The sequence below is a fragment of the Typopeltis vanoorti genome, chromosome 23 (assembly GCF_054136105.1).
Source record: "Typopeltis vanoorti isolate ZY-2024b chromosome 23, IOZ_Tvanoo_1.0, whole genome shotgun sequence".
In the NCBI taxonomy this organism is placed as follows: Eukaryota; Metazoa; Arthropoda; class Arachnida; order Uropygi; family Thelyphonidae; genus Typopeltis; species Typopeltis vanoorti.
Genome location: NC_143571.1, coordinates 14,387,386 through 14,517,500, shown reverse-complemented (window position 1 = coordinate 14,517,500; position 130,115 = coordinate 14,387,386). Strand labels below are relative to the sequence as shown.

The window sequence follows — 130,115 nt, the reverse complement described above, 5'->3', positions numbered from 1 at the left end:
ATATATTTTGTTTTATTACACAGAGAATTTTTAAAACTATTAAAATTCTGCAAAACAGCATTTCAATTTTGCTTTATATTTCACTTACAAAAACACCAGCCAATCTCCAGTGGTAGCTCCTGTTGCTGACTGAGTCAAATGTTCAAAGCTATTATCATCCAATTCTTTTACTGATGACTCCTTATTTTGAATTAACCACTCAAAAAGGGGTTCTGGTTCATATGTTCCTAATAATTAATAAAAGCACTAAGTATCTAAACAAAGAATACTAATTCGTTATCTAGGTTTTTATAATTACAGCATAATCTTGCAAAGTTAAATTAACAGGTTAAAAAAAAAAACAGCAGATATAATGCAAATATGCTAGTTTTATTAGAGGAAGCTGAACAAAGCACTTGGTTTCATAGGATATTCAAAGGCAGGCAAAACAGTAACATTCAATTATTGGGTACTGGTTTTGGCAAGGTCTCCAATTACTTTTATCTCCAGCTCTGATCTCTTTGTAATGTAAATGATTACAACTCAAAGTTGCTAGAAAATGATTAGAAATCAGTCAATCAAATATATAAGTAATGAATGATCACAGACAATGATAAAGAGAGTGCATTTTATAAAAGCATTCTTATATTCATTTTCATAAATGAACCAGAGAAAATCTAGAGCCTTTTCTGGCATGTGTATGTACTATAGACTGTTTTAGTTTAAATTATAGACAACTGTCTAAGTTTTCTTTTACCAAATGGACTGAAAAGGAACTGAATATAACCCAAAGTGAAATGACTAAATTTTTTTTTATAGGTATTTTATCATTATTATGTGACACCTCCAAGGAGTCCAAAAACTCATCAAGGGAGGGCACCTACTTGAGAACTCTCCATCTCCACTGCTCCATCCACCAACTACAGCAAATCACAATCTATACCAACGTCATCTACTGCCCACTACCACTAGTATTTTCACAGACAGTCGTCACTGGACTGAATTTTTTTCCATCTGAGAAAACAAAGCATGTACACAAATTCTGATGCCAGTACAATGATGCTAATATTTTTATAATGGAATGTCAAGGTTTGCTTTACCAAAAAATAACTTGTTTTGATTAGTCAACTAAATGATAAAATGAATTTTTTTTATTTATTTTAACTATGAAAACTGAATGTTATGGATTAAGAATCATATCTAAAGACAACTTTTTTGTGTGCATGCGTGTGTTTTCAATGGAAGTAGTTTATTTTTATTCCTCTCTCTTTCAAACTTCACTGTAAATTTACTGTTCATTTGTAAATTCAAAACAAATAATTACAAATGAACATGCAACAAAGTTGAATATGTTCACAGACTGGATAAAATTGCATGCCATAATTACTATAACTGTTATATAATTCTTATGTGGAAGCCACTAGAAGTATATTTCTGTATTATTACCTAACACAACATTCATTCAAACTAGGTGTGTGTGTGTGTGTGTGTGTGTGTGTGTGTAAGCATGCATATGGAGAGAAATCAACCTACATCTAAAATCAAAATATGTAACTGAGAGTAGAAAATCAGTATACAGTCAACTCTCACTATAGCAAAATTGCTGAAGAGTTCTATCCAAAGACCCATAGATACAATGCTATACCAAAAGAAATCCACTAAAAATGTTTCTGCAATCACTATTAATTTTTACAGTCAACTCTCATGATATATGAGAAAAAAAGACAAAACACAAGTTTCAGAAATAATGATAAAGCAACTTATATAGATCAGAAAACAAACTTTTATACAATTTCTCTTTTATTAGTACCAATGCAATATAAAGAGGTAAGTATGGAGATTTCTCATCTCTGAAATCATGAAGGGTACCATTAAACAAAGCTGACAGCGACAACTTTATTTAAGCTTTTGTTTGTTGTCAGATACAACTAGTCAAAGATAAAAGTTCACCCATCAATTGATGAGGCACCATCATCAACATTGAAATATGTTCAAGTAGTAAGATACACTTGGTGGGAACAATGTTTGGTATGTAACATTTCATAGGAGATTTCCTGTTCTGTTTAATTACACTAGAGAAAGAGACCAAAGGGTATCCCAAACAGAAAACTTTAAATTAAAGATGCCAAGAAATTATATTTGGAATCACAACTGGGCTATTTGTATATAGAGGCTAATGGCTTGACATCAATTGTGAGCATCCCATAATGCAATGCACATATCCTTATGGACATGTATAATGGTATGCATAATGGGAAGAGCCACTACCCAGACCGGTTTCAACCTTTATTGAGGTCTAATCAGTGGGAACCAGACCCAGAGGTGATACCAAGGCTGAAGTAATGCAGAAGTCATATTTCCATATACAAGTAGTAAAAAGGTATCACACCTTATTACTAATATACTCTGGATTAGAGACAGATGTTGAAAGTTTATTCACTTAGTTGTAAAGTCCTCTATATACAAGTAGCCCAGTCATGAAGTTACTTCATGAGCAAATTTTGTTTGCTTACACTTAGATAAAGGATGAAAGTCAGAATATAATTTCTTGGCATCTTTAATTCATACTATATCCAAGTGAGAAAATGTTCAACATCTATCTCTAATCCAGAGTATTTTAGTAATAAGGTGTCAACCTTCTGACTATTTGTATAAATATTAATCTCATTTATAATGTTCATTGTCAAGTCAGAAAAGCCTTTAGACAGCCTAAGGATGATTCAGATCTCATCATCCCCACTACTCCAACAGAAATAATCAATATTATATCCCAAATGAAGAATAAAAAGGCTCCTGGTCCTGAAGGCATCACCAATAGAATAATAAAATTATTTCCAAGGAAGGTCATAATTCATCTAGTTAATATAACCAATTCCATATTAAGACTCAGTACTTTCCCATAGCTTGGAAAACTGCTGGAAAATATCATTCCCTCTGAAAAAGCCTGGTAATAACCCACAACTCCCCCAAAGCTACAGGTCCATCAGTCTTCTTTCCTGCCTTCGCAGAGTAACAGAAAAAGTCATCCTAACAAGGCTACAACTAGCAGTGGACAAACATAAAATAATTCCAAATGAACAATTTGGTTTTCGCAAAGCTCACAGCACAGTGCAACAAATTCACCGATTAACAGAACACATCATACATGGTTTCAACTGGCACCTCCACGCTGCTGCTGTGTTCTTGGATGTTGCCAATGCCTTTGATAAGGTCTGGCATCAAGGCATTATCTTCAAACTTATTGAAAACAACATCCCAATTAAGCTAGTAAAACTTATTAACTCATACCTTGGGTCTGGGTTAGTTCCGAAGGTGTCAAAAGAGGGGAAAATAGTTCCACTGCATAAAGGAGATTCCAAGACTGCTGTTGTAAATTATCGACCGATCAGCATATCAGGAATCATTGTCAAGGTCTTGGAGAAAATAGTCAAGAGGAAAATACAGGATTGGATAGATGAAAATAGGATACTGTATGGGGACAGCATGGATTTGCGAAGGGTAGATCATGCCTCAGTAACTTGCTGACGTTTTATAACACATTGACGGCAGAAACAGATGAGGGTAATGGGTTTACAGTGATTCTACTGGACTTTGCTAAGGCCTTTGACAGGATACCACATGGAATTCTAATCAGTAAACTGCAGCATATGGGGATGGATACAGGGTTGGTGAGATGGATAGGAGCGTGGTTGATGGAGAGATATCAGAGAGTGGTTTATTCAGGAGTAGAGTCCAAAAGATAGTATGTGACTAGTGGTGTGCTGTAGTGGTCCAAGAACAGAACCCCGCATTCTTGGATCACTACTGTTCAATTTGTTCATTAACAATATAAGAAAGTATCTGAGAGGATCTGTTCATTTGTTTGCTGATGATGCAAAGTTGGGTAAAGCAATAGTGAGTGCACAAGATGTCAAAATTTTTCAGGATGATTTGGATAGTATGGAGGACTGGGCTAAGGAGAATGGATGTCAATTGAATGTGGCAAAGTGTAAGGTTATGCAGTTTGGAGTGAAAGGATTAGCAGCAGTATATCACATTGGTGGAACCGTACTCTAAGAGATTGACGAGGCCAGGGATTTGGGAGTGTTGGTGGATAGGGAGTTGAAGTTTAGGGGACACATCGCAAAAGTGGCTAAATCAGCTCATCAAATCACTTGGTTGCTGAAAAATACTTTAACAAGCAGAGACAAACAGGTTATTGTTCCTCTGTATCGAGCCTTGATAGCACCCCATCTAGACTACTGTGCCCAGATATGGGCGCCAAGGTTTCTTCTTGATGGGGAGGAGGTGGAGAGGATCCAGAGACGAATAACCAAGAGGATAGCAGGTATATAGAATGAACCATATGAGAACAGGTTAAAGATTTGTGGGTTGCAGAAATTGGTTGATAGGCAGAAAAGGAGTTATATGATTGAGACATTCAAATTACTGAAGGGTTATACAAGATCAATAGAGAAGTTATTTATGAGAATAGGACTGGTGATGGGAAGATTAGGGGCCCATACATGGAAGCTGGGCAAGAGTGTGGTTAATAAGGATGTTAGAGCTGGGTTTTTTTTACTTTTAGTGTGGTGAATGAGTGGAATAAGCTGCCAGAGTCTGTTGTGGATGCCATAACTATGAATGAGTTCAAGGCGAGGTATGATAGATACTGTGTGAATGTCGAATAGTTGTTCTTGACATGATGTAAGGGCCTCCCTTGATGAGTCTATCGACTCCTTGGAGTTGCCTGTAATAATAATAATCATACCTTAGTGGGGTGCTTAAGGGTCAAAGCTGTATAACTGAGAGGAGACCTCCACATAGCGTTTAAAGGAATGTGGAGAAACGACCAGAGCTTCTGACCTAATGTCCAATCCTCACCTTATCGTGATGCACCCTGTTGGGTATCTACCTGGATACTGAATGAATGAGGATGAGCTGGCAATTTGGGATTTAGCCGACCAAATTGTATTCTTCTTGGCTTAAACCAATATAGAAAATGATGGTACAACATGACAAAATTTCATGCCGGCTGGGGCGTCGCCTGGTTAAACAAGGTCCACGTTATTTTCACCAGGGAACCAGGGCGAACAGCGAAAAGTCAGCTACTGGAACAAATCCTAAAACACAACCCAACTCAACATCACCAGAGTTAAAGATCGGTACTATCAACATAAGAAGCCTGAATGGTAAAGAAATGGAGCTAGCTAAGGAATTAGATAAGTACCAGATCGACATAATAGGGATGACTGAAACAAAAAAGACCAAAACTGGTGAGATCTTTCTATGCAATAAATAGAAAATGTTATATTCAGGCAATGACAATCAAGGAAAAGAATGAGTAGCCATTGTATTCAACATTAAATACGAGGGTAATCTTCTTGAATGGCAGGCAGTCTCAAGTAGAGGAATGTGGGCAAATATCAGAATGGGGAACTGGACAATGAGACTTATTTGTGCCTATGGTCACACAAAAGGTTCTACTATTTGGAGAAAAGAGCAAAGCTAATAATAATGGCAAATACCTGTTAGATTTCTTCTCTGGACATGGACTGGTTATTACTAACACCAAGTTCCAATATAAAAATTGTGCATAAATTCACATGGAGAGAAGAGGCAAGGAATAAGAAAAGTCTCATTGACTATGTTATTGTTGATAATGATGCTTTCTCCCTGGTGCAGGACAAAAGAGTGTACAGAGGATTTGAAATTGGAAGCGATCACTATTTAGTCTTGAGCAAGATAAAATTGAATTTCATACTGAAAATAATAACATGTAAGAAAGTTTTAAAGTGAATAAAAGTTGAGCAGCTCTCAGATGTGAACTGTACACTAAAATACACAAACATTCTTGGGAAAAAAAATGAAAGATGAAATGAAAAATGAAACCTTCGAGATTCATTGGCAAGCCTTGAAGAAAACCCTGATTGATTCAGCCAGAGAGGCATGTGGTGAGGTTGTCTGCAAGGATAGAAAAATTAGAACTCCATGGTGGACACAGGAAGTTAAAGGGGCAGTGAAGGAAAAGAAGAAAGCATATCAAAAGTTCCTGGCAAATAAGTCAGCTTGTGCTCTTAGAGAATACAGAGAAAAATGTAAGAAAGCAAAATACTATGTAAAACTAGCTAAACAAAAGTAATGGGAGAACTTTGGCAAGAACATAGAAAATAAATATCAAGAAGGTGATAAGATATTCTGGAGGTTGTTGAAGAAGCTTAGAAATGGAGGAAAGATTGCTGTAAAAGAATTAGAGATGATGGTGACATAAAAACAGGAGAAAAAGATATCCTTGAAGTATGGAGTAATTACTTCGAAAAATTACTAAATGAAACAAGCAGTGATAGCACAGTGATAAAAAACACTCAACAGGCATACAGTCAGGAATACATATCCTTACTTGAAGTAGAAAAAGCCATCAAAGGCTTGAAATGTGGAAAAGCAGCAGGAGTAGATGATAAAAGTCTTACAGTGCCTGCACTGCATAGTTCAGAAGGCCTGGACAGAGGGACGAATTCCCGATGATTGGAGTAGAGCTCTAATAGTACCCATATATAAAAAGGGAAATAAAACCGAATGCGAGAATTACAGAGGTATTTCCGAACTGAGTGTTCCTGGCAAGATCTATGCAAGTATACTTGAGAAATGGTTGAGAAGAATTGTGGAAGAAAAGCTCGGTGAAGAACAAGCTGGATTCAGGCCAAATAGAGGCTATCAGGATCAGATCTTCATTTTACAACAAATAGTCTAGAAAGAATGGGAATATAACAAAGATCTGTATTTAAGTTTTGTTGATCTGGAAAAGGCATATGACAAGGTGCCAAGAGAGAAGCTATTCTATATGCTACAGTTATATGATGTCAATGGAGCATTATATCAAGCAATACTTAGTCTTTATTTGAGTTGTAAGTCAGCAGTTAGAATTGAAGGAAGTACAGGAAGATGGTTTAATGTTAAATCTGGTGTGAGACAAGGATGTACATTATCCCCTCTGTTATTCATTATCTATATGGATCACATTATGAAGGAAAGTGGTATTAAACATGATATCAAAATTGGAGATGTTAATGTCAGCTCTTTGCTTTATGCGGATGATGTTATACTTCTAAATAAATCTGCTACAAGTTTGCAAGATTCCCTGACTAAATTGAATAACTGTTGTAATAGATATGGTATGAAGGTCAGCATTAAAATGACAAAGACAATAAAAATAGGCAGAATCATTGAAAATGTCAACTGTGTTGTGAATGGAGAACCTGTGGAACATGTAAAACATTTCAGCTACTTAGGCACGATTTTTACTGAAGATGGTAAATTAAATATAGAAATAGACAACAGAATCAGCAAAGCTGGTATGGTAGGAAGTCAAATGAATAAATTCATATGGAATAAGAGAGAAATTAGTTGTATACAAGACAGTATTCAAGCTTGTTTTAACTTATGGTTCTTCTGGCTGGGTCGGAAGTAAAACACTTGACCAAAGACTAGAGACTGCAGATATGAGGGTCCTGAGGAAGATTAAAGGTGTGAACAGATGGCATCAATGGCAATATCATATTAATAACGAGGATATTAGGAAAGAACTTGACATTGTCGGCATTCAGGAATCGTTAGTAGAGCTAATCTCATGCGATATAGTCACTTAAACAGAATGGACGAGGAAAGATCAGCAAAGCAAGTGTTCTCTGCCAGCTTGGCAGGAGAACGACCCAGAGGAAGACCAAGATATAGGTGGATTGATACGGTACAAAGTGCTTTAGACGATAGAAATATAAGATCTGATAATGATAATATTGAAGTCTTGACAAGTAACAGACTGATTTGGAGGAAAATTGTAGATAGGAAGTTAGTAATGATGTAAATTTTTCATGTAGTACTATCATATCCTGTACACCCTTGAGGGTACATGTCAGGAATTTGATGATGATGATACCTTAGTGAAAGATACATGCAAGTAAAGCTTAACAGAACTGTTTCATCAAGGTGAAAAATTCTAGCTAGTGTACCTCAAGGTTCCCTTCTGGCCCCACTACTGTTCACAATTTACGTATCAGACATCCCTCTAAATTCAAGAACCATTACAGTCCTTTATGCTGACGACACTGTTATTCTAGCAAGCTCTCAGCCCTCACCTGGCAATCAGTAGACTCGAAGTATCAATGCACTAGAAAAATGGTTCACCAACTGGAGGATTAAAGTAAACCCCCTCCAAAGCTCAGCCATGTTATTCTCTGGAAAAAAGGTCTGCATTAAAGAAGACATCTTGCTCTCCGGCCAAAAGATCCCATGGCAATCGGAGACCAAATATCTTGGGGTACTACTGGATAAGAAACTCCTTTTTAACAAGCACATCAATCTCAGTGGCTCCAAGACATCCAAAGTAATAGCTCAACTCTACTCAATGGTCAACCCCAAGAGTAAACTGAACTTACAAAATAAATTACTACTTTACCGGATGGTTATACATCCAGTTATTACCTACGCCTCACCAGCATGGAGTCGCACTTCATGATCAAACATTTCATAACTAAAGAATCCAAAATAAGTTCCTAAGGATGATTCTAGATGGTTTATCAGAAATTCACAAATTCATCAAGAAACTTGCATTACATACATCTCCTCCCTTCTTCGTGATCTTGCAGAAAAATTCGTCAAGTCAAGTTCACATTCAAACCCGCTGATCATACAAGTTGTCAATTACAATGAAACAGAGTACTATAAATACAAAAGACCGAAGACTATTTCTACTCCCAGCTGATCATAACTAATACAAGTGCCCCCAGAGGGTGAGCTTAAAGCTCACAAAACTCCCTTTCCCAAAAATAAAGAAAGAAGTCTGAGTTGTGGCCCTTCTCATAATGCATAGCCTTATACATGTCCATAAGGATATGTGTGTGTTGCATTATGGGATACTAAGGCAATTGATGTCAAGTCATTAGATTCTATACACAAGTAGAAAACTTTATTCAATTCTATCAAGTCAGGGATGCACTATGTTTCAGATTATTCTGCAAAAATGAACCAATAAAAAAAAATAAAAAAAAAAAATCCAATTACAAAAACCTTTCAACCAATCTTGAACTTAAGACTGATTTATTGTACTACAACACATGCATGTGACCAAATATACAACTTAAAATTTAACTTTGAAAAACCTGCAGTCTAATTATTCAGAGTTAAGTTTTCAATATTTCCATTTGTCAAGAAAGCTGTTGTGATGTCTATGGGATTCAAAAATCTTTAGTGATTGATGGTCTTCTCCCTTCTACGTATTAGGCCTACTGGCCTGTTACAGAGCTATCTTAAGCCCTTCTAAATTGTACCTGTCCTGAGGATAAGGTGACTATCCCTATGTCAGCTACAGCCATAGAATATACTCCCAGTATGTTCTATGGCTGTAGCTGCATGTGTCCATGGGGCTAGTTTGCCTGCTTGCTGGAGGAAAAATCCCAGATAAACTGGGGAGAAAAACCCTGCTGTTCACATTCAAGACCGGCTATCTTCACTATGTCAGAGAAAGATCCTTAAGCTCCTCACGTCGGTGACAGTCGAACCAGAACACTCCTTTCCCAGGCATATGGTTGCGAAGTGCCTGATACTTATCAAATAGCCAATCTCCAATCAATGCACTAGTATAATATCCAACCCCATCCGCTGTAGTTTGACTATCAATGTATCATGCAGTAATCTATCAAAAGCCTTTGCAAAGTCTATGTACACTACTGCGTACCCATCTCCCTTGTCCAATGAAACTGTCACCTTATTGTAATAGGTAAGTAGATTAGTAAAACATGACCTCCCTTTAGCAAATCCATGCTGTCCATCAAAGATAATACCACTGTTGCCAACCCAATTCTGGATCCTGATTCTCACCAGTCTCTCCAACACTTCAACCATGACAACTGACACATATGTGCCTAATAATTTGATGATTGATTTCTATTACCTCCCTTGACATCTAACGATATCTTGATATTTAATAATATCTAATACTGCTGCACTTCATGGTTTATCACACATCTTTAAAAACTTCTTTTTTTTTTTTTATTTTGTAAAGAGTGGAGAGAGAGGAAGATAATTCCAGTGCATAAAGGAGGTTCCAAGACAGCTGTTGTAAACTGCCGACCGATCAGGAATCGTTGTCAAGGTTTTGGAGATATTAGTCAAGAGCAAAATACAGGAATGGATAGAAAATGGGATACTGTATGGAGGACAGCATGGTTTTGTGAAGGGCAGATCATGCCTCAGTAACTTGCTCATGTTTTATAACATAGTGACAGCAGAACTGGAAAAGGGTAGTGGATTTACAGTGATACTGCTGAACTTTGCTAAAGCCTTTGACAGGATACCACATTGAATTCTAATCAATAAACTGCAGCACATGGGGATGGATATAGGGTTGGTGAGATGGATTAGAAGGGTGGTTGATGGAGAGATATCAGAGAGTAGTTTATTCAGGAGTGGAGTCCAAAAGATGGCTTGTTACAAGTGGTGTGCTGCAGGGTTCTGTTCTTGGACCATTGCTATTTAATTTGTTCATTAAATATAAGAAAGGATCTGAGAGGAACTGTTCATTTATTTGCTGATGATGCAAAGTTGGGTAGAGCAATGAAGTAGTGAATGCACATGACATCATGTGCATTCACTACTTCATTTTTGCAGGATGATTTGGATAGATTGGCAGTCTGGGCTAATGAGAATGGATATCAGTTTAATGTAGCAAAGTGTAAGGTTATGCATTTTGGGGAGAAAAAATTAGCAAAAGTATATCACATTGGTGGAACTGTACCCCAGGAGGTTGACAAAGCTAGAAATCACTTGGCTACTGAAGAATACATTGACGAGCAGAGATTAGCAAGTTATTTTCCTCTTTATCAAGCCTTGATAAAGACTACATCTTGACCACTGTGCCCTGATCTGGGCCTCTGGGTTTCTTCTTGATTGGGAGGAGGTAGAGAGGATCCAGAGGCGAGTGACCAAGATGATAGCTGGTCTATGGAATGAACCTTACGAGAACAGGTTGAAGATCTGTGGGTTACAGAAATTGGTTGATAGGCGGAAAAAGGGTGATATGATTGAAACATTCAAATTACTGAAGGGTTTTTACAAGATTAATTGAGAGGAAATTTTTCAGAACAGGTCTGGTGATGGGAGAACTAGGGGCCATCCATGGAAACTGAGCAAGAGTATAGTTAGCAAAGGTGTTAGAACTAGATTTTTTTACTTAGAGTGATAAATGAGTAAAATAAGCTGCCAGAGTTTGTTGTAGGTGCCATGACTGTAAATGATCAAAGCAAAGTATGACAGCAGGTTATGCATTTCGGGGTGAAAAAATCAGCAGCAAAAAAAATTAGATATGATGTTCAAGGCCACCCTTGATGAGTCTAGGGACTCCTAGGAGTTGCCCATAATAATAATAATAATAATAAACTGTTGATCTATTAATGCCTTTTATTCCTGTATAGGGAGTATGCGAGGCCATTTTAGCCCTTTCTAACTTTTGGAAACTGAGTGTGCAGTTCAATCTCCACTGGCAGCCAATCAGAGATAGCTGATACAAAGCTATCATTAATTTAAGCCACCTCTTCACTGCCCACAGTGAAGAGATGGCTCAGCAAGTGCCGCCATCTTTTGGTCCCTAACACAATATTTTTAATGTCTGAAATAGTGCAAGTTCTACAGTTGATTTTCTTAAGTTTACGGGACAAAAAAAAAACAAAACTGAGTTTTCAGGAGGAAAAACCCACTTGCCTGTGCCAGAGATCGACTAACTTGGGAACTGGATGAAAAAACACTTAGAAAAAGTTCCTCTAGTCGACAACTAGACTTCACTTGAACTTAAGTCTATCTTCAGGTTGTTTAGAACTGAGGAGTGCAAACACCACTTCCACTGAGCTACACAAGCTCTGATTAGATTATTAAATATTAATTAATGACAAATCTTAATTTATTGTTCTTCAGATGTAACTGGCTGGAGAACAAGTAACTTTTTATGACCAAAAGCAACCATTAGGGAGCTCACTCCACAATACATGTTGACAACAGTCATGTTAGATTTTACTTGTGCATTCAACAGCTGTTAACATTCTTGCAAGTTGAAATGGCGTTTCAAGTTTATTTCTGTGATGAAAGCATAGACAGTGAGCGAGCTTAAGGAATGATATGACAAAGTATGCTGCCTAAGACAGACCTCCTGCAATGAGTTGGCTCCATAGAGATCCTGAATTATATTTAATTTATTACCTTGAATAAAAATTGTGCCCCAAATAGCTGAAATATTTTATGTTATATAAGTTCTACATTGAGAAATGCCATCAGTGACCACAGACCCATAATAATAACACTAAACTTCAAGATTAGTCAAGAACAGCAAATCTGGAGGACATGGAACTTTAGAAAAGCTGACTGGACAAGGTTTATTCAAATCTTGGAGAACCTTTGTCAAGATGAACATATCTCTTGAAACCTTGATAGAAAATTATAAATCCTTACTTCACACATCAATAAAGTTGCCAAAGCAACAATACCAAGGAATGGAATGCTATATTCCTTGATATGACTGCTGCTTTTGATCGTGTTTGGATAAAAAAAATTAATATAAATAGTACATGATATCAAAATTAGAGGATATGCTTTAATCTGAATCGCTGATTCATGAGAGGAAGAAAGATCAAGGTTAGAATCAGTGCAGCAATATCTAGAGAGCAGAGAATCTGAGCTGGTGTTCCCCAGGACTCAGTACTAAGTCCCTTTTATACATCAATAACATTCATCCCTACCTTACAGAAGACACAAAAGTAGCTTGCTATGCAGATGATATAGCCATCTGGCACACTAGTGATAAAATTAAAGAATTGGAGGAGATTCTAAACAAATCCATCAGAGGATTAGAAAAATGGTCAGATGAACTTAAACTCAAAATGATCCCAGATAAAACAAAACTAAGCACCTTTAGTACAGACAGGAAAAATAGACATTCCTACAATCTCAAAGTTATGATCATCAACAGGCTAATTGAAAAGTCTTAAATCCAAAATACCTTGGTATTACACTTGATCAGGAATTATGTTTTACACAACACATTCTGACACCTCAAATAGGGCTCTCAAAAAACTAAATATATTGAAAAGGCTTCGTGGAATAATTTGGGGCGCAAAGCCAAAAATTCTCAAAACTACTTACACTAATAAGGCCAATAATGGAATATGCAGCACCTATCTGGTCCATTCGGCTTCAGCGGTAAAAGAAAAATTAGACAAAGTACAAGCAAAAACATCCAAAATTATCATTGGTGCAGTCTCATCCACTACATCAGAGCCCAACAGGAATATGGGCTTGTCCTACTGGAGGACACACGGAAATTTGCCACCATAAAATTCATTAATGATAGGTATTATTTCTGAAAAATTCCCATTTTACTCCTCTAAAATAAAGTATTATTTTTTATGGCTATATAGCCTACTTTTATTTAGGAGTGCCCTTCAACATTCATAATACTAGATATATATTAAATATTATTATTAATAATATATATCTATCAATAATATTAGAAGCTACCAAAGCGATCATATCTCCCTAAAAACTCATAAACATTGGAATCAAAAATGCAGACTTTACAAATCATCAACTTTACAATATGATGACACTATCAAAAAGGAAATAGGTCTTCATCATCTAAATGCCCACATAAGCAAAAAACCTCTATTTTCCAGTCCTTTACCTTCAAATACCTCTATAAATCTAAACACTGTACAAAAAAAAATAAAAAAAAAACAAAGAATCAAAAGAAGCGCTCAAAGAAAACGGCCTAAATACTATCAACCTTCTTTCATTCTCCAAACAGGTTTTGTTATACCAATGGATCATCAGACACCAATATGATTAATGGAGGCATTGGTGCTCTCTTTCTACTTCCGAAAGTGAAAAACTTTCAATAAAAGTTGGATCTGGGAGAATTGCTTCCAATTTTACCAGCAAACTTCATGCAATAAATAAAGCACTCAAAGCCAACTTAAAATTATTATTACCACCCCAAGACCTCACGGAGTCAAAGACTTATCTGGGAGGTCCTTTTATCACACACCCAGCTCATCATAACGTATTTTAAACACGTTCAAACTCTTTGCAGACACCACATTCTCAGGCAAGGCATTCCAATCATTCACAACTCTGTACGAAAAAAACCTGCCTCTCATTCCCCTACTCACACCCTCTTTATACAGTTTCCAGGGATGACCTCTGGTTCTCCCCTGATCTCCCACTATTCTCTCTAAAACTTCTCCAGCATTGATCCTATAACAACCCCTTACCAACTGATAGGTTTCTATCATATCTCCCCTCTTCATCCTGTCCACCAGACTCTGCAAATTACATCTTCTCAATCTTTCCTCATACTCGACATTCCAGAGGTCAGAAACTACCTTAGTCAGTCTCCTTTGGACCCTTTCCAACATCTCTTCATCCTTCTGAAAACCCGGTGACCAAATCTGGGCAAAATAGTCCATGTGTGGCCTAATCAAAGCCTTATACAACGGAACAAGAATCTCCCTACATCTACACGTCAGTGTCCTCCGCATCATTCCCAGAAGCCTTTGTGTTGTCTTCACAATTTTGGCAATGTGTCCCCTAAATTTTAGATCCTTATCCACTATCACCTCCAGATCTCTTATTTCCTCTACCTCCAACATCTCAACAATCAGAGGGAATTATAATTTACAGCGACTCAAGATCAGCTATGAAGGCAATCAAAAATGCCAATACCAAGCTCACACAAGACATCCATAAACTCTTAAACCAAATGAAGTGTTGGGGGAAAAGTTGCATTTTACAATAAATACCTGCTCATGTAGACGTTGATTACAATGAAGCAGTTTATAAATTAGCAAAAGAGGCCAGAGAACTCAACCAAGAAACTGACATTATAACTCCTCCTGATGCAAACACACTAACAAAATCTAAACTAATTCCACTAAAATCAGGGACAACATCAAATTCCCAAAATCAATGTTGACAGAAAGACCTCCACCACGATAGCAAGACTCCAAACAGGACATTTTAGAGGAAGAAGGTCAATACGGACGATACTAGAACATACAGAAACTGCAATAACTCTCCTAAAACTGAATTGACACTCATTCACATTTTTACTGTCAGCAATTACAGCAGTCTAGTAAGCAATAGACCTTAATCCTGAACAACAACTCAATATGAACAAAATCATCGACATAGTGATGGGATGATCAGGGATCAAAAGGAAACAGATGGAATTGCAAAGGGTTCTAAAATGAAGAAGCAGAAAGGGAAATGGCCCCAGTCCAGCATGGAGAGATCACATCGAGTGAGTGGTATCAGTGGAACTAGCTGTAGATCCAGAAATGAGTTGTTGTGTTTGTATACCAATGCTAGAAGTATAAGAAACAAGGCGGATGAAATGGTTGCACTAATTGCGTCTGTGCACCCAGAGATTGTCGGAATAAGTGAGACATGGTTAGATGAGGATGACATCCTGACAGGAATAGAGATGGAAAGGTATGATGTGTTTCGTGAGGATAGAAGGGGTAAAAAGGGAGGGGGAGTGCTATTGATGATAGAGAAAGAGTTATGTCCATACAAGGTAGAGATGCAAGGGGGAAATGGGGCCAGTGGTTTTGAGGCAGTATGGTGTGAGATAGAGGTGAATAGAATCAAATACTTGGTGGGATGTTGTTATAGACCTGGTAATGTGGATGGTGGTGATAGTGAAATGTATAGTCAAATAAGCCAAGCAAATAAGAAAAGGGTGATCATTATGGGTGATTTTAATTATGGCAATATAGACTGGAAGTAAAGAAAATGAGTTTCTTGAGTTTTTGAGGGATAACTACCTCAGACAGTATGTAACAGAGGGCACAAGAGGATTAAGGGTCTTGGATTTGGTCATCTCATCGGAGGATGTAATTATCAATGAGGTATCAAATCATCCACCAATTGGTGAAAGTGACCATGAGGTGATTACTTGGGTGGTTGCCAGCAGTGCAAGGACCCCTGTGAAAAAAGGGTATATGTGGAACTACAAGGGGGGGGGGGTGATTATGAAGAGCTCAGGAGACAGCTTGCAGGTGTAGCATGGAATGAGGAGTTAGCTGGAAAAGAGATCAATGCAGCTTGGGGGATTTTCAAAAAATATTTAGTGGATGCAATGTCTAAATGTATACCACGGGTGAGAAGGTTAAATAAGTTAGGTGTGAGATGGATGAATAAAGAGATTAAGCATGCAATACAGAGAAAAAGGGCATTGTGGAGGCAGCATAAGAGAAGTGGAAGTAACCAATTTCATGAGTTCTACAAAGACCAGGCAAGGAGAGTGACTTGGTTGGTGAGAGTAGCTAAAGAGAGGTATGAACAGCAGTTAGCTAATGAAGCTAAAAAGAATCCTAGGGAGTTCTTTCGATATGTAGCCAGCAAAAGAAAGAATGATTATGGAAGGATGACATTGATTGGAGGAAATGGTATAAAGACAGCTGTTGCAGAATGTGTGGTGGAGATACTTAATGAGCAGTTCATAAAGATCTTTCAATCTTGTGAATGTGACTTCATGGAGAGATTAAGAGCAGTTGATGATGGGGAGGAGAGACTGACTGTAAGTGAGCAAGAGGTGTTTGGGGAGTTGAGTAAACTAGATGTAAATAAGGCTGTGGGACTTGATAATATATCACTGCGTATTCTGAAGGAATGTGCCAGAGAGTTGACACCTGCCTTGACATATTTTTTTAATACGAGTCTTGCACTTGGTCAAGTCCCTAAAGAGTGGAAGGAGGGCAAGATTGTGCCACTTCATAAAGGAGGTGATCGAACTCAAGCATCAAACTATAGGCCTATCTGTGTGTCGGGTGTTGTGGTTAAGTTGTTGGAGAAGCTTGTGAGAACTAGAATCCAGAGTTGGGTTGACAACAATGGTATAATCTTTGATGGACAGCATGGATTTGCTAAAGGGAGGTCGTGTTTTAGTAATCTACTTACTTATTACAATAAAGTGACTGCTTCCTTGGACAGAGGAGAAGGATACACAGTAATATACTTGGATTTCGCAAAAGCTTTTGATAGAGTGCCTCATGATAAGTTGACAGTCAAACTAGAGCAGATGGGGTTGGATATTAGATTAGTGCATTGGATTGGAGACTGGCTATCTGATAGGTATCAACAAGTTGTGTATGGGGGTGCAATATCCAGGAAAAGGAAAGTCACTAGTGGAGTGCCTCAGGGATCTGTTTTAGGGCCATTACTATTTAACTTGTATATTAATGATATTGGCGAAGATTTGGATGGAGATATTCAGTTGTTTGCAGATGATGCAAAGTTGGGACGAACCATAAAGAGTAGTGAAGATGTTGTGGCCTTGCAAGAAGACTTGAATAAATTGATTGATTGGGCAAGCAAATGGGGATGTGAGTTCAATGTTGCAAAATGTAAGGTTTTAAAATTTGGAAAACAAAGATGGGATGCAGAATTTATGCTTGGTAAGAATATATTGTTGGAAGTAGAGGAAATAAGAGATCTGGGAGTGATAGTGGATAAGGATCTAAAATTTAGGGGTCACATCGCCAAAATTGTGAAGACAACACAAAGACTTCTGGGAATGATGAGGAGGACACTGACGTGTAGAAGTAGGGAGATTCTTGTTCCATTGTATAAGGCTTTGATTAGGCTACACATGGACTATTGTGCCCAGATTTGGTCACCTGGTTTTCAGAAGGATGAAGAGATGTTGGAAAGGGTCCAAAGGCGACTGACTAAGGTAGTTTCTGACCTCTGGAATGTCGAGTATGAGGAAAGATTGAAAAGATGTAATTTGCAGAGACTAGTGGAGAGAAGGAAGAGGGGAGATATGATAGAGACCTACAAGTTGGTAAGGGGTTGTTATAGGATCAATGGTGGAGAAGTTCTACAGCAAATAGTGGGAGATCAGGGGAGAACCAGAGGTCATCCCTGGAAACTGTATAAAGAGGGTGTGAGTAGGGGAGTGAGAGGCAGGTTTTTTTCATGCAGAGTTGTGAATGATTGGAATGCCTTGCCTGAGAGTGTGGTGTCTGCAAGGAGTTTGAATGTGTTTAAGACCCGGTATGATGAGATGTGTGTGAGATAAAAGGACCTCCTAGATGAGTCTTTGACTCCATGAGGTCTTGTTTAATAATAATAATAATAGCCAAAGCAGTTCAAGGAGCAGGTGGAAATATCTAAGACTCTTCAAAGGACAAGACAACAACAACATTGAGAATGCAGTTGTTTTCTGTGATCTCATCATCAAGTTCCTGCCATGTACCCTCAAGGGGTGTACAGGATATGATACTACTACATGAAAAATTTACATCATTACTAACTTCCTATCTACAATTTTCCTGCACATCAGTCTGTTACTTGTCAAGACTCCAATATTAACAGTTCTTATATTTCTGTCGTCTAAGGCACTTTGTACCATATCAATCCACCTATATCTTCGGCTTCCTCTGGGTCGTTTTCCTGCCAACCTTTCAGAGACACTCGTTTTGCCAATCTTTCCTCACCCATTCTGTTTAAATGACCATACCACCTGAGATTAGCTCTGCTAACGCATTCCTGGGTGCTGACAATGTCAAGTTCTTTCCTAATATCCTCATTTTTAATATGATATTGCCATTGATGCCATCTGTTCACGCCTCTAATCTTTCTCAGGACTCTCATATCTGCGGTCTCTAGTCTTTGGTCAAGTGTTTTACTTCTGACCCAGCTCTCAGATCCATAAGTTAAAACTGGCTTGAACACCGTCTTGTATACAGCTAATTTAGTGTTCCAACTAATTTCTCTCTTATTCCATATGAATTTATTCAGTTAACTTCCTACTATACAAGCTCTATTGATTCTGTTGTCTATTTCCATATTTAATTTACCATCTTCACTAAAAATCGTGCCTAAGTAGGTGAAATGTTTTACTTGTTCCACAGGTTCTCCGTTCACTATCGTCTGCATAAAGCAAAGAGCTCACATTAACACCTTCAATTTTGATATCATGTTTAATACCACTTGCCTTCATAATGTGATCCATATAGATAATGAATAACAGAAGGGATAATGTACATCCATGTTTTACACCAGATTTAACATTAAACCATCTTCCTGTACTTCCTTCAATTCTAACTGCTGACTTACAACTCAAATAAAGACTAAGTATTGCTTGATATAATGCCCCATTGACACCATATAACTGTAGCGTATTGAATAGTTACAGTTATTGCTTGGCACCTTGTCATATGCCTTTTCGAGATCTACAAAACTCAAATAGAGATCTTTGTTATATTCCCATGATTTCTACACTATTTGTCGTAAAGTAAAGATCTGATCCTGACAGCCTCTATTTGGCATGAATCTAGCTAGTTTATTCTTCACCAAGCTTTTCTTTCACAATTCTTCTCAAGTATACTTGCATATATCTTACCAGGAATACTCAGTAGGGAAATACTTCTGTAATTCTCACATTCAGTTTTATTTCCCTTTTTATATATGGGTACTATGAGAGCTCTGCTCCAATCATCGGGAATTCGTCCCTCTGTCCAGGCTTTCTGAACTATGCAGTGCAGCCACTGTAAGACTCTTATACCACCATACTTCAGATTTCTGGTCGAATATCATCTACTCCTGCTGCCTTTCCACATTTTAAGCCTTTGATGGCTTTTTCTACTTCAAGTATGGATATGTATTCCTGACTGTATGCCTGTTGAGTGTTTTTTACCACTGTGCTATCACTGCTTGTTTCATTTAGCAATTTCTTGAAGTAATTACTCCATACTTCAATAATATCTTTTTCTTCCGTTTTTATGTCACCTTTATCATCTCTGTTTTTACACTAATCTTTCCTCCATTTCTAAGCTTCTTCAACAACTTCCAAAATATTTTGCCACCTTGATATTTATTTTCCATGTTCTTGCCAAAGTCCTCCCATGACTTTTGTTTAGCTAGATTTACACAGTGTTTAGCTGTCTTACATTTGTCTGTGTATTCTCTAAGAGAACAAGCTGACTTATTTGCCAAGAACTTTTGATATGCTTTCTTCTTTTTCTTCACTGCTTCTTTAACTTCCTGTGTCCACCATGGAGTTCTAATTTTTCTATCCTTGCAGACAACTTCACTACATGCCTCTCTAGCTGAATCAATCAAGGCTTTCTTCAAGGCTTGCCACTGAATCTCCAAGTTTTGATTCCTGTTCTCAAACTCTTTCATTTTTTCTTCAATAATCTTTGTGTATTTTAGTCTACAGTTCACATCTGAGAGCTGCTCAACTTTTATTCGCTTTAAAACTTTCTTACATGTTATTCTTTTCAGTATGAAATTCAATTTTATCCTGCTAAAGACTAAATAGTGATCACTTCCAATTTCAAATCCTTTGTACACTCTGATATCCTGTACAAGGGAGAAAACATCACTATCAACAATAATATAGTCAATGAGACTTTTCTTATTTCTTGCCTCTTCTCTCCATGTAAATTTGTGCACATTTTTATGTTGGAACATGGTGCTAGTAAAAACCAGTCCATGTCCTGAGCAGAAATCCAACAAATATTTGCCATTATTATTAGCTTTGCTCTTTTCTCCAAATTTTCCCAAAATATTTTTGTATGTCTCACAATCATTTCCTACTCTGCTATTTAGATACCCAACAAGGACCAACTTTTCCTTTTTCATTGTGTCAGATGCTTTCTCTAAATGCTCAAAAAATTCCTCCACTTCTACCTTAGTAGAACCTTCTGTGTGGCCATAGGCACAAATAAGTCTCATTGTCCAGTTCCCCATTCTGATATTTGCCCACATCACTCTACTTGAGACTGCCTGCCATTCAAGAAGATTACCCTAATATTTAGTGTTGAATACAATTGCTACTCCTTTTCCTCGATTGTCATAGCCTGAATACAATTGCTACTCCTTTTCCTCGATTGTCATAGCCTGAATATAACATTTTGTATTTATTGCATAGAAAGATCTCACCAGTTTTTGTCTTTTTTGTTTCAGTCACCCCTATTATGTCGATCTGGTACTTATTTAATTCCTCAGCTGGCTCCATTTCTTTGCCATTCAGGCTTCTTATGTTGATAGTACCTATCTTTAACTCTGGCGATGTTGAGTTGGGGTGTTTTTTCAGTGTTCCAGTAGCTGACTTTTCACTTTTCACCCTGGTTCCCTGGTGAAAATAATGAGGGCCTTGTTTAACTGGGCGATACCCCAGCCGACACGAAATTTTGTCTTCTTGTACCATCATTTTGTAATTTGGTTTAAACCAATAAGAATTACAATTTGCTCGGCTAAATCCAAAATTGCCAGTCCATCCTCAATCGTTCAATATTCAGGTAGATACTCAACAGGGTGCACCACGAGAAGGTGAGGATTGGACGTTAGGTCAGAAACTCTAGTCGGTTCTCTGCATTCCTTTAAAGGCTATGTGGAGGTCTCCTCTTAGACTCAACAATGAAAATGTTTGAGCTACACACAAATGACAGAACAGCATGGTTTTAAAACAAGAGATTTTTTTAAGATTTAATAATATAAAATAAAACCTATCGTACATTCCCAACCCACCTGGCCAGCATGGAATAAACTGGGACCAAAACCTCCCAGATATGTGGAAAGGGCCTCTGCAACCCTAACACTTTTTTTTTTCTTGCAGTGACTTCACTCCAAAATGCTAATATGGTTGTGCCTTATAATACATCTCATGCTGCATTGCACAGAATAATCAGAACCACATTTAGGGCTTAGGCAAAGGGTCCTGTTCAAGAAATATATTAGTCGCCAAGAAAAGTCAGTGATGTTGTGAATGGCACATGGTATATACAGGGTCCACCAATGGTTACTCTTGATAATGTCCATAAAGAGATGGAGAGGTATAAAATTGATATCATAGGAATTACAGAGACGAGATGGGATGGAGAAGGTCACTTCAAAAGACAGGATGGTAACCTAGTTGTTTATTAGGAGGCAACTCAAAGTCTCATGGGTAGCTGTGATACTGAAGAAAGTTCAGGCAAGAGTCCTTCTTGGTTAAAATCCCATTAATGATAAGATACTTTGTATTAGACCTCAGGCTCATCCTATCAATATGTCAATCACAGTAGTTTATGCACCTCACACAGATAGGCCTGATGAAAAGAATGAGCAATTATGTGAAAAATTAGACTGTTTTAGACCAAGGAGAGACATACTTTACATCTTACAGAACTTTAATGCAAAAGTGGGAAAGAGTATGAGAGTTAGGCTTGAGTGTGGCATGTTTGGTCTGGGTGAACATGGTGAAAGGCTATTGGAATTTGCCAATACTAACAGATTAGTTATTATCAATACCTGCTTCCAGAAACACCCATGGCAGACCTATGCTTGGACAACTAACATTGATAGGTCAAGGCACCAGATTGATTACATCCTGACTCTACAGTGGTGGAAGATAAGCATCTCTGATGTGAATACTTGTCCTAGCACAGACTGTGGTACAGTCCATCAGAGCCAAAGTAAGATTAAGACTCCAAAACTTTCCTAGTCAGACACATCCTACTAGATTGGATGTCAGAGTAATTCTTAATGGGTTCACAGAAGCAGCATCGACTTGGTTATTTGATCTTTTAGAAACTAGTAAGGAGAACTCACCTGAAATGCTTCAGGAAGGAGTCAAGGTTATAATACAAGATACAGTCAAGAAGTATCTCAGCCCAAAAGACTTGTGGATATCAACAAGGGATCTAACTGAAAGAAGGCAGCTGAAGAAACAAAGAAACACAGGGACTAAAGAATATAAGAGATTGCATAGAGTCAGACATCAAGCAGGATAAGGTAAAATCTTATACTAATAAGGAGACACAAATGTAAAAGAATGTTTCATTTAGTTTGTGACCTGAAGTACAAGTTTAAGCCCAAATTGAATGTCATCAAAGACAAGAACGAAGAACTAACAGAAGAAACATTGATTGAAGAAACATGGAAATCAAAATTTGGAGGAGTCTGCTCACCAGGAAAATTTCGATTTGGAGCTTCCTCCGCTTAGGCATGAGTTAACATGAGATAAAGCCCTGGGAGCAGATGGAATCCTAGCAGAGTTAATTAAGGCCATGGGGGGGGGGGGATAAGAGTGTTTCACAGATTGATTACAAGGATATGGGAGACAGGATCATGGCCTAAAGATTGGAAGAAGTTGGTTTCCATACCAGTACATAAGAAAGGAGGTATGAAGGATAGCAAGAACTATAGAACTCTTAGGTTTAATCTCTCATGCAAACAAGATTTTATTAAAGATCATTTTAAATAGGACTGAGGCCAAAGTTGAGGTAGAGATGCCTGAGGAACAAGCAGGTTTTACGAAAGATAAGGGTACCAGAGATCAGATCCTTTGTCTTAGACAGATCATAGAAAAGTATAAAGAATTTAGATTCCTTATGGTAATGTATTTGATAGACTACTGTCAAGTTTTTGACTGTGTTCAGCATATGAAACTCTGAGAAGCAATGAAAATAATGCGTTTTTCTAAACACACTATCAGAGTGATAGCTAACTTATACAGTGAGCAAGAAGCCACGGTAAGAACAAGTGTTGGATTGACTGATTGGCTTCAGGTTAGAAAGGAAGTTAGACAAGGATACCTACTTTCTCCTCACCTGTTTCATATCTATGCTGAGGACATCATGCATGTAGCATTGGATGAGCTTAAGGAATTAAGATAGATGGTAAATTGATCAGTAATCCGAAGTAAGCCAAAGAACTATGACCTAATCTTGACAAAGTTAATAAGATCAGTAAGAACAGAGGACTTCGGCTCAATCCTAGCAAAAGACAAACATTATGATTCTCAAAGCAAATACAGACAGGAAAGCTCCTGAGAAACAAGTGTATCTTAATGGAGAAAGAATTGAGAAAGTCAGCAAGTTAGAATACCTGGGATCCATTATTAATGTGAAGAATTGCTGTTCAGAAGACATCAGAAGAAGAAGATTGGGAATGGTTAAAACAACAGTCAGAGACTTGTCTAAAATCTGGAAGAATGGATCCATCTCCATAGGAACAAAGTTGAGCATTTTGGATGCAGCTGTTTTTCCAACAGCAACTAAGGATGCAAGATATGGAACCTAAAGAAATCTGATAGGAAAAGGATAGCTGCTCTAGAAAGGACTGGTAGAACTTTAAGGCTCCTTAAGGATGCTGACAGAAGAAAGTTGAAATACTTCAGACACATTGAACGGATAGAAGGAGGACTTCTCAAAACAGTAACACAAGGTAAAGTTTCTGGAAAAAGGGGAAGGGAGTAGACTGTTAATGAAATGGATGAATGGATGGTGTCTAGAGTGCTTGTCTTCAGAGAATAGAAGCAAGCAGAAGAGCACACGACATGAGCAGCTGGCAAGGATGCTGTGACACATCAAGCATCTGTTGATGTCCAATGAATAGATGGATGGACACACAGCTGGATATATGGAGAAGAGAACTAGTTAATCATATCTGTTCAGATTTGGTTGGTGAAGCAAGGCTTCACAACTTTGTATACAAGAACTGCATTTCTGAAAAACCATATTCTTATTCCAAAAGACTCAATGATGGAATGTTCTGCAAGTCTAGACTGTTCCAGCTCATGGAATGTAATATAACTGGGATGTTCATCATGAGAGACAGCCACAGATTCTACAAGTCTGGCTGAAGTATAACCCACAAAGGCAATGAATCTGAAATAGTAAGGTAGTTTATTCTTTGCAGAGCCTAAAAAGAAAGAAATCTTGTTAACAGAGTGAAAGGACGTGTGTAGGCCAACAGATTCAAGCTGCTTGGCTATTCTTTCAGAAACACCTTTAACATAAGGAATGATACTATGAACCACTTTTTTGGGGGGTGGGGGGGATGACAAAGACCTACAGTTAATGATTTTGTTGACATAAGACTTGGTGAAGCTACTCACCAGGAAGGTGGTGTTAATATAATTAATTTTTTTGTGGTGGCTTCAGTAAAGCATTTTAAAGAGTAATGCCTGATACACAATTATCTTAATGGTGCCAGATTTTTGAAAAGGATGGTGATGAAAAAGCATGAATGTGAAGTCTGGTGTGAACTTTTGTTGAAAGTTTTTCACTTGGTTATATTATAAATTAAAGATACCAAGGAATTATATACTTGGTTCAATCCATTATCCAAGTATAAGCAAACAAAGTTTGTGCCTGAAGCATCTTTCAGGCCTGTAGCAACTCATGGCAAAGGTGGTATGAGTTCACATCAGTTGCCTTAGTATCCCATAATGCAAAACACATCTCCTTGCAGACATGTATAATGCTATGCATCATGGGAAGGGTCACTACCCAGACCGGTTTCGACCTTTACTGAGGTCTCATCAGTGGGAGTCAAATCCAGAGGTGGGTTACCAAGGTTGAAGTAATGCAGAAGTCATATTTTCTTATATGAGTTGCCCAAAGATGTCACACCTTATTATTAAAATACTCTGGATTAGAGATAGTTGTTGAAAGTTTTTCACCTGGTTATATTATAATTTAAAGATACCAAGAAATTATATACTTGGTTTAATCCATTGTCCAAGTGTAAGCAAACAAAGTTCACCTGAAGTAAATATCTTTCAGGACTGGGGCAACTGGTGGCAAAAGTAGTATGAGTTCACATCACTTGCCTTAGTATCCCATAATGCAAATAGCTCCCACTGCTGAGACCTCAATAAAGGTCAAAACTGGTCTGGGTAGTGACTCTTTCCATAATTCATAGCATTATACATGTCTGCAAGGAGATGTCCTTTGCATTATGGGATACTAAAAGGCAAGTGATGTGAACTCATACCACCTTTGCCATGAGTTGCCCCAGTCCTGAAAGATATATTTCAGGTGCAAATTTTGTTTGCTTACACTTGAATAATGGATTGAACCAAGTATATAATTTCTTGGTATCTTTAATATATGGTGTGAACTTTCTAAAAACAGAAGCATAGGTTACCATCTTGCTGACAAAAAAAAAAAAGTAGAAGGTTTCAAAAAGGAAATATGATGATCTCTGTTCTACTTGAAGTGAACTGAGTGCAATGGCAGGCATATTAACTTTCATTTGGCTGAGTGGTTAGCGTATCTGCTCTCCAGCCAAAAGGCTGCAAGTTGGAATTCTGCCGTGGGCATAGATGTTTGTGATTGTCTGTGAAAATAGTGGGGGTGATGGCAGTAGATGGCGCTTGTGTAGATGATGAAGGTAATTGCGGTTAGTGGAGACAGAGTTGTAGAGCAGGTGCCTCCCTCAACGAGTCTTTAGACTCCCTGGAGGTGTTATGTAATAATAATAATGAAATCTTGAAGTTCCAAAAGGGAACCCTGCCAAACAACAAAAATGTCATCCACATATCTGTACACAAGGAAATCTTAGGAGGGATGTTGTCTAACCCTTTGTTCAAATCACTCCAGTTTACAAGGGTTGAAAAAAAAAAAAAAAAAACTCTCATGGCTATATCCTCAAGCAGTATGGTCAAGTTTGTTTTAATAAAGTAGCTAGAATGAATGACAAAAATCATTGAAGCAAAGAATACCCATGGGAAAGTCTTGAAAAATGAAGTCCAATGTTTCATCCAGGAGAACATTTGTGAATAGACATAACAGATCACTGGGGAAAAGAAAAAGGTGCTTTAAGATTTTTTTCTTTAAAACAACAACTATTTTAATGCAGGGCAAGGATTTCCCTTGAATGCAGAAATTATTTTAGAAAGGATATGTTGCAATTCTGTAGCAAGGTGAACCAATGCAGTCAAATGGACATCATGGAATATTTGATTTGTGAATTTAGGAAATCCATATAACCCAGGAGGGTGCCCACGATAAATTTTTAGTTTATCTCAGCAAGAAAGACTATCAATGATTGTGTCTGGTGTGGACTTTCTAAAAACAGAAAAGAAGCATAGGCTACCATCTTGCTGACAAAAAAAGTAGAAGGTAGAAAAAAAGTATACAGGTAACCCTCTTATAACGTGGTACTTATAAATGCAGTTTCAATATAACGTGATCTACAAATTGTAGTAAACCTTGTGCAACGCGATTTCAATAAAAACTCTGTTTACAAACTGTAGTAACCCTTTATCTTTTCTTATATTTTTCACCTTGCGACTTAAAAATCAAATTTTATCTTCATTAAATTTGTGTCTGCCCATATCACACATGTAGTTATAAGTAGCGAATTTATATTAGGGAAAATACTCTTTAGCAAGCATGTACATCGATTTTTTACCGTATAAGGTGTTTATTGTTGAAAGTTGTCTTCGTTTTCTGCCAGGAAAGCGCATTAAAAATCATAAGTGTGTTAATCTCAAGCTGAGCACTTTATTTTCTGGTGAGTTACATACATAATTAATATGTAATGCTCTTTTTTAATAAAAAAAATTTTTATAGTAATGGCAGCAAACTGCAATGAAAGAGAAAAACCAATATTGAAAAGAAAATTCATTTCTCTCGAAGAAAAAAAATTAAAATCATGCATCGGTTGAAAAATGGAGAGAAATCAGGAGTTGTTGCAAGGACTTTGAATTTAAATGAATGAACAATTCGAACAATCAAACAAAGTGAATATAAAATCCGAGAGTGTTTATTGCTGGGTCAACGGTAAGTGCAAAGCACATTGCTCGATATTCTAATGGAAAAAAATGGAGAAATCTCTAATGATTTGGATAGAAGATTGCACTCAAAAGAAAATTCCTTTGGATGGACATCTTATTAAACAAAAAGCTTTCAAAGTTTATAAACATTCATAATACAGACCAGGTTTTTGATGCAGTTATATTGGAAAAAAATGCCAAAACGCATCTACATTTCAAAAAATGAAAGATCAGCTCCTGGATTCAAAGTTTCCAGAGACAGTATTATTCTGCTGTTTTGTAGTAATGCATCAGATGATTACATGATCAAACAAATGTTTATTAAACGATCCTCAAATTCTCATGCTATGAAAGATTAAAATATGCACTTTATTTTATTTTGCCTAAAACACTTATGCATTATGTGCAATGAAGTTTACGTACAATTTGTAATTTTTATAATTTTATGCTATGTATTTGTTTCATATATGTTTTCTTAACGTAACTTACCTGAATTAAATAAAAAAATATTTTTGTTGGGTATGTGGTTGTTGTTTATATAATTAAAAAAACGATTTCGGAACATAATCCTACTTCTTTCTATGTGATCTGAGTCTTGCATAATGCGATTTATATAACGCGGCATTTCTAAGGAACCTAACATCCGTGTTATACGAGGGTTACCTGTAGAAAATCTTTTATTTAACTAGATGTAGGATCACTAGAATGAGGACAATATGTTATGTAGTCATGTAACATTAAGATAAGTTTCCTACAATATTCTTTTCAGTCTTGAACTACTATTCTTTCCCCTTATCAGCTTAGTAATAATAAAATTAGCATTCCGCTTTAGAGCTAAAGAGAGTAAAGCCTTATTTTCCGGATAATATAAATTAGAAAAGGGAGGGGGGGGGGGGGCTTGAATGATTTAAAGATTTGTGCTGCTTGAAAATAAATGCAGTAGGTTCTGAAGAAATATCTTTTAATGCTTAATCTATAAGTTAGAAAATAATCCATAAAAAGGAACAAATTTAGGAGTGACAGCAAAATCCAGACTTTTAGATAGTTTTCTCTTTTGCAAAGAGAGGATGACCCAAAATATTACTCATTGATTTATCTGACTTCCAAGAAGTAGAAAATAATGACTGAAAGCAAACAAGAAGACTGAATATTTACATAAGTTCATCCCATGTAGCCGAAAACACCATGCTAGCAGAAACAGTAGAAATACAAAAAATATCAAACACCTCTGGAGACAAAACAGACTAATCTGTAATCAGTTGACTGGATATCTTTATTTAAAAAAGACTAAACATTTTTTGGCCTCATGAAGTTAGAAAATTAACAAGGATCTGCTAGACTGTATGTAAATACAACTGAGCTCTTGGAGACCCGAAAGATTTCATTTATCTTACCTCTACAGGAATCTAATTCAGATAACGTATTTCATTTTCAACAGCTAAATGGATCATTTAGGTCTAAATTTGCCATCAATAGGTTTTTCTATCTGTGTTTGTCACAGGTTGTATCATCTGATATAAAGTGTTCATCCAGCTGTTTCAGGTCTTTCATTAACAGATCTATCCATCATGTTCAAGGTCATACTGAACATGATTTTGTCAATTTTATTTGTAAAGACTTGTTTGATTAACTTGTCATCTGCTCTTCAAATGTGAAAAATAAATACTCTCTTCTTATAAATGATAGAATGCTGGCTTTTTGAAACAAGCTTTGCAGTTCATTATGTTTTTATTCATACAGCCCAATATTTTGACTACAAGATAGTACAGAAATTTTTCTCATTACTTTTCTTTCAAAATGTGATAACTTTTCCATTATCTCCCTTTGTTGATGAACCACATTTCGCTATCACAGGTTAATACTGAGAAATGTTCAAGTATGGAGGTACTTAGGCACTGCAGCAGTTATGCAATGCAGCCACTGTAAAGCCTTACAGTAGCTGCATCGCATAGTTCAAAAGGCCTGGACAGAGGGACGAATTCCAGATGATTAGAGTAGAGCTGTCATAGTACTCATATATAAAAAGAAAAATAAAACTGAATGTGTGAATTACAGAGGTATTTCATTACGGAGTGATCCTGGTAAGATATATGCAAGTATACTTGAGAAATGGTTGATACAGACAGAAATCATGGGAATATAACAAAAATCTGTATTTAAGTTTTGTAGATCTGGAAAAAGCATATGACAAGGTGCCAAGAGAGAAGCTATTCCTGCTACAGTTATATGGTGTTAATTGGGCATTATATCAAGCAATACTTAGTCTTTATTTGAGTTGTAAGTCAGCAGTTAGAATTGAAGGAAGTACAGGAAGGTGGTTTAATGTTAAATCTGGCAGACAAGGATGTACATTATCCCCTCTGTTATTCATTATCTATATGGATCACATTATGAAGGAAAGTAGTATTAATTAATTGGAGATGTTAATCTCAGCTCTTTGCTTTATGCAGATGATGTTAGACTTCTAAATCAGCTACAAGTCTGGAAGATTCCCTGACTAAAGTGAATAACTGTTGCAATAGATATGGTATAAAGGTCAGCATTAAAAAGACAAAGAAAATAGGCAGAAACATTGAAAATATCAACTGCATTGTGAATGGAGAGCCTATAGAACAAGTAAAACATTTCAGCTACTTAGGCACGATTTTTAATGAAGATGGAAATTAAATATGGAAATAGACAACAGAATCAACAAAGCTGGTATGGTAGGAAGTCTACTGAATAAATTTATATGGAATAAGAGAGAAATTAGCCAAAACACTAAATTAGCTGTATACAATACAGTGTTTAAACCAATTTTAACTTATGGATCTGAGAGCTGGGTTAGATGTAAAACACTTGACCAGAGACTGCAGATATGAGAGTCCTGAGAAAGATTAGGGGCATGAACAGATGGCATCAATGGCAATATCATATTAAAAACTAGGATATTAGGAAAGAACTTGATATTGTCAGCATCCTGGAATGCATTAGCAGAACTAATCTCAGGTGGTATGGTCACTTAAACAGAATGGGAGAGGAAGATTAGCAAAACAGTGTTCTCAGCTAGGTTGGCAAGAAAAAGACCCACAGGTCTTATATGTCTGTCTTCTAAGACCCACAGGTCTTAGAAGACAGACATATAAGACCTGATACTATTGGAGTCTTGACTGGTAACAGACTGATTTGGAGAAAAATTGTAGATAGGAAGTTAGTAATGATGTAAATTTTTCATGTAGTACTATCAGGAATTTGATGATGAGGTTAATACTGGTCATAGATAGCTTAAATCAATTTTCTTGATCATGGTCTAAATTTCAGTTGTTGAAACATTGCAAATTATCTACAATTAGACTTCTAATTCTCTATCTCTTGATACATATCATTGTAGCTGTTAACACACTTAGCACGGATGTTTTCTATAGCAGTTATACTAAAGTAAAAACTGACTCTCTGTAGAGCTCTGAAATAATATGATAGATAGGAATAGTCTAGCATAACTAAATAAACAGCAGAATAACTCGCATGAAAATTTTTATTTATTAAAAAATTTTCACTCTAGTATCAAGAGCATCCTGGAATAAGACTAAGGTCCTTCACAAAAGCAGCTCGCTCTCAGAACATTTATACAAAGAATGTTAAAACCTTGCATCACTCAGCAAATTCGAACAGAAATAATAGACTGAAGTTATCCCTCTTGAAAAGTCCTGCCATGTGCAATATTTTATAATAATATGAGGATTGTTTGAAAAGTCTGCTAAATTTCCAATAGACAGTGACACAATTTGTTCATTCATACCAGTGTCGGCACGTATCATCTTTTTTTTTGATGACCCCTAGCAAAACTTCAGCCATGTGCGGTTCTCGTTTGGCAAAAATTTAAAATGACCGTGTTTGCATTTTTCATAAAAATGGAGAAAAACAAGTTTCGTGCAGTGATAAAACACTTTTATTTGAAGAAGTGGATGGCCATGCAGATCAAAGTCGAGTTAGATGCAGTTCACGGGGACTCTGCACCAGCATTAAAAGAATATTAATTTTTGGATAAATGTGTTTAAATGTGGTGATAAGTCCATCGAAGATGAAGTGCGCTCTGTATGCCCAATTGAGGTCACTACGATGGAAATGATTGACAAAATGCACTGTATCGTTATGAAAGACTGCTGAATGAGATTGCAGGCATCTCAACTGAATGGGTGTATAATATCCTGCACGAAAAATTGTACATGAAAAAGTTGTGTGTGCAATGGGAGCCGCGATTGTTGACTGTCAATCAAAAACACATGTGAAAAGACATTTCAATACAGTGTTTGGCGATGTTTAATCGCAATTCGCAGGATTTTTTTGCATCAATTCGTGACTGTAAACGAAACTTGAATCCATCAATACACATCTGAATAAAAGCAGCAGTCAAAGCAGTGGACAATGCCTGGTGAAAGAGCACCGAAAAAAGCGAAAACCATTTTGTCAGCTGGGAAGGTAATGGCCACTGATTTTTTGGGATTCCCAAGGAATTATCATGATAGACTATTTGGAAAAGGGTAAGACAATAGCAGAAGTCTATTATGCATCATTGTTGGACTGTTTAAAAGAAGAACTGAAGAAAAAAACAGCCAAGATTGGCACATAAAAAAGTACTCTTTCATCGAGACAATGCACCGTTCCACACATTGGTTGTTGCAATGGCAAAATTGCACAAATTGAAGTTCGAAATGGTTCCACATCCACCGTATTCTCAGGACTTGGCTCCGTGGGACTTCATGTTCCCAAACTTAAAAATTTGGCTCGCTGGGAAAATCTTTTCTTCGAACGAGGATGTCATCAAGGCTGTCAATGACTATTTTGCACAATTTGACAAATCCTACTTTTCAGATGGGATGAAAAAATTGGAAACACGCTGGACCAAATGTGTAGACCTCGATGGAGACCATGTTGAGAAATAAAGGTGATTTTTTCCAAAAAAAAAAAAAGTGTTATTTTTTTTTGCCAAACTTTTCAAATAACCCTCATATACAGTATCACTGTTTCTTTTGTTTTAAAATTATGCAGCTAAAATCTTAATGTATTTCAGACTATACTACTGTTATTTGTGTGTAGCTCACATTTTGATTTCAAGTCTTCCAGTTGCCTCTTCTGTCTATTTAATTTAAAATTCACACTGAAGATGCTTTTGATACTAGAGCAAAATTTTTATGACAACTAAATAAATGATAATATGTGATGACTTTTATTTATGCTAAAATTATGTTCCTATCCATCAGATTATGTCATTCAAGATATTTCAAAAGAAATATCAAAATTCACATGGTGATGATAGGCTCAAACTCAAATACTAATATGGATACAACTTCCACATTAAGCTTTTTTTTTTTTTAAAGAAAAAAAGAAGTTCAGTATAGTATGTTTTTAAAACTACTTCAGTAGTGGTTAATAAATTAAGATGAACTTATTTTAAAAAAATTAAACAACCAGAAATTGCTTGAACTACCAGAAGAAAGATAAGTTTCGTTCTGGTCTCCAACTACAACTCTTTCTTGGTAGGGTTTTCTTCTGGAAAATTTCAGAAAATTTTAGAAAATTCACTGCTGACCAAATATTTGGTCAGCAGTGAATCCTCTGACAAATGTTTGGATTTAGGATCACAAAATGGCAGCAACTATCTACTGTACTCACTCCAAATGCCTTTAAAAACTGACACCATAAGTTTTAACAAGTGGTGGTATGGGTGGAAACTGACTACTGACCAATTTCAAAAAGGTTAGTTTGAACTAAAATAGCTTTACCTACTCCCTTTAAGCAGGGGCGTGCCAGTAGTGTCTGGTGCCTGTTTGCAAAACTTTAGTTGGCGCCCCTATAACAGTAGTGTCCGGCGCCTGTGTGCAAAACTTCAGTTGCCACATCTACCCCCACTCCTCCAATAAAAAAATCATTTCCTCCTTTTTGGTGCCTTTACTATCCTGGTGCCTGTGTGCATCGCATTGCACATATTGCTGGTGCGCCCCTGCCTTTAAGGAATAAAAAGGCATTAGGTTTTTTTTTTTTTTTTTTTTTAACATTTTAGAAACTGTGTGGTGAAGATACACATTACGATATACAATGCAATATGTATCAGGAAAACAGTGTATAAGTCAATAATAATAAAGCTACTAAGAATATCTGAAAGCCTTGTTTATCAACAAAAAAGATCTGGTTTCTTACTGAAGTAACTCACAGTGCTATCTTCAACTCCTTATCCATTATTACAAATAAATAATCAAATATTTGACTAGACAGAGTATTTCAAAATTTATTTAACCAGTTATCAATCTTCTTAAAATTTAATCAGTATACTAACCATCATAGAGTACTGGTATTTTGTCATGAAAGAGTACCAAGCCTGGAAGAGAAGTTATGCCATACTTCATTTGTAATGCTTTCTGCTCAACCAACCTTGTTATTCGAATATTAAAATTATCTTCTAATTCAGGACGCAAAGCATTTAATGTTGCTTCAGCTTCCACACATTCCACACATGCACAGCATTCCTTAGCTAAAATAAAAAAGTTTAGAGTTAATACAAAAGAACATGCAATGGTAAATCACATCACTAATTCAATTACTATTTCATCAATATACCAACAATCATGGCAGGTAATTGATTTCATCATTGCTACTATACTCGCCATTTAATATACATGTTTTAACATAATTCAATGACAACGTCTTTTTTTTTTCATGTGAATCCCACAAAAGGTTGCAAACCTATATTTAGTACCATTGGTGGGCTACAATTTAGATATCCAGAAATCCTGCTCATCAGAATCATTTCAAAAGTTCTGCATGAAGCAAATCCATGGCCAGTGGGATGATGTAACAATTTGTTTCACTGTCGTTGTCTCGTGTGCAGACTAGAACAAATGTGCTCACTGTCCGTTGCTAGTGGTATTTTTCTGCAAAAATCAGGACTTCAAGTAATGAAGAATGTGTCTCAGGTTGGGCATTGTGATAAGTTTATATTACAATGTGAGGGCATATGTTTCATGTGAAGTAGATGGCTATGGAAAAGTACTGACACTTCTTACTGCTCCCCCAAGTCCTGACATGAGATCTCCAGACTTTGATCTGTTCTCTATATTGAAAAGAATTAATCCATGAGAAATATTTCACTTCCACCAATGAAGTTTTGTGGAAATAGTTCAACTTATCAAAACATATCAACAAAAAAGGTTTGCTGACAGGAATACAATACTAACCAAAATGTTGGATAGCTGTGATAAGGCAGAATGGAGATTACATTGAAGGCCTGTAAATGTATTCTGTTAAATGTTTGGTTTAACAACAGGAATGCAGTGTGTAACTTCTGAAATGATCCTCCAAAAAAAAAAAACTCATCTAGTAACCAGACATTCATAAATATCAATTCCTACATACTGAAATTTGAATCCACAACCACTGGGAACAGAAATGGTGTCTGCTTGGCAAAACAGGTGAACAATGATATAATATTATCATTTTATACATATTATTCTATGTGTGATATTTTTAATTTGCTAACACAGAATTAATTTAGAATAGCATTTCTAAATACTAAAATGAAATAATGTTGAGGCCAATAATGCTGATACAGTCATTAGAAAAACAAAATCATAACGAATGCATATTTTATGCAATCTTTAGAATCTTTTAGTTTTTACTAGAACTCAAAGATCAAAAATGAACAAACAAACTATTTGTGTAAAGCAAACATTTTTAATTTTTGCCAATCTCTAGATGGACCTTGCCAAAGAAGATCACATATGGCATGCAAGCCTGATTCACAGTTTAAACGATCTAAGGAAAGGTGATGCCTATATTTTTTTTAAGATAGTTAACCAAATAACATACTTTTAGATATGAATAGAGCAAATAGTTCTTGAAGAAAAATGTCATTATTGTTATTATCGTAACACCTCCAGGGAGTCCAAAGACTCATTGAGGGAGGGCACCCACTCTACAACTCTCCATCTGCATCATTCAATCTACCAACTACAACACCACCACCAATATTTTCACAGACAACCACAAACATCCATGACCATGGCTGGATTCGAACCCACAGCCTTTTGGCTGGAGAATAGATAAGCTAACCACTCAGCCAACCAGGCCGGCTAATGTTATTAACATTAGACTTTCACTGGAACCAAAAGACTCATCATGAGAAGCCAGTATCACACACAAAACCCAAACTGTGCCTGATACTAATTCAATTAATAACTTAACACATAAAACCAACAGTAATAACTTTAATGAATTAAAAAGGTACAAATATTTCATACTGAAAGTAACAGTACATCAGTGTAGAAAAACAGTTAAAGGAATGGAATACAAAGTGCAGAACAGTCAGTGGATTACCAAATTAAATTGTTGCCGCGTGCCAATAATTTTTAAAAACTATTTCATTGATGGTTGCATAAGATGAATCATTTGTTCAATGTATCCTATTCAACTGGCATCTTACCCTACAACATGAAAGCAGGTCCACATCCAGCCCATCCCAAAGAAAAGTGATACAAGTCAACCAACAAACTGCCTTCCAACTGCTTTCACTTCTGTTCTCTCTAAAATTATGGAGAAGGTCATCAACAACCAACACTTGAACCACTTAGAGTCATCCGTGATCAGTGACCAGCAGTATGGATTCTGCCACTCATAATCTACAGCTGATCCTGCCTTCACAACCCACCACTGGACTCAAGCCATGAAGAAATTTGGAGAAACCCACATAGTTGCCTTGAACATTTCAAAGGTATCTGATCAGGTTTGGCACAGGGACCTACTTAGCAAACTGCCATCCTATAGTCTACCTTCTGCAAATGGATCATCAACTTCCTTATTGGTTGCTCACTTTGCATCATGGTGGACTGTTTTCTCTTCAGATTTCTCCACCAATGCAGGAGTATCCCAGGGTTCTGTTCTTTTACCCATTCTCTTCCTCTTGTATATAAATGACATGTTCTCTCAGACCTTCAATCCTATCCATAGCTATGTCGATGACAGTACTCTCCATTCCTCCTTTTCATCTGACAAACCTTGTAGTGCTCAAGTATTAGAATCCTGAAGATCGACCATGAAAAGTGACCTGAACTCAGATCTCCTAGCTATATCCCAGCAGGACAAGGACAACCTTATAAACTTCAATGCCATCAAATCTCAATCCTGTCTGATCTCTCGCAAGAAAGAGTTCCCATCCATTACCCTAATTTTCAGTAATACTGAGATATCCAAACATGATCGATTTCTCTACTCAGATTGACCTGCACCTCCAATCTTTCCTGGCACAACCACATTTCAATTATATCTTCAACAGCTGCCAAAAAAACTTGGTGTACTTTTTTGCACAAGACACTACTCTACACCTTCACACCTGCCAACTCTACACAAAATCCAAATCTGCCCAGCCATGGAATATTGCTTCCATATTTGGGATGGAGCACTAAAATCCTCTCTAAGATTGATCGATTCTATCCAGAATAGGGAAATCCAGCTAATTAATGATCCCTCTCACACACATACCGACTTCAATCCCTCTTTCACACAGACATTCAGTTTCTGCCTTGTGTCTCTTCTACAGATACTTTCATGGACAGTGCTCTACTGAATTGGCTACTATTATTCCTCCACTCTCCTCCAAAATCATTAAAATAAGAGCCACTGCTAACCAACATACTTTTACAGTCCATCTTGAAACTCAATGAATCAACTTTATGTCTCCTCCTTCATCTCATCTACTTTTGTCCTTTGGAACAGTCTTCCCCAAAGATTACAACCCTTAGCTGTTCAAGCAAAATACGAACAGATTCCTCCTTTCTTCTATTCCTCTTGCCTACAGATATCCTCTATGTCTGGAGTAATTATTTTGAAAGAATGATAAACAAAACAAGCAGTGACAGAACAGTACTAGAAAATTTTCGAGAGGAATGTAAGCAAAAGTATATATATCAATACTTGAGGCAGAAAAAGCTGCCAAAAACTTGAAAGGTGGAAAGGTAGCTGAAGTAAATGATATTCAACCAGAAATGCTTAAGTATGGAGGTATACGTGTTTTGCAGTAGCTACTCTGCATATTTCAGAGGGCTTGGTCAGAAGGTCAAATTCCAGATGATTGGAGTCCAGCTCTCACAGTCCCCATTTTTAAAAAAAAAGAGAATAAACCTGAATATGAGAATGACAGAGGAATTTCCTTATTAAGTGTCCTGGGTAATATTTATGCAAGCATGCTACAAAAGACATTGAGAAAAATTATGGAAGAGAAACTTTGAGAAGAACAAGCTGGTTTAGGGCAAATAGAACTTGTCAAGATATCAGATTTTCACTTTTAAGACAAATAGCTGAGAAATCTTGGGAATACAACAATGATGCTTAAGCTCTGTACTTAAGTTTTGTAGATCTGAAAAAGTCAAATGACAAGGTGTCCAGAAGAAAAAAAAAGCTTTTCAAAACACTGCAATTACATGGGGTAAATGGAACATGATTAACAATCCAATTCAAATGCCTCCATAACGCAATTGGAAGAACGACAGTACATTGTGCCCTTCATTGGAATAGACTTAAGTTCGATTCTCGTCGCAACGGGAGAAATCTTTATCTGGACGATTTCAATCAAAGGCGAGTTAGCCGATCTCATACGGAGGTAGCAGGGTTTTTTCTCCTGGAAACTCGGGTTTTTCATCCCCCATACACACAATTCGGCCCTTCAGAACACATGCAATTTACAGACATACAATACCAGTTGTGGTGGTGGAGGTAGATGGCGTTGATGGAGATGATTCGTAGTAGAGGTTCGGGGTAGTGGTTGAGACAGTTGTAGGTGTCCTCCCGCAATGAGTCGGAATCCTTGGAGGTGTTAGGAATAATAATAATAACAACATCTGACCTACATGGAGTCAGACTCATTGTGGGAGGTATGCACTATCACATATAAAGATCATCGAATCATGCCTAAAACTGATTCAATGTGTCTACATTCACAGCACACTCAAGCAATACATTCTACACACCAACCAACCTCCATGTAAAGAAGCTAGTCCTCATTCCTCTCCTCATACAACAGTTTCCAGGAATGGCCTCTTGCTCTACTTCCCTCTCCCATTCTATGAATAATCTTCTCCATGTCAACTGATAACAACCACTAATTAGCTTATATATCTCAATATCAACCCCCCCCCCATTGCAATTATTTATTTTGGACTGCTCTGGTACATTTGTTAGATAGGCTTGGATAGAAGTCAGCGAGTTTAGAACAGGATGAGAGATTAAAGATCCTCACTTCAGTAAGGATTGTGCCAAATTATGATTAGAGTTGTCAAGAAAATACAAAACATCTACAGTTTATTTAGTGGGAAAGCTGATTATGCTGGCTGTGTGCCGGCAGAATGTGGGGGAGGGAGGGGGTGAATTATCTGATAGTCTACTACTTTGTGTTAGATCATGAGTGAATGCAAATAATTCAGCTTCTCCCTCCAGCTTGATATTTGAAAAGAGAAGCCGCTTTCATTATGAGCACTAAAGTCTCTAAACAAGACACTCTCAATTTTGGTAATTATAATATAATATCAAATCAACTTTCAGAGATAAGGAATCAAAGAGGCCAGCATGGTTATCAGAAATTAAGGCAACAGTGCGAGACAATAAAAATTGAATCAGAGCAGACTGTAAATGGCAAGGCATATGAAATCTGAGAAAAGCATGTATTTCACCCTTCATAAAGAAGGCATCACACATGATGTAACTGGGATCAGTAAGGTGAACTATAGTCATAGCTAATGACTGTTGGGATTTAGTAATGAATAACAAATCAGGTTGTGATGCCTGTAAGTGGTAGTACACATCACTAATGTTTGAATTTATGCCCTCAGATATTCGTGAAATGGATTTGGATGTTCTTTTTTTGTGTGATGTTATTTTGGCTTTTTCTGGTGTATAGTTTTATTTTTTTGTGGAGCTTTTTTTTCTTTCTTTATAACTACAATGACATTAGTATTCATTTGGTTATTTTTCATGTTTGAAATAATGCTTAAAACTTATAAAGCAGGGGCATGGCAGAGGTGAAGGACTTGTACACAACTCCCATTCAGGCAGAGCCCAGACTCCAATCCAAGTGCAGCCTCCTGAAGACTATTACACTGGCTCCCTCCAGGCATGACCTAACAGAGTAAGCAGAAGCAAAAGGATTATTCACGAGCTGATTGAGAATTCTCCACATGCATTACCGCCGAGCTAACTGTGTACTATTTAGCAGGTGGCCGGTGGAAACTGCCTTACTGCAGTATCAGGAGGAGGAGATGATGGTGCCTCAACCAATTGAGAGTACTACAGTGACAGTGTATTGAGCATGTCCATCAAGGTCATCACTTGCACTGCATGTGAGAATAAACAGGAACACAGAGATCCTACTTGCCTCTAATAAGAAAAATAGTGATATATCATCAGGCACTGAAAATCATCTGCATCCTAGAAATCTATATGGTATCCTTCAACTTACGAAGATATGCATATAATGAGACAATCCACAACCTTGCCAGAACCATGGTTGTGTAAACAGACATACTAAGCAAAAGGTGGGGCACATTATTAGTATGATATGCTTTGTATGCAGTAGAGCAAGTCACCCTTGGAACTCACACAGAGATGCCAAATTACTAGGAGAAACAGCTTTGCTTACTAATTCATTACTTCTATTACTCTGCACCTAATCAAAATGATGAACCACAGTGCATTTATTTAATTAATTATTAGCAGAACACGTGTGCTAAATGAATAGACAGGGGAAGGCTGCAGTAGACCAAACTGATCTTATCTCATTGAAACCCTTTGCTGAGAATTTGAACTAATACTCAGAGGTAATCAGAGGAAGAATGAAAATTTAAAAAAGTAATACAAATGCATGGAAATGTTTGATCACACAAAATAATAAAAATTATAAATATAAACTAAAATAAATAGTTTGAATTCCTGTGGAATAAATAAGCTTTGATAATTAAGATACAGCAATCAGCTAGCTCTACAAACAATGGTGAAGAAGTGTCACCTGCCAGTTTTCTTATATATTCCACACCATAATTTAGTCTCATCTAGAAGATGACAACTCGTGTCATTTTTAACTCCGTTTTCTTGTTGGACCTTGTTAGCTATAATATTCATTACAGGGACTGTAATAGGAATTTATAAAACTAACTGGTTTCTATATATAAATAAACACTTAAAACACAATACTACATTTGGCTTTGAAATAATGCTGGATCTAATATCTACTTTGCTCATATAATGTATAACACACTTTACAACCTTTGCACCTATCATGAATTCTATGCACTTTGTTTAAAAATAAAAAAATTCATACCACTTCAATATCACATTTGTTGCTTGGAATGTCTTCCATATGTCGATTTTTTTTATTTATTTATTTATTTTTAAACATCCATCGAATGATATCAAAGTATTATATCCAATATAATAGCTAGTGTATCAAGTTTCCTGCAATGAGTCTTCTGATTCCATGGAGATACCCATTATAATTATAATATATTATTATATCATGCATGTTCAATTAATGCAGAAAATGTTAGTTTTTGCTTAATAGTTTTTGAAATATTACAAAAATGTCATAATTATTTAATGTCTTTAATGCTTAGATGTATGTGTACTGTCACTTTTTGTAAAAGTGACAGTACACATTCTTTCACCCTCGGCTACATTTTATTATTATACGGCATCTTCATGGAGTTCGGAGCCTCGTTTTTTTTGCAATGTTATATTCTGCTTTCGTTGTAGTTATAGCAAAAACAACTGAAGAGACGAGGCTGCATGTTCTCATGTCGATTTTGCGGAACTGAAAAACTTGATTTTAGAGATGGGACCTATTTCCCAAATGATAAGTAACTCAACTTCAGTTGAAAAGCCTTCCATTCCCAGAACGGCGCTGGAATATGATCTTTCCCTTCAAATGGCAATGTCGCATTGTTCTCGCGATTGCGCTACGGAAGAAACTAAAAAGTTTCTTTCAAACGGCCGTTTGTAATAAATATGAATTATTCAATGATTTATTAATGATATTTAGCAAAAGCATTGGTTACGTCAAACGATATTCCTACTATGCCCTTAGGATTACAGAGCACCTTGAGATCAGTCTATTAAATTGCCACTTGCGAGTAAACGACCAGATGTCTAGTTCGAGCTAAAACTGTTTTTGATTAATGCACAATATCTATTTTGTTTATAATCCTCTTATCTTTCAGATAATACTGAAATTTTATAAGAACTACCCTAGAAACTCATATTCTAAAAAAATAACCAAAGGGTGTGTGTGTGTACAATATTATCTTAATTTAAACCAAATCATTCTCATAAATATAAATATATATGTGTGTGTGACGATTCATTGACTCGGTTGAAATACATATTGTAAAATGAGTTGAATGAACTTAAACGGAGAGTTAGATTTAAAAAAAAAAAAAGGAAAAGGGGAGGGTTAATAGTAAAACACGACTAGTTTCAGCTTATAACAGCCTTCATCAGGTGACATTATAAAAGAAAAGAAAAGAAAAAACACTGAAGGCTAAAAAAAAAATAAAAAAAATATTGACAGTCTCTATACATAATTAGCATGAAAACGTTGTAGTTGTATTTAAAGCTGTTTTTTTTTTTTTTTTACCTAACTTTCGGTTTAAGTCAACTCATTTTACAATATATATATATATATATATATATATATACACACACAATATATATTCGCACAAAAATATTGTGATAGTAAAAAAAAAAAAAAAAAAACAATTCTTACAGAATAAAGTTGCAACATATTTTTCTGTCTCCAGAACACTGTTAAAATCTCGAATAACATCACTACATGCACAAAAATAAATGCATAAAACAGAAAACAACGATATCTGCGAAAACAATAAATTCGCCATGGTAAAACACATGCAAACTTCGAAACGGTTAGAACTTATCGGTTCCGTTTATATATTGACTCATATAATCATCGAATATTAAAACACGTGATATTAACTTCATGCGATTGGAGTTTTATTCCTCTTCTTCATGCGCCACCTCCAATTACAGGGTGACTATTATTGTTGCATATTTCTGTTTCCTAGTCTAATATAACCTGCGGTAGAGTCATAAACAGGAAGTGAATTTCTTATTCCTGTCCTTACACCTGACTCCTTCCTTCAAATGCCGCCTTTTCCTTTCAGTTTTCATTATCACCTGTACTATGAAATATTTTTCGTTCCAGAGTAACGTAACAAAGATAAACTGACTTCTGTTCTGAAATATATTTATTTTATATTTATTTATAAATTAATTGTAAATATAAAATAGAGTAAATTAAGTAATAAAGTAAAATACAATATTTAAGAACGAATGACAGTTTATAAATTCATCGCACGCTTAACCTATGGAAATGGTATAAGCAGCTACACCGTTGGAAACCATGAGATAGCGACAGTTGTCTGCATACTCTGGTGTCTATTAAAATTACAGATAGCCTTGGGCCAGTTTGATGTGATTGGCTAAAGGTGGAAATTATTATTTTAATGGCTAATATAGCCTACTTTACGTTCGTTTCGGTGGAAATTACACTGGCCAATAAAAAAAAAAAAATTCTGCTGATTATGATCTCACACTTGTTTTTTACTAATTTGGGTGCGCTGATTTCAAATATTATTATTATTATTATTATTTCGGGCAATTCCAGGAGTCCTTAGACTCATCGAGGGAGGCCCTAAACATCATGTCCACACAACTATGCAATTACATTCTCACAGTATCTATCATACCTTGCCTTGAACTCGTTCACCATCATAGCACCCACAACAGACTCTGGCAGCTTATTCCACTCATTTACCACTCTAAAAGTAAAGAACCCAGCTCTAACACCCCCTGCTAACCACACTCTTGCCCAGCTTCCATAGGTGTCCCCTAGTTCTCCCACCACCAGTCCTGATCTCAAAAATATCCTCTGAATTAATCCTATAGAATCCCTTTAACAATTTGAATGTCTCAATCATATCTCCCCTTTTCCGCCTATCAACTAGTTTCTGCAACCCACAAATCCTCAACCTGTTTTCATATGGTTCATTCCATAGACCTGTTATCATCCTAGTCACTCGCCTCTGGATCCTCTCCACCTCCTCCCCATCAAGAAGGAACCGAGGTGACCATATCTAGGCACAGTAGTCGAGATGAGGTCTTATTAAGGCTCGGTACAGAGGTACAATAACTTGCTTGTCTCTGCTCGTTAAGGTATTTTTCAACAACCAAGTGAGTTGATGAGCTGATTTAGCTACTTTCGCAATGTGCCCCCTAAACTTCATCTCCCTATCCACCAACACTCCCAAGTCCCTGGCCTCATCAATCTCTTGAAGTACAGTTCCACCAATGTGGTATACTGCTGCTAATCTTTTCACCCCAAATTGCATAACCTTCCATTTTGTCACATTAAATTGACATCGATTCTCCTTAGCCCAGAACTCCAATCTATCCAAGTCATCCTGCAAGATTTTGACATCTGCATTCACTATCACCCTACACAACTTTGCATTATCAGCGAACAAATGAATTGTTCCACTTAGATCCTTCCCTATATCGTTAATGTACAGATTAAACAGCAGTGGTCCAAGAACAGAACCCTGCGGCACACCACTAGTCACAGGCCGTCTTTTGGATTCTACTCCTGAATAAACTACTCTTTGATATCTCTCCATCAACCAACCACCTATCCATCTCACCAACCCTATATCCATTCCCATATGTTGTAGTTTACGGATTAGTATTCCATGTGGTATCCTGTCAAACGCCTTTGCCAGGTCCAGCAGTATCACTGTAAACCCATTTCCCTTATCCAGTTCAGCCGTCACCTTGTTATAAAACTTGAGCAAGTTACTGAAGCATGATCTACCCTTAACAAAGCCATGCTGTTCCCTGTACAGTATCTCATTTTCATCAATCCATTCCTGTATTTTTTCCTTGACTACATTCTCCAAGACCTTGACAACGACTCCTGATATGCTGATTGGTCGGTAATTTGCAACCGTAGTCTTGGATCCTCCTTTATGCAGTGAAACTATTTTCCCCTCTTTCCAAACCTTCGGGACTAAACCAGACCTGAGACTCAGATTAAACAACATGGTCAAGGGCACTGATAATTCCTTAGCCGCTTCACGCAAGACCCGTGCCGGTATACCATCCAATCCCACAGATGTGTACACATTAAGGTTCTGTAATAGACTAGTCACCTCCACTTCATTCATCACTATTCCCGTATAAACTAATGGTTCCTTCATTTTTTCAATGTCACCACCTGGATGATATGCTTTTGCAAAGTGCGTGCTCAGTAACTCTACTATCGACTGATTCAGTGACCTCCTTACCATCGTCATTCCTTAAAATCATTTTGCCGTGTACAGTTTTTTTCTTGCTTGCAGCATATTGAAAGAACTGTTTGGGATTCTCTTTTGCTTGCATAGCTAGTTTCCTTTCATAATCTGCTTTTGCTTTTTTTACCACACACGTTACCTTTCTGGCCTGCACTTTATACCGTTCGTGTGCCTGCAGGTCACCCTTTTCTTTAAATTCACTCCACAGTTCTTTCTTTTTTTGCAGCTCAAGCTTAATGGTGTTATTCATCCATTTAACCCCTACTTGTTTTACTATTCGGACCCTAGGTATACAATCAGCCATAACCTCCTGTAAATGCTCCTTGACCACTTCCCATGCTCTATCGACGTCCAGCCCTTGCAGTTGTACATGCCATGGCACTGATCCAAGCAATCTCCTAAGCTTGTCATACTTGCCAGCATGGTAATTCCACATATACCCTGTCTTAATCGAAAATTTCACACCTTTAGCCATCTCCCAGGTCAAGACCTTATGATCACTCTCACCAATAGGTGGCAACATGGTCATAATCATTACATCAAATTCTCAGATGCTATTACCAGGTCAAGCACTCTCACATCCCTAGTATTTTGAATTACATGCTGTCTCAGATAGTTATTACTTAATAATTGAATAAAATCCTTTTCCTTCCTTACATGTGTCCTCTCCTCCTTCCAATCAATGTTACCGTAGTTGAAATCCCCCATAATAAATACCCTCCTTCCACTCATTTCATCAATTTCCCCATGCATACTATCTCCACCATCTATTCCATCACCTGGTCTATAGCAGCACCCAACTGAATATTTTAATCTGCCAGTCTCAATCTCACACCAAATAGCCTCAAATGAGCTCCTTTCACTATCCTTCAATTCTCCTTGGCTGCAGTTCATCAGCTATTATCAATAATACCCCTCCCCCCATTTTATTCTCTCTGCCCCTCCTAAACACACTATAACCTACACATTCTATCCCACAAACTATATCATCTTCCGTCAGCCATGTTTCACTAATGCCAATAACCTGTGGCCAGGAAGAGCCAATCAAGGCCAAAAATTCTTCTTTCTTGTTCCTAATACTCCTGGCATTAGTATACATGAAATGCAGTGATCCCTTCGTCCCACCCCTATATTGATGCATTATTCTAAATGACCCATTCCCATTTTTTGTCCATAGTGCTGGCGCAGGTACATTATATACATTCTTACACTCATCTGTCTCACTGATGTCTGCATATCCATCCCCCCCCCCCCCTCCTTGGTACTTCTAGTTTCCCTGGTTTTGCACATCCATTTTCACTTCATTCAGCAACGCTCTTTCCAGTTTCCGCACACCAAGTCCATTCAAATGCAGGCCATCCATCCTGTATAAGTCCTTTCGCCCTTCAAACTCATTCCACATGTCCACGAATTCCACACCACACCGTCTGCATATCCTGCGCATAATGTCATTTGCAATTATGGCCCTCCTTCTAAACTCCTCTCTGTCATACCGCGACAACAGACTAACCATTCTAACTCTGTCACTCTTTTCTTTCGCTACCTTTAACAATACTTTCAAGTCCTCTCTCATAAAAAATGTATCACCTTTCAATTCATTCGTACCCGCCACAATTATTAATTCTTTCACCCTCTGTTTTTGCACTCTAATACTCTCATTTACATCCTTAAATTTCGCACCCGGTAAGTACGATTTAGTTACACTGCCATCTATCACCCCTCTTAATAACGAGTCACCATACAAACCCATATCGAACCCATTTTTCTCTATCACGTCAGGTTTTTCCTCTATGGCATTTTCTTTTTGCTAATTTGTAAGTTTTTGATAGTTTTAAGGAGGCAGTACTATTTAGAGGATCAAAAAATCGATTTTTTAATATTATTTTCTGAAAGTATGGACTTTTAAAAATCTGTTCCTAACTTTTTATCAAGAAATTCGAAAAATTCCCGAAGATATAGCTTATTATTCAAAGCGGTGCGCAGATCAGAATCGGAGCGCTCACCGCTCTCGCTTGTTAGTAAACGAATAAATGCGTAAGAACCTGCAACGGCACGTATTGGCTCTCTGAATGCGAGAGAGGCTGATAACCGACCTAATACATTTAGGTGATGAAAAGTAGGCGATGACAACTGCCTAAAACAAATGGGCACAAATACTAAGCAGACATACTAAGCAAAATGTGTGTCATAGCGGACAAAGAACGATCGAAATCAGTCAATCGTTAATCGATCGTGAAAGTATGATGAGCGCTTATAACGTTTCAATAAAGTCTCTGGTTTTTTTTTTTTTTTGTCTTGTTAATTGCATGTTAGTTGGTAGTGAAGAAAATACATCATGTCTACTATTCGAAAATGTGTCAATAGTGTAGATTCCTTCTGCTACATTTGTGGCAGCTATACTGTTCCCAGTCAAAGGACAAATATCACTGATTTCGTTAAGAAAGTGTACTTTGCATACTTTGACGTAAAACTTGCAGATCAGGAGAATTCATGGGCTCCAAATAAAGTGTGTAAGTCATGTGTAGAAAATTTACAAGGAAAAACGCCAAAAATTAGCTTTTGGCATTCCAATGAATTGGCGTGAACCGAAAAATCACGTAGATGATTGCTATTTTTGTTTAGTTCAGACTTCTGGTTATAATAAGAAGAATAAGAAAAAAACTGTGTATCCAAATCTTGACTCAGCAATTCGGCCAGTTGCTCATTTCAATGAAATAGCTGTGTCAATTTATAAAGGACTTCCTTTACTTGAGAACGAGCATGATCGGGATATGCCAGGTGTTCTTGAGGAGCAAGACCCGGAAGTTGATTTAGACAATGAAAATTTAATTTCTAGTTCTGGACCGCAACGTTTTACTCAAGCGGAATTGAATGACTTAGTAAGAGATTTGGGCCTATCAAAGGAATCATCTGAATTGTTAGCTTCAAGATTAAATGAAAAAAACTTACTGGAGCAAGATACGAAGATAACTTTTTTATCGTAGCAGGGAAAGTAATCTTGTACAATATTTTAAACACGAGTGTGGGTTTGTTTACTGTAACAATCTGTCAGGTGTACTAACTGAAATGAGTGTTGTAACTCGACAGTTCAAGCAGAAGTCTCAAGTGTGTCTTACTACACAATGGGAATGTATATGGCTCAACTCCTATTGGCTATTCAGTCCACTTAAAGGAAACATATGAGGACAATAAAAAGGTTCTGAAGTTATTAAAATATACAGACCATAACTGGATCATCTGTGTGGATCTTAAAATGGTGAACTTTTTACTTGGCTTTCAAAGAGGATATACAAAGTTTCCGTGTTTTCTATGCTTCTGGGATAGTCGAGTTAGAAACCAACACTGGAGTCAGAAACATTGGCCTCTTAGAATATCTTTAAATGTTGGAGAACAGAATATTATAAATCAACCTTTAATCGACAGAGAAAAAAATCATTTTTCCACCTCTTCACATTAAACTAGGTCTTATGAAGCAGTATGTTAAAGCTTTAGATTTACAAAGTGACTGTTTCCAATACATATGTGAAAAATTTCCACGACTTAGTTATGAAAAAATTAAAGCCAGTGTATTTGATGGACCGCAAATTAGAACTTTAATGAGAGACCCAAATTTCATCAACTCTATGAACGAAATTGAGAAAGAGGCCTGGACTTCATTTACGATGGTTGCGAATAATTTTCTTGGAAACATAAAAGTGTGCAATTACAAAGATCTAGTGGAAACAATGCTTGAAAATTTCTAGCGCCTAGGTTGCAACATGAGCATAAAGCTTCATTTCCTATACAGTCATAATGATAGATTTCCCAAGAAATTAGGTGCTGTAAGCGATGAACAAGGCGAAAGATTTCATCAAGACTTAAAAACTATGGAAGATCGGTACCAAGGAAGATGGGATTCTCACATGATGGTCGACTACTGTTGGAGTATTCAAAGGGATTGCCAAAACAGAACACACAGCAGAAATTGCTACAAACAAAAATTTATTCCCTGAAACTCATGTGTATAAATATTCTTGTAATTTTTAATGAATATTGTTAAGTAGCTATGTATCTAATTATTGGCCTATCTCGCATTCAAAGCGCCAGTACGTACCGTTGCAGGTTCTTACGCATTTATTCGTTTACTAACAAGCGAGAGCGGTGAGCGCTCCGATTCTGATCTGCGCACCGCTTTGAATAATAAGCTATATCTTCGGGAATTTTTCGAATTTCTTGATAAAAAGTTAGGAACAGATTTTTAAAAGTCCATACTTTCAGAAAATAATATTAAAAAATCGATTTTTTTGATCCTCTAAATAGTACTGCCTCCTTAAAACTATCAAAAACTTACAAATTAGCAAAAAGAAAATGCCATAGAGGAAAAACCTGACGTGATAGAGAAAAATGGGTTCGATATGGGTTTGTATGGTGATTCGTTATTAAGAGGGGTGATAGATGGCAGTGTAACTAAATCGTACTTACCGGGTGCGAAATTTAAGGATGTAAATGAGAGTATTAAAGTGCAAAAACAGAGGGTGAAAGAATTAATAATTGTGGCGGGTACGAATGAATTGAAAGGTGATAAATTTTTTATGAGAGAGGACTTGAAAGTATTGTTAAAGGTAGCGAAAGAAAAGAGTGACAGAGTTAGAATGGTTAGTCTGTTGTCGCGGTATGACAGAGAGGAGTTTAGAAGGAGGGCCATAATTGCAAATGACATTATGCGCAGGATATGCAGACGGTGTGGTGTGGAATTCGTGGACATGTGGAATGAGTTTGAAGGGCGAAAGGACTTATACAGGATGGATGGCCTGCATTTGAATGGACTTGGTGTGCGGAGACTGGAAAGTGGATATTGCTATATTTAACATTTCTCATCAATTCCAACTTCAAGTGGTTGACGAACTTAGCTCAGATCACAATCCAGTACTTTTAAGTTTAGGAGGGGAGCCTGAGCTCATTCTCAGCCAATCCCACACTAACTTTGCAAAATTCAAGGCTAAAATGAATACTATCATAGACTCAGTACCTACTATCTTTTCCCGTGAAGAAATTGACGTGGCAGTCAGCAATCTTGAATGTAAAATACACTCTGGCTTATCCACAGCTTGTTCTATTTCCACCCCAGCTCAAGTAAACTTACTTCCTGAAGAAATCCTTGCTCTGATCAGGAACAAAAATAGACTCAGACGCCGCTATCACAACACGCTATCTCCGCAAGACCGTCGAGAACTAAATAAAGAAATAAAGCGTCCAACCTAGTCCGTTACCCATTAACAGATCACCGGAACCAGCAATGGGAAAGAAAACTATGTTCTCTCAAAACTGAAGATAATTCTCTGTGGAAGTTGACTAAAGCTCTCCATACGGATCGCTCTAACATCCAGCCCATTCACGGAGAAAGAGGTCTTGTTTACAGAGATAATGAAAAAGCAGAAGCTTTTGCTGACGCTCTCCAACTTCAGTGCCGTCCTAATTATGTACATGCGGATCTGGTCTTCAAAAACAAAAAAGCCCCTGGTCCAGATGAAATTACCAACAAAACAATTAAAGCCCTCCCACACAAAGCTGTCATGCATTTAGTAGCCATTATTAATGCAATGCTGAGATTAAATTATTTCCCCTCAAGATGGAAACAAGCTGATATATTCCTTATACTCAAGCCTGGTAAGGCACCTCAAATGACAGAACTATAGACCTATCAGTCTTTTATCATGCCTAGGAAAAATCGCAGAAAGAGTCATTCTCAACCGACTTAATGAGGAAGTGAATAAAATTAACATAATTCCAAAAGAACAATTTGGTTTCTGTACCGGACATAGCACTACACAGCAAATTCACAGACTGACTGAATTCATCACTACAGGCTTTAACTGGAAACAGCACACAGGAGCTATCTTTTTAGATGTTGCAAAAGCATTTGATAAGGTGTAGCACAAAGGTCTCATCTATAAATTAATTTCAGCCAACATCCCTCTTTACCTTACTAAAATTATTGACTCCTTTCTACAAGACCGTAAAATCCAGGTCAAGTTGCGTGGAATTCGATCCTCATTGAAAAAAATCACTGCTGATGTCTCCCAAGGCTCGTTGCTCTCACCGTTGCTTTTTAACATCTTTGTTTCTGATGTTCCTAGCACATCACTAACCACTATAACTAGTTATGTGGATGATATGGCAATTCTTAGCAGATCTCTCAGGCCACATATAGCTACGCAGCGCTTGCAGACTGCAGCAAAAAATTTGGAGGACTGGTTCAGGAAATGGAGAATATCTGTAAATGCCGATAAAAGCACTGCCATTCTCTTCACAAGAAGACAAGCATCTCACTTTGGAGAAGTTAAACTTTTTAACATAGCTATCCCATGGAGAACTAGCACCAAATATCTAGGCATTCAACTTGATAATCGTTTAAACTTTAACTCCCACATAGTTTATGCATGCAAAAAAGCAAACTCTGCAATTGTGCAACTCTATTCTCTCCTCAATCGAAGAAGTCAAGTCAGCACTGAAAACAAACTATGGATCTATAAAACAATTATCAGACCATCGTTAACTTACGGATCACCGGCATGGGGGTCACACTTCCCCCACCAACATCAAAAAAGCTACAAGTTATTCAAAACAAGTGCCTCCGTATGATTTTTAACGCTCTGTGGTTTGTCAGAAATGCTCTCTTACACCGTGATGCCGATATTCCAGATATTCCCACGTTCCTCCATAACAGCGCTGCTGCTTATTTTGCCAAAGCAGCTGTTCACCCAAATCAACTTATTCAAGAGTCATCTAACTATGACGAACACGACAGGTGGAAACATAAGCGCCCGAAAGCAGCTCTGCTTATCGGTTCAGGTGCCTCCATACAGCCCTAAATAGGGTGAGCCAGGTGCTCGCTAATCTTTAATACAAGACTATTTCATAGCGACGAAGGGATCGGAGTCCATGGGACTGATATCCATCATGCCACATCAGTTATCAGTTATCCATAATCTGTTAGGTTACACTATTCCAGGTAGTCGTTCTGACGTCACTTTCCGCGTAGGTATAGCCTTCATCGCTACGCTCGATTCGTATGGATTATTCCGGATTACTATTTATTATTTTTCTGGAAATTTCGTAATGTACTAGACAGCTTATAGGATTTACAAATAACTTAACAATTCCCTTACATAATTCTTACTATTCTGACACAAAATTCGCTCCTTCTCATTTCAGTTATACAGGAACAAATTTCAATATATGGCACATATGGACTACACATTATCACATAACATAAAGAAATTTTTCATAATTATTAGCTGATGTGCAGGTATCTCCTTAATTAGTAATATTTATCATGTTAAATCCTGAATAAAGAATTTACTTGTAAAGTTCTCAATTCAGGATCTAACAATATGGTAAGTATTGTTTTTGATCAAAAGATCAAAAACAATACTTACTTTAGTTTATAGAAGACATATTTCCTGTTTTTTCCCATTTTCCATTGCATATGATTCTCACTGGCCTATAAGGTCAAGAAACTTGCAGCTTTCAATCTAATTAATGTTCTGAGCAGTTAATGTTGTCTGCTGTGCATATTATGGCTGTTAAATGCATGTGTGTGCTGTTCCCCAGTTTGTCTCATTTGTGGGATGAAAACCCATGTTTCAGGGAGATAAAACCATCCATCGCTATAACACCGTAGAGTTGTAGTTGGTGAGTGCAATATAAAGTCTAACTGTAAATATATATTTAAGTGTAAGACTTACAGTTAGTCTTACATTTAAATATATATTTGTGTGTATGTATTATTATTATTATTATTATTATTATTATTATTATTATTTCGGACGACTCCAGAAGTCCTTAGACTCATCGAGGGAGGCCCTAAACATCATGTCCACACAACTATGCGATTACATTCTAACAGTATCTATCATACCTTGTCTTGAACTCGTTCACCGTCATAGCACCCACAACAGATTCTGGCAGCTTATTCCACTCATTTACCACTCTAAAAGTAAAGAACCCAGCTCTAACACCTCTGCTAACCACACTCTTGCCCAGCTTCCATAGGTGTCCCTTAGTTCTCCCACCACCAGTCCTGATCTCAAAAATATCCTCTGAATTAATCCTATAGAATCCCTTTAGCAATTTGAATGTCTCAATCATATCTCCCCTCCTCCACCTATCAACTAGTTTCTGCAACCCACAAATCCTCAACCTGTTCTCATATGGTTCATTCCATAGACCTGTTATCATCTTAGTCACTCGCCTCTGGATCCTCTCCACCTCCTCCCCATCAAGAAGGAACCGAGGTGACCAAATCTGGGCACAGTAATTGAGATGAGGTCTTATCAAGGCTCGGTACAGAGGTACAATAACTTGCTTGTCTCTGCTCGTCAAGGTATTTTTCAACAACCAAGTGAGTTGATGAGCTGATTTAGCTACTTTCGCAATGTGCCCCCTAAACTTCATCTCCCTATCCACCAACACTCCCAAGTCCCTGGCCTCATCAATCTCTTGGAGTACAGTTCCACCAATGTGGTATACTGCTGCTAATCTTTTCACTCCAAAATGCATAACCTTACATTTTGTCACATTAAATTGACATCCATTCTCATTAGCCCAGAACTCCAATCTATCTAAGTCATCCTGCAAGACTTTGACATCTTCTGCATTCACTATTGCCCTACCCAACTTTGCATCATCAGCGAACAAATGAATTGTTCCGCTTAGATCCTTCCCTATATCGTTAATGAACAGATTACACAGCAGTGGTCCAAGAACAGAACCCTGCGGCACACCACTAGTCACAGGCCGTCTTTTGGACTTATTTGGACGTATTCCATGTGTTCTCAGACAGGCAGACAACTGCTTCCATCTTGTATTACTAACCTCACATTATTATTATTGTTGTTCCTCTAGACAGCAACTGGAGGAACAATTTCTAAGCCTTTTTTCAAATTGTTCCAGAGTTAATCGATCTCTGGCACTGGCAAGAATATTTTTAATCCTGTAAACTCAAGAAAATTGACTGCTAAATCCACAGTGTTTTTCAGATATTAAAAAAATATATAGTGTTAGTGTTAGAGACCATAAAATGGTGGCACTTGTTAGCCATCTCTTCACTGCTTAACGATTAGATTCATGATAGCCTTGGCCAGCCATCTCTAATTGGCTACCAGTGGAGATTGAACTGCACACTCAGTCTCCAAAAGTTAGAACTAAAACGGCCTTGCCTACTCCCTATATGGGAATGAATGGCGTTAGCTGATTTATTATTATTATTGTATGGCCACTCCATGGAGTAGAAGATTCATCGTGGGAGACTCAAACTATCCACACAAGCTATCATACCTCTCCTTGAATACATTAGATAAAGTACTTCAACTGACTTTGGCAACCCATTTCACTCATCCGCAACTCTCCAAACAAAAAATCTAATATTCACATCCCTACTAACCACACCTTTATTCAACTTCCAGGGATTATGAAGAGCTCGGGAGACAGCTTGCAGGTGTAGCATGGAATGAGGAGTTAGCTGGAAAAGAGATCAATGCAGCTTGGGGGATTTTCAAAAAATATTTAGTGGATGCAATGTCTAAATGTATACCACGGGTGAGAAGGTTAAATAAGTTAGGTGTGAGATGGATGAATAAAGAGATTAAGCATGCAATACAGAGAAAAAGGGCATTGTGGAGGCAGCATAAGAGAAGTGGAAGTAACCAATTTCATGAGTTCTACAAAGACCAGGCAAGGAGAGTGACTTGGTTGGTGAGAGTAGCTAAAGAGAGGTATGAATAGCAGTTAGCTAATGAAGCTAAAAAGAATCCTAGGGAGTTCTTTCGATATGTAGCCAGCAAAAGAAAGAATGATTATGGAAGGATGACATTGATTGGAGGAAATGGTATAAAGACAGCTGTTGCAGAATGTGTGGTGGAGATACTTAATGAGCAGTTCATAAAGATCTTTCAATCTTGTGAATGTGACTTCATGGAGAGATTAAGAGCAGTTGATGATGGGAGGAGAGACTGACTGTAAGTGAGGAAGAGGTGTTTGGGGAGTTGAGTAAACTAGATGTAAATAAGGCTGTGGGACTTGATAATATATCACCGCGTATTCTGAAGGAATGTGCCAGAGAATTGACACCTGCCTTGACATATTTTTTTAATACGAGTCTTGCACTTGGTCAAGTCCCTAAAGAGTGGAAGGAGGGCAAGATTGTACCACTTCATAAAGGAGGTGATCGAACTCAAGCATCAAACTATAGGCCTATCTGTGTGTCAGGTGTTGTGGTTAAGTTGTTGGAGAAGCTTGTGAGAACTAGGATCCAGAGTTGGGTTGACAACAATGGTATAATCTTTGATGGACAGCATGGATTTGCTAAAGGGAGGTCGTGTTTTAGTAATCTACTTACTTATTACAATAAAGTGACTGCTTCCTTGGACAGAGGAGAAGGATACACAGTAATATATTTGGATTTTGCAAAAGCTTTTGATAGAGTACCTCATGATAAGTTGACAGTCAAACTAGAGCAGATGGGGTTGGATATTAGATTAGTGCATTGGATTGGAGACTGGCTATCTGATAGGTATCAACAAGTTGTGTATGGGGGTGCAATATCCAGGAAAAGGAAAGTCACTAGTGGAGTGCCTCAGGGATCTGGTTTAGGGCCATTACTATTTAACTTGTATATTAATGATATTGGCAAAGATTTGGATGGAGATATTCAGTTGTTTGCAGATGATGCAAAGTTGGGACGAACCATAAAGAGTAGTGAAGACGTGGTGGCCTTGCAAGAAGACTTGAATAAATTGATTGATTGGGCAAGCAAATGGGGATGTGAGTTCAATGTTGCAAAATGTAAGGTTTTAAAATTTGGAAAACAAAGATGGGATGCAGAATTTATGCTTGGTGAGAATATATTGTTGGAAGTAGAGGAAATAAGAGATCTGGGAGTGATAGTGGATAAGGATCTAAAATTTAGGGGACACATCGCCAAAATTGTGAAGACAACACAAAGACTTCTGGGAATGATGAGGAGGACACTGACGTGTAGAAGTAGGGAGATTCTTGTTCCATTGTATAAGGCTTTGATTAGGCCACACATGGACTATTGTGCCCAGATTTGGTCACCTGGTTTTCAGAAGGATGAAGAGATGTTGGAAAGGGTCCAAAGGCGACTGACTAAGGTAGTTTCTGACCTCTGGAATGTCGAGTATGAGGAAAGATTGAAAAGATGTAATTTGCAGAGACTAGTGGAGAGAAGGAAGAGGGGAGATATGATAGAGACCTACAAGTTGGTAAGGGGTTGTTATAGGATCAATGGTGGAGAAGTTCTACAGCGAATAGTGGGAGATCAGGGGAGAACCAGAGGTCATCCCTGGAAACTGTATAAAGAGGGTGTGAGTAGGGGAGTGAGAGGCAGGTTTTTTTCGTGCAGAGTTGTGAATGATTGGAATGCCTTGCCTGAGAGTGTGGTGTCTGCAAGGAGTTTGAATGTGTTTAAGACCCGGTATGATGAGATGTATGTGAGATAAAAGGACCTCCTAGATGAGTCTTTGACTCCATGAGGTCTTGTTTAATAATAATAATAATAATAATTACACCTTGTTCTGGTCCCTCTAGCCAGGTGCTTCCCCTTGCATCAATCCTATAAAACCCTTTAAGCAACTTAAATGTGCATATCTCCTCTTTTCTGCTATCAGCCAACTTCTGCAGTATACACACCTTCAATCTACCTTAATAGGGAACCCACAGGCCACTCACCTCTGAAACCTTTCAACTGCTTCCTCATCCCCAAGAAACCCATGGGACAAGACTTGAGCAGAGTAATCCAGATGTGGGTTAGTCCATGTGGTTAGCCAAATGGTTACGCGCTCTACAACCATATGCCTGGGAAAGAAGTGTCCTGCATTCGATTCTCATCACTGAAATGAGGAGTTAAGGATCTTTCTCAGACATAGCCAAGTTAGCTGGTCTTGGGCGTGGACTGCAGGGTTTTTTTCCTCCAGTTTATCTGGGGTTTTCCCTCCCGCAAAGCAGTCAAACCAGTCTTGAAAACACGTCTCACAGACAATTACACGTGGTTGAGTGTGAGGGTAACGACCCCACCTCGTAGTGAGTTATGAAACCCAGAAATAGGAGGCCAATGGGGTAGTGCCAAAGGCTGTAGTGCCAAAGAAGAAGAATCCAGATGTGGGCATATAAAGGCCTTATAAAGAGGAATAACAACTTCCTTAACTCTACTTTAATTGGATTACTTTAAGAACACATTAAAGTAATCCAAGTAATCTTATGGGATAACTACATTCATATAATTGTCTGTAACAGCACGAGTTATGCAGTCTATTTTTTATGATGAAGGGTTAAACCAGAGTTTTTGAAGAAAAACATTACTTCTCAGTGCCTAAAGTTGACTAGGTCAAAGAAAGGCTCAGAAAAAGTTCCCATAGTCAGCGACTAGAATGAAACAACATTCTATACACTGCACAGTGCTCTTTATACAAATTCCATTGCCAGATTTTCTCTGCTATAAAAAAATCTAAGTATAGCCAAAAATTAATGATTACCAACTATTTGGTTCAGGATAAACTTAAAAGAGAGGGAGATGAAATAATAATACAATCCAATATACACTGTTCACAAAAGTATTTGAACAGCTAGTTTTGGTTAAAAAATGGGCTTTAATTACATTTCTGGTACCAGCGGGACCAGCTGTTGCCTGAATGACAGCAGCTACCATTCAGGGCATGCTTCAACGAATTTTTTGACACATCGAAACAGGAAAATTCTATTCCTTGCGCAATCCTATTGACGGCTGTTGTGGTCTGGAGCATTCTAATTCCTCCCAGAGATGTTCAATAAGGCTGAGGTCTAGATGCTGAGCCAGCCCATCCGACACTTCAACATTGTTTTGTTGAAAATAGTCTTGGACATGTAGTGTAATATGGCATAAAGCATTGTGCTGAAACATTCAAGGATCACTGCCAAAGTACTTCCACAGTGTCAGAAGAATGAACTTTTCCAGGTAGCCATCAGATGTCATGGTTATTGGCACATGCACAAAAACATTCCTATACTATGTCACCAAGCCCCATCCAACTAAAACATTCCTATACTATATAGGAAAAGGGTTCCACTGAACCCTTTTCCTGTTGAGAGGTAGTTACAGGGTTGACACTAGGGAGTTCTTTCGCTTGGTGGAACAGCGAGGAGCAATGACACCCATTGCTTGAAGTTACTATTATTACAGGTATCGCCATGGAGTCAGTAGACTCAATGGAGACCCAAACTGTCAAAACAATATCTATCATATCTCTTCTTGAATTCATTTACAGACAAAGAACTCACAACTGAGTCAGGCAATGCATTGCACTCATTCACCACCCTCCAGGTGAAAAACCTCGTTCACATTCTTGTTAACAAGAGTGTGAAAAGTGTGTTTAACCACTCTTTTTCTTAATTTCCAGGGATGACTTCTTGTTCTTCCATCACTATCACACAGCTGAAACATTTCCCCTGCATCAATCTTATAAAAACCTTTTAGTAATTTAAATGTTTCTATCATATCCCCTCTTCTCCACCTATCAACCAACCTCTGCAATCCACAAGCTCTCAAACTATTAATGTAGGGAGAATTTTTTACATTACTCACCAACTTCGTCACTCTCCTCTGAACCCTCTCTCCACAACCTCCTCATTTTGAAGGAATCCAGGTGTTGGAAGTTTATTTTTCACTTGGTTAGACTATAATAAATTTAGTTTAATCCTTTATCCAAGTGTGATCAAACAAAGTTTGCACCTGAAAGTATCTTCAGGACTGGGGTAAGGTGGTACAACACCGGGCAACTCGTTGCAAAGGTGGAGCAAGATAACATCACTCCTATCTCAGTATCTCCCATAATGCAAAACACATCTCCTTGCGGATATGTATAATGTTATGCATTAAGGGAAGGGCCACTACCCAGACTAGTTTTGACCTTTATTGAGGTCTCTTCAGTGGGAGCCAGGCCCAAGTGGAGATGCCAGGCAGAAGCATTAGCAAGGTCATCTCTACCTATAGGAGTTGCAAAACAGTGTACCACCTTTTTATTAAATTACTCTGGATTTAGAGAAAGATGTTGAAAGTTTATTTTTCACTTGGTTAGATTATAATAAATTTAGTTTCATCCTTTATCCAAGTGTGAGCAAACAAAGTTTGTACCTGAAAGTATCTTCAGGACTGGGGTAAGGTGGTACAAAAGGTGGCACACCATTTGGCAACTCCTATAAGTAGAGATGACCTTGCTAATGCTTCTGCCTGGCATCTCCATTTGGGTCTGGCTCCCACTGAAGAGACCTCAATAAAGGTCGAAACTGGTCTGGGTAGTGGCCCTTGCCTTAATGCATAGCATTATACACATCTACAAGCAGATGTGTTTTGCATTATGGAAGATACTGAGATAGGAGTGATGTTAGCTTGCTCCACCTTTGCAACGAGTTGCCCGGTGTTGTACCACCTTACCCCAGTCCTGAAGATACTTTCAGGTGCAAACTTTGTTTGCTCACACTTGGATAAAGGATTAAACTAAATTTATTATGGAATCCAGGTGACCAGACCTGAGCACAGTAATCCAAATGTGGAATTATCAACGCTTTTTATCTCTGGATGTTAGTGTGTTCCTCAATAACAAAGTAATCCTATGTGTAATCTTGGACACCTTAGTAATGTATCCCCTGAACTTCATCTCCCTATCCACCAACACCCCTAAGTTCCTAGTGGAGTACTGTTCCATGAATGTAGTACACAGCTGGTAATCTTTTAATCCCAAAATGCATAACTTTACACTTTTGCGCATTGAACTGACATACATTACCTTTTGCCCATTTTACCAGCTTATTTAAATCATCCTGCAAACTCTCAACATCAGCTTGATTTTTTATTGCATTATCCAACTTTGCATCATCAGCAAACAATATCTCCCTTTAAGCCATTTCCTATATCATTTATGTACAAATTAAACAACAATGGCCCAAGCACAGAGCCCTGAGGCACACCACTGGTCACCTGCCTCATCCTGGACTCGACTCCTCCATACACCACCTTCTGGTATCTCTCCCTGAGCCACTGTACTCCTATCCATATCACCAGTTTAATATCCATTCCCATCTGCTCCAATTTGTGCAACAGTATTCCATGGGGTATCCTGTCAAAAGCTTTAGCAAAATCCAGAAGTACCACTGTGTAGCCATTTCCTTTGTCCAACTCAGATGTCATTCTATTATAAAAAGTTAATAAATTGCTAAGACAGGATCGACCTTTAACAAAACTATGTTGGCCCCTATACAGTATCATATCCTGATCAACCCTTGAACTTGAATTTTGTCTTTAACCAACTTTTCGAATAATTTTACCACCACTCCCAAGATGGTGATTGATCTGTAATTAACTACCGCAGTTTTAGAGCCACTTTTATGCAAAGGAACTACTTTGCCTTCCTTCCACTCCGTAGGGACCATACCAGAGTTCAAACTTAAGTTAAATAACCAAGTAAGAGGCATCGACAATTCCTTTGCACATTCACGCAAGACTCGAGCTGATTTCCCATCTAAACCTACAGCAGTGTTTGCATTTAAATTCTGCAACATACTAACTGATTTATTAACTTCAGTTCTCACAGAACTAGTTATTGCTACAGGTACAGAGATATCCTTGCTTATGTGACAGGCTTTTGAAAAGTGATCACTCAGTAACTCTACTATTACATCTGAATTTGTCACCTTCATACCATCAGTACCCACTAAAGTTATTCTTCCGAAGTCATTCTTCCTTTTACTTGCCACATAGCAGAACTCTTTGGGATTACCCTTGATCTCCTTGGCTAAAGTCTTCTCATAATCTGATTCAGCTTTTTTTACTATACTGGTAACCTTCCTAGCTTGAGCCTTGTACTGCTCATAGGTGTACTGATCGCCTTTCTCCTTGTAAATTCTCCATATCATTTTTTTCTTTTTTTTTTTGCAGATCAAGCTTGATACTACTACTCATCCATCTAACGCCTACCTTGTTTGTCTTCCTAACCATGGGGACAGTCTGATATTGCCTTCCTCAGATACCCACTGATTTTATCCCATGCACTGCTAACATTTTTCCCCTGTAATATGTTCTGCTATGGGATGGCTGCAAGCTCACTCTGAAGCTTGTTATAATGCCTAACCTGTAGTTCCATATATATATATACCCCTTCTTAAGGTCCAGGTCCAACACTCTCTCACAATGTGTCCCTTCAGTTATGTGCTGTTTCAAGTAATTATCTCGTAGAAGATGTATGAAATCCCTTTCCTTTTTGCCACGTTTCGTCCTTCCAATTGATATCACCATAATTAAAATCCCCCATAATAATCACTAACCCTGCACTCATTGCACTAATTTGTACAGGGGTATAAATTAGTGCAATGAGTACAGGGCAACCCCTGTACTCCCTGGCCTATAGCAGCGACCAATTGTATATTTGGTATATATACAGCAACCAACTGTATAACATGGTCAACCAACTGTATATTTGGATGCGTTGGTCAGTATTTCACACCAAACCACCTCAAATGAACTATCATTCACATGTCTATCATCTTGATATACTACTTTCTTTGGCTGCAACTCATCTTGATATACTACTTTCTTTGGCTGCAACTCATCAGCTATCATCAACAGTACTCCTCTCCCAGTTCTATCTTCTCTATCCTCCCTGAAAATACTGTACCCATCACATTCAATGCCAGTGACCACATCTCTGCTGACAGCCAAGTTTCACTAATGCCTACAACTTTTGGTGAGATTGCACTGACTAATGCCAAAAATTCTTCCTTCTTATTTCGAATACTTCTTGCATTAGTATAAAAAAATTGTAGATTCCCTTTAGCTCTTGTACCAGCTTTAGAAATGATGTACATGTCACTAATTTCAGCCATGTCGATTTTTATCCACTCTATTCTGCGAATAAGGATCAACAAATATACAATCACTGCTCAAGTTTCTCCCTCTTACACTCAACACCTTTTCAATTTTAGTTTCCCTGCCCAATTACTTCAACTTGTTCAGAAAACAGTAACTTTTTCAATCGCTTATGACCTTTCATGTTCAGATGCAACCCATCTCTTGCATACAGCTGTGTGAGGAGTGGTTTCTTTGTATGGAGGGTGGTTGAACCTTGGAATGCATTACCTGATAGAGTAGTGAGAGCAAGAATGGTCAATGAGTTAAAGGAGTGGTATGATAGACTTTGCGTTTCCTAGGAAGGACCTCCCACAATGAGTCTTTAGACTCCATGGAGACCTGAATAATAATAATACCATTACTGCACTTCCACCAAGCACGACAGTTGGAATGATGCAGGCCTGCCAGAACCGTTCCCCAGGTAATCTCTATTATAAATATCTCTACAATTAGAGTGAAACATTTGGAAGCATGATTCATCACTCTACAGAACCCTTTTCCAATCATCTACAGTCCAGGAACAGTGTGAAAGATACCAGTCTAAATGCCATTTGGTGTTGAGGTGGGATGATGTGTGGCTGTTATTCAGTTATTTGCTAATGATGCTAAGTTGGGAGAGTGAAGCTTACGTGAACAGATCAGTTATATAGGTAAACAATAATAAAAGTCAGTTTGGTATTGCCTGGATTTTAGATGGAGGAAATTGCAGGTAGAGTATTGTATTAATGGGAATTAGGTGTAAGTAGGCAATGAAGCCTATTATCACAAGTATATAAACTGCTTTCAAAAATATTGCTAAATAGATTAATGATAAAGTTGGATGAAGCTCAACCAGTAGAGCAAGCTGGTTTAAAAAAAAAAAAAATCTACAATAGACTATATTCATACTATAAACCAATTAATAGAAAAAACTAATGAATACCAAACAGACCTTCATATGATGTTTATAGATTACATAAAAGCTTTTGACTATATTTCAAGATGAAATGATAGAAGCATTGGAAAAAGAATATAGAAAAGTAATATATTTGGCTAATAAATAAACTATACAAAAAAGGAACAGTGACAATAAAACTAGAAAACACAGGAAAACCATTCTGAATATAGAGAGGAATAAGACAGGGAAATCCATTTTCACCCAAACTATTCAGTGCAACATTGAATGAAATATTTAAAAAGCTAAATTGGGAAGTGAAAGGAATTAATATAAATAGGAAGTACCTCAACAATCTAAGATTTACTGATGATATAGTACTCATCACAAAGAAGAACTACAATCTATGACAAATGAACTATGGTGGGAAAGCCAAAAAATGGAACTTGAAATAAATATTAAAAAATCAAAGTATATGACAAAAGAAAATGAAGAGACAAAATAACTATAAGTGGAAAAGAACTAGATCGAGTAGATGAATATATCTATCTTGGACAAATATTAAGTTTTAAAGAAAGACAAAATAAAGAAATCAACAGAAGAATCATTCAAGGTAATAAGAGCCTTTAATATACTAAAAGAATATATAACAGGAGAGCTACCATTGCGTTTAAAAAGGAAAATATTCAACGGCTGTGAGATACCAGTGTTTACATATGGTAGCAAGACATGGATCATAACAGAGAAACAATGTGACCATCTGAGGATAGCACAGAGAAAACTTGAATGCTGAAATTTCTAAAAAGGATAAAATTAAGAATGAAAAAATAAGAAAGCAAACAGGAGTAAGAAACATACTAGAAGTGATAAAAAAATTCAAAATGGAGATTGGCTAGTCAATTTAGAGAGAATGAGAGATAAAAGGTGGACAAGATTGATAACAGAATGGCAGACAAGAGAGGGGAAAAGGAGTAGACAGAGAAAAAGATGGAGAAATGATATCCAGACATGGAGAGGAATGAAATGGTGATCAGACAAAAGAGAAGAAAAAATGGAAGAAGTTTGGGAAGAACTATGTCCTGCAGTGGACGAAGAAAGGCTAAGAAGATGAAGAAGGCAATGAAGCTAGAGCCTTGGGAGTTATTGTGGTTCGTGAGTTAAAGTTTAGAGGCAACACTGCTTCTGATTAAATTATTGCATCAGATAATTATGATGTTAACAAGAGCATTAACGTGTAGGTATATAAAAGTTATTCTATTTTTTATTTTTTTGATAAGCCTACATCTTGATTACTGTGCACAGATATAATCACCTGGATTCTAGACAGAAAGTTGAAAAGCTCCACCAGTGAGTAACCAAGATGATAACAGGCCTATGGAATTGTACACACGAGGAACTGTAGTCTTCAAAGTGTGAGTAATAAACAGAAGAGAGGAGATATATAATAGAAACATACACATTGGTAGGGGATCTAAGAGTATAAACACTAATGAGATTTTATTCAGCTTGTGATAGATGAAGGGAGAACTTGGAGGTCATCTAGAGAAGTTGGTTATGAGTATGTTACGAACATAGCCAGAAAATTCGCTGTAACATTTTCACTGTAAAAAATTAAACTAACAATCTAGGGACCTTACCAACTAGTCAATCAGTTGGAGGAAGGTAATTTGCTGGCTTCATAAGAAAGATTCCAGTAATTGGACCACATATTTATTAAGGTAAATAGCAATAAAAAATAAAAATAAAAAACCCAATAAATTTCGTAAGTCGTTTGACTTACATCTTCAGGGGTCAAAGGTAACTAAAAGTTTAAACACAAGAAATGAGAATTACTCAAAATAGTTCATTCTATGCAGTTGTGGCCGTCTAACTGTTCATTAAATTAAATATCCGAATGCAGATTCAGTGTAATGCTAAGTTTGAACAATGCTGGATGCTGTCACGTTCTGTTGTTCAAGTTCACATCGTCCAAGGTCTGACTTGGGTATAATTTTTTATCAATGCTGACCAAACTTCTTGTAGAATTAGGCCCTGAATTTTTGTTGCATTGCGTTGGAATTCTAAGCATGTTTGCAGCTTCTTTAAATTTTTTTATGTAACAATTTTTTTCAATGTAAGACATGTTTGTTTTTTGCAGAGTACATCATGGCCATTGGAAGTTGTATGGTATGCTAGGCCTGATTTGTGTTCTCTTCTTTTTTTGCATGTCTTTTTGGTGTTTGTTCATTGCGAATTTCCAACCAGACTGGCAGACGGGGAAGATCAGGGGAAATCAGGTAGGCCAATCAGGGGAAATTCGCATGAATGAACACCAAAAAGACCTCTGAAGATGTAAGTCAAACGACTTATGAAACTTGTCGGGTTTTTTATTTTTATTTTTTATTGATATTTACCTTAATAAACATGTGGTCCAATTATCGGAATCTTTCTTATGAACTGCTAAACCACAGAAACCTATGTCTACAAATTTGCTGGCTTGTCTGATATAATTGGTTAGGAGAAATATTTCAAGAGGTTGGTTGAGGCTCAACAATGGCTTACCATTACAATGCATTGGCTGCAAGTTCAAGTCTCGCATAAGTATGGATGTTTGTAAAGTTTGCACTGGAGCTTTGAATTAGAAAAAAAGCTTCCAGAGTGCAGCGTGTCTTTGCCAGCATGGTTGGCCAAGTGGTTAACATATCCACTCTCCAGCCAAAAGGCTGTGGGTTCAAATCCCACCGTGGGCATGGATGATTGTGATTGTCTGTGAAAATACTAGTGGTGGTGGTGGTGGGCAAGCAGATGGCATTAGTATAGATGATGGTGATAGTGGAGGTTTGGTGTAGTTGGTGAAAAGTGGTGGAGATGGAGAGTTGTAGAGTAGGTGCCCTCCCTCGATGAGTCTTTGGGCTCCTTGGAGGTATCACGTAATAATAATTTCTTTAAAATTAAGCTTTCTGAACTGACAGTCTGCTTGTGTGGCTTCTTTTGATAAATATTTCTATGCACTAACTCCGTTCTGTAAAATATTCGGTAAGCATTATCACCTTTCTCAACCCTGGAAACCTAAAGTTTATCAAGCAATGGCAAACTTAAAATGTTATTGATGGATTTGTTGAATTGACTGCTGCTGATGATGATGATGATGTTGCCCCAAGGAATTTGTATCTTACTTCGAAATCCACTATATAGGAGGAGAATGGCGCTGCAGCTTGCGAAGAATGAAGAATGGAGGTCAACATTCCCTATAGAGGTGGAACGTTGTTGAAAGAACTTATAATAATAATATGCTGAGAACAAACAACAGTATAGTAGGGTTCCACAATGCAATGCAAAGCTGCATTACCAACATGTATCTGGAAACTCATAGGTAAGTTGATGAGGGAAGAGAGTTTAGCGAAGAAGAAAAAGCATGATGCAGATTCAGGAGACATAGCAGAAATTAAGAAAAAGTATAACAATGTTGATACAAGACTTCAGTGACAAATGCTTCAATATGATATGCAGCAAAAAGTTAATTATTTATGCAGCATCTCTTTTAATTTGCACAATTTTTAAATCACTTCATTATGTTATGTATCACTGACACTAATAAAGATTTGCCTTTTTAATGATTTTATAATACCCTTTATCATCCATTGATTAAGAAAATTACTGCAAAATGTTTACAACAAATTTTCCTAGAACTGCTAACGAAGCATGTCAAGCTCAGGTTCTTCTCACATGTGGTGCATGTGGTGACTGTGTGGAATGGGCCACAGTTAGAGGTTCAAGAAGAGGCATAAACAAATTTTAAAAAATATTTGAAAAATAAATAAAAATGAACCAAAAATAATAAAACATCCTTAGTTCCTCACAATACTAATGTATTATAGGTTTACAGCCTTTCATAGGTGAGCGTAGCAATAAAACAAGTGCCATTGAAAATATTTCATTATTATTATTTTCCTGATCACCATGGGGTCACAAGACTCATTGCAGGAGGTCAACACTGGTGAACACAAAGTCTATCACTCCTTAAAATCATCCACAGTCTGCATGTTCCCTTCCCTCTCAGGCAATGTATTCCATGCTCCTACCACTCTCTATGCAAAAAAACTTACTTCTTACAGTTTCTCACCATATGAAAAATCTCCTCTGTGTTAATACAATAATAACCTTTCAACAGCTTAAATGTCTCGATCATATCCCCTCCTCCTTTGCCTTCTATCCATCAAACTTTGCATTCCACATGCCCTATGTCTATCCTCATAATCGAAGTTGTACAGTCCTGACATCATTTTTGTTGTTATCTGTCTCTGCACCCTCTCCATAATTACTTTATCCCCTTCAAATCCCAGTGACCAGATCTGAACACAGAAATTCAGATATGGTCTAATCAAAGCTTTATTACAATGGGACTTTTATCTCTCGTGGTCAATGTTGTCCTCAACATTGCTGCAATTCTCCGAAATGTCTTCACAACCTTTACAATATGATCTCAGAACTTTAAAACTCTATCCACAATCATCCCAAGATCCCATCTGTGGATCCCAAATTTTAGAACCTTACATTTAATTGCATCAAACTGACATCACTAAATGCCTTTGCCCACCCTTCCAGCTTATTCAAATGCTCTTGAAGAGCTAACACATCAACACTATTATTATGAAACCATGAAATCATTATTATTATTTGGCTTCCCTGGAGTCACTCATCGTGCAAGGTACACATTATTGCACAAAATGCTCATCCAACAATGCTTTAAATCGATTCAATGTGTCTACACCCACAACAACTCAAGCAATGTATTTCACTCACCAGCCACTCTCTACACAAAAAACCTACTCCTCACTCCTCTGCTTACAGCCTACTTATAAATTTTCTAGTGACGGTGTCTTCTTCTCCTCCCCTCTCCCATGAAAAATGAAAAATCTCTTCCATGTTGCCCCAATAACAATCCCTGACTAGCTTATATGTATAAATCATACCCCCCCTTCCTCCTATTCAGGAGGATCTGCAACTTACATTCTCTCAATCTGTCCTCGCATTCCACATTCACAAATCACTGACCACCTTTGTGAATGTCTTCTCTGGATCCTTCCTAAAATTTCCTTGTCACCACGAAAACCTGCCGACCAAATCTGTGAACAATAATCCACGAGGCCTGATCAAGGCCTTATACAATGGAATCATAACCTCTATTTCTGCATGTCAGGGTACTCTGCATCACTGCCATTATCGATGCGACGTTTTCACAATGCAGCCTCTGAATTTCAGGTCCTTGTCCACCATCACTGCCAGATCTCTCATCTCCTCTACTTCGTTAAAGTTTCCCCCACCAAGTGTATACTTTGCATCCCATCATTGCTTTAAATCGATTCAATGTGTCTACACCCACAACCAAATGCCTTTGATTTTACCAAATCTCAAAACCTTACATTTTGCAACATTGAACTGATAATTACACTTACCTGCCCATTCATGCAATTTATTCAAGTCTTTTTGTAAGACCATAACATCAGCTTGACTCTGCATTGCTCGCTCTCGTTTTGCATCATTAATAAACAGCTGTGCATATCACTAGTTAAACCTATCCCAATATCATTAACATACAAAATTGAACAAAAATTGAACAAAAATGGCCACAAAACTGACCTCTGCAGCACACCACTAGTCACCTTTCTTTTTCGGGATACTGCCCACCCTCCCCCATATACAACATCCTGATACCTATTTCAACAGCCAGTCACTGATCCAACTCAGAAGTCTGTTATCCAATCCCATCTGTTTCAATTTATTTAAGAGCTTGTCATATGGCAGTCACACACAATCAAGAGCCTTTGCAAAATCTAAGTACACCACTGTATATGCATCTCCCCTGTCCAAGGTATTTGTCACCTTGTTATAATACATAAGTTAGTGAAACATGATCTCCCCTTAACAAACCCATGCTTGATAACCACAAAAAATACTGCTGTTATCAACCCATTTCTGTATCCTACTTCTCACCAATCTCTCTAGTACCTTCACCACAACCCCAGATCTACAGACTGGTCTATAATTTGAAGCAACAGCTTTATTATCACCTTTATGCAGTAGAACAATTTTACCCTCCTTTCACTCCCTTGGAACCTATGCCGTTGTACGACTTTTATTAAACAAACATGACAATGCTACTGCCAATTCCCTGGAACATTCCCATAAGATGCATGGTGATATGCCATCAAAGCCTATCACCCTATTGACATGAAGGTTATTTATTTCCTCAAATACCTCCTGTTCAATCACAATTAAGCTATCCCCTCCAATGCCCTCTACACTTAATTTCCTCATGATTCCACCTTGATCAGGATGAAACACCCTTATAAATTGATCACTGAATACTTCAACAATGTCTTCTGCAGCAGTTACCATTCTACCACTTTCATCCATTCACTTCATCTTACTATGATCAATCTTCATTCTACTTGCCACATATCCAAAAAACTCTAGAGTTTTTCTTTGCCTGATTTGCCAATTTCTGCTTATACTCTACTTTGTTTTCCTTACCAAATGCGTCACTCTCCTGGCTTGTTCTTTATACTCTTCATGTGACTGATTATTACCATTATTCATTTTGTACTTCCTCCAAAGTACTTTCTTTTTCCAGATTTCATGCTTAAGCTCCACATTCATCCATTTTACACCTACCTTATTCAGCCTTTGGAATAAATTTGCACATTGATGCTGTTATTCTTTGTCAGTTCCTATGCAGCATTTATTTCCTTACTGCTCAACTCCTTGTTCCATGTTATTAGCTCCAAGCTGTCTCCTAAATCTTGTCATATCACCAGCCTTATAATTCCACATATACCTTTCCTCACAAAAGTCTGCATATGTCTAGCCACAACACAGGCAATTACTTCATGATCACTTTCACCAACTGGAGGAAACTGTGAAACTCCCTCTCAAAATTACATCCTCTGATGAAATGATCAGATCTAGAACTCTTGATCCTTGAGTGCCCTTCTTTATGTGCTGCCTAAGATGTTGAATTTCTCAAGAACCCAAGAAATTAATTTTCCTTATTCCCAAATGCTATCTCTTCTTTTCAGTCTATACCACCATAATTAAAGTCACCCATAATAATTACCCTTCCTTTGTTCACTAATCCAAAGTTGTTCATACATTTTTTCATCTCCACCCTCTACATTCCTAGGCCTATAGCAACATCCAACTAAATATGTCTTCCTCTCAACCTCCATGTTACACCACACCGCCTCATAATCACTGCAACTATTTCTCCCTTTCATGTCTACCTTATGTGGACTTAATTCCCCCTGCCTTCTTGCCCTTTCTATCCTCGCAAAAATTACTGTATCCTTCCATTTTCATTCACCATGTTTCACTTATTCCAATGATTTTGGGGGTGAATAAATTTAATCATCACTGAAACTATTTTGTCCCCCTTATTTCTGATACTTCTGGTATTTTTTAGGTCTATAACCAGTCCTATCCAAGCCATGTGTTGGTTGCGATTTCCCACCACACCTGCCCAATCACCTTTATCACCACTTACCACATATATCTGCTCAGTCTCAACTTCCCCACCCACATCCAATATATTATTATTATTATTAGACACCTCCAGGGAGTCCAAGGACTTATCAAGGGAGGCGACCTGCTCTACAACTCCGTCTTCACCATTCAATCCCCAACTGACTCCAACTACACCAACTCCATCTACCGCCAACCACCACTGGTATTCCCACAGACAATCAAAAGCATCCATGCCCACAGCAGGATTCGAACCTGCAGCCTTTTGGCTGGATGGCGGATACGCTATCCACTCGGCCAACCAGACCAGCTTACTCCATATATATACTCCATCTTCATACACACACATAAAATGTATCAGACATTTTATAGCAAATGTAAACAACATACTGAGTTTAAAAGAAATCTGTGGATTAGTTTTCTGTGAACAATGGAGTGCAGTTTATCAGCTTTTTACTTGTAATATATTATCAGTGATGAATATGCAGTTTTCAAAAAAAATTGTAAACCCAAACAATGTAGTGATCATAACTTGATGGATATAATTATTTTTGATGACTTCCTTTTTTGGTGGATTGCATTTTGATGAACTGCTTTAAAGAAATTTGCTATGCATCAAAGAAAAGAAAGGTCAGTAAAGATCATATCCAGATTATGGAATACTGACAATGAGGATAAGTGAACATGAGCCTCTGTCAATATGTAGAAGTAAGTCCTGAAGATACCTCACAAAACTTTGTTTGCTTACACTTGGATAAAGGATTAAACAATATACTTGGCAAGTTTAATTAATATTTATATAGTGAACATAGTGACTGAACCAGTACTAAGCTTTCTTCAACCTGAAAAAAAAAAAACAATTTGTCAACTTTTAAATTAAATCTTTGTATATTGTTGTACTTAAGGTAAATTTTCAACTTGCCTATCCCTAACAACTTCCCTGCATAACAGGATTTTTCATGGCAAGGAGAGAAAGGAAGACAATGTTGGCTACAAATATGAGAATGGGTTTGTGTATACAGAATAGTGAATAAATGAAATGCATTATTGTTTTGGCAATATTTGTGCTACAAAGTCCCACAAATCAACATGATAACAAAGTGAATAATATATGGCTATTAAATATATTATTCACTCTTTTCCTTGTGTTATTTTGTGAAATGAAATACAATGTTTTCATGGTGAGCACACTGACACTCAGCAAATGTAGAGAAAGTTGCAATAGGCATTGCGCAAACTACAGCAGATTCCAAATGATAAGTTTTGGACTATATAGAGTGCCAATAATAAGTATTACTAGTACTATAAAATAACAGAGATACACAAAGGAAATTTACACAAAATGTTACACATTTTTATTTATCATCAATCATGTACAAATATTTTGGAAATATGGCAGATTTGCACTCCTAAAATTACAAATTAACATGACTGAAGTCTTGCATGTACTCAAAAGGATTTGTAAAGGCTGAAAATTTTTTGAAGGAAGGAACACACAGAACTCTTGAAGACACTCCCTGAAAATAATATAGAATTTAACATATTAGTTGTTTCAGTTATTATATTATTATTATTATTTATTATTATTACGGGTATCTCCATGGAGTCAGTAGACTCATCGTGGGAGACCTAAACTAGCAAAACAATATCTGTCATATCTCTTCTTGAATTCATTTACAGACAAAGAACTCACAACTAAATCAGGCAATGAATTCCACTCATTCACCACCCTCCAGGCAAAAAACCTTTTTCTCACACCCTTGTTAACCACACTCTTCTTTAATTTCCGGGGATGACCTCTTGTTCTTCCATCACTATCACACAGCTGAAACATTTCCCCTGCATCAATCCTATAAAAACCTTTCAGTAATTTAAATGTTTCTATCATATCCCCTCTTCTCCGCCTATCAACCAACCTCTGCAATCCACAAGCTCTCAATCTATCAATGTAGGAAGCATTTTTTACAACACTTACCAACTTAGTCACTCTTCTCTGAACCCTCTCCACAGCCTCCTCATCTCCAAGGAATCCAGGTGACCAGACCTGAGCACAGTAATCCAAATGCAAAGCTTTATAAAGGGGAATAATAACCGCTTTATCTCTGGATATCAGTGTGTGTTCCTCAACAACAAAATAATCCTATGTGCAATCTTGGACACCTTAGCAATGTGTCCCCTGAACTTCATCTCCCTATCTACCAACATCCCTAAGTCCCTAGCCTCATCAATCTCTTGGAGTACTGTTCCATCAATGTAGTACACAGCTGGTAATCTTTTAATCCCAAAATGCATGACTTTACGCTTTTCCACATTGAACTGACATCCATCACCTTTTGTCCATTCTACCAGCTTATTTAAATCATCCTGCAAACTTTCAACATCAGCTTGATTTTTTATTGCACTACCCAACTTTGCATCATCAGCAAACAACTGAATATCTCCCTTTAAGTCATTTCCTATATCATTTATATACAAATTAAACAAGAATGGTCCAAGCACAGAGCCCTGAGGCACACCACTGGTCACCTGCCTCATCCTGGACTCGACTCCTCCATACACCACCTTCTGGTATCTCTCCCTGAGCCATTCTCCTATCCATATCACCAATTTAGTATCCATTCCCATCTGCTTCAATTTGTGTAACAGTGTTTCATGGGGTATCCTGTTAAAAGTCTTAGCAAATTTCAGAAGTACCACTGTGTAGCCAGTTCCTTTGTCGAATATATGTGGTTTAGAAAACAGAGTTAGTAACTTGATGGAAGTTTTTTCACTTGACTATGCTACCAATTATATATTTGGTTTAATTCTTTATCCAAGGAGATGTGCTTTGCATTATGGGAGATACTAAGGCAAGTGATGAGAACTTATACCACCTTTACCATGAGTTTCCCCAGTCCTGAAAATACTCCAGGCACAAACTTTGTTTGCTTACTCTTGAATAAAGGATTAAACCAAATATATAAGAGTTAGTAACTACATGCATGTAACAATGAAGTTAATTATGGTGATTTAAAATATACAAATTTTATATAAATTTTTAACAACTTTTTGGAATGACTACCTTTCTTAGATATTTAATTCATCCTGAAGATAACTGATGCTTTAATTGAGAATTTGGGAAAGACAAGGAAGGCTGTACAGTGGGCATGACCTATAAATATGCAAAATAATTTTAATGTGACATACCACAGAATTGCTCTGGTTACAGTAAGAAATTTTCATTTTGTTTAATATTAGTTTAACCAACCCCTGCTTGTTATTATTAATTATTGCTACTATCAGATCCTCATGGAGTAAAATGAGTCATTTTTTAGAAAGCTTAATAATAAACAGAATGCTCATCAAACCATGCCTTAAACTTGTTTATTGTTTCTGCACTCTTGCTATTGCATTTCACCCACTTTGCATGCTCCAAACAAAATCTTACCTTGTTCCCCTTACTAACACCTTGTTTATACAACTTAAGGGATGGCAGCTTTTTCTGTCTCCTGTCAACGTCCATTCTACGTTGACAACTTATATGTTTCGGTCATATCACACTGCTACCTCCAGCTCTGCAAATAGCCTCTCCTCCATGTATTCTCATACCAAGCATTCCAGAACCCTTACACCATCTTAATCACAAATTTCTTAGTCCCCTTAATAAAATTACTTTATCTTCTCAAAGAGACCAGGTGATCAAATTTGTAGATAGTAGTTCAAATGTAGCCTGATTAAGGCCCTGTATCTTTACGAGTATTTCCAGATATCAGTGCCATTATTGCCATAATTCATTCTGCTGTCCTGGAAGTTCTCAAATTGTCAGAGTGTGCCACCTAAATTTCAGATCCTTGTCCAACATCTGTGGGTTTTTGTTCTCTCCACCTCTACATCCACACCAATTACCAATTAAGTTTTACTGAAACCCCCTACAGGATTTCCATTCCTAGGTGGTAAATAGGGAATGCCTCTCAGATATGAGTTGTAGGAGAGAAATGAAATACCACTTGTGGACCAACAGGCAACTGATCCATAGTGGGCAGCAGCAATGAATGTACTAAATTTAAAGTATGCTCTGAATATAAAAACAAAACATGATTGAAATCTGGTGCAATATGAAAGTACAGAGGAAAAGTACAATATGCCAGTTTGGAAGCTACCTTGACAAACAAGGTATACTTACCCAGCTGAGCAATCAGAGTTGGATCAACAAGTCTGCTACTTAGCAAGATATATCCTATCAGTAGCAATGTGGAATTATTATTATTATTATTATTCAGGCCTCCATGGAGTCAAAAGACTCATTGTGGGAGGTCCTTTCTAAGAAACACAAAGTCTATCAAGATTCATAGAGGGGAGGTCCCCCCCCCCCAAGAAACACAAAGTCTATCATACCACTCCTTAAACTCATTGACTGTTCTCACTCTCACCACTATATCAGGCAATGCATTACATGGTTCAACCACTCTCCATGCAAAGAAACCACTCCTCGCCCTCTTGCTCACAGTTTCCTTTCGTAACTTCAGGAATGGCTTCTTGTCATCACTCCTTCCTGCTGTTCAACCAAGCAAAAGAACTCCCCCAGTGTCAACCTTGTAACCACCTCTCAACAGTTTAAAAGTCTCAGTCATATCATCTCTCATTCTTCTATCCACCAAACTCTGCAGTCCACATTTCCTCAGCCAATCCTCATAACTATCATTGTACAGTCCTGAAACCATCTTTGTCATCCGTCTTTGTATCCTTTCCACGGTTAATTTATCCCCTTCAAATCCTGGGGACCAAATCTGAGAACAATAGTCCAAGTGTGGTCTGATCAGAGACTTATACAACGGAATGATAACCCTCTTATCTCTGCAGGTCAGTGTCCTTCTCATAATAGCAGCAATCCTCTGTGTTACCTTCACCACCTTTGCAATATGTCCCCTAAACTTCAGGTTTCTATCAATCATCAACCCCAGATCTCTTGTCTCCCCTACGTCCTCCAGTATAACTCCTCCCATAGAGTATGCAGTGTCCCATTGATGTTTTCCAAACCTCAAGACCTTACATTTTACTGCATTAAACCGACCCCCCCCCATTCATTTGCACATCTATCTAGCTTATTCAAATCCTCTTGCAGGGCTGCAGCATCTGCACTATTACTAATAATCCTTCCCAGCTTCGCATCATCAGCAAACAACTGAATATCCCCTTGCAATCCACTGACAATGTCATTGATATAAAGGTTAAACAATATAGGTCCCAGTACTGAGCCCTGTGGGACCCCACTTGTAACCCTCTGCTTCCTTGAAACTGCCCCACCATACACAACTCTCTGATAACTATCAGACAGCCAACCCTGAATCCAGTTGACCAATCTGACATCCAGACACATGTGCTGCAACTTAAATATCAGCTTATCATGTGGCACCCTGTCAAATGCCTTCGCTAAGTCTAAGAAAATTGCAGTATATGCCTTTCCCTCATCTAATGTTCTTGTAACTTTATTATAAAAGGCTAGCATATTGCTAAAACAAGAGCACCCTTTCACAAATCCATGTTGACTCTCACAGATAACATTACCCTCATCTGCCCAATGCTGTATGCGGTCCTTCACTACTTTCTCCAAGATCTTACTAACTACTGATGACACACAAACTGGCCTATAATTAGACACTTCCAGTCTGCTACTGCCCTTATGCAATGGCACTATCTTACCTTCCTTCCATTCCATGGGCACATTTCATTGAAAAGCCAGGTCAAAGGCACTGTCAGTTTCCTAGCACATTCTCTCAAAACTCGTGGTGAAATACCATCCAGTCCCACAGCTTTACTAACATCTAGAGTACTCAGTATTTGAAACATGCATAATGTCCATACTTTATGGACTCCTGGAAGCTTTGCAAGGAGATGGAGTGATATCAATATCAGTGAGATGTGCTGGAGACTAAGGTAAGATGAATGGTGGAAGAATCATCTGGTCTGGGAATAGTACAAAACAGGAAGCAGGGGTGGATGTCTTCTCAATAAAAGAGGAAGAGATGCATTACTAGGATACAAACAAGTTAATGAATGAATAATAATGGCAAGATTTGCATCAAAGACCATTTAACATCACAGTCATCCAGGTCTCTACACCCACTTCAGAAAGTACTGAAGAAGGAACAGAGTTATTATTATTATTATTAACATCTGACCTCCATGCAGTCAGAGACTCATCATGGGAGGTATACACCATTGCACACGATGCTCATCCAACCGTGCCTTAAAGTGATTCAATGTGTCTACATTCAAAACACACTCAGACAATGCATTCCACTCACCAACCACTCTTCATGCAAAGAACCTTCTCCTCACTCCTCTGCTCACACCCTCCTTATACAGGTTCCAGCGATGGCCTCTTGTTGTATCCCCTCTCCCATTCTATGGAAAATCTTTTCCATAGAATGGGAGAGGGGATAGAACAAGAGGTTCTATCCCCTCTTGATAACCTGATAACTTCTGACTAGCTTATATTTCTCCATCATACCCTCCCCCCTTTCTTCCTCCTATTTACGAGGCTTTGCAACTTACATTCTCTCAATCTATCCTTTTATTCCACATTCCAAAGATCACTAACCACCTTTGTGAATATCTTCTCTGGACCCTTCGCAACATTTCCTCGTCACAATGAAACCTGCTGAACAAACCTGTGTATAATAATCCATATGAGGCTTGATCAAGGCCTAATACAATGGCATCATAACCTCTCTATTTCTGTATGTCAGGGTCCTATGCAATGTGGCACCTCAATTTCAGGTCCTTGTCTATCACTACTAGATCTCTCATCTCCTCTACTTCTGTTAAAGTTTCTCCACCAAGTGTATACTTTGCATCCCATCGCTGCTTACCGAATCTCAGAACTCAACATTGAACTGATAATTCCACTTACCTGCCCATTCATGCAATTTATTCAAGTCTTCTTGTAAGGCCATAACATCAGCTTGACTCTGCATTGCTCTCCCCAGTTAAACCCATCCCAACAGCATTAACATGCAAATTAAAGAACAATGGCCACAAAAACTAATCCCTGCAGCACACCACTAGTAACCTTTCTCTTTCGGGATACTGCACCCCCCCCCCCACATACAACATTCTGATACCTATATAGAAAGTTTTTTTACCTTGGGTATACTATGCGTTAAAGGTACCAAGCAATTTTATAAACTTGGTTTTAATCCTATTTCCCAAGTAAGCAAAAAGACAAGTAAGTCAAGTTGACTTACTTGTTGACAAACTTGACTTACTTGTCTTTTTGCTTACTTGGGAAATAGGATTAAAACCAAGTTTATAAAATTGCTTGGTACCTTTAACACATTCTGATACCTATCCAACAGCCAGTCACTGATCCAACTCAGAAGTCTGTTTTCCAATCCCATCTTTTTCAATTTATTTAAGAGCTTGTGATGTGGCAGTCTGTCAAAAGCCTTTGCAAAATCTAAGTACACTATTGTATATGCATCTCCCCTGTCAAAGGTATTTGTCACCTTGTTATAATAGATAAGTAAGTTAGTGAAACATGATCTCCCCTTAACAAACCCATGCTTGATAATCACAGAGAATACTGCTGTTATCAACCCATTTCTGTATTCTACTTCTCACCAATCTCTCCAGTACCTTCACCACAACTCCAGATATACAGACTGGACTATAAATCGAAGCTACAATCTTATCACCACCTTTATGCGTTGGAACAATGTTATCTTCCTTTCACTCTCTTGGAACCTGTGCTGTTGTAAGTCTCTTATTAAACAGGCATGCCAATGCTATTGCCAATTCCCTGGAACATTCCCTTAAGATGCATGGTGATATGTCATTAAATCCTATCACCTTATTGATGACATCAAGGTTATTTATTTTCTCAAATACCTCCTGCTCACTCACAATTAAGCCATCCTCTCCTTATGTCCTCTACACTTAAGTTCCTCCTGACTCCACCTTGATCAGGATGAAACACCCTTATAAATTGATCAATGAATACCTGCACAATGTCTTCTAAACCAGTTACCATTAACATCATCTCACCATGATCATTCTTCCTTCTACTTGCCACATATCTAAAAAAACTCTCTATGGCTTTCTTCACCTGATTTGCCAATTTCTGCTCATACTACACTTTTGTTTTTCTTACTAAGAGTGATTCTTTTGACTTGTTTATACTCTTCATGTAACTGATTATTACCGTTATTCATCTGGTACTACCTAAGTATCTTCTTATTGCAGATTTCAAGCTTAAGCTTCTCATTCATTCATTTTACACCAACCTTATTCAGCCTTTTGGCAGCATAGCAACTTGGAAAAAAATTATGGGAAAGAATAATGGGCACATATGAATATAGAAAAAGCATGAAAGAGGTGAAAGAATGCTTGAGTTTGCATTGAAGCATGACATGTTAATTTGCACAAAATTCCAGCAAAAAGACTGCAGAAAGGAGAACAAGGTGGTCACCAGATGGAAGAACATGCTAAACATGATACTCAAAAGCAAGAGATGGGTTATATCAGTCCAGGTGTTGAAAGTTTCAAGGAGCAGACATGAAAGACAGGAGCTTACACTCTTTTAGTCTTTGATGAAGCAAGGGTTAAAACAAGCATGTCAAGTTACTGTAAAAACGTCCTGGAACATTCCCTTGAAACATGTAGTGATATGTCAAATTCATACTTCTTGTTATCAATATGCATACTTAATTTCTCATAACACATCAGACTTGCTCACTTTTAATCCCTCCTCCAGTATACCACTCTCCTAAGTTTTGAATCAAACTGCACTTGCATCATGAAATGAACTGCTCATTAAAATAGTCAACTGTATCCTTCACAGCAACTATCTGCCGATTATTTCTATCAACTAATATCCTCTTCCCTTATCGTTTTTTTTTTCTATTGGTCACATACTAAAAGAATTTCCTGGGATTTTTTTGGAGCTCATTTTTCTTTTGTTACAAGCTTATTACCTTTATACTCTTCATGTGGCTTAAGTTCATGGTTAACCTCATTATTTATCCATTTTACGCATGCTCTTCCATTTAAGTTTCTAACCTTTGGAATACACCCAGGTATTGCCATTATCAAATATTTTTAGCCAGTGCCTAAGCAGTACTGATCTCCTTTCCATGCAGTTCTTTATTCCATGCTATTACTCCAAGCTCCTCAGCATTCCATAATTGTTCATCTTGTATATTCCACATATATTCTTTTGTCAGAAATCCTCATAATTTTGCCATTACCTAGGTGAGTAACTAGGTAGCACCTGGCAATAGATCTGGAATCTCATTTACAGTAAAATCTTAATGCAATAATAATAATAATAAAATATAAAAAAATCCACACCTCTTGATCCTCATCTGCCATCTATTACATACTGCCTAAAGTAGTACTTTTCAGCAGTTCAAGAAATATATCTTTCTCACTCCAATATTTTTCATTCTAATCTGTATTTTCATAATTAAAATTATCCATAATGATGATTCTCTTCTTTTCATTAAAATAATTTGCCTAAACACATTTGCCTGTCTTCACATATCTCATTAAATACCTCCAAACTCTGTTGATCTCCACCTCACACTTCTGGGATGGAAAGATCATATACTGCATAACATTCCTGGGTTTGTTGAGAATGAGGAGGTGGAAAGGATCCAGAGGCGAGTAACCAAGGTTGCGAATGATTTGTCAAATGTTTTCAGCATGAATGAATTAAGAGTTTGTGGATTGGAGAAGTTGACTGATAAATTGAAGAGAGGTAATAAGATAGAAATGTATAAGTTACTAAAAGGGTTTTATAGGAGAAGAAATTTTTTTTGTCTATGGATGAAAGGGAAAACAAAGAGTCATCCACTGGGACATCATAACTTGATTTTTTGATTACAGAATGATGTTTGATGGAAAGAAGGATTTATATGATGCTGATGGATTGCATCTAAATGGTTTTGGTGTTGTTTAACTGAGCATTCTGAAGTGCAAATTCAGGAAAACTTAAGCAATTCGGGTGGATGCAGGGGAGGAAGCGAGAGAGTGAAGACACCCATGAGGTGAGTGACCGTGTGAATCACCAAGTGCAGAATCTAGTCTCTCGAGCCAAAATATTGAATAGGGTAGTCAATTTAAGAAGTAAGGGTGGGTGGGAGCCTAAAGGGTTGCTGCAGTTTCCATACACTAATGCCAGAAGTATCAGGAACAAGAGGGAGGAGTTTTTGGCATTGGTTAGTGCAACCGCCCCAAAAGTTATAGGCATTAGTGAGACATGGTTAACAGCAGATGATGTAGTTACAGGGATAGAATGTGCAGGGTTTAGTATTTTCAAGGAAGATAGAGAAGATAGGATGGGGGAGAGGATACTGCTGATGATAGTGAACGAATTGCAGTGAAAAAAGAATAGCAGATAGGTGGGAGGGAGGCTGTTCATTTGAAGCAGTCTGGTGTAAGATCGAGGCCAGTAAGACAAAATATTATTATTATTACCCAAGACCCCTATGGAGTCAAAGACTCATCTGAGAGGTCCTTTTATCATATCGTACCTTAAACACACCCAAACTCTCTCTCTGCAGATACCACACTCTCAGGTATCTGAGAATTAAGTACACTTGTCAACAGAGCCATGGGACTTGATGGTATATCACTGCATGTCTTGAAGGAATGTTCCAAGGAGTTAACAACAGCTTTAACTTACCTTTTTAACATGAGTCTTAGATTGGCCCAAGTTCCAAAGTAGTGGAAAAGGGCAAAATTGTTTTGCTTTATAAAAGGGTGATAAGAATAAGGCTTTGAATTATGAGCCAATCTGCTTGTCTGGAGTTGTGGTCAAGGTGTTGGAGAAACTAGTGAGGACAAGAATTTAGAACTGGGTTGACAGCAGCAGAATTCTCTTTAATGGAGAGCATAAGTTTGCTAAAGGAAAATCATGATTTAGCAGTCTGCTTACTTATTATAACAAGGGGGGGGGAGCATCCCTGAAAGCTGTATAAGGAGGGCATGAGCAGGGGGAGGGGGGATGAGGAGTAGATTTTTTGTGTGGAGAGTGATGGGTGATTTCAAGCAATTCAAGCATTTCCTGATTACTTGAAAGTGTAATGAGTGCAGATTCAGTGAATGCATTTAAGTTACGCTATAATGAGCTGTGCATGTGATATCACAATGCCACCAATTGTAGAGAAAATGATCATGTGGTTTTGACATAGGGAATGGCTAAGCAGGTAAAAGCTTCATGGAACAAGAGAGATATGTGGAAGTACAGAGCAGGCAGCATATGATAAATTAAAGAAAGACATTATTGATGTGCAGTGGCTTGCTCAATTGAAAGGGAAAGAGAGAGAGAGAGAGAGAGAAATAAATTAAATAAAGCAAAACCCTAGAGCAGTGTTTATCAACCTTCTTTCATGTGTGCCCCATTTTTTAATATTAGTTTTTGTGGTGCTCCCCCCCCTGCAATTTTTGTGTTGAGACACTGACAAAATCCATAAAAGTTAACAAAACAAACAAAACAAAAAAAAACCCTAGGAATTAATTAAAATTTTTAAATATTCATACAAATTTAAATACATCATCAAATCTTTCAAAAATTGTATACATCTTCTGGCAGTGAATTGTATACAATTCACTGCACAGACCGTTGAATTGTATCGGCCTTTCAGAAACATTAGCGATTTCATCACAGGAAGTCTCAAATGTTCTGGAAATGTTTCTGCGAGTATAAATAAAGCTTGAAATGGCAAGAAGGCAGTAACACTGTAACAGTGACTAACAGTGAGAAGGAGATGGTTGGCATTATTTTGCTCCTATTTGCAAGAACTATGATACAAGCTATAAAACAATCTTTTCTAGCATAGAAAAATGGATAAATTTTTAATTGGATGTAAGCAGGCATCTGACAACTGAGGAGCATCAACGTCAACAAATTCAGGTTCACAGAATATCACTCCAAAAGTAAAATCAAGAAAGTATGCAGCAGAATATTTAGATTTCGGTTTTTACAAAGACTGAAGTAAATGATGCGGCTGAAAATTTTGGCAGCTGATAGCATGCAACTGAATAAACTTAAAAGACATTTGGAAACACTTCATAAGGAGTATGTTAACAAACCTTGAGAGGTCTTTGCTGCTGAACTGAAATGTTTCGAAAGGCAAAAATGTAGCATTAAAAAAGCTTTGTCTGTAGATTGAAAAGCTTTACTAGCTTCTTATAAAGTTGCATATAAAATACCTAGGTGCAAAAAGCCCCACACTATTGGAGAAGACCTAATTCTGCCAGCTGCAATTGATATTGTGGAAACTATGCTTAGAGAAAGTTTTGCTAAACAACTATAGTGCATACCTCTATCAAATGATACTGTTGCTCAGCAAATTGGTGATATATGTGAAGATATACAGCAACAACTTTTGTTGAAGCTTTGTGACCAATTATTCTCAATTTGGCTTGACGAGGCAACAGATAGCAACAAGGATTGTCATTTAATTGTGTATGTTCGATTTTGCGATGGATTATCAGAAGCTGAAGAGATATTGTTTTGTAAATCGACAGAAAGAAAAGCTACAGCACCTGAATTGTTCAAAATATTGGATAATTTTATATGCAAGGCAAACATACTGGAAAAATTGTGTTCGAATTTGCACTGACAGTGCTCAAGTTATGTCTGGAAGGTTTAAAAGTTTACAAGCCCTTGTGAGAGAAAAATCCCCACAATGTATTTGGAAACATTGCACGATTCATAAGAGAAGCTCTTGCTACATAGGAAATGAATCCTGGTCTAAACATTGTGTTAACAACAGTTATAACCATGGTGAATTATATAAAAATTAGGCCCTTAAAATCAAGACTGTTTTCTGAACTTTGCAAAGACATGGCTGGAGCAGAACATTCAGCATTACTAATTTACTGCGAGACAAGATGGTTATCACGGGGAAAATGCTTACAACATGTTTATGAATTAAGAGATGAAATTGTGATCTTCTTGGAAGAGGAAATTACCAAGAAGCAGAGAAGTTTAGAAGTTTCATCACAACTTATTTGTGATGAAATTGAGCTACTTGGTGGACATATTTGAGAAACTAAATATATTAAACCTGTAACTCCAAGGAAAACTACACATATCTTAGAGATGAGTGAGAAAGTTAATGCTTTTTGTTAAAAGCTATGGAACAAAAAAGGTAAAGCAACAAAAATTAGAAATGTTTGCAAATTTGGATGAATTTATCAAAACCCACAAGGCAGAAGAGCAACACATCAAAGTTTTATTTGTAACTATTGAAAATCATTTAACAATGTTGACAAAGAATTTTAGAAACTATTTTATAACCGATGACAACATAATGGCAATGTACGATTAGAAACCCATTTCAAGTTTTAAGAAAGGATATAGAGATGACCAGCCTGGTTGGCTGAGTGGTTAGCGTATCCGCTTTCCAGTCAAAAGACTGCTGGTTAAAATCCTGCTGTCGGCATGGATGTTTAAATGTGAAAATACTAGTACCAAGCAGATGGCATTGGTGTAGATGATGTGGTTCACTGTAGTTGGTGGAGATGGAGAGTTGTAGAGTGGGTGTACTCCCTCAATGAGTCTTTGGACTCCTTGGAGGTGTCACATAATAATAACAACCATGGAAATTACAGAGGAATAAGTTTATTAAATATAGGTTACAAAATTTACAGTAAAATTCTGAATAAAATATTGCAAACAATCTACTCTCAGAAGAACAAAAATAGTTTCAGACATGGAAGATCATGTACAGACAATATGTTTTTTAAAAAAAAAATACTGATAAACAATGAGCATTTAATTTGGAGAATCATTTGGCCTTTGTAGATTATAAGAAAGCTTTTAATAAAATACATAGAGAAAAACTATGGAGTATAATGAAAAAAAACAAAACAAGGATATCCATTACATTTAGTATAAGCTATATAAAGTTTATATAAAGACACAAAAATAAACTTACAGTTAGGTAATAAATTAACAGAAGAGATTGAAATTAATCAAGATGCAAGACAGGAATGTATTTATATTCAACTCTATTCAATATATATATTGATCAAATTATTAAAATATGCCAGCCTGGCTGGCCAAGTGGTTAGTGTATCTGCTCTCCAGCCAAAAGGCTGCAGGTTCGAATCCTGCTGTGGGCATGGATGTTTTTTTAACATGGATGTTTGTTTGTCTGTGGAAATCTACCATCAATGCCATCTATGGCGTTGGTGTAGTTGCAGTCAGTTGGTGGATTGAGTGGTTGAGACAGAGTTGCAGAGCAGGTGCCCTCCCTCTATGAGTCTTTGGACTCCCTGGAGGTGTCAAATAATAATAATATGGAAAACAACAATAAAATAAGGCATTTAAGGAGTGGTATGATAGACTTTGTATTTCCTAGGAGGGACCTCCCTCGATGTCTTGGTAGACTTGTATTTCTTAGAAAGGACCTCCCACGATGAGTCTTTTGACTCCATGGAGGCCTTAATAATAATAATAATAATAATCTCAGAGAATTGCTGCAATATTGAGAAAGGGCATGATGTGTTTCATGAGGATAGAAAGGGTAAAAAGGAAGGGGGGGGGAGGAGTGCTATTGATGATAGAGAAAGAGTTATGTCCATACAAAGTAGAGATGCAAGAAGGAAATAGTGCCAGTGGTTTTGAAGCAGTATGGTGTGAGATAGAGGTGAAGGGAATCAAATACTTGGTTGGATGTTGTTATAGACCAGGTAATGTGGATGGTGGTGATAATGAAATGTATAATCAAATTAGCCAAGCAAATAAGAAAAGGATAATCATTATGGGTGATTTTAATTATGGCAATATAGACTGGGATGATGAGATGGCAACTGGAGGTAAAGAAAATGAGTTTCTTGAGTTTTTGAGGGGCAACTATCTCAGACAGTATGTAACAGAGGGTACACGAGGATTGAGGATTTTGGATTTGATCATCTCATCAGAGGATGTAATTATAAATGACAGTGTCAAATCACCTTCCAGTTGGTGAGAGTGACCATGAAGTGATTACTTGGGTGGTTGCCAGCAATGTGAGGACCTCTGTGAGGAATAGGTATATGTGGAACTACAAGGCTGGTGGTTATGAGAAGCTCAGGAAACAGCTTTCAGGTGTAGCATGGAATGAGAAGTTAGCTGGAAAGGAGATCAACGCAACGTGGGGAGATAATCAAGAACTATCTAGTAGAAGCAATATCTAAATGTATTCCAAGAGTCACAAGGTTAAATAAGGTAGGTGTGAAATGGATGAATGAAGAGATTAAGCATGCGATACAGAGAAAAAAGACATTATGGAGGCAGCATAAGAGAAGTGATAATAACCAATTCCATGAGGATTACAAAGACCAGGCAAGGAGGTGACTTGATTGGTAAGGGTAGCAAAAGTGAAGTATGAGCAGCAGTTAGCTAATGAAGCCAAAAAGAATCCTAGAGAGTTATTTCGATATGTAACCAGTAAAAAAAAAAAAATCATTATGGAAGGATGACATTGACTGGAGAAAATAGTATAAGGACAACTGCTGCATTAGATATAGCGGAGATATTTTATGAGAAGTTCATAAATATCTTTCATTCTTGTGAATGTGACATCATGAAGAGATTGAGAGCAGTTGATGATGGAGAGGAGAGATTGAGTGTAAATGAGCAAGAGGTGTATGGAATTGAGCAAACTTGATGCTAATAAGGCTGTGAGACTTCATAATATATCACCACATATTCTGAAGGAATGTGCCAGGGAGTTGACATCTTCCTTGAAAAAAATTTTTAACATGACTCTTGCACTGGATTGAGTTCCAAAGGAGTGGAAGGAGGGCAAGATTGTGCAGCTTCATAAGGGAGGTGATAGAACTCAAGCATCAAATTACACAGGCCTGCAATGGAAAAGTTGTCTGAGAAGTAATAATTGATTCTTATAGATGTTTAGGTGCTGAGTTCAGAAAAAATAGTAAAAAAATTCCATCACTCAAAATTTTATCCAATTTCTAATTTTATCGTTTTTATCAGTAGTATTTGGATTAAAATTCAGCGCATTGGTATTTATTTTCATTCTCCTTTATTTACAGCTAATTAGTTGTATAAGTGCTTTTTTGAAGTGCCTTTTTATGGTAAATAAAGAAATTTCCACGAAACTTCTCATTCTTAATAGGAGAAGGAGGGAGGTATGCAGTAAAAGTGCAGGTGGCTACTTTGAATCTGATTCGCCAAGATAATGGATGACTTTCCTGTTGTCACAGACACATTTTCTTGTGTGATTCTTTAGTTGAACTTTAGTCATTGACTACTAAGGTTATCATATTTCTGAAAGGTGGCATATTTTCTAAGTTAGTGTGAAGATTTAATTTAACGTGTTTGCGGTTTTTTTAATGTTTTTATGTAGTGTCGTGTAATAGTGTTGATGTCATTCATTAAAATTCGTTTAACTGTGTTTTAAGTGATTTTTGTAATGGCTTTTGATTTTGGGATACACCAAATACCCGTGCTTTTTGTGCAAGTGGGAACAGCCGAGATCGAGAGCAATATTGGATCAAGAAGGAATGGTCAGAAAGAGTCACATTAGAAACTGGAAGTAAAAATGTGTTACATGAAACTTTGGGTGCTCGGGAAAAAATCCTTTTACCCCCGCTACACATAAAGCTGGGATTGATGAAGCAATTTGTCAAGGCTTTGTCGAAAGAAGGAGAGTGTTTTAAATACATCTGTGCAAAATTTCCGGGATTATTTAAAGCAAAATTGAAAGAAGGTATTTTTATTGGTCCCGACATCAGGAAACTTATGAAGGATAAACTGTTTGAAGAAAAACTGGCAACTGTTGAAAAAGAAGTGTGGAAAGCTTTGAAAGAGGTGGTGCAAAATTTTTCGGAAATCACAAGGACCCCAACTATAAAATGATTGTGGAAGACATGCTATAGAAATCCAAGGATTTGGGATGCTCCATGAGCTTAAATGTGCACTTTCTCAACTCCCATTTAGACTACTTTCCCGAGAATCTGGGAACTGTCAGTGAAAAGCAAGGAGAGCGATTCCACCAAGACATCAAGGTGATGGAAAGAAGGTATCAGGGCAGGTGGAATGTCAACATGGTGGTGGACTATTGCTGGATGTTGCACAGAGACGACCCGGGAAAATAATTTCACAAAAAAATTTCAAAAAGAAGCTTTGAAGGAAAAAGAAAAATGACACCACAACAAAATATAAAGTATGTACTAAAAATTAATCTTTAATTACTTTAATTAAAAATTTTTTTCCAATACTTTCATTCCAAAAATGTTTACGGAAAATTTTAAATACTGTTATTTTACTTAATATAATGTGTTTTAAAGCTATTTTACTTAATATAATGTGTTTTAAAGTTATTTTACTGTAATATTGAGATCCATTTTGTGAAAAATCCTTACATGATAGAGAAAAATGGAAGAGGTATTTTGAAAAACTGTTCTGATTTATTTTGAATTCGAAATAAATCAGAAACAGTTAATAGTTTCTGATTTATATAACACAGGTCTATAACTGTGTTATAGAACTATCTGTGTGTTAGTTGTCATGGTTAAAGTGTTGGCTTCATTGGACAAAGGAGATGGATACACAGTAATATACTTAGACTTTGCAAAGGTGTTTGATAGATTATCGCCTGATAAATTGATAGTCAAACTACAGCAGATGAGGGTGGATATTAGACTAGTGCACTGATTTGAGATTGGCTATTTGATAGGTATCAGTAAGTTGTGTATTGGGGAGCAATATCCAGGAAGAGGAAAGTCACTAGTGGTGTGTCTCAGGGGTCTGTTTTAGGACCATTGTAATTTAACCTGTATGTTAATGATATTGGAGAAATTTGGATGGGGATATTCAGTTGTTTGTAGATGATGCAAAGTTGGGATGAACTGAGGAGTACAGCAGATGTTCCAGCCTTACAAGACAAGTTGAATAGATTGAGTGAATAGGCACGGGAGTGGGGATGCCAGTTCAATGTTGCAAAATGTAAGGTTTTATGGCCATTGATGTTTAACCTGTATGTTAATGATATTGGCAAAGATTTTGATAGGGATATTTAGTTGTTTGCAGATGATGTAAAGTTGGGACGAACTATGAAGAGTAGAGATGTTGTGGCCCTACAAGAAGACTTGAATAAATTGAGTGAATGGGCATGTGAGTAGGGATGCCAGTTCAATGTTGCAAAATGTAAGGTTTTAAAATTTGGGAAACAAAGATGGGATGCAGAATTTATGCTTGGTTGAGGATATATTGCTGAAGGTGGAGGAAATAAGAGATCTTGGGGTGATGGTGGATAAGGATCTAAAATTTAGAGGACACATTGCCAAAATTGTGAGGAAAACACAACAAATTCTGGGAATGATGCAGAGGATACTGACTTGTAGAAGTAAGGATATTCTTATTGCATTGTATAGGGCTTTGATTAGGACACACATGGATTACTGTGAACAGATTTGGTTACCTGGTTAGTCAGTCTCCTCTGGAGTGTCAAATATGAGGAAAGGTTGAGAAGATGCAATTTAGAGTCTAGTAGGAAACAGTTTATATTGATCTTTATCTATCTCCAAGGAAGAACTGTGGAGGTAATACTGAAGGACAGTGCAAAAAAGGTGAGTGATCATCAGGAGAGAACCAGAGGTCATCCCTGGAAGCTGTATTAAGGAGGAGAGTGAGAAGTAGGTCTTTTATAAGCAGAGTTTTGAATGACTGGAATGCCTTGCCTGAGAGTGTGGTGTCTGCAGAGAATTCGAGTGTGTTTAAGGCACGGTTTGATGAGCTGCGTGTATAACAAAAGGACCTCCTAGATGAGTCTTTGACTCCATTGGGTCTTCAGAAGAATAAAAACATTGACCAGAAGAAATAAAAGTAGTGCAGTTTCATTGTATAAAGCTTTTATCAGATCATATCTCGATTCCAGTGCTCAGATCTGCTCATTGGGATTTAAAGACAATAATCTTTGAGAGGGTTTAGAGGTGGATAACAAAAATAATATCAGTACTGTACAATGCAGGTTATGAGGAGAAAGAGACTGAAGACATGCAAACTACAGAGTTTGGTGGATGGAAGATGAATAAGACATTTAAATTGTTGAGAAGCTATTATCAAATTGACACTGGGAAGATTTTTCATATGGTAGAACAGGAGAAGGAACAAAGACCACAGACCATCCTGGAAGTTGCAAAAGGAACTAGTGAGAAGAGGGTGAGAAGAAAGTTTTTTGAATAGAGAGTGGTGGGAGAATGGAATGCATTGCCTGAGAAGCTAGTAAAACTGCAAATATGCAATGAGTTTAAGGATTGGTACGTTAGACTTTGTGTTGTGAGTGGATTATCCCCAGATTATACAGCCTTCCAAAGGTACATAAAGAAAATTGCCCACTAAGGCCAATTGTTTATAGTATTAACTCACCTACATATAAGTTATCAAAATATCTAGCATCCTCCTTAAAAGGTTTAGCAAGAAAATCTCCTTCTTACATTAAAAATTCAACAGACTTCATTTCCAAAATTAAAAATATAAAGCTCAAGAATTCAGATATTATGGCAAGCTTTGATGAAGTTGCACTCTTCACAAATGTTCCAACTCAAGAGGTTCTCAATATTTTAAGTAACAAATCTCAAAAAAAGATGTTTGCTCTGCTGTCACACTGTATTAATTCAAGCTACTTTAAGTTTGAAGAAAAAATTTATAAACAAAATAAGGGATTAGCAATAGGCAGCCCCTGTCTCCAATACTAGCCAACATTTTTTTCAAGGATTTCGAAGAAAAGGCCATCTCTACTGCTACACTTAAACCTAAAATCTGGCTCCGTTACATGGATGACATATTCTTTATTTGGGAATACAGTATAGATAATCTTCACATTTTTTTAAATCACTTAAACAACTTCCACCCAGATATCAAGTTTACCATCAAAATTGAAGAAAATGGATCTCTGCTGTTTTTAGACATCAAACTTTCAGACAGCACAGAAGTTAGGTATCATCTGCACTCTGGCTCATCGTGCCAGGTCTGTATTGTTAGATGAGGAGGAGCTAAAAAATGAACTACAACATCTCAAAAGAACCTTCATAAATAATGGCTACTCTTCAAAAACTATCAATAAACAACTATACCACCGTCCCCAAAACAACACAGAGACACAGAACAACCCCAAGGGTTATATTTCTTTATCGTACATCAGCTCGCTCTCCCAGAAACTAAGAAGAATTTTGAAAAAATTTAATATAAAAACGTGCTTTTCCACTCTTCCTAAACTCAGCTCAATTCTAAGTCAACCAAAACAGGCTCATAACTATCTTCAGTTTCCAGGTGTATATCAAATCATATGTGACTGTGGGAAGCCATTTTATGGCCAAACTGAGAAGTCCATCCTCCTGCATCTCGAAGAACATCAGAGAGACATCGCTTATAGTAGAACAACCAGAGCACGTGCCCTCTCAAGCCATGTCCTGTTCTCAGTGAACACAAACAATGAAGGCCGCCAACACGAAATAGACTGGAATACAACATCATAGACAAGAAATAGACTGGAATACAACATCATAGACACGAAATAGACTGGAATACAACATCATAGACATGAAATAGACTGGAATACAACATCATAGACACGAAATAGAATACAACATCATAGACACGAAATAGACTGGAATACAACATCATAGACACAAAATAGACTGGAATACAACATCATAGACATGAAATAGACTGGAATAGTTGAATGCAAAGAAATTATCCTAGATTCTTCTCACATAAACAGTAAACTTAGTTATAGTTTGGCAGACTCACATAGCTCTACCATCAGATACTGGCGCACTCATGAAGTCACACGCTCGTGTATGCCTAATAACAGAACTTTAACCCAGACTGTAGCTTCAGTTCAAACTTAATTCCAGTTCATAGTCTGTTATTGTGGTGGTGAAATGTTTCTTTACAGTGTTTTTTATGTTTGCTTTTAATGTTCTCACGCCTTAAGAAGTCAGCATTCCAACAAAACATGTGTGTTAAATTAAATTTATTTATTTTTCTAATTCTCGGAATTCAGTCAGTAAATAATATGAACACACACACACACATATATATATGTATGTATACCGGAGGTAAAGGACACAATGTTTCGTGCTCTTTTCAGCTGTGCAAAGCACTATCGTCTGTGTATAATAATAAGCAGATTACCCAGTTGGAAAGGGCATTATGAGGTAAAGAGCACTAAGTGGAAAGTAGCGTTTACTTTGAATCCTTAAAAAAATGGACATAGTGCCCTTACCTCCGGTGTACAGATCTATTATAATATAACATATATCAAATTCCTAATATATATTATATTAGGAATTTGATGATGGTGATATTTTACATGAAATCTATTGTTAACTTATACTAGGATAAAATATGAAAAAAAAAAACCAAAAATATAATTTTGAAATATACTACTGAATAAAGTGGAAAATTATGCCCATATACAGGATGGCCCATAGGTCATGAAGGGCTTTTAGCATTTAATAACTTTTTTATTTATTAATTATTTTTATGGGTTTTTCATAACTAATAAAAAAAACAAACAGGTTCTGTATTTATTTATAACAAAAAAAAAAAAGAATAGAAATAATATATATTCTAAGGAACATTTGGGAAATTAATCATGGAAAAGTTTCAAACCCAACAATGAACCAAATCATGCAATTTTATTTTGAAAATCAGCATTCAATTTCAATATTCTCCAGATCCAACAGCTTCTGACTTCTTCCTATGGGATTATGTAAACAAGCCCCAGACAATCCCACAACTGAAGGAGACAGCATTTGTGCAGAAATTAGGGTACTGCAGTCAGAAACATTAACAGCTGTCATGGAACATGTCATATAAAGAGCCTGTCTTTGTGAAAATGAAAGTCAGGAGCTGTTGGATCTGGAGAATGCTGATTTTCAAAATAAAATTGCACAATTTTGGTTCATTGTTTGGTTTGAAACTTTTCCATGATTAATTTCCCAAATGTTCCTTAGAATACCTGAAAAAAATAAAATGAAAAAAATTAATAATCAAAAAAGTTATTCACATTTTAAACCTATTTGTGACTTATGGGCCACCTTGTATATAAAATATATATGAATATGATGTAATATTTTAGTTTAATACTTAAAATAATTTTAAATATTGCTAGTATTTCTGTCTTATTTAATTATTAATAAATCTAATGATCCCATTATTTAATTATTTTAATGATTAATGATCCTATTATTTAATTATCCAACATTAAACTTACATGGACAACTCCTTTATGATCAGTCCAATAAGTAATAGCTTGGTCTCGATCCAATGGATGATGCTGTTTGCATAAAAGAACACAAATAATTAAAAATAACAACCAAATATTTATTATTGTTATTATCAGACACAAAGAAATGATAAAAGTCATCACAGAACATCTCGCTCGACTACTCAACCAACCACAAGTTTATCATCACAATACAATGTGGCAATGCTTTCCACTCACTGACTCCCCTCTCTACATAAAAAAATCTATACTTGTTCATGATATTCTTATACAGTTTCCAAGATTCCTCCTGTCATACCCCAACCTCTTCCCTCCCCCTCTCTCTCCAATCATAGTACAATTTTCTTTCCATATTAACCTGTTAAAAAAAAAAAAACTTCACTAACTTAAAAATTTCTTTTATAGAGTATATCACATTTTAGTAGGGATGACAGTTTAATGCAACTAAGCATACAGTTTAAAATTTTGCCATTCCAAGATGGAAGGCTAGGTGTATTTTTACTGAAGGGATGGAGAAAGCAAATTATCTAGAAGTGATGGTTGAAAGAGTTGAAGTTTCAGGACATGTTGCAACAGTGATGAAGACTACTCAGCAGATTGCCATGATGCTGATAAGGATTCACCAGAAGAGATAAGAAAGTGGTGATAGTGTTTCCATTATATAAAGTCTTGATCAAACCATATTGTATTGCACACAGATCTTGGATTTCAAAGGAATTAAAAAACTTTAAAAAGGTACAAAGATAGATTACAAAGATAATATCCAAACTTTGAAATGTTGGCTATGAGGACAGATTGAGGAAATGTAACTTACAGAGTTTGGTAGATAAAAGGAGGAGGGCATCCAATGGTAGTCTATTCCACACACTCATCACACTTTGAGAAGAACCTGGACCTCACATGCTTCCTAACAACATCTCCAGCTAGCTACGAGGGATAACTTCAAGTTCTATCTCCATCAACCATAAGCTGCAAAATCTCATTTGTGTCTGCACAGTAAGATCTCTTTACTAACTTGTACATTTCTATCAGATTTCTTCTCCTACATCTATTACTCAAACTTTAAAGAGCCATATTCCCTCAATCTGTTCGAATCCATGCCCACGGCGGGATCTAAACCTGAAGCCTTTTGGCTGGAGAGCAGATAAGCTAACCACTTGGCCAACCAGGCCGGCATCTAAGTGCTAGCAAACAAAGTTTGCGCCTGAAGTATTTCAGGCGCAAACTTTGTTTGCCAACACTTGGATAAAGGATAAAACCCAATATATAATTAGTTGTATGTAAAATTCAATGTAGCTTAAAAATACCAAAGTGCTTTACATCAATTTTTAGGTCAAGTCTCATGAGAACTGTAAATAGCCTTGTTTCTATGTATACCTTGCTAAATATTAATGTAGTTAACCCTATGGGAAGTGACTGTATTTACTGTTTTAACATCAAAAACAAAGGCAATGCTTTGCCATCGGAACTTTGTATATAGATATGTGTAAGAGCACAAGAAAGTTGTTTATAGTTATGTGTGTGAGAGAGAGAGTTGTTTGCGAGCTCTGCGCATAACACCTTTAAAGTTAGTATCTAAGAGTGTCGCTAGGTTCAGACAAGTTTCTGCTGACTGGCAAGATAATTAAAAAAAAAAAGGGGGGGAGTGCTCGGAGAAGAACAAAGAGCAGGTCGAACTTAAAAGAAGATGAAAGAGTCATGCCAAATTCTTCGGGATTTACTACCCTTAATGCAAGGACCCGAGATCGCAAAATAAAAGGGGACTGAGCAGAGCATAAAGGGCCTCCAGTTGTTGGCAGAGGAGAGGCAGTCAGAACCAGAGCAGTGGCGGCAGAGAAAGAGGAGGGGCAAGGCCCCAGTTACTAAGCAGGACAGTCCAGGTCCAGTTGCAGAGAGAGGAGTGTCCAGGTCCAGTTGCCGACAGAGGAGAGCCGAGACCCTTGAGGTTACTTCCTGTCCTAACATACAGAGGAGAAACATGGACTTTAACAGAAGCCCTAAACAAAAAACCGAGAACAACATCGCATGGAGAGAAGTATGCTAAAAATAACATTAAGAGATAAGAAGACAAATACCTGGATAGGATCTCAAACAGTCTATTTTTTTCACCAACCACATAATCAGGTGTCATGGCTATTGTACATTAAATAGGCTAAGTGGAAATGGGCTGGCCATATTGCCAGATGTAGTGATGGGAGATGGACTAGAAAAACAACAGAATGGAGACCAATGGATGGAGCAAGACAAAGAGGAAGACTGAGAAGAAGGTGGAGGGATGAACTGAAACAAATTGCAGGAGTGAGATGGATGGGAGAGGCAGAAAACTGAGTGGTCTGGAAAATCATGGGGGAGACCTTCGTCCAGCAGTGGGCAGAACCCAAAAGGTTGAAGAAGATGTATGTCCATGGAGTTGGAAGACCACAGGAGATTCATTATTCACATACTAGCCATTCAATATCCCCACAATACCTATCATACCTCTTCTTAAATTCACTGACTGACAAAGCACTCACAACTACCTCTGGTAATTCATTCCCTGCACTCACCACCCTCTAAGCAAAAAACCTGGTTGAAGCAATGTGGCTAACCACGCTATTACACAACTTCCATGGGTGATTCCTTGTTCTCTCTCTTCCTGACATGCCGAAAAAAGTCTTCTGTGTCAATCCTTTAAAAACCTTTTAATAACGTAGTAGTTAAGGAATGACGATGGTAAAGAGTTCACTGAACCAGTCGATATAGTGGAGTTACTGAGCACGCACTTTGCAAAAGTATATCATCCAGGTGGTGACGTTGAAAAAATGAAGGAACCATTAGTTTATACGGGAATTGTGATGAATGAAGTGGAGGTGAATAGTCTATTACAGAACCTTAATGTGAATACATCTGTGGGATTGGATGGTATACCGGCATGGGTCTTGCATGAAGCGGCTAAGGAATTATCAGTGCCCTTGACCATGTGGTTTAATCTGAGTCTCGGGTCTGGCTTAGTCCTGAAGGCGTGGAAAGAGGGGAAAATAGTTTCACTGCATAAAGAAGGATCCAAGACTATGGTTGCAAATTACCGACCGATCAGCATATCAGGAGTCGTTGTCAAGGTCTTGGAGAAAGTAGTCAAGGGAAAAATACAGGAATGGATTGATGAAAATGAGATACTGTACAGAGGACAGCATGGCTTTGTGAAGGGTAGATCATGCCTCAGTAACTTGCTCAAGTTTTATAACAAGGTGACGGCTGAACTGGATAAGGGAAATGGGTTTACAGTGATACTGCTGGACCTGGCAAAGGTGTTTGACAGGATACCACATGGAATTCTAATCCGTAAACTACAACATATGGGAATGGATATAGGGTTGGTGAGATGGATAGCTGGGTGGTTGATGGAGAGATATCAAAGAGTAGTTTATTCAGGAGTAGAGTCCAAAAGACGGCCTGTGACTAGTGGTGTGCCACAGGGTTCTGTTCTTGGACCACTGCTGTTTAATCTGTTCATTAACGATATAGGGAAGGGTCTAAGTGGGACAGTTCATTTGTTCGCTGATGATGCAAAGTTGGGTAGGGCGATAGCGAATGCAGAAGATGTCAAATTCTTGCAAGATGACTTAGATTGATTGGAGTTCTGGACTAAGGAGAATGGATGTCAATTTAATGTGACAAAATGTAAGGTTATGCATTTCAGAGTGAAAAGATTAGCAGCAGTATACCACATTGGTGGAACTGTACTCCAAGAGATTGATGAGGCCAGGGACTTGGGAGTGTTGGTGGATAGGGAGATGAAGTTTAGGGGGCACATTGCGAAAGTAGCTAAATCAGCTCATCAACTCACTTGGTTGTTGAAAAATACCTTGACGAGCAGAGACAAGCAAGTTATTGTACCTCTGTACCAAGCCCTGATAAGACCTCATCTCGACTACTATGCCCAGATTTGGTCACCTCGGTTCCTTCTTGATGGGGAGGAGGTGGAGAGGATCCAGAGGCGAGTGACTAAGATGATAGCAGGTCTATGGAATGAACCATATGAGAACAGGTTGAAGATTTGTGGGTTGCAGAAACTAGTTGATAGGCGGAAAAGGGGAGATATGATTGAGACATTCAAATTGCTAAAAGGATTCTATAGGATTAATTCAGAGGATATTTTTGAGGTCAGGACGGTGGTGGGAGAACTAGGGGACACCCATGGAAGCTGGGCAAGAGCGTGGTTAGCAGGGGTGTTAGAGCTGGGTTCTTTACTTTTAGAGTGGTAAATGAGTGGAATAAGCTGCCAGAGTCTGTTGTGGGTGCTATGACAGTGAGCGAGTTCAAGGCAAGGTATGATAGATACTGTGACAATGTTGAACAGTTGTGTGAACATGATGTTTAGGGCCTCCCTCGATGAGTCTAAGGACTCCCTGGAGTAGCCCGTAGTAATAATAATAATAATAATAATAATAACGTATATGCTTCTACCATATCTCCTCTTTTTCATCTATCAGCTTGTTTTTGAAGCTCTATCAATCTATTCTCATAGGGAGCATTCCATAGTCTTGCCACAATCGTTGTCACTTACCTCTGGATCCTCTCCACAACTTCTTCATCCCTGCAGAATGAGGTGTCCAGATCTGCAAAAAGTAGTCCATCCAGATGTGGCCTTATATAGGGTAACGATAACCTTCCTGTCCATGCTTTGTTAGTGTTCTTCAACAACCACATAATCAGATGTGCTGTTTTGGCAACCTTTGCAATATGATATCTAAACTCATCAGTTTCCTGCAGTTCAGTTCCATCAATATAGTATATAGCTTATGATCTCTTCTTCCCAAAGTGCATCACCTTCATTAACCATTGCTCTTCCCAGTTTAGCATCATCATCAGCAAGTAACTGAATATTTCCTTTCAAATCATTTCCTATATCTTCTTCTTTAGCCTCTTTCCATCCACTGATGGATATAGGTTGCCCTCTTAACTTTCCAGTCTGTCTGTTTTAAACCAATGTCTGTCTGTTTTAAACCAATGTCCATCATCTCATGTCAAATCTTTGTACATCATACTTTCATCTTGTTCTCGGACAACCTTTCCTTCTCTTGGTATCCACTCTGTGCTTAATTTTGCCCACCCTTCATCTGGCATTCTACTAATGTTTCAGTTTAAGAGAAGGTATATGTGGAATTACAGGGCTGATAAGTATGACAAGCTTAGGAGACTGCTTGAATCAGTACCATGGCATGTGAACTGCAAAGGCTGAATGTTGATAGTGCATGGGAAGTGATAAAGGAGTGTTTGAGGGAAGTAATGGCAGGTATATGAGCAGTAAGAAGCCCAGGCCAAAAGGGTAACCAGTGTGGTAAGAAAGGCAAAAGTAGAGTATGAAAGGAAATTAGCAGTGCAGGGCAAGGATAATCCCAAACAGTTCTTTCGATATGTTGCAAGTTAAAGGAAGAATGTTTATGGCAGAATGATTTTAATGAATGTCGATGGTAGGGAGATAACTGAATCAGTTGAAATAGAAATAGCAGAATTATTAAGTGAACACTTTGCAAGAGTATATAATTTTATAATACAGTGACAGCTGAGTTGGATAAAGGTTTACGGTCATACTATTGAATTTTCAAAAGCCTTTGACAGGATACCACACGGAATTAATCAATAAACTGCAGCACATGGAGATGGATATGAAGTTGGTGAAGTGGTTAAGGAGGTGGTTAATGAAGAGATATCAGAGAGCAGTTTATTCAGGAGTAGAGTCCAGAAGAAGGCTTGTGACTAGTGGCATGCCACAGGACTCTGTTCTTGGGCTGCTAGCTCATTGGATTACTTGGTTACTGAAGAATACTTTGATGTGCAGAGACAAGCAGGATATTATTCTTCTTTATCGAGACTTGATAAGACCCCATTTGATACAGATCTGGTCACTTGGGTTTCTTGGCAAAGAGGAAAAGGTGGAGAGGATCCAGAGGTGAGTGACCAAGATTGTAGCAGGTCTATGGAATGTACCTCATGGGATAAAAGGTTCAATATTTGTGGGTTAGAAATTGGTTGACAGGCAGCAATGGAGGTGGGTGGGGGTGATATGATTGAGGCACACAAATTACTGAAGGGTTTTTACAAGATTAATACAGAGGAAATCTCGTGATAGAACTAGGGACCATCCTTGGAAACTGACCAAGTGTGTAGTTAGCAAGGATGTTAGAACTAGATTATTTGCTTGGAGAGTGGTGAATGAATGGAATAGGTTGCCAGAGTCTGTTGTGGGTGCCATGACTGTGAATGAGTTCAGAGCAAAGTATGACAGATACCGTGCAAATGTTGAATAGTGCTTGACATGATGTTTAGGGCCTTCCTGGATGATTCAAGGACTCCATGGAGTAGCTTGTAATAATAATAATAATATGGCCAGCCCCTTTCCACTTACATGCTTTACAACACTTCACATATCTTCTACTCCAATCATTTCTCTAATTATAGTTTTTCTTATTCTATCCCCTTTTTGTTATGTGGAGCATTCATCTCTCTAAGGCTCTTGGGGCCAATCGCAACCCTGTCTTCCTGTTTTTTAGTTGTCGCACATGCCTCACTTTCATTATTCCACCTGAATAATGAATATGTTAAAGAGCTTTCTCTTTAGGCATATAAATAAATCTCCTAACAATTAATCTTTATACAACAAATATGCTTTGTATCCTTGCGTGATTCTTTTGTTATTTGTTTATCGTGTTTTTCCTTAAAACTAACTAATTGACCAAGATAGTCTTCCACAATTTCAATATGATTATGTATCTGTTAATTTTAGTTTGGTATGATCAGAATTTGTAATCAGTTTGGTTTTAGTTGGATTTATCTTTAAACCTTTATTTCCTGGTTTCTCTATCAAAGTTATTTAGCATTTCCTGAACCTCTTTATTTTTTTTTGCTAAAAGAAAACAGTGTTGTCTGCAAAACATAAGTCATTGAGACTTTTTCTATTAACGCTAATTCCACAGTTTTCCCATGAGATGTTCCTAAAAACTTGTAATGTAACAGAAAACAATTTGGGTGATATAGAATTCCTTACCTTACTCCTCTCCTAGGGATGCTCAAGGGTCAAAGCTATATAACTGAGAGGAGACTTCCACATAGCCTTTAAAGGTATGCAGAGAACCGACCAGGGCTTCTGACCTAATGTCCAATCCTCATCTTCTCATGGTGCACCCTGTTAGGTATCTACTTGGATACTGAACGAATGAGAATGGGCTGGCAATTTGGAATTTAGCCGACCAAATTGTATTCTTATTGGCTTAAACCAAAATACAAAACGATGGTACAACATGACAGAATTTCATGCCTACTGGGGCGTTGCCCAGTTATTTTAGTCAGGGAAGCAGGGCAAACAGTGAAAAGTCAGCTACTGGAACAAATCCTTCTACACACCTCAACTCAACATTATCAGAGTTCAAAATTGGTATTATCAACATAAGAAGCCTGAATGGCAAAGAAATGGAGCTAGCTGTGGAATTAGATAAGAATTAGATGAGGAATCAGATCGACATAATAGGGGTGAGTGAAACAAAAAAGACAAAAACTGGTGAGATCCTTCTGAGCAATAAATACAAAATGTTATATTCAGGAAATGACAATCAAGGAAAAGAAGGAGTAGTCATAGTATTCAACACTAAATACGAGGCTAATCTTCTTGAATGGCAGGCAGTCTCAAATAGAGTGATGTGGGCAAATATCAGAATGGGGAACTGGACAATGAGACTTATTTGTGCTTATGGTCCCACAGAAGGTTCTACTAAGGTAGAAGTGGAGGAATTTTTTGAGGATTTAGAATGAAAAAGGAAAGGTTGGTCCTTGTTGGGGATCTAAATAGCAGAGTAGGAAATGATTGTCAGACATACAAAAATATTTTGGGAAAATTTGGAGAAAAGCTAATAATAATGGCAAATACCTATTGGATTCCCTCTGCTTTACAGGATCAAAATGGAGAAAAACATACTAATAGAAAAAGGATAGAAGAAATTGTGCAAAACTTTTATAATGATCTCTATGCAACTAACTGCCAAGTTTCAGAACCTATCATTCCAAAACCAAACAATATACTAGATGTACTTCCAGAAGAAATAGAACATGCCCTTAAGAAAATGAGTAAAGGTAAAGCCTTGATCATGTTAAGATCAGGACTTGATCATGTTAAGGCTGAAGAAATCCAACAAGGTGGACCAATTATTTTCAAAGCATCGGCTGCCAGATTCACGTGGTACTTCAAACAAAGAAAGATTCCAGAGGAATGGAAGACCTCAAAAACCATACTTCTATTCAAAAAAGGGAACAAGGAAGACATAAAAAACTATCGTCCAATCTGTCTACTCTCTCTCACATATATAAAATCATGAACAGAATAATACTAAACAGAATCCAAAATAAACTCGAGACAACTCCAGCAGAGAGCAGGCAGGATTCAGAAGAGGCTTTTCACAATAGATCATATCCAGGTCATTTCACAACTAACAGAAAAATGCAGAGAATACCGAATCCCTCTATATTTCCTCTTTATTGATTTTAAAAAAGCATTTGATACCATAGAACACAATGCAGTCATCAGTGCCTGGAAATAAATGTGACCCTACATACATCCACATGATAAAAGAAATTAACAAAAATCAGACCACACAAATAACCCTATTTGATCAACCTATAAATATAGATATAAAGAGAGGGGTATGTCAACGCGATGTGATCTCCCCAAATCTATTTACCAGCACTTTAGAATACATTCTGAGAAAAATAGACCTAAATGGAAGAATAAGCATAGATGGTAAAAAACTACAAATCCTTATGTTTGCCAATGATCTAGTACTGATATCCTACAACCCAAAAGACCTAGAAGAAATGGGTGAAAAAATATACACAAACAGCAGTAAAATAGGCTTAGAAATGAATCTAGAAAAAACAAAATGGATCAAAAACATCTACACAAGTGACAGTCACCAATGTATTGATAACATCCCTATAGAACAAGTTAACTCCTACAATTACCTAGGACAAACAATAAAAATGAATAATGATTTATCTGAAGAACTAGCAAAAATAAAGAAAGCTGCATGGATATCATTCAACAGACTAAAAGAAACACTTACTGATCCAAATCTTGACATCTCTGCAAAGGCAAACTATTTAATAGTGACATTCTTCCATCACTCACATATGGATCAGAAACATGGAACACGACAAGAAAAGAAGAAGAAACTCTCAGAATAACTCAGCGTGCAATAGAACGCAGGATTTGTAACATCAGCAAAATGGAACATGTTAGAAACACGGAACTAAGAAAGAGATCAGGCATAAAAGATGTAGTAACTGCAGTATATGAAAGCAAGATGAAATGGGCAGGTCACATAGCCAGACTCAGGGATAACAGATGGACATATAGAATACTCAACTGGGAACCAAGAATAAAGAGAAAAGCAGGAAGACCACCTACGAATGGGAAGATCCACTAGTGAAATCTAAGGTATAACATGGAAGAGAGAGAGAAGCTCAAGATTGAAATCTGGAGGTATCTTTGTGACCTGCACTCATGGAGAAATCCTGAGTGAAACACAGGTCCATCAAAGTAATCTGTTGGATTTCTGCTCAGGACATGGACTGATTATTACTAACTCCACGTTCCAACATAAAAATTATTATTATTATTATTATTATTATTATTCAGGCCTCCAAGGAGTCAAAAGACTCATCGAGGGAGGTCCTTTCTAAGACATAAAGTCTGTCAAGACTCATCGAGGGGAAGTCCCCCCCTGAGAAACACAAAGTTTATCATACCACTCCTTAAACCCACTGACCGTTCTCACTCCCACCACTCCATCAGGCAATGCATTCCACGGCTCAACCACCCTCCACACAAAGAAACCACTCCTTACCCTCTTGCTCACAGTTTCCTTTCGTAACTTCCAGGGATGGCCTCTTGTCATCACTCCTTCCCGCTGATCAACCAAGCGAAAGAACTCCCCAGTGTCAACCCTGTAACCACCTCTCAACAGTTTAAAAGTCTCAATCATATCACCTCTCCTTCTTCTATCCACCAAACTCTGCAGTCCACATTCTCTCAGCCGATCCTCATAACTATCCTTGTACAGTCCTGAAACCATCTTTGTCATCCGTCTTTGTATCCTTTCCACGGTTAATTTATCCCCTTCAAATCCTGGGGACCAAATCTGAGAACAATAGTCCAAGTGTGGTCTGATCAGAGACTTATACAACGGAATGATAACCCTCTTATCTCTGCAGGTCAGTGTCCTTCTCATAATAGCAGCAATCCTCTGTGTTACCTTCACCACCTTTGCAATATGTCCCCTAAACTTCAGGTTTCTATCAATCATCAACCCCAGATCTCTTGTCTCCCCTACTTCCTCCAGTATAACTCCTCCCATAGAGTATGCAGCATCCCATCGATGTTTCCCAAACCTCAAGACCTTACATTTTGCTGCATTAAACTGACACCCCCATTCATTTGCCCATCTATCTAGCTTATTTAAATCCTCTTGCAGGGCTACCACATCTGCACTATTACTAATAATCCTTCCAAGCTTCGCATCATCCGCAAACAACTGAATATCCCCCTGCAATCCACTGGCTATGTCATTGATATAAAGGTTAAACAATATAGGTCCTAGTACTGAGCCCTGTGGGACCCCACTTGTAACCCTCTGCCTCCTGGAAACTGCTCCACCATACACAACTCTCTGATACCTATCAGACAGCCAATCCTGAATCCAGTTGACCAATCTGACATCCAGACCCATGTGCTGCAACTTAAATATCAGCTTATCATGTGGCACCCTGTCAAATGCCTTCGCCAAGTCTAAGAAAATTGCAGTATATGCCTTTCCCTCATCTAATGCTCTTGTAACTTTATTATAAAAGGCTAGCATATTGCTAAAACAAGAGCGCCCTTTCACAAATCCATGTTGATTCTCACAGATAACATTACCCTCATCTGCCCAATGCTGTACACGGTCCCTCACTACTTTCTCCAAGATCTTAACAACTACTGATGACACACAGACTGGCCTATAATTAGACACTTCCAGTCTGTTACCACCCTTATGCAATGGCACTATCTTACCTTCCTTCCATTCCCTGGGCACCTTTGCCAAAGCCAGACTTTCATTGAAAAGCCACGTTAAAGGTATTGTCAATTCCCTAGCACATTCTCTCAAAGTGCACAAATTCACATGGAGAGAAGAGGCAAGGAATAAGAAAAGTTTCATTGCCTATGTTATTGTTGATAGCGATATTTTATCACTGGTAAAAGACACTAGAGTGTATAGAGGATTTGAAATTGGAAGTGATCACCATTTAGTCTTGAGTAGGATAAAATTGAATTTCATAACGAAAAGAAGAACATGTAAGAAAGTTGTTGAGCAGCTCTCAGATGTAAGCTGTAGACTAAAATACAGAAACATGATTGAAGAAAAAAAGAAAGAGACAACAGGAACCAAACCTTGGAGAATCAGTGGCAAATCCTGAAGAAAACATTGATTGATTCAGCCAGAGAGGCATGTGGTGAGGTTGTTTGCGAGGATAGAAAAATCTGAACTCCATGGTGGACACAGGAATTAAAGAGACAGTGAAGGAAAAGAAGAAGAAAGCATATCAAAAGTTCCTGGCGAATATGCTAAGCACTCAGCCAACCAGGCCTGGTGAGTGCCGGCCTGGTTGGCTGAGTGGTTAGCATATCTGCTCTCCAGCCAAAAGGCTGCGGGTTCGAATCCCACCGTGAGCATGGATGTTTGTGATTGTCTGTGAAAGTGGTGGTGGTCGGAGGTAGATACCGTTGGGGTAGACGATGAAAGTAGTTGTAGTTGATGGATGTAGTTGTAGTGGTGGAGACGGAGAGTTGTAGCAGAGTAGTTGCCCTCCCTCGATGAGCGTTTGGACTCCCTGGAGGTCTCATGTAATAATAATAATAAGTCAACGTGCTCTTAGAGAATACAGAGACAAATGTAAGAAAGCTAAACACTGTGTAAAACGTAAAACGTTGTGAGCGAGAGGATTTTATCAGATGCATTAATCTGATTATAAAAAGAGTAGAAGGTAAGAGGAGAAGAACCAGAGGTCATTCCTGGAAGTTATGTAAAAGCGTGGTGAAGAAGGGTGTGAGAAGTAGGTTTTTTACATGGTGAATTGTCAGTGAATGGAATGCATTATCAGAATGTGTTATTAATGCAAGGAGAATACAGATACAAATGTAAGAAGGCTAAACACTGTGTAAAACTTAAAACCTTTAAGTTAGTGAGAGGATTTTATCAGATGCATTAATCTAATTATAAAAAGAGTAGAAGGTAAGAACCAGAGTTCATTCCTGGAAGTTATGTAAAAGTGTGATTAGGTTTTTTACACGGAGAATTGTCAGTGAATGGAATGCATTACCAGAATGTGTTGTTAATGCAAGGAGTGTTAATGACTTTAAGATTCTATATGATAAATATGTTGTCAGTTGAATGAACCTCCTTTAACTACATGGAGGGTTAACTACAAATGATCTTAATAATAATAATAATAATGGCTGTGTTTTGATATACAGTTTTTAATAATCATATATACTTTATTATGATGGCTTGTTGTTTTAAACTATTTATTATTTCTGAATTATATAAAGAATCAAAGGCTTTTTTCAAAACCTGTGAACACTAAATATCCAGGAAAATTATTATTATTATTACGGGCAACTCCAAGGAATCCTTAGACTCATCGAGGAAGGCCCTAAACATCATGTCCATCACAACTATGCAATTACATTCTCACAGTATCTATCATACCTTGCCTTGAACTCGTTCACCATCATAGCACCCACAACAGACTCTGGCAGCTTATTCCACTCATTCACCACTCTAAAAGTAAAACACCCAGCTCTAACACCCTTACTAACCACACTCTTGCCCAGCTTCCATGAATGTCTCCTAGTCCTCTCACCACCAGTCCTGTTCTCAAAAATATCCTCTGAATTAATCCTATAGAAACCCTTCAGCAATTTGAATGTCTCAATCATATCTCTCCTTTTCTGCCTATCAACCAATTTCTGCAACCCACAAATCTTCAACCTGTTTTCATAAGGTTCATTCCATAGACCTGCTATCATCTTGGTCACTCGCCTCTGGATCCTCTCAACCTCCTCCCCATCAAGAAGAAATCTAGGTGACCAAATCTGGGCACAGTAGTCGAGATGGGGTCTTATCAAGGTTTGATACAGAGGAAAAATAACTTGCTTATTTCCTTTGTTTTTTTTTTTTTTTCTATTGCTTGGTTAATGGGTGTGGATATGATCTATTGTACAGAATTTTGCTGTGGATCCTGCTTGTTCATATGGCTGTGCATCATCAAAAAACTTGTGATTCTATTTAATATAATGGATATAAACATTTTGTAAAGTTGTGATAGCAAACTGATTGGCCTATAGTTATTGATATCATCATAAGATATTCGAGAATTTATGCCACACTAGAATTTTTTCTGTAGTTAAAATATCATTGAACATACCCAATATGATCTTACGCAATTGTGAACCTCCTGATTTTTTGTGTTCTGTTAATATGACATCTTCTCCAGTACTTTTATTATTCTTTGCTGGCTCAAGGACTTTCCATAATTCTTTCACCATGATGAGTGGTTCTGTAATAGAGCCTCCATAGCTCAAGTTGGCATAGATGAAGCCCTTTGGTCGGAAAGACCTGGGTTTGATTCCCATCTATAACATGAGGAATCTAGTCTTTTTCCACTAAAGATGAGTTAACTGGTCTCATATGGAGGTAGAGGGTTTTTTCTCCTGGAAACTCTGGTTTTTTGTCCCTCAGAACAGGCAAACCAAAGTAGCCTCATGAACACACACAGATTCTACAGTCAAAAATACATACTTAGAAGTCCTTCATTGGAGGGCACAATCTCATCTGGTCCTAAGGGACGGATGAGGAAAATTGGGGGGAACCCCACAAGGCAACAACAACAGTGGTTCTGTATCAGCCTCATCTAAACATAGTAGAGAATTTGTAATTGTTTCCTTGCATGTGTTTAGGTTCCTATAAAACTCACTAGATATTTTCATTATTTTTTCTCTACTGTATTGTACTATTCCTCATTTATTGAAAAAAAAAGCATAGAATTCCCTATATCATTGATGTACAAATTAAACAACAGAGGACCAAGTACTGAACATTGTGTTACACCACTGGTCACTTGACTTCTCCTGGGCTCCTCCATAAACCACTCTTTGATATCTGTACATCAGCCACTCTCTAATCCAAATCACCAGATTCATATCCATCCCCAATTGCTCCAATTTAAGCAACAGAGTTCTATGTGGAATCCTGTCAAATGATCTTGCAAAGTCTGGTAATATTACAGAATAGTCATTTCCCTTATCCAACTTCATTGTTACTTTATTATAAAAAGTAAGCAAATTACTAAGGCAAGACCTGTCCTTCACATAATTATGTCGTCTCTTATAGAGAATCTTATCCATCCAATCTTGAAATCTGTTTATCACTAATTTCTCCAATACCTTAACTACCACTCTTGAGATGATGTGCAGTGGAACTATTTTGTCCTCTTTCCACTCCATTGACACCTTCCTAGTATTTTTTATCTTTTCTGTCTTTTCAACAAATTTTCAAACCATCATACTCTATTCCAGTGAGAACATTATGCCTCATCTCACCAGCACCCCATGCAAAAAAATAGGAATAAATTAAAATGCTAAGAGCATACATCTCTAGCATCAAGAAAAGAGGAATCAAGAACTTAAAATACCTTAGCAACATGCTATCTCAAAATGGATGCAGATGCAAAGAGATCAAGAGCTTATGAACCTCCCTATCACTAAACAACAAATAAGCAAGAATACAAAAAGGTGCAATAACCCTTCCTTATATCCAACATGTAATGGACAAAATTTTTGAAATATTTGACGACATGACATAAAAGTAGCTTCATTCCACTATGAAAGATCTCAGGATTTTTATATCCTCCTAAATCACCTCATCCATACCTTAAGAAACCAGAGGTCTATAAAATCCACTGTTCAAGTGGCATGTAGGATAAACAGGATGATTTAGAGAGATTCACATATTAGAAATATGCAGAACAAAGAGAAAATCCAAATCCAAATTATTCTATCAAATTACCAATGAAAGTCAACTTGCACTATAGCTAAAAACAGAAATACCATACATGGACCATCAGAAAAAAATCCACCAAAAATGCTATGTGGAGGGGGCTGCATTTTCATGCAGCCCCCTCCACATAGCATTTTTGGTGGGTTTTTGCCTGCATGAAAATAACTGAATCCATGCACAGGTGCTGCTGTAGCTGTGGCACAACAAAATTATTTATCATATTGCAATACATCTCAGCAGTATGATAAATAATTTTGTTATGTCACAGCTACAGCAGCACCTGTGCATGGATTGGCCGAGTAGTTAGTGTATCTGCTCTCCGCCAAAAGGCTGCAGGTTCAAATCCTGCAGTGGGCATTGATGTTTGTGATTGTCTGTGAAAATACTAGTGGTAATGGTTGGCAGTAGATGGCGTTGTTGTAGTTGCAGTTCGTTGTAGTTGGTAGAACGAGTGGTGGAGACAGAGAGAGTAGGTGCCCTTCCTTGATGAGTCCTTGGACCCCTGGAGGTGTCACGTAATAATAATAATAATATACCCCGACTAGTGAATGTCCTCTAAGAATGATGGTTCAATGATAAACGAAGTTGCAAACCCACAACAGACAATAACTTCAGGTGAATGTAAATTAGAAGAAGAATCTGTTGGATGCATATGGGTTTTACATAGCCCATACCCAGTAATTGTGGTATTCACTGCTCCATTGTGAAAATGAGCCTCATCTCCTCACAAAATCATCCATGGACAAGCAGCATCCAATCCACCTCTACTCAAGCAAGGAATGTTATAGCAAATGTCATTTGATTTTCAAAGTCCTATGAGAGCAACTCCTGTTTCAGGGTTATCTTGAATGAGTAGAAATGCAGAATCTTCCAGACAGTTATGTAAGGTACATCCATGTGTCTTAATACAGCACGTGCACTGAGGAACCAATGCTGTTATTCATGGCTTACTCCATAACAGCAGTAGCAACTTCATTCACTTGTTGTGAATTGATCAGTTTTCTATCTCTGCCAGGTCAACATTTGTTCAGGTGATGAAATTCACGGAGTGCAGCAACAGCCTCACAACTGTTTAGGTAGTACAACTTCATGAGCAAAGCCTGCTGGGGCAAGGTTAGTCCATCACTGTGGACAGCATTAATAACCAGAATGAAGGGAAAAATCCTGTGTCTATCTTTTTAAACCATCGTGGCACCTGCTGAGTTTGCACGATATGCAAATTCCATTCACTTGCAAACAAATTCCATTGCATGGAATTTGTTTGCAAGTGAATTTTGACAGTATTTTTTTTTTTTTTCCTCAGATATCACTTCCACATGATGCACAACTTATTCCTGCATTCCTATTTTGTAGCATTTGGATCACTGGATGGCACGTCACAGTAAATAAAGGTATTGTGAAGATTGCAAAGAATATAAATAGACTGACAATGCGGACAAAGGATAATTAGTGTCTCCATGGTGGAAGAAAAATGGGGTATGCAATCTTCTTCAAATGAAAAAGATGTGTTCAATTCCAATTATAATGCAAGGAATGTTTATACAGATTTTTTCAACTGAAGGCGGGTCAGCTGGTCTCATTTCATATGGAGATAGCAGAACTTTCCTCCTGGAAAAACTCAGATTTTTCCTCCCACAAAATAGGTTAGCTGGAGAGAGAACATATGCAATTAACAAACAAAATATACTGTGCAGTATGTAATTAGATGGTGTTGTGAAGACAACATATTGCACAGTGTGGATCATGTAGAGTAGCATAAAGTAATCACCTATGATGAGTCTTGGCAAAAAAAATATGAAAAAATATGGATGTTAAAAAACACATCAACTAGGGAGAAAGAAGTTATCTCTCTTAATAAGGCTTTGATATAACCAGACTCATGGGGATGAGGAAGCAGGAGAGGATTCAGAGGCAGCTTACCAAGAGGATGTTAGATATACAGAATGTTTCTATGAGGATAAGTTGAAGGTTTAAGGATTACAAATATTGTCTGATAAGTAAGAGAGAGAGACAATATAATAGAAACATGTAAAGTTGTTAAAGGTGTTTTATATATAAAAAAAATGACTGAGGATATTTTTAAGTACATGGTTGGAGTGGAAATTCAAATGACAAGGGATCATCATAGGTAGTTAGGTAAAAGTGTGATCACAAGGATGTGAGGAGTAAATTTTTTCCTGGAGAACAGCAAACAAGTGCAATTTGTTGCTAGAAGTAGCTGAGAGTTGTATTTTCAGTAAAATTTTGGCAGTCATTTTTTTTTTCTCAGATATCACTTCCACATGATGCACAACTTATTCCTGCAAAGTTTTGCATAATAATGATGTTATTATTTGTATTAAGAATAATAATAATGCTGTTTTATGTTTAAATATTAATTTCAAAAGAAGGAATTTTCAGTCTAGTAGTTAGTCATCAAGTGTTCTGGCTCTCATTACTATTATTATTATTATTATTAAATAATACCTCCATGAAATCCAAGAACTCACTGCAGGAGGGCACTCTGCATGAGGATGTCGGCAAATTGTTTCTGAGATAGTAAATATTTTACGCTTCATGGGCTAAGCAGTAAAATCACAGATATCATGTGCTTATATATATATATATATATATAAAATTTAAAACATAATAATAAACCAATAATAAAAAGTATCTTGAAGGGCCTCACCCCCTACCAAGCGTGTCCCTTAGGTGATGGATGAGAGGAGCCCAAATGAACAGCTCCAAATAATGAATAAGGAGCTGTGGACCAAAGGCACACTACAGAACCATGGTCAGGAGAAATGCTGTAGACCACTGTAAAGGTACCAGCAATTAGAAGAAGAAAAAGGTCCCCAGTCCTGTATGGCTCTTTGCAATCACACCAAGGTAGTGGTAAGAAATCTTCAAGAGCACGGGGTGCTAAGAATCCCGCAGAAGAAGGTAGACCACCATCTGGAAATTCGACCCTATTTATTGGTTTTTTCAACACTCGAATTCTGTCTTCTGACTCCCATATTGATTTCCTGTTTCGAGAAATGCAGAACAAAGTTTGATGTCCTTGCTATTTGTGAAACCCGAAGAAGCTCTGAATTAACAGCAAAATGGAACAGTGGCAACCAAATTTCCCTGGGAGCTGCAGATAATGCTACAAGGGCTGGAGGAGTTGGCTTCATCATAAACAAAAAGCTAACTAAAAATATTATTTCTTGCACAATCCATTCTGAATGACTAGAACACTAAAATTAAAAATAGGAAAAATCAGTTACAATAACAATAATAGTAGTCTATGCACTTACTTCAACAGCTGACAAAGAAGAAATAGAAAACTTCTATGAACACCTACGAGAAACATTACAGAAAAAAAAACAACATACACTATAGTGTATGGGAATTTCAATGCAAAGATCGGTACAGGATCTATTGAAGAAAAATACATTGGACTGTAGGGGAAAGAAATGAATGAGGTGAACTCCTGGCAGAATTTGTTGAAGCAGAAAGGCTTTACATTATGAATAGTTTCTTTAAAAAGAGAATTGGAAAAAGATGGACTTGGCAATCCCTAAATGGAGAGAAAAGAAATGAAATTGATTACATTCTAACAAATTGCAAAAGAATAATAAAAATGTTGAAGTCATTGGAAAAACCTACTGTGATATTCATTCAGACCACCACCCAATAAGAGCACCCTCAAAATACATACAAAAAATTCAGAACGCATTCGAGCACAGTCCAACTATAAAAAATGCTCAAAACAGATAAATCCAGAAGAATTTAGAAAAAATGTGGAAGAAACTGACTGGAAATTAAAAAACGACATTGACGAAGATTTAACAAACTTTAATAACCATTTATTGAACTGCAAAGAAAGAGCCTCCTATGAACTTCCTCCTAAGACACGGGAATGCCTATCAGCAAGAACGCTAGAACTATTGAAGAAAAGAAGTGTACTGAAATATATAGGAAAAGACTGTTTAGAATATAAAATTATCTGTAAACAACTGAGGCAGAACATCAAAGACAACTATAATATATATAGAATGACAAAATTGGTAGACGCAGTTAGGCTCTGTAGCAGCCTAAAAAAGTAGAAAAAGAAATAAGTCTAAAGCAACCACCTACCATCAGCCTTCATAGACAATCAAGGAAACAGACACACAAACAGAGGTGAAATGGAAAAAATAATAAAATCATTTTATGAGAACCTTTACTCATCTAAACAGGTAGTCACAGAGCCAGTACCAGATGAAAATTTGGAAATACCATCTATCCTACCTGAAGAAGTAAAAATGGCTATCTACCATATGAAAAATGACTGATCACCAGGAATTGATGGTATAAAATCTGATGAATTAAAAATGGGTGGACAAGTACTCTTTAAAGCTCTAGCAGAAAGATTTACTCGATATATACAATTAAGGAAAGCACCTACTGAATGGAAAACATCAAAGACCATAATTCTGCATAAAAAAAGGTAATAAGGAAGACATAAGCAATTACAGACCCATCTGTCTATTATCACACACATATAAAATATTTGCCAGAGTCATCCTAAACAGAATACAAACCTCCAATGAAAATAGCTCCAAAGAACAGGCTGGTTTCAAAAAAGGCTTTTTGACAATAGACCACATTCAAACTATTTCTCAACTAACAGAAAGATGCAGAGAATATCAGATTCCACTTTGTCTTCTTTTTATAGATTTTAAAAGGCATTTGACACTGTTGAACATAATGCAGTATTCCAAGCTTGAATAGAACAAGGAGTAGAATAGCATACATCCAGCTCATAAAAGATATCTACAAAGAAGGCACAACAAATATCACTCTTTTCAATCATCCGATTAAAATTAACTTAAGTAGAGGAGTACATCAGGGCAATGTCTTATCACCTAATAATGACATATCAAATGAAATAGCAACGAAAAAAAGAGCTGCTTGGATAGCCTTCAACAAAATGAAATCAACAATCACCAACCAAAACATAGATAGAGAAATAAGAGCCCACCTTTTCAATAGTTGCATCCTACCAGCATTGACTTATGGCAGTGAAACATGGAACACAACTTTAAAAGAAGAACAATTCTTAATAACAACTCAACGTGCAATAGAAAGAAGAATATGCAATATAAATAAAATAAACCACATAAGACACACAGAAATCAGGAAGAAGGAAATCTGGACTCAAAGATGTAATAAAAGCAATCTACAACAGCAAAAATAGATGGGTAGGACATCTCGCTAGAATGAGAGACAACAGATGGACAGTCAGAGTAACAAATTGGTATTATTATTATTATACGGACACCTCTATGAAGTCTGAAAACATCGTGAGAGCCCCATTCTATCCACACAATCTATCATACCTCTCCTTGAACCCATTAACAGAAAAAAAACTCACAACTGACTGTGGTATCCCATTCCACTCATTCACTACTCTGCAAAAATCTAGTTCTCGCACCCCTGCTGACTACACCTTTATTCAACTTACAGGGATGACCCCTTGTTCTGTCCCTCCAGCCAAATGTTGAAACATTTCCCCTGCATCTATCCTATAAAATACTTTAAGCAATTTAAATGTTTCTATCATATCACATATTTTTTCCCTATCAACCAACTTCTGCAATCCACACATCTTCAGTCTATCCTCATAGGGCACATTTCACAGGCCACTCACCATCTTGGTCATTCGCCTCTGAATCCTCTCCATCCAAGAAACCCAGGGGAGCACAGTAATCCAGATGTGAGTGTATCAAGACCTTATAAAGAGGAATAACTTCCGTATCTCTACATGTTAATATGTTCTTCAATAGCCAAGTAATCTTAGGGACTACTTGAGCAATATGTCCTCTAAACTTTAACTCTGTGTTTGCCACCATCTCTAAATCTCTAGTTTCATTTATTTCCTGGAGTACAGTGCCATCAATGTGATACACAGCTTGTAATCTATAATGAAGTATCCCAAAATGCATAACTTGACATTTTTTGACATTAAACTGATACCCATTAACTTTTGCCCATACTGACAGTCTATTTAAATCTTCCCGCAAGCTCTCCACATCGTCTTGATTAACTATTACTCTACTTAATTTCACATCATCAGCAAACAACTGAATATTTCCTTTCAGGTCATTTCCTATATCATTTATGCATAAATTAAACAGCAATGGTCCAACGCTGAACCTTGTGGCACACCACTAGTCACCTCGATTTTCGCCTCGATTCTGCCACTTATACCACTTTTTGATATCCTTAGTCCCCTCCATCACATGTTGCCTTTAGTAATTATCCAGTCAACCAGTGTCGTATCCATCCCCATTTGTTCTAATTTGTGTAACAGTGTTCCATGTGGTATTCTGTCAAATGCCTTTGCAAAATCCAGCAAAATCATTATGTAGCCATTTCCTTTATCCAACTCAGCAGTTACTCTATTATAAAAAGTTAGTAAATTACTAAGGCATAACCGACCTTTCACAAAGCCATGTTGACCACTCAATACAGTATCATATTTTTATCTACCCATTCTTGAATTCTCTTTTTTACCAATTTTTCTAATACTTTTGATACTGATATTCGAGAGAGAGATACCAAAAGGAAACCTGGAAGACCAGCCTTAAGGTGGGAAGACCCAATGATTAAGAAAGTTGGAAGAAAATGGAGAAGAAAGGCCCAAAACAGGAATAGCTGGATTCTTTACGACCTGCAGTCATGGAGAAATCCTGACTGAAATCACAGGTCCATCAAGGTATTGTAATAAAAAGTATGTAAATTTTGTTTTCTAACAAAATACAAAATATAATTGTGTATAAACTGATTTTCAGAAAATTAGTGAGAAAACGAATTTCTCTTTTAAGAGACATAACTACACTTAACTGGGTTTCAATCTTACAGTTCCCTATTATCAAACTTGATTGCAAATGCTCATCAGATAAGGCTGACTGATCTGCAATGAGAGGATATATTTCATCTTAGAAAATGTCTTTTCAGAGCTACTGAATACGAATATAATTGTGTATATACTGGAACATATAAACAAATATGTTCCAGTATTAACTAAAAAAAAATATGTGGCATTCACAACACTATCAAGTTAACGCTGTGAGCATAGCAGCATTGGTAGCAACAGGAGTGCAATATACTGCCACAACTATACATGTGGCATGAAAGAAACCATAGACAACATGCAATGATGGGTATGGTTGTAGAATCACATTAACACTACTTCATGAATAATGAAACAGTAATTTCATGATTCTGTCACAAGATTCATTTAAGAGCCACTATTAGGTTGCATGGCATAGAATAAAAGGCAGTGGGCTAGATCAGACCTTCGGGCCATAGTTCGTCAACCCTTGATGTGCACTACATGGCCCATTGTGGGTCATGTGGTGCAGATAATTCAGATAATTTATCATCCACACTAAACTATTTACTGCCCTCTAATAGTATTTCTTGCTGTTAATGGCATGTGTTCTCTGACCAGTTACCTATATATTGAATAAAGAACTCTGCTACCTCTGTATGAAGTTAGCTAACACCCTCAATTAAAAAAGTCCACATCAAGATTACTCTCATCATGATGAAAATCGAAATGCAGTCTTTTCCAATTGAAGGGTTCGATGTCCCATCATTCTTCCAATTGTATTAGGAGGAGTTTAATATTAATTAATATTAAGTGCCTTTGTAGCATATTAATATTTTATATGATAGATATTCAAATATGATGCACAGTTAATAAAAAAATGGGTATTGCACTATTTTAAAAAAATAATCAAAATCTTACAAGTCTTGGCATGGGATCTGGTGCATCAAAACCTTCCATCGAATATGCTTCTTTAGTAGTAGTAACATAATTTGTCGGTGAGGGTGCACGGAATACTACCTCGGCAACCTTTTCACTGTGAAAAATACAGAGTAATAGCATGTAATTATGTTTTTAAAGCAAATTATTATAATACTTAACAAAACATTACTGTATAATGAAGATTATTTTAACCATAAAAACAGAGCAGATCTATTGCACTTCTTAGTGCCTATAGACAGCTTAATGAATCAGTGTACCTTTAGGGGTACTCCAGTTTTACACACTTTATTGCAAACTGTATGTCATGCAGTTCAGCAGTAGAGCTGCTACACCCAGTAGGATCTGATTAGATATTAAACTGTCCATGAAGATAGTTGCAGACCACAAAAATCCTGAATTTGAACTGTCCGTGTAGACTAGTAGAAAATCAGAAGATTCTGCTCTGTGTGTTTTAAAGAGCTGCTGTTGGAAAAATGGAGGGTGAGATGAGTGCACATAGAGCAACTGAATGGTGGGATTCTGTCATGCCAAGGTGGAAAGCTGTTTTGTGGCATTTGCAGTATTGTCTACTGTGATGTCCAGAGCTTGTGGTAATTCTTTAATATGTAGACCAATCGGAGTATATGGTAGTCTGTGTAATATACAAGTTTTTCCATCATGGAAAAAATTACTTGTCCAAAAAAATAAATAAATAAAATAATAATAATAATGGTCTGGCAGGGATTCGATTTTGATAGTATATTGCAAAGAGAGCTGCTAGTGTTTAAGCAACACTGATGGTTCATTCCCTTCAACATAAAGACCAGGAATAGGTGATATCTGCAATACTAATGATTCAGTTTCAGTTCTGATTATTATCTTGTGGTAGATAGAATACAGTCATCAGTTGTTTCTAGCAGAGGCAGAGACTTGTGACTCATTATCTAATATTGATTGCATAAGTGTACATAAAATGAAATAAAGAAACTAGTAACTAGTTTGCACCCCAAGAAGTAGAAGACAGAGCGTAAAAGATGTTTGATGCTTTTCAGCACTTAATCCTCAGCTAATGTATGTGAGATAAAAATGTTTATTTATTTTTTGAATACAAATTCCAAGAACATTGCCTCTATTGCAACTGAGATTGTTGTTTGTTCTAGTCTTAGTTCTGGATCAAGACTGGATCAGTCTCAGTCAGTTCTGGGTCACAAAAACAGTCTTTTTTTATTGAAAACTTAAAATTGTTGGCAAATGATGAGGTAAAAAGATAATTGAGGACCTGCTGCAAGTCTTTCCATGATCCTCATATTACATGAATGACAAAAAGATGATAAAGTCATTAGTGTGGAGGACTTACATTAGGGGAGGAAGTTGTTTTCTTAATGATTTAACTTTGGCAGGACACATTGACAGCAAACTTTGGGATTCTTTCCAGAGCTGAGAGAGAGAGAGAATTCCGCTCAATCTGGAAGATTCTATATGATAAAAAGTTCTTAATTATTAGGAGAAAGGCTCACTCTAAGACCAAAGTTGTGTAGGTCTTTTGGATACCTTAATCTCTAGTTGTGTCATATGCTTTTTTCAAATCAAAGAAAGCCAATTCTAGGTGTTCATTTTTTAGTTCGACTAATACAACTGGAAACATCCAATTGTGTTAGATGAGCTTATAAACAAATGGAATATCTTGATATCTTCTTCCTCGTATGCCTTATCTCATCTATTTGGGGTTGGCCTTTTACATGATGTGCTCGATCCCAACTGACTTGTCACAGAGGCTGACATTGGGGGGGGGGGATATTTATGTCTGTAGAAATGTGTGTTCATGGGGCCAGTTTGCTTGTTCTGAGTGACAAAAAAAACCTCTGCCTCCGTATGAGACCTGCTAACTCACCTTTAGTTGAAAGAGATCAAATTAAAGTTACATCATGGATGGGAATTGAACCCAGGTCTTTCTGACCAGAAGGCTTTGTCTATACCAACTGTGCCACATTATGTCTTATATTCTGAAGAGCAGTAATAATTCCTGGAAGGAATTATTACTGCTCTTCAGAATATAAAAGAAGACAGTTAATTTTTTTTTTTTTTTTTTTTTTTTTCAGGATTATACTCGTGACTGGTCAGAGCTACTGGTGATAATTTGTTGGAATGGTTGAATCCTTACCTGGCTTTGGAAGGAAAATAATAACCAAACTTTACCATACATCTGGAAATTCATTCTCACAAAGGATTCAGATTTAGAGGCAGAACAGTTGCCCATGGAAGATGGAAACAGATGTCTGATAATCTGATAATAGACATTATTAACAGCGCTTGTTCAACATTGAAGCAAGATTAAGCATAAGTAGGTAGCTTTCAGTTCATGCTTCAGTGTTGTTTTCAGTTTTATCCATTCAAAGGCTACAAACTTTTGTAGCATTTGATGTTTTTCTGCTTTGCTTTTTTCAGAACTAGGACTTCAGGGAAAAAAGATGTTGCCAATGTTTTCTTGAGAGCATTAGCAATTTGCTTTTGGGTCAGCATCTGTTGAGCTTTAGGACTGAGAAGATGGGTGATCCTGTCAACAATTTTCCTCCTAATTAGTCTATTACTTGTCAGCACTTCAATATTGTTGTCTTTAACATTTCAGTCTTCTGACTGAATCAATCCACCTAGACCTTGATCTTCCTCTGGATCTTTTTTTTTTTTTTTTTCTCATGGCACCTTAGATTAACTCTACTGACACATTCTTGAGTGCAAACAATATTGTGTTCCTTCCTAATATTTTCATATTTATGATTCTGCCATTGATGCCATCTGTTCAAGCCTCATACTTTTTTTTTCAGAATTCTGATATATGTGATCACCAGTCATATTCAGCTTTATTTCTAACCCAATTCTCAGATCCATAAGTTAAAATTGGTTTCAAAACTGTCTTGTATGCAATAATTTAGTGTTTAGACTAATTTCTATTCCATATAAATTTATTAAGTTGACTTCCTACCACACCAGCTTTGATAATTCTGCTGTCTTTGTCCATATTTAATTTTCAATATTCACTAAAAGCTGTGCCTAACTGAAGTTTTTTTGTTTGGCCTATTTTCATAATTTTGGTCTTTTATTGCTGATTTTCATTCCAAATTGGTTACAGTTATATTACATTGTTATATTCTCATGATTTCCAACTATTTGTCATAAAGTGAAATCTGATCTTGACAACCTTCTATTTGGCCTGAACCTAACTTGTTCTTCTCCAAGTTTCTTTTCAACAATTTCTCTCAGCTGCTTCTTAATTATGCCTGCATAAATCTTACTTGAAATGCTTAGCAGAGAAATTCCTTTGTAATTCCCATATTCAGCTTTATTGTTTGTGTGAAATTAAGTTCTACTACACCATAAACACCTCTATTCTCCTATCAGTCAATGTCACATCTGGAACTGCAATATCTCCACCTGCATGGTACAACCTTTCAAAATGATCATTTAGTAAAGAAGTATTTTGTTTGCTTCTATTACTTCCCTACCATCAGTGCTCATAAATTTATTTTCATAGTCATTCTTCCTTTTACTTGCCTCATAGCAAAAAAAAAAAAACTCTTTGAGATTTCTTTTGGCCTCATCAGCTAGCTTTCTCTCATAATTCTGACATTCCTCACCACACGTGTCATCTTTCTTGCCCGGCCTTGCATTGCACCTGGACTTGCTGATCCCTTTTTTTTATTTATATTCCCTCTACAACTTTTTATGTAACTTCTGCTTAATGATGCTATTCATCTATCTTCTACTTGATTTATCCTCCTAACTCTGGGTATACTGTTTGATACTGCATTCTTCAAATACCCCTTGGCCATCTCCCATGCACTGCTAACATTTCTAGTCCTTCCAACTTCTTATGCCATGGCACTGGTCTAAGCTGACTCCTCAGTTTGTTATAATCTGCTTTTTAATTCTTCATATATATCCCTTCTTAACAGAAAATTCTATATATCTGGCAATCTCTCAAGTCAAGATCAATAATCACCTTCCTCAAGTGAGGGCGATGTGGCTACATTGGTTACTGCCGAGATCTGATCTGATGCTATGATGAGATCCAGCACTCTCAAATCCAGTCCTTTCCATTACATGTTATCACAGGTAATTGTCTCTTATCAGCTGTATTGTATTTTTGTTGGTTAGTAGTTGGAAGGGGATCAATCGTTTGATGCTGTTGGCACACTCTCCCTCGATGAGTCTTTGGACTCCCTGGAGGTGTCAAATAATAATAATAATAATATAGCAGTTGTTATAGCAAGTGAGTCTGTTATAATGATTTGCTATAGTGAAAGTGTTGTGGATACTGTTAAAAGTGTATGGATTCTGAAAGGGATACAAAGGTACAGTGAAAAAGAAAATGAGAGACGACTTCTTTTCGCATTGATAGTGAGTGGAATGTATTGTCAGAGAGGTTGTAAGTTCATGACATGTGAAATTAATTTAGTGTGGTGTGACAGATATTACTGTAATTAGTTGTGGATCTCCTGGGATGAGTCTTCTAACTGCATGGAGGTCAGTCCAGTTGCAATAATAATAATAAATAAAGTCACTCATATCTGCCAATGAAAATTTCTACTGAAAGATTAAATAACACAGAAATTAACTAATAGGGACTGCCCTATCTCACTTATTTAAAAAATAACCAAATAACAAAAATAGCTTCTTAGCTTTTACAGAAAGTTAAGAAGCTATTACACAAAGCAGTTTTACTGAAACAGTTTGAATCTGTTTCAGATTGTTATATCAATGTTTCTATATGATTCTATAGGATAGATTATATATGATATAATCTATCCTTTCTTACCTAAAACCTTATACAATCAAAATCCTACCGGCTGCTCTATTGTTATATATTTACCTTTCGTTATTTATTCTTTCTTCTCTTACTTTAATCTTATTCTTATATCTAGGATTGTTTCCTCTTCGGATACTGGCAAATTTATATTTTGCTGCGCCAGCCAGTATCCTATAGTAGAAAAGATCCTTACTCAGGGAGACAATACTAGATTCTTAGCTTTCTTACACAATGTCTTATTTAAACTGCCGTATAGATTCAGATTATTGCAGTCGTGACCTAAATCTATTATTATATTCACTCTCTAAATCCTTCCCGCCAAAATATGTTCTATTTTTATAAGTGGTAAGTTGGAATCGTAATCAGGCATGACTCAGGTTCAGGTAAATATGACATGTTTATTGAAATATCTAAAACACAATACAAAATTCATACACTCAATTATGCTCAATACTAAATAAAACTCGAATTAAGAGGTTAACACTTTCTAAATTAATTAAATCTTATAAAGCATGCTAAACACAGTAACTGCATATTGGGATAGATAGCAAATGATATGAAGTTAAGCTAAATACCTTTCAGTAGTATTACTCGCAAGAGAGAACTAACAAACATTCTAACGTTACTGAGATACTAAATTCTACTATTCTTATCGCATCAAGTTAATCCTATCACATACAAAATTACAAAAGATCTCTTCCAAACAATTCTTCTTACTCTCAAAGGAGGTTAACTTTCTAACTAGAGACTGTCCACAGAGTTCTTTAGAATACAGTTCTTAATTTCACATTTGTAAACAATCTTCTCTCTTCTAATGAACTTTCACACAAAATTAGAGTAATTGCACCTTACCGAGCTTTTTACGCATCATTCTGCACCACGTGTATGTCTGGATACTTCTCATCTATTGGCTGTCCATACGCCAACGTAGGGGTTATGCTATCTTCATTCCTTCTGCCAAAAACAGACTCAAATCTTTGCATTTCAGGAACAACTCGATGGGACTTTTCAGTGACGGCTTAATTCTGCTAGGACTGGAATCTTTACCTTCAGCTTTGCATAGAATCCTACTTCATTTTAAGAATCACCCCCCCTTACGCGAAACTGCCCGCTAACTTCCGAACCACCAAAACAGGAAAACGTTACGACCAGCGAGAGTTCCGATACGGACTCAACCCCTTATATTCTTCTATAGAGTGCCCTCTTTTCTCAGTCACCTTTTTGCACATGGCCCTTATCTTTTCACCCCTTTGGGTTCATCCTTCGCTTTTATGATGCTGTTATACTTGGATTCACAGAATACCTTGCAACGTAATTTTTCCGAGTAAGCTATAGCCGCTAGCGTTACGCTGTACACATGTAGCTTTATGCCTTCCAGGAATTATTACTTAGCAACTTTTTAGATGCCTCACAGTAAATTTTACATAGCTTAAGTGAGACTTAAGTTTAAATCAGATTATCTCTCTTTTTAGATATACTTAAAATGAAATCTTAATATAATCACATCAGCTTAAATATAAGGCACTTGAAATAAAGAATACAAATTTTACATAAAGTGAAGAAGTTTCACTTTTAATTACAGCTGATGTGCAGGTATTTCTCTTTGTCAGCAAGTTTTATATGTTAGATTCCAAATGAATGATTTCTTTCCAAGATTCCTTCATTTAGGATCTAACAAGATAAATATACAAACAAAGTAACAAACTTGTTTTTTTTTTCCTATACAAATAAATAGAGCAAAAAAAAAAAAAAATTACCATAATTCTTGTTGAAGGAATTTCTCCATAAGCATTTCACGCTTTCCTAAAAAATAATTATAAATACTTTATAATAATTAAACAGACATTATTTACAAATGGCAGTTAATAATAATCAAATGTAAAAAAAATACTAAAAATAAAACAGTTCATAAACTAAAAACCACAGATGTAATAACTTTACTTTGCTCAACACATTTCCATGATATGATTTGCCATGCCCTCTTTGTACCAGCTTCCTTTCTGATTGCATGTCCTGGTAGATGGCTTCCTCTCCTCAGATTTCCTCACCAATTATGAAGACTCTCTTGATTTTTCCCTACATCCTTCCACAGAAATGATGTTCTCCCACTTACCTCAAATCTTATCCATTGTTTTGGTAATGACAGTACACTACATTCCGCTTCTTTTGACAAACCTGCTACTTCTTATAGGCAGAATCATTTGATGCTTCAAGATCTTCCACAGCCAATGCCTTAAACTCTGATCTCCTTGCTATTCACCAATAGAGTGAGGAAAATCTTGTGAACTTCAGTGCCACCAAAAAACAATTATTCATTTCTCACACCCGCGATGAGTCTTCGGACTCCTTGGAGGTATCAGGAATAATAATAATAATAATAAAAAAGATCTCAAATCATAATCTACAAGAAATTCTATTACTAAATTATTATTAAAATGAATTCTAGGGTACTCATATATAGGAAGAGTAGCTCTTTCTATAATATATGGCAGCATATGCATCTGAAAGGGTTATGTGCTGTATTATGAAATACTGAAGCAATCTGATGGGAAGTCAGCAGCCTTTATATACAAGTAGCCTAGTCATAAAGAAAGACACCTCACGTGAAAAATTTTTTTGGTCATGCTTGGGTAAAGAATTAAAATAAAATAGAATTTGTCTCAAGTCTTTTTGTCAATTTCTTGTCACCTGAATTCACTTCACTCTTCCTTTACTTTTGATAATACCCAGAAATCTCCAAACAAAATTAGATTTCTCTTTTTTACTGACTTTCACCTTGAAAGTCAGCCCAAGAAAAGAAAAATGAGTTACAGTAGAAAAGGAAAGAAATATTAGATACAATGTTTGGTTTAGAATAAAAATCTAAATGAGCAGAAACTGAGAGATTTAGGAAAAATGACTGTGAGTGAATATGGATTTTATGATGGACAATGTGGCTAAAAATTAAAATTCTGCAGAGATAAGCTTCAACAACAAATATATTTGATTATGAAAATGAGCACAAAATGAGAGAGAGTAGAGTGCTTGGTGAGAAAGGTAGTGGAGAACTTGAGGAGGATGAAAGAAGAGATTATTATTATTATTTTCTTCTTCTTATTATTATTATTATGGGTATCTCCATGGAGTCAGTAGACTCATCGCAGGAGACCCAAACTAGCAAAACAATATCTGTCATATCTCTTCTTGAATTCATTTACAGACGAAGTGCTCAAAACTAAGTCAAGCAATGAATTCCACTCATTCACCACCCTCCGGGAAAAATAATCTTGTTCTCACACCCTCGTTAACCACACTCTTCTTTAATTTCCAAGGATGACCTCTTGTTCTTCCATCACTATCACACAGCTGAAACATTTCCCCTGCATCAATCCTATAAAAACCTTTCAGTAATTTAAATGTTTTTATCATATCCCCTCTTCTCCGCCTATCAACCAACCTCTGCAATCCACAAGCTCTCAATCGATCAATGTAGGGAGCATATTTTACATCACTCACCAACTTAGTCACTCTTCTCTGAACCCTCTCCACAGCCTCCTCATCTCCAAGGAATCCAGACAGTAATCCAAATGTGGAAGTATCAATGCTTTATAAAGGAGAATAATAACCTCTTTATCTCTGGATGTCGGTGTGTTCCTCAACAACCAAATAATCCTATGTGCAATCTTGGATACCTTAGCAATGTGTCCCCTGAACTTCATCTCCCTATCTACCAACATCCCTAAGTCCCTAGCCTCATCAATCTCTTGGAGTACTGTTCCATCAATGTAGTACACAGCTGGTAATCTTTTAATCCCAAAATGCATGACTTTACACTTTTCCACATTGAACTGACATCCATTATCTTTTGCCCATTCTACCAGCTTATTTAAATCATCCTGCAAACTTTCAACATCAGCTTGATTTTTTATTGCACTACCCAACTTTGCATCATCAGCAAACAACTGAATATCTCCCTTTAAGCCATTTCCTATATCATTTATATACAAATTAAACAAGAATGGCCCAAGCACAGAGCCATGAGGCACACCACTGGTCACCTGCCTCATTCTGGACTCGGCTCCTCCATACACCATACACCACCTTCTGGTATCTCTCCCTGAGCCATTCTCCTATCCATATCACCAATTTAATATCCATTCCCATCTGCTCCAAAATTTGCATAACAGTATTCCATGGGGTATCCTGTCAAAAGCCTTAGCAAAATCTGGAAGTACCACTGTGTAGCCAGTTCCTTTGTCCAACTCAGATGCCATTCTATTATGAAAAGTTAATAGATTGCTAAGGCAGGATCTACCTTTAACAAAACCATGATGGCCTCTATAGAGTATCATATCCTGATCCACCCATTCTTGAATTTTGTCTTTAACCAACTTTTCCAATACTTTTACCACTACTCCTGAGATGGTGATTGGTCTGTAATTAACTACCGCAGTTTTAGAGCTACCCTTATGCAAAGGAACCACTTTGCCTAACTTCCACTTCCTAGGGACCATACCAGAGTTCAAACTTAAAGATTAGAAAGGAGGTTAATGATATAATCACGTAATCACAAGAAAGATATTTATTTAACCAAATATTTCGGTCTGGAAATAGCAGACCATCGTCGGTGGTATTACAAGAACAGTTTAAAAAATATACAAGCTAGAATACTAACAATAGATCGTTGAAGATCTATTGTTAGTATTCTAGCTTGTATATTTTTTAAACTGTTCTTGTAATACCACCGACGATGGTCTGCTATTTCCAGACCGAAATATTTGGTTAAATAAATATCTTTCTTGTGATTACGTGATTATATCATTCAGTCTTATGTCGCAAGTATCCTTAAAACAACAGAAAGGAGGTTAGTTGATGTGAATAGAAATAAGGAAGAGAGAAGAATGTGAAAGAAAGAAAGGACTAAGTGTGAGAAGAACAGAGAGAAGAAAAGTAATAAATAGAAGTGCAAGGCAGGTGAGAAAGTAGTAGACTAAGAGAATGAGTGGATGTGTGAAGAAGAAGAAGGCATAAGAGTTTATAAGAGGAGAGAATAAGGAATGCTGTTTGGAGATTCTGTGATTTCAGGTGTTGCAACAGAATATTAGAAGAAAGGAAGAATAAAGTTTAATATTTCATTAAAGTTTATTACTGTGCTCATCATGTTATTTTCATTGTTTGAGAATAAAGAGTGCAATTTTAGTGTGGATCAGATGATGGTACTTTTGAGTCACAACCAGTACCATCATCTGATGCTACTGGTTGTGAATCAACAAAGAATTTGAGAGTAATATTAAAGATTGTGCAACGAAGAGTATGAGTGAGTGGTGTGTTGCATCAACATGATACTTGAGAGATGAGAGACAGGATATGGTAATGAATAATACCATTATATAAAGAGAGGTTTAAATATATAGATATCTTGGAATGCATCTGATGATAGAAGATTGGTTGCATTCAACCAATCTTCTATCATCAGATGATGATGATAGAAGATTGGTTGCATTTAAGGATAGGGGGTATATATCATTTGCAGAGGTTGCCATTCTCTGAGTACGTGTGAATGCCGAGTCAGGGAAACTAGAAACTAGCACCATCCTGTGTAAGAAAATGTAGCTTGGATAACAGGAGGTTATGTAATAATCACCAAGTGCGGTGGAGACTAGGAGGACAATAAAGGCATAAAGGAAAATAGAGAGGAAAAGCAGAATGGTAGAGTGTTACCTATGACAGCAGTCAAGTTGTACCCACTCAGAGTGGAGAACCCAGGAGGGAGATGGTGCCACTGACTTTGATAGCATATGTGTGAAGCAGAGGTTCACAATGCAGAATATTTAGTGGGGTGATGCTATCATTTGGGAAATGTTAAAGGTGATGAATATCATATGGTTATGCAACTGAGATAACTAGAGCAAAGCAAAAAATTATTATGAGAGATTATGAAATTCTTGATGAACAATTATCTCAGATAACATGTGGTAGAGAAAACATGATGATCATCAGTATTCAACTTGGTTATATTGGACCTCCATAGCCTCAGTATAGACGAAATCCTTTGGTAAGAAAGACCCAAGAGTCATCTATACTGACCAAAGTGCAATTCCCATTTATGATACAAGAAACTTTATCAGTTTTTTTTTTGATCAAAGGTGAGTTAGTCAGTCTCATATCTAGGTAAAAGTTTTGTCCTCCCAGAAATGTGGTTGTTTCATCCCTTCAGCCAGGCAAACTGGTCTGTGACCACAGATATCTGGCCTTCTATGTCACTGGCCTGTGACAAAGAACACTTTGGGGAATAATGGTATCCGGCACTAATGCAAGAATAATGGTATCCCTGTCTAGGAAGTAGTAACTTATGACCAATACCTCATCTCTGATCCAAATGCCAATACTGGTATCCTGGATACCCCATACTTCTATACACTAACAACAACTTGGTTACAGAATATATCCCCACCCCTCCCTCCAATTACAGAGGGAGCAATCATATTTTTAACTTGAGAGAATGAGCAGGCATGTAGAAATTTTTAAAGAAGAAATAGGAATATAACAAGTCTGGTACCACAAGGCTCAGCACTGTAATCATTACTGCTTATTCTTTATAGTAATGATACTGTGAGTAGATTGCACTGAGGGGAGGCAAGATCTGTAGTTGCTTGCAGATAAAAAAAAAGTTGGGAGAGTTTTATCAGAAATGGTGTTGCTGTAGCAACTCTTCAAAGGGGTTTGTAAAGCTGGAAAATTGGGCAAATGAGTGGGAATAACCGGTTAATGAGACCAAGTGCAAGGTTTTAAACTTTAGGATTCAATGATGGAACATTGTATATTTTACCGATGAGACTATATATGCAAGCAGTGCAGGAATAAGAGATCATGTGATAATAGTCAATGGAGAGTTCAGGGATCATGTTATAAGACTGGTGAGGACCATCTCCTGAATTGCTGCAATGGTAAGGATGCTGATCAGCATGATAAGGATGGGTTCTCATTGATGAGACCCTTGATCTGATCAAGGGCATTTACAATGGGCTACTGTGTTCATATCTGATCACCTGGATTTCAAGACATGAAGTTTAGGCAGATAACAAAAATAATATTATGTTTTGGAATGTCAACTAGATGACAGATCAAGGAAACATAATCTATAGGGCTTAGTAGACAAAGGATTTGTTGATATGATTGAGACATAAAAGCTGTTGAAAGGTATTTATCTTTCAAAGGGTAGTTGTTAGTCTTTTACCTGAATATACTCTATATTCTTCTGTGTAAATTGCATTTGCTTTCAGGCAGAACAACTGTCACCATCTTGTGGGCATAAGCCATAATACTCGCATTATTGTCTATATTAGTGTGAACTCTATGTCAGATGCAATGATTTTGGATAGATGTGGGGGTTAAAAACTCCCACTTTCCAGGAGGGAAAACTCTACTTGGCTATGCCAGAGATGGACTAACTTGGAAATGATCAAAGAAAGGCTTAGAAAAGTTGCTCCTTTAGTTGGTGGCTAGAATCAAATTTATAACAATCTTTCTTTGGACAGGTAATTTGCATCCATAGAAATGAATGTAAATAATGTTTGCATCCATTTCTGTGGAAATGGATGCAACCACCATTTCCACAGAGCTACATAGAAACCCAATTATAATAATTAATAATTTTACTGAACAATAATGTGAAGTGATATAGTTAGCACTACCTTAGAAATATACAAATAACAGTGAACAGATTAAAACCTTAACATATTGGATATTATCCTGACAAGAAATTATACATCTGATTTCTCTGTAGTTTCATGTTCACTAGTTTGAACATGAAATTATTTATAATTGTTTATATTTAAGCAGCAGAATATCTTTAGGAAAACTTATGAAGTGTGCGAATCTCTATATACAAAAAATGAATCACTTTGTGAAGAGCCTAATCTGCAGATATTTTATTATCATATGAATAAAAGCAAGAACATAAATTTTGTGTATAATATACTAATCAACCCAGCTTTTAAAAAAATTGTTTACATAATAGAAAGATTCTTATAATTAGAAACATGGAGATTATTTTCCCATTATATGAGATCTTATTAACCAAACTTGGAGTGTTGTACACAGATTTGATCACTAGGTTGGTTTTCAGAGTGATTAGGAATTCTTTAGAAAGAAATCTTTAGAATTTTTTTTAGAAAGGTATAGAGGTTAATTAATACTTTTGATTAATACTGTGGACTTGACTGCAATATCAGAGCTATGGAATGTTATTTATGAAAATAGAATAGCAAATGCAATCTTCAGGAGGAGGAGAAGAAGTAATATAACAGAGATATATATGTAAAAGAATTGAGAGGAGAGGAAAGATATAATAGAATACAAATATGTTTTTTTATGTGGCTGTCTGCTCATAAAAGGCTGTAAACATATAGTACATTAATTAATTTATTTTTATATCTTGTTATTTAGTTATTTTTTACATAATCTTGAAATCTTGCTCTAGAGACCATGTTTGGTCTCTAGAGCAGGAAGTTTTCCTAGAAAAGTTCCTATTCTAGAGTGAACTTTTCTAGGCCACTTCATGCATCCAGTAAGCAGGCTGGGGCAATGTTCTCACAATGGATCATACAATTCACATCTCACATAAGATATTCACAAACATTCATGCTGAGTGGGATTCGAACCCACAGCCTGTTGGATGGGGAGTGGGTACTGTAACCAATCAAACAAACCGACCAGCATTAGTAAGGGGATTTTAGCAGATTAATATTGAGCAAATTATTCACGGAGTTAAAGGAGAGGGAGCAAGAGGAAAGTCTAGAAAGTATGGAAGGAATGATGAACAAAGGAATAAAAAAGTAGACTATGTGGGTGGTCTGAAAAGTTCTCGGCCTAACAGTGAAAAAGTGAATTTATAATTTAAACATTATTTTTATTTTTCAACATAATCTCCCTTAAGACTAATACATTTATTCCAGCCATGTTCCAGCACCATTATTCCATCCTTGTAGTGGTTCTCAGTAAGCTCTGCAAAATACCCCTCTACAGCTGCAATCACCTCTTGATTAGAAGAAAAACGCTGACCAGTGAGGAAGAGTTTTAGTTTTGGGAAGAGATGAAAGTCAGAGGGAGCCAAATCTGGGGAATAAGGTGCATGTTGCAACAATTCATAGTGCAAATTCCTTAATTTTCCCATTGTCAAAACACCTTTGTGGGGAGGTGCATTGTCCTGATGAAGGATGATTTTTTCTTTTGCAAACCGGGTCTTTTCTCACCAATTTTTTCATCTAGTCTGGTTAAAAGATCAGAATAATATTTCCCAGTTATTGTTTTATGCTTTTTAAGATAATTAATAAACAAAATACGTTTAGCATCCCAAAACACCGATGCCATGACCTTGTCTTCTTTGGCACTGAACAACCAATTTCTGTCCACTGTTTTGCCTGCTGTTTGGATTCTGGTGTATACTGGTGAATCCAAGTCTCATTCATAGTAATAAATCAATGCACAAAATCAGTTTTATTCTTGTTAAAATGCACAAGTACTGTTCACAGATTTTCATGCGAGTGCTTCTTGATCATCACAGCACCCATCTTATGCAAAGCTTTTTCATTTGCAATTCTTCATGCAAAATATATCCTGCACATTCTTTTGAACAAAGGAATAAAAGTTCATATAGTCTCAGCAACTTCACGCACTTTGACTCACCAGTCATCCAATACCATATTGTGCACTTGATCAATGATTTCTGGTGTTATTACACGTTTTGGACATCCTTCATATGGATAATCTTCAAGGCTGGTATGGCTATGTTTAAACTCGGCAGCCCACTTCTTAATTGTCGAAAACAAAGGAGAAGAATGCCCATAAACTTTTATGAACTTTGAATGAATTTCATTTGGTGTTAAACCTCCTTTTACAAAGAATTTTATAACCACACGATACTCAATTTTATCCATTTCAAGGGATACAGACAACACTTTGGTTTCT

General features: G+C 37.1%; 1 protein-coding gene and 1 long non-coding RNA gene across 3 annotated transcripts in view; both read right to left on the bottom strand.

Annotated features, from left to right (window-relative positions):
- The window catches only part of LOC150093639 (thioredoxin domain-containing protein), a 115,022-nt gene extending 72,012 nt beyond the window's left edge, over positions 1–43,010 (bottom strand). The window contains exons 1-3 of one of the 2 annotated variants that reach the window (XM_090412834.1): positions 42,949–43,010; positions 33,870–34,064; positions 89–227 (exon numbers count right to left, since the gene is read on the bottom strand). In XM_090412834.1, coding sequence (XP_090268960.1) covers positions 89–227; positions 33,870–34,064; positions 42,949–42,988 — 374 coding nt within the window. In that variant the 5' untranslated portion in view covers positions 42,989–43,010. Of the gene's footprint in view, positions 1–88; positions 228–33,869; positions 34,065–42,332; positions 42,819–42,948 lie in introns of those variants that run through there. The other variant, XM_090412833.1, reaches the window with a different exon arrangement.
- A 28,687-nt stretch (positions 43,011–71,697) lies between these two features.
- LOC150093638 (uncharacterized) lies at positions 71,698–121,958 on the bottom strand. Its single transcript, XR_016550298.1, has 5 exons — positions 121,925–121,958; positions 115,364–115,478; positions 92,465–92,527; positions 73,303–73,392; positions 71,698–71,758 (listed from the first exon to the last, which is right to left on the bottom strand). It is a non-coding gene; the product is annotated as an uncharacterized LOC150093638 (long non-coding RNA).
- Positions 121,959–130,115: the final 8,157 nt, after the last annotated feature.